At 37.8% G+C, this 132,087-nt stretch overlaps 5 protein-coding genes across 5 annotated transcripts; 1 reads left to right on the top strand and 4 right to left on the bottom strand.

Annotated features, from left to right (window-relative positions):
- Positions 1-38,939: 38,939 nt before the first annotated feature.
- clvs2 (clavesin 2) lies at positions 38,940-66,038 on the bottom strand. The gene is made up of 5 exons (XM_054617995.1): positions 65,650-66,038; positions 63,238-63,412; positions 40,679-40,789; positions 39,655-39,887; positions 38,940-39,033 (listed from the first exon to the last, which is right to left on the bottom strand). The coding sequence occupies exons 1-5, from the start codon at positions 66,036-66,038 to the stop codon at positions 38,940-38,942; spliced, it is 1,002 nt and encodes a 333-aa protein (XP_054473970.1).
- A 15,423-nt stretch (positions 66,039-81,461) lies between these two features.
- On the bottom strand, positions 81,462-90,762 carry smpdl3a (sphingomyelin phosphodiesterase acid like 3A). Its single transcript, XM_054617994.1, has 8 exons — positions 90,620-90,762; positions 89,718-89,931; positions 86,834-86,978; positions 86,613-86,709; positions 85,962-86,125; positions 84,999-85,179; positions 84,188-84,312; positions 81,462-83,156 (listed from the first exon to the last, which is right to left on the bottom strand). The coding sequence occupies exons 1-8, from the start codon at positions 90,696-90,698 to the stop codon at positions 82,851-82,853; spliced, it is 1,311 nt and encodes a 436-aa protein (XP_054473969.1). The 5' UTR covers positions 90,699-90,762; the 3' UTR covers positions 81,462-82,850.
- Positions 90,763-93,485: 2,723 nt separating this feature from the next.
- LOC129106774 (fatty acid-binding protein, brain) lies at positions 93,486-95,711 on the bottom strand. Its single transcript, XM_054617993.1, has 4 exons — positions 95,584-95,711; positions 95,287-95,459; positions 94,823-94,924; positions 93,486-93,753 (listed from the first exon to the last, which is right to left on the bottom strand). The coding sequence occupies exons 1-4, from the start codon at positions 95,654-95,656 to the stop codon at positions 93,703-93,705; spliced, it is 399 nt and encodes a 132-aa protein (XP_054473968.1). The 5' UTR covers positions 95,657-95,711; the 3' UTR covers positions 93,486-93,702.
- A 2,112-nt stretch (positions 95,712-97,823) lies between these two features.
- On the bottom strand, positions 97,824-101,385 carry LOC129106773 (uncharacterized). Its single transcript, XM_054617991.1, has 7 exons — positions 101,313-101,385; positions 100,894-101,172; positions 100,266-100,394; positions 99,720-99,812; positions 99,600-99,628; positions 98,612-98,680; positions 97,824-98,512 (listed from the first exon to the last, which is right to left on the bottom strand). Coding segments are annotated over exons 1-7 (735 nt in total). The 5' UTR covers positions 101,314-101,385; the 3' UTR covers positions 97,824-98,377.
- Positions 101,386-111,649: 10,264 nt separating this feature from the next.
- LOC129106772 (cysteine-rich protein 2-like) lies at positions 111,650-122,673 on the top strand. Its single transcript, XM_054617990.1, has 8 exons — positions 111,650-111,763; positions 117,908-118,002; positions 120,644-120,701; positions 120,805-120,936; positions 121,224-121,292; positions 121,479-121,573; positions 121,696-121,753; positions 122,125-122,673. Exons 1-8 carry the CDS (start codon positions 111,721-111,723, stop codon positions 122,190-122,192), a joined length of 618 nt encoding a protein of 205 aa, XP_054473965.1. The 5' UTR covers positions 111,650-111,720; the 3' UTR covers positions 122,193-122,673.
- The last annotated feature ends 9,414 nt before the right edge of the window (positions 122,674-132,087 follow it).

The following is a 132,087-nucleotide window of genomic DNA, read 5'->3' as shown; positions in this document are numbered from 1 at the left end:
AGACTACCAGACTCACTACGTCACTCCTCCACAGTCCAAATATGGTTATTTACGTTCACTGGTTGCAAAAAAACCAAGATGGCGCCAGCCAAAACACAGAACTCGAGGCTTCAAAACGGGAAAGCAGTCTAGATCCAATGGTTGACGTCACAACAACTACATACACTTCTTATTTTAGGTCTATGTTCTTAACGGGAACAACCATTTTTGCTTTTTGACGTTGTAGCTTAACATGTCATACATCCTACTTTGTTTGAAGCATACAGCAACTCCAACTTTGTGTTTACTATGCACTTTTACTGATCTGAGTCCTGTTTACTTGTAGTGACATGGAGACACTTCAAATTCGACTCAACTGTAAGAGCAAATTGCCTGCACTTCAGCCATTCTGGTCTTCCCTCTCTCTCTCTCCCCACTTGATGACAGCTCTCCACTGAGCAGTGGAGTCTGGAGGAGGGGGGGATTAGTTAACATAGAGGGGGGGTGCTGGGAGGGATGGGGTGTTAAGGTCACGCCTCTGGCCTAAAAAGGCGAAGCAGAATACCAGCGAGCAGTGAGCCGCTCTAAGAATAACTCGAGGCCTGAGGCTCAGAAACATGGCGTGAATGTAACAGCACCTCATTTGATCCAGACTTCTATTCAGACTAAACCAAAAAAAAAAGAAAACATATAAGATTGATCAGTGAGAAGTGTGAAACAAATGTCCACACTGTAATCACGTGACTCCAGCAACAACACTGGCTGGTAGGATAAAGTTACCTTGAAGCTCTCTCTCCCAAACTCTCTTCTCTATTTCCCGTCCATCGTCTGTCACGCCCCATGGTCGATCTAATTCTGTCAGAGCGGGTAGAGGGGAGGGGGAAAGGGGGCTGCTCTTTCTACAACCATAGCACCAACCAGGGAAAGGGCAAAAGACAGTGACCACCTTAACTTAGTCTCTGTCAGTCTCCCCGGCCTCATCCACTAGGGACGGAAGTCAGCTCTCTGGACCTTCTTGCACTTTTGGACCCACAAAAAAGCGTCTTACTACTGGAAAATGCAGATTTGAGAAATGAGAATGGAAAAAGAGGTGTAGTGTCAGGGTTTCTTTTCCACATATCCTCAACACCAGCCATTCAAGCAACATTTCTGGATTGGAATTAAACACTTGGATTAAAAAACCTGCAGAGGAATTTAGGATCTACCATAAATATTTGTCTTCATGGCGACTTAATCTGCAGGATTTACTGTTTGGAAGCTATGACTGAAACAGTTGAAGGTAAAGTATTATCACATTATTCAATTTCAACACCTTATTACATAAAGGCTGCTTTACATAATGTATATATATTAAGCTTTCAGCGCTGTGTGTGTGTTTTTCTTGCACTCCTATGTTTTGCTGTCTGGTGTGTAGGGGAATTTCATGATTGGAAGTATCTAAAAATATGGCGCTATCATGTATCTGTCTGCTATTTGTAATGCAGCTTTAAAACCCCTGTGACATCTACAGTGCCGTATAGGATCAGTCAGCATCAACGCTGTACTTCTTGTTGCATGTAACCATCAACTGATGCAGTTTTTATATGCTTTTTAACTTTTTATGTGCATTTGTAGAGGAGACTGGTGATGGTAGTAGTCACAGCTTGTGTTTGAGCACCAGTAACTCAGTGGTAAATCCTGCTAGATCTCTCAAACTTTTCTTGTCTACTACAAATTAAACTCACTTGGACTGGAAGTAGATGTTACAATAAGAGTTTATTTGCTAAAAATGTATTTATTGAAGAACTTTATTGAAGAATAAAGAGTAAGCAGTTTAGAATAAAGTGAACAATTCTAAGTGACAACTTATTTCTCCTAAAACTTTGAATTTAGCACTAAAACAGGTGCTCTCTGTGTGTGTGCATGAATGTGAATGGAATTTCTGAATATGCATGCGTCAGAGAGGGTCCAATACCAGTCACAGTTGTGGTAAATGTAGATGGTTGTCCCTGGGCTGCAGGCTTTGTGGGCCCCAAGCAGCCTTCACATAGCTACCTGTTTTAGCATGTGAGTTTGGAGTTTGGAGTGCTACTTTAGGGTATGTATGTCAAACCATTGTATCTACTACACAATGAACCCTAGGCAAAAAAAAATATCTTTATTTTATTTTCTTACCTGAAAAAAAATCAGTGTTACAACACTCCCCGGTCGCCCCTAATGAAATGAGACAAATACTGGGTATTAACATAGGGTCTGAAAGCAGCAGTTGGGCAAAGTAACAGTTATTTTAATTATCCATTTATCTGATGATTATTGTCTAGAGTACTCAATCAATCATTTTGTCTTCAAAATGTCGGAAAATAGTAAAAAATCTTCTGGGAACAAGTTCATTATCTTGTGGGAACATGTTATTTGTCTTGTGGGAGCAAGTTATTTGTCTTTTGGTAACAAGTTATTATCTTGTGGGAACAAGGCATTAACTTGTGGGAACAAGTTATTTTAATTTGGAACAGGTTACTATCTTGTTGGAACAAGTTCATTATATTGTTGGAACAAGTTATTTGTCTTGTGGGAGCAAGTTATTTGTCTTTTGGTAACAAGTTATTATCTTGTGGGAACAAGTTATTATCTTGTGGGAACAAGGCATTAACTTGTGGGAACAAGTTAATTAGATTGTGGGAACAAGTTATTATCTTGTTGGAACAATTTGTTATCTTGTGCACACAAGTTATTCTAATGTGGGAACAAGTTGTTATTTTGTGGGAACAAGTTCATTATCTTGTGGGAACAAGTTATTTGTCTTGTGGAAACAAGTTAATTAACTTGTGGGAACAAATTGATTTTATTGTGGGAACCAGTTCATGATGTTGTGTGACTAAGTTCATTATGCTTTAGGATCAAGTCATTATCTTTTGGGAACAAGTTCATTATCTTTTGCGCACAGGAAAGTTATAAAAGTACAAAAGAAAAAAATATATAATTTTGATAGTTTTCCGCTTATGACCTAACTCTCGCACATTAACATTGAGGTAGAATCTGAAATGTTGATTAATGTGCACAGCCCCTGGTAAATAAATAAATGGGTGCACAAGATCATTTTAAAAAGTTATTATTGTGTAGGAACAAGCTAATAACTTGTTGGGGCTCTGTGGTTTTAACAAATTCTGGTTGAATAAATGTATTCTCATGTTTTCTCAACTGCAGACTGTACTTTGTTTACAGCCCCATCACTCTCCAGTTTGTTGTTAAATAACTCCTTTATGATAGGCCTTTTGTTTTAACAATAGACATTTCGACATGTCACAGGTGGAAAGCATTCAATTCTTAAGAATAAATGGAGATTGGTGACCTCAGCATAGGTCTGGCAAACGAGCTGATTAACAAGAATAACCCCTGTGTGGGTACCGGCCCCTGAATTAAGATAACACGATGGTGATTATCCTCAAGCGAAGACTGTTTTATTTTGTTCATAACGTACATGTCACTGCGTTTTCTCAAGATTAAAAATTATGAAGAAGTTCAAGTTGCTTTTCTGGAACAATTCTCAAGGTTTTCATTGGTGGATGGAGTTTGAGGTGAGGATTAAAAACAAACTCCAGTCGCTGATAAAGTAATTCAGTTACAAAGCTCCGGAAAAAGTTGAGAATGAGCCAAGAATGAACTCCCACGCTAATAAATTATGCTCTTATGGTGTTAATGTTTATTTAGTAATAATTATTTCTCAATTGCCATCTTGTTATTCAGGATATCAAATTGTTGTCTCATGATAACTTCTTAATTATCTTCTTAAGGGAAAAAGTGGTAGTACTGTTTTATCCTCGCAAGAACATCTCTTCGTTCTTGCGTGGTCATGACGACCAACTTGGGCAAACTGTAAAATATGGAATCCCATCATCCTGTTAGAAATATTTTTATTATTGTACCTCAGAAGTTTGTGCTTAAAAACACATGAGAACAATTTGTCATCTTGAAGTCCAATCAGTTAAGTCAAGATAACAAAATCTGATATTTTGAGATCTCAGGATAATTGATTTGGTATGTCATAATAACAGACAATACGATTTTTGCTTGATTTTGCTGTGGAAATATTAAATGCACTGATACTACCATGCGTTTTCCATTTAAAGTCTTTTAAAGTCTTGTGGAAGAATGCAGAAAACTAACATTTTCCCAATTCCATCTATATTGTATATTTGCACATTTTTGTTTATGGATTTCAAATAATGGGATTATTTTTCTGTATTGCAACATATTAGGGATGTCTGCACTTCCTGTAATCCATTTCCTTATACTCACTATTGCATCCTAAATGGTCTAAATGGACAGTCTCCAGTGTCAACACTAATGTTACACAACCCTTATGGTAGTTGGAGACATGGAAACCTGACCTGATTATTAGCACCAACGTACTCAACCAGCTGGATCGTAAAGGTCTCAGCTCTGTGCACTCATTAAGGAAATGTTATGACTACACTCCCCTGTATTCTGACTGAACAGGCAACCACGAGCTCCTAATGACTGCTCTGAGCTGAGCTGTCATGGATACCCAGTGAGAGTATCAACAGCAATGTCATCCACAGTGTGGAGACAGGTCAGCCATAAAAGGAGGAATTGTACATGGATGGCTGGTCAAACCATTTAGAGTTGGGTTTTAAAAAGTGCTGGTCAACAGAGGTATTAAAATGAAGTGGGGAAGGAAAAAGAATTACACGTTATTAATGTTTAAATGCTCTGCAATAACGTCAAAAAAATGCTCACTAGATAGCTTAAAAAAACAGAACGACGACAAGTATATTTTATGACAATCTGGACATTGAAGTTTTTGATATTTCTTGGGTAAAAGTGTCTTTTTTTGGCCTAACTGTGGTATCTGAGGAAAGGTCAAAGGGTGATTGGAAACCATAGTGTCAAGGTTTCAGTAGTTTATTGCTGTATTATTTGAAAGATTGATTGGAGAGTTTATTTTTGCCACATGAACATAAAACATAACAATATTTAACAGGGTGGCTACAGAGCAATTATTTGACCGGACATCTGATGAAAGAAGTGAACATTTCTTTAAGCTACCTAATTTTATGGAAAACTGATCAAGATCTGTTGTCGTGGACCAAAGTCTAGAATGGATCGACCAGTCAGCATTCTTAGTCAGAAATTGTGGTTTGTGTCTGATGGTTGATACTGATTTTCATGAACTTACAGTAACCCGAATAGAGAAGTGAGTACTCAGGAAGATAGTACTGTACGAGTCAAATCCATCCATATAAGCCTAAAAGAGGACGCAAAACACTCTCTACTCAACTACTACTGAAAAGTCCTGGGTGAGCCATTACCATCCATACCATGAATACCATGGTTGAACAAGAAAGCCTCCAATCAGTTGTGACTATAGTTAAACATGAACTTCTTCCTCATAATTTGGGTTGTGGTCTCGTTGAGAACAAGTGGAACGTGATGGTACTGCAATCTGCATACGTTTTTGTGTAGTTCGTGTAATATATTTGTCCAGTGTATGAGTTAATACCATATCAGTGCACAGCCAAGTGGACATTGTTGATGGGTATTGTAAGCTTGATTGTTTATTAGCATTGGTTGGCTAGCATGGTAACTTAAAGAATGTAAGAGAAACATGATACTTATATGTCTTTTTTAAAAACACACAACATAAAGTTACATATAAAGTTGAGATGAAATGAACGCAGACCTCCTTCAAGTCCAATCCACTCAGAAATGTAATGGTTTCTTCCTTGGCCAATGGGGTAATTAGCTACAGGGAATGGTATTCAGGAGCTCCGCCTCCTTTCTTAATATTCTTGTGCATTTTTTCATGCGTCTTTTGTCTCACAAAACAGGAAATATATGAAAATCCAGCTCTTATTTTTTTTGGGTTATTTAGTTTCAAGCTCCCTGACAAAAGTGTTGGTCGGGGGGAAAAAGTCACGGTGATGGTGACACTAAATAAAAGTTTAGGGCTTACAAAATGTATCTATTTGTACCAAATCTTAAATTGTGGTCAGTAGTTAAAAGACTGATAAAAGAGATAAAATAAGATTAGATAAGATAATCCTTTATTAGTCCCGCAGCGGGGACATTTGCAGGATTACAGCAGCAGAGAGGATAACACAAACAAGAGACATAAGTAAAAAACAAGATCAAAAACAAGTATTATAAATAAGTAAATAAGTAATAACACAGTAAAGAATATTTGCAAAGATTATATAGTCATTTTCTGGGGTATTTTAGGTCTCCTGGGAGCAGAGTTGATGATAAGTCAACAGTTCAAGTGTCTCTCTCTTTGAGTAGGGTGTTACTCTTTCTTACTATCTCCTTGATAAAGAACAGCTGTCCACTGCCACGCCGATCGTCAAACTGTAACACCGGGAGGTTTTGCATGCCGTCATAACTCGTATATGAACTGACCCGTTGGGAGTCATGGAGAGTAATGCGATTGGACAGAGGTGTGTGTGTGTGTGTGTGTGTGTGTGTGTGTGTGTGTGTGTGTCTGTGTGTGTTTCCAATGCTGCCGAGCTGTTTGAGTCAGCAGTAATGGAGAAACCTACGGTCGCTGCCAACAGGGAGCTGAAGAGAGTCGACAGGTGGCCGGAGCTCCACCAACACAACCGCAGCTACAGTACTGTAGCAGTCACAGTGTAACTCAGTTTAACTGACTAAAATAATCCTTTATCAGTGCTATAGGTAGAGTACTTGTTGTCCCTTACTACATTTTAGTAACCTTATAACTAATTGTAATGCAAGCAGAATTACACTGGTTCCTGTTTGGCCATGCATGACCAGGAAGAGTCTGTTGGGACCATTGTCAGAAATTTAACATTTGAGCCTTTGACCACAAATCGTACTCATCCCAACTCCTGCACACTTTCAAGGAAGACACTTCCTTCTCTTACATTAAAATAACTTTGTCCCTGATTAGACCAAATGGTAACGATGTCAGTTAAACTGCTATCGACTGATTGTTCAACTGAAACCAACTGCTGCTGGTAGAATATTTACATAGCACTGAAATCAAAACATTGATATTTGTACAGTGGTTTAAAAATAATTTATTCAAATACATTCATTTGTTAGCTCTTCAGGTATAATCATCAATAGCATTATGATGTCATTTTATTGACACATTAATGCATCAATTATTATAATCCAATAATACATATTTTTCTGAAATGGGCCATTCTGCACAATGAGTACTTTTACTTTTGCTACTTTTAATATATTTTAATGCTTATTCTTATGTTTTCTTACTCAAGTTAAAAAAATAATTAAAATGCAGGACTTGTACAAAGTTATTATCTACACTGCAGTATTGCTATTTGTGCTCAAGTACAAGGTCTTAGTACTTCTTCTACCTCTGGTAAACATCATGGCACACAGCTCCCAGTGTTAATTTATAGAGATTCATGCATATTAATATGAAATAATGTGTTGAGCATGTAGAATATTTAGGGTATGAGAAATAAAAACTCTTCTATTGAAGGTCATATTCTATGAATTGTATCTGATCACAGTTTCTTCGGTCCTCAGCGCGATCGTCGGCCACCACCACCACCATGGTCATCGACGGCAAGAACGTAGACGCCGGGTCGGCTTCTGCGCGAGGGCCCAAGAAAACTTTTACAGATGAACTCCACTCTACCTTCAGCTCCCCACTAGCCTGGATCTTGGTTCTGGCTCTGATCATAACATGGTCTTGTGTTTTTGTCATCATGTTTGACCTGATGGACTACAAGACCGTTTCAGGTAAGGAGATGTGTCTGCTCTTCATTTCCACATCTGGTTAGTGTCGCCTCTCAGCTCAGTCTTAGAAACAGGTGTGAATTGTTAAAGTATAAACTTCCAGTTGGATCTCATAAACACACATTTTCACATCAGCTTTTACTCAGTCAGGCTGACTCAGGCACACTCGGCTCTCTTATGGCGCCAAATGTGGGCCGGCTCTGGCTCATACATGGCTGCCAGATTGGCTTGGTTCTGAGGGATAGAATATGATGAACTCCAAACAAGACTCGGCTCCAGTTAGCAGCACTTGAACAGGTTTTGCCGCAAAATTAGGTCGACAATTTTAGCATCCAGGCTACAGTATGTTATAATGTATTAGTCTATAGATATACATTCGGTTTGAGATTTTAAGCAGATCTGTTTTCTAAGGTGAAATGCAAATTATTAAAGCAATGTGTTGTACATTTTTGAGTGCAGGAGGTAGTTCTTAGGGCTTTGGATTAGACATTTCTAGATCATTAGGTTTGATTAAGTGCTTAAACATTTCCAAGGACGTAGGTTTGGTTTCAGAAATGAAGGATACATGATGAAGCAAAGAAATGATATATATATATATACATATACACACAGACAAACAGCCGAGGAAATGGTAAATTCTGCTTTAATAACAGCAGTATAACCGGTGCACATTTCTCACATTATCAATCAACCTGTGCTTTGATATTATAAGATGGGGTTAATGTCAAACTGTGGGCTTGCAGTGTTTCTACATAGTGTCACTTATTTTTCAAAGACGGATGTGAAGAATGAAACAGAGCCAACAGCAACAAGAAGGTAGTCTACTGAGAAGGTGTTTTTGTGTGTTTATATGATCAGCAATGTAATGTATAATAATTGTTGAAAGTTTCTAGCAGAGCTACAAGGGGATTCTATCAGAACATTTAATGACTATTACGCCTGAAAGAAAGACTCCTTTTCATTTAAAAAAAGGGGAAAAGTTTTATAAATTGTTATATGTACATATTTTGTCTTATCATAAATGTTGTTTTTTGTTTCTTTCTCTTTCTTCATTTAAGTACTCTCTATCTAACTTAATGTTTTTGTACAGCTCATTGAACTACCCTGGTATAAAAACATACTGCTAATTGACTTGTTCATATGTAGCATTGGCATTACTAAGTTGCAAGCATTGGTTCCATTTCTCCTCACAACATTAAAACTTCATTCATTTCTGTTGTGTTCACCTCCACTCAATTTTCTAACATTAACATCAACATCTGACTTTATTCCTCCTTCATTTCCTGAATAGTTACACCTGATTCTAACTGTAATTAAGTAGAAAGTCATGCAAGAAACTGGATTAACGTAGCAAAACCAAAACTTAGACCCCAGACTACAATATTGCAAATAAAATATAATTCATATTCACAATTTCACCTCGAAACAAAGGACGACAAATCAATTGATATTATTAGAAATATCAACTTCTCTTTGTTCTTTCTAACAATATTAATTAAAATTCATGTTATGTTATGATGTCACAAGCATTTGCACATCTTCATCATCACCATGACAATGCAGAAATATCTCCTCTCTCTTCTCTTTGCTTCACCACTCTGTTCAATGTCTTTGCTTATTGCCGCTGTGTTTCTCATCCAACCAGGTCGCCCACCTCCTGTCGTCAGGAAGGTTTTAAAGGATTCAGGCCGTAGAGGCAAGGCACCTTATCTGCTACTAACCTCCCCCTCAGACTCGAAGCATTTTTCTTAATTCGCTGATAAAAAAACTACTAATTATCTCACATTGACCGCTGATATTAGCTTTCAATGTTAGAAGGTCCTCCACACAGTACACTACAAGCTTCTGCATTTCTGTCTACTTTCTATTCCAGATATACAAGATGTTAAAAACAGTTTGTGGTTTAGTTTTGTGTGGAATAAATATTTGTTTTTTTTTATTTCTATAGCATCTTTATCTATATTTGACTATATTGGGTGTAAAAAAAAAAAAGGTTTTGATCAAAAAACATTTTGAATATTTGCTTCAGGTGAGCTTGATTTTGATTTGAGGAAGATTTATTTTAAGAAAAATAAAGTAAACCAATCTCATCTGAAATCTCTGCCTTTAAAATGCATTTACTGCTATATTTACTTTTTCTATATCGTTTATTTTGCCTGATGTTTTTTTTGTGTGGATCTGGTTGCAGTCAGGGCTCTCAAAAAACTTTGAAATATGCAAAACCTATTCTCTGTGGTTCATGAATAAGCAATGCATTGGAGACAGAGATAATATGTATTACTTAATGTCTTAATAAGGAGAACAATATTTAGTTTTCTACCTTTTTCACCAACCTATGTCTGCAATGATTCAGATATCTTTTAATGCTTGAAAATGAACCATGTTTCGAAAGAGTTAGTACTGGGACTGTCCTTCATCAAACTGTCATGGAAACAAGTTTATATTTATTCTGTTTAATATGAAGCAAAATGAAAAAATTTAATGTGATGAGAAGAATCAATATTCTGAAAAAAAGCAGATTAGAACCCATGAGTGATAACTTGATGAAAGAGGGTCAATGTGATTTTTTCAAATGCTTTTTGCACAGCTGTATGCGATGTACATTATAGGCCTTTTGCTGTGGTTAAACTGGAAGGCGGGGGAAGCCTGTTCCCGACAGAATAATGATCAGTTCCAGAAATCCAAAACAGATTTTTAAGAGTTCAGGTCTTGTAGACCCACCACAGTTTAACCATCCACTCAAGAGCTGATGTTTTTCTGACATTTCCTCATTGCAGAGAGAAGTCTGCATTGAGGAAATGTTTGAGTGAGAGTTTAGAAACTCTCACTCAAACAGGATATGTTTGGATTGTTCGGGAACAACCAGGAAAAACAGCTTCCATCAAACCAGATGACTGACTGACTGTATTCACCAGGAGGCCTCAGCAAGATCGGCTCAGACCCCTTGAAGGCGGTGAACGATGCCGTGGAGGAATCGTCAAACGTGATCAGCGTGATGTTCAAATTTGTGGCCAACCTGGTCGCTCCTGAAGAAGATGAAGGTACGATCCCTGTACACATGGAAGTAAAACAAAACAGTGCTTTTTAAAAAAAAGTTTAAATGAAATAATGCCTTTGATTTGCTTTTACACTTCTCTTCTTTTCCTAGGAAGTCTCTACGCAGTGAGAAAAAAGGTTTGTACTGATGCAATTTTTAAAGCATTCTTGTTGCAATCATCAGCCTCGCTCGCTGCTGTTAAATGTCATGTACATGCTGCGCTGCATTACATGTGCTGTTCTTTACATTGTACTTTTAGCAAATGCATAATCTCAAACAAACATCTCACAAAAGCATTTTGCTGCTTTAATGCAAATCATAACACTGAACTGCACATGTAGTGCAATTTGCCCTCACTTGACTTTATCAGACAAAATCTTTCATTTGTAAAAGCCTTTACGCACTTGGGGGGAGTTATTTTCTTGTGAATATATTTCTTAAAACTGTTGTTTTATCATGACTATTTTCACAGAGAACGTGCAGCCATTTTTTCGAACAAGGTTGATTTTTCTGAGTTTTTGCACTGCAAAAATAAAGGCATCAACCAATCACGTTGTTCAGAATGGACATATTCAAAATGTTCACTATAGTGTAAAACAACATGGAGGCTCCTTCTTATAAACCAATACAGCAAACTGTATAACTCCTTTCAACCTTGACAAAGGCAGCACAGACCAGATCCACTCCTTCCATTTCTTACCTTTCACAATAAAAGCCCTAGATATATACACTGCGTAACTGTTCACCAGAGGGAATTCATATTCACTCAGAGCATTTTGCTAAAAGGAAGCTCAATAAAATACCTTATAGTAGCTTAGGCTATACAACAGTTTACTGCAGACAGACTGCCAGATGCTGATCTGGGTCAACATGATCCTGGTGGTTGGTCCTCTGCCTGCACGGATCTATTCAAACCTTTTATAGAAAAAGTGCTGCAGCAGTTGCAAATTGGATCTAAACATTCAGAGCTGAGTATGTTTCTGCATTTTTGTGTTGTTTATTTGCCAAAACCCCAAAGTGTAAAGGCCTTTAGAGTGGCAAATATTATTTAATAAACTGAAATCAATGGGTGAAAATGATTAAGATGGATCATGATGCCACTGCAGGAATCGTCTACCTTCATAGACATAGAAATACATAAAACGTGTTGCTGAGAGACTGAGGGCATTGTTTTTATGCAGTTTCAAGCTAACTTGATGTATGAACAATCTCAAAGATTCAAGATGGTTGGAGGAGGAGGAGAAGGAGGAGGAGGTGAAGATTAAGAAAGCAAAAGGTATTTTATGATTACTATTATTCTATGAACATGTGGATTAAATCTATATAATCAATCCTGTCCGTCACCCTTGTAACAATAACTAAGGCAGTCAATAAAAATACTAGCAAAAGTCAAAAGGTATGTTACTTGTTTTGCTGCCCTAATAACTTTTATTCTAAAAAGCTTGTCTGGTTTTTTTTTCACTAACTGCTTCCACAGAGCTTTTTAACTTCTACTAAAACTGCACTTACTTGTACTAACATCCAAACAGTGACATGCTTGATCCAGTTAAATCTGTAGTTTGGTTAAGTTATGTTGCTGATTTCCATTTTTCTTTTTGTGTTCTAGGAGAATTTCTACCCTCCCGAAGTAAAGGTATGCACCTCATATTTGAACGTGATTGTTTATAGACACGAAGAACAGGGGAACTTCTCAATTTTTAAACATGATGCTAGCTTCCCTTTCAAAGTTTTAGCATCCTTTTACACTTTGGAGATTACTTCAACTGATTCTGCAGCTTCCCTCGGTTTTACAGAGTTGTGTTGTGAGGGTCAGCTCATTGTTTAGCTGTCCGGGCGCAACTTCACTGTTCTGGTTCACTCTCACTGCTCTCATAGTGACATTTTTAGAGAAAAAGCTCTAAAGATATACCATACACTACCTGCTCAGCAGCAAACAGCAGCCAGTCACAGTCAGAGACTAGCTGGTGAACATAGCTGAACATTTTGCAGCAAAAGTAAAAGATATTTCACTCAGGAGTTGGTGGAGACCAAAAACAGAGTTAAAAGATAATACTGAATATTGGATTTAAGTGTATCAGGTCGACACAAACACGATTCAAAATCAATGATCATGTTGCTCTGTCACTGCTGAAAATGTTCCATATCTCTAATATAATACAATTTGTCAATATTGTGTTTACAGCTTGTTCTGCTGCACTGAAGTGGCCAAAATAAATCACTTCCTGCAGCTTTTTGTTGACTCATTTATGTTTTCTAACTAGGCTAAACGATACTCTTTTAGTTAGTTGTTCCACAACTGTTGCATATTTATTACTTCAGTGGTTATTATTTCATTGCTTACATCACTATACATATCTATATGTAATATTTAAGTTGCTCATTTATAAGTTTGGTTATATATAAATATATATAAACCTTATTTTATTTAAATCAAGTCCTGAGAAATTCCTTCATAACAGCACAAGAGGTAAAGTTGTTGATGAGATTTTTGAATCAGCTGCAACAGCTTTATGTTTAAACTTTATAAATAAACATGAATATATTAATAATTTGAATAACATTAACATGTTTCTTACAGTCATAGGGTTGCAAGCAAAGGCGAAACAACCAGTGATTGAAGTTGTGGAGGATGAAGAAGAAGAGGTGGGAGAGGAGGAGGGAGAAGAGGGAGACAAAGTGGAGGAGGAGGAGGAGGAGGAGGAGGAGGAGGAGGAGGAGGAGGAAGAAGAACTAGAGAAGGAAGAGGAGGAGGAAGAGGAGGAGGAAGACGAGGAGGATGACGAGGAGGATGATGAGGAGTATGAAGACGAGTATGAAGAGGAGTATGATGAGCGGTATAAAGAATATTATGAGGAGGAGGAAGCTGAAGGAGAGGAGGAGGAGGAGGAAGGAGTGGAGGAAGATGAGGAGGAAGAAGAAGAAGAAGAAGAAGAGGAGGGAGCAGTAGTTGTAGACGAGGAGGAGGAAGAGGAGGAGGAGGAGGAAGCAGCAAATGAGTTTGAAGAGGAGGAGGAGGAGGAGGAGGAGGAGGAGGAGGAGGAGGAGGAGGAGGAAGAAGCGGCAGATGAATTAGAAGAGGAGGAAGAAGAGGGAGAGGAAGAAGGGTCAAGAGACGAAGAGATAGTTAAAACAGCTGCTGATGAAGAGGAGGAGGAGGAAGAGGAGGAGGAGGAGGAAGAAGAAGTGTCTAAGAAGGAAGAGGGAGTTGAAGCAGCTGCTGATGAGGAGGAGGAGGAAGATGAGTTGGAGGTAGCTGCTGAGGTGGAGCAAGATGAGGATGAAGACGAGGAAGATGAGAAGGAACCAGAAGCAATTGATGAAGATGAAGATACAGTGGCTGACAAAGATGATGATGATGATGATGATGATGATGATGAAGAAGAGAAGACAGATGCTGCTGATGAAGATGATGTTGAGGAGTCTGAACCTCCAGCCGCTGATGCTGAGGATGAGGATGACGAAGATGAAGTTTCTCCTGAACCTATCTCCACTTCTGAGGACGAAGAGTCGGCGGTGTCTCCTGATTCCGAGTCCGACGCAGCTGTTGACGTCAAAGACAGTGACGAAGACGTAGCCCTGCCCGATGAAGATGACGAAAAAGACGAAGACGAAAAAGACGAAGACGATACCAGTGACGATGCATTCACTGACTCCTCTGAAGTCAGTGGATCTGCACTTCTCTCCAGTGACGAGGACGACGATGAAGACGACAAACTAGCTGAGGGTGTCGCAACATCGGACAGCGACATCTTCATTGCAGAAGACAGCGATGAAGACCTGGAGCTTGATCTTCCTCCTGTTCTTGCAACCAGCGAGGATGATGAAGATGATGAAGATCATAAACTTGAAGAAGAAGGTCCTCCTTTACGTGAGGATGATGACGACATTGATGATGATGAACACCTGGAAGAAGACGTCAAAGTTGCCGAAGACGCTGATGAGGATGATGAGGATGATGATGATGATGATGATCTGGACCAATCAGACGAGGACATCTCCGTCGCCTCCTCTGAGCATTTTGCCGACGATGAAGATGAGGATGAAGACGGTGACCTCACAGACTTCGACCTTGACTTCGACCTCGACAAAGACGTCCGCGTTGACCTCGACGATGATGACGACAAACCCGATGATGTCATTGAAGAAGACATCCATGACGACGATGATGATGACAAAGAGGAGGAAGACGAGGAGGAAGTCCCTCCCTTTGAGAGTACAGACAGCGGCGTCTTGGGCGACGAAGATGATGATGACCACATTGCTTTTCTGTCAGATGAAGAGACTGTCTTCAGTGAAGACATCTCCTTTGACACAACCGACGATGATGAAGATAAAGATGATGAAGATATCGATCGCAGCTCATTTGAGTTTAACTTAGAACAAGACGACGAAAAAGAAACATTTGTTGACGCTCAAAAAGATGATGATGATGATGATGATGATGATGAAGTCACATCAGAGTCCTTAGGTAGCGAGGATGAAGAAGACGATGATGATGATGAAAAGGATGATGATGAAGATGATGATGAAGTTGATGAAGTCTTGCTAGCAGGTATAGTCCAGTACTATTGATTACTTTTTATTATTTACTTATTTCACAGGACACCGAAGCCAGAGACAATCCTTGTTTCTGATTGGCTGGCAGGTGTCCATTCAAATTAACTTTATGGACATCAAACAGAGATAATGTCAACAGCTGAAATATCCTTCCAGATCCATATCAAAGCAATAATATGCTTTGGAGTATTTCACAATACATATAAAAGTTATTTGAGTTCACTGACTTTGTAATAGTTGTATAACACTGTGTATTTGTAGCTTCTACTGCAGCAGCGTTCACTGTCCAGGAGGAGGCAGTAGAGACTGAGGCAGACGAGGATGAGGATGAGGACGAGGACATCAAAGAGGCTGCGGATGAAGACAAGACTGAGGAGGCTGAAGAAGAAACAACTGGTGAGAATCACACATCCATTATACTGAAACTGATGTGTTCTAAAGACCACAAATCATGAAACACTTCATTAAACTGCTTCTCTTTTTCTAAAATATTTTTTGCTGAAGTAAAGTAGTGTTGTTTTAGGAAATATGAAGTCAATAACAATAAAAAAAAATCCCTTTTTTATCAAATTGGAGAAAACAGTTTTACAAAATTTGTAAAAATCTGGACAGCGGAAACATAAATTTGAGTCAAACACCATCCAAGTATGGTCTGTTGTCCTTTCTGTATGTTATACAAAATGAAGCCTATTTAGCTAATAACATTTTTAATAAATAATATATGTTTTTTAGGTTTTCTTACTTTACTTCATTCTGCAGCTTAAGTTTGATGTCTACAGTCCAATACAGCTTATTGGTTAAAAATAAATCCTCAATCCTTGAACCGGTGCAAATAAAATAATATTAAATTAAATAACTGACAACATGTTTTTCTTCATTTGAATGCAATTTTTTTTCCACTACACTTCTTTATGTATCCCCCTCATTATATGTTTTTGATCATATTCTACTGTACATTTTCTTTCTTTTGCATTTTTTCTTTTTTTTACTATTGCACTGTTAATTGTCATGCAACAGAAACCAAGTCAAATTCCTTATATGTGCCCAACATACTTAGCCAATAAACCCACCCAGATTCTGATTCAGATTTCTGATATTATTATACATTTATTAAAAACATGAAACATGAAAAAGGTCAAAACATGGGCACACTTATCTCCATTACACCAAACTTATAATATAAGTATTTAGTTACAAAATGCAGTCACATCTTTTTTGTTGACGTTTTTATTGATTCATCCAACACCATAGTTTTGAAAAGTTAATCTTTTTGCACTTAACACATATTTGTCTTTTTTTAACTGAGCCTGCAGCTGCTTGTCCAGTACGAAGAGAAACATGGAGGGTTGTGAACGGATGAACCCCAGACTTGTGTTATTTTCTTCTCTTCTCTTTCCATTCATATGTATCTAATGATGTCCCGTGAGTGTAATGAATGAAAACAAATCTATGTTTCTGCTTTCACCCTCAGTCACCAGTCAACCTGCTGCTCTTGAGGAGGACGATGAGCCGACAGCTGAACTAAAGAAAACTGTAGACGAGCCTGAAGATAAAGAAGAGGAGGATGACGATGAAGACGACGATGAGGAGAAGGCCACGGTGGATGTGATCAAACCCGTTCCCGAACCGGAGGAAGACGCACCAAAGACAGAACCCGCAGGTCTGAGAGCCGAGACAATCACAGCTATGACGTCACATTTAGCTCCACTGTCACTTCACCTGTGTTTCATGTTTTCAGTGTGTCCCTGTATGAACTCTGCAAAGACCAAAGAGACCGCCACCAAGACTGACGACAAAAAAGGTACGAGATACTCCTTTAATGTACATCTTTGTTTTAAGGCAATAACACATTTTTACATGCACTGGTGCATGAGATTTTGGTCCATTCGCTTCTTTCAGACTAGTGGAAAGTAAACATCAAAAGTGGTCGTTTATTTTACTACTTTGTCTATTTTTGTCTGTCGATTTCTCCTAAATTTACCAAACGTTACCATGAGATAATGCCTCATTTGCATATTTGAACATAACATTTCGGAAAACTTGAAATGTTAAAAAAATATTGTCTGAATGTAAGTAAAAAAGTAAGCTCAGTTTCATGTTGATATTAGTTTTTTTTACCCTATTCACCTGTAGTGTCTTCAACATGTATGTCATTTAACAAAACATATCTTTAAAGGTTGTTTTCTCTAAATGAGTTTTTTCTCAGACTCTGATCCAGAAATCTCCACTTCAGTAGCTCTGACATACACCAACCTTTACAGTTTCATTCATATCTATATTCTGAAGGTTTCTACAGAGGAGTTTGTTCATACATCATTCATAAGTTTAATTTATACAACATTTTATTTCTAAAAACATCGAGGGAATAGATTTTCTTTATGTGGCTCTTGAAAGTATATTCTGATTCATTGAGTGATACGAAGAGATATCCAAAACTCCCTCTGTACAAATTTGACTCCAATATGTCAACAAATGAAACAATAACTTTGAACCTGGCTTCATCCAATGTTAATAAAAAAAATGTATAAGTCTGTGATCTAATATTTGTCTTTTCAGATGCTCCGAGGAGAGTTTCAGCTCTGAGAAGGAGAAAAGGTACTTATGACAGAATGGATCTTATTGAAGCCACAACACAAAACTCCAAATACAGTCTTAAAACAAATTAAGCTAATATATGATATTGAGTTACATGTTTTGGGGTTTTTGAGCAACCGACATCTCTAAATTCAAACTAAATGTTAACTAACAAAGCAGTTTTGAGAGACAATTTCACGAGATTTAACTGTAATATTTCCCAATAAATTACACTATTATCACTTCACAGGCTTCAACTGTGATATTTCACAATGCTGTACTCAGAAATGTCATTCTACAGCATATACATACTGCTTTAATAAATCTGATGGGAATTGTTCTGTAAAATCACAGTTCAATGCTGTAATACTACAGCAACATACTGCTATATCATCGTTATTTAATGCCATAACTGAGTGTAAGGTCACAGTATCAGCTGTCACTTTACGATTTTTTTATGTACAAAATGTCAAATTAAAGCTAGTGATAACTGATGGAGCATACTGAAGTACAAAGATCATTTAATTTTCAAAGTATCAAAGTATCAAATTTGTAATTTTATTTCAATTTTATTTTAAGACCGTGACGCTTTAGAGACCGACGAAAAGCCGAAAAAGAAAGGTAAAGCTGAACACACCATATTTATATCAACCTTTGTCTTGAAAACAAAGTGAAGTCCTTGTTCTTCCTGTGATGTGATAAATTAATCATGAGCATGTTGTTTTATTCAGGTCTGCCCAGAATTACACTGGAGCCACCAAGGAGGAGGATCAGGGGACTTCCTCCTCCTTTCAGAGGTACACAATTCACATATTCAATAAACTGTCCATTAAATATAAGGCTACAACCAGCAGACAGATCAAACAAACAATATATAACATGCTTATTAATGAGCTTTAGAAGTGCTGGTTGGTGGATTTTGTAATCTCTGGATGGAGCCAGGCTAGCTTTTCCCCCTATTTCCAGTTTTTACGCTAAGCTAACCTAACCGTCCCTGCATGTATAGCTTCATATGTATTGTACAGAATAAGAGAGGTATCGATCTTCTCACCTGACGCTATGCCAGAAAGGGCATTCCCAAAAATGTCGAACTATTCCTTTAAATTGATGTTAAACTCTAAGAAATGTGCAAAGAAAGCTGTAAAAAGATAATTTGAATTTGCAACATTAAATGTTGCCTTCCAGCAACAATTTCTGTCACAATTTCAATTAATGAGATGTTTTCTCTGTTAAATACCAATAAAAAGCCAAGAGAATGGAAAAGACTCCGACCAAGACTCCCAAAAAAAGTAAGTGGATGAATCAGCCACTAATAAAACACATTCACACTCATTCTGTGATAAGAACCAGCAGTATTGTACTGTATATATATCTTTGACAAGACTGCTGGTATCAGGTTAACATTTTATTTTACCGCCCAATATCACAAATCACCAGCCTCAGGGGGGTTTTACAATCTGTAAAAAACTATATTGGGCTGATGTGTCCAGTAGTATGTGAGATTAGCTGTGGACAGACACTTACGCAAGCATGCACGCACATAAAAGACTGAATACATAATCTCCTGGTGGAGATAAAAAATAATAACAGTTGCTGTTTTTTTCATCTGTTCATTTTTTCTTTGACAGAGACAGAGACCAAAAAACAAGAAGAGGTCGGGGAATCTGAACAAGAAGGTAAAATACATTTTATTTATTATTATATCTATATATATAAATATATATATATGTTCATGTTTTATTCTGGAGGGACATGTGTATGCAAAACAAGCTACATATAGTTTGTTTGGTCTGTTTCAGTCGGCCCTTGCAGACCTGCACCGGTCTACTGCCCGTCTCCACCTGGCTGGTACGGTAAGTAACAAGATATTCATACAGGGGAAGTAAATATATGATGTTATGGTTACGACCAGCTCCAAAATATATATTTATCTTCCAGTTCATCACGTTGTCACAGACAACCCGTACCCTCCTCCGACCATGCCAGGTATTTACACTGTTGTTATGTTAACTATAAGTGTAGAACATCAGTAAAAGACTATTTTGCTGCATTTGTATGGACCAGTATGAATTTTCCAGTCTCTTCTTCTGCATTCTAAAAACACATGATACATTTTTTTTCCCCCAGCTCCCTCTGCTCCTGTTCTGACCGCTCATCCCTTCCATCCCGGAGCTCCACCTCCACCTCTTTACCAGCAGCAGCCGATGCATCCGCTCTACGCACAGTACCAACCGTATCCACCGATGCAGCCGGTGATGCAGCCTCAAGCGGAGCCGGTACAGCCGGTCCCACCAGGTGAACCGGCCCAGCCAGAGGCCACAGAACATGAGGCTCCAGTTCAGCCGGAGATCCAGATTCCAGCTGCTGAAGCTCCAGCAGCTGAGGCTCCAGTTCAGGGTGAGAAGTGATGATTCAATCAGAACTGATACTCACTTTATTCTTTATATTCAGTATGTGCATATTCAAACCTTTCACTCGGTCTGGCAGAACTATTGGTAACTAACCGCAAACTTTTATCTGACTTGACCAGGTCATGTTGTATAATCACAGGAGTTTAGCCTCATAATATGAACGATGATTCAGATTTAAATTGTTACTGAAGGAACATTAAATTAAATATTTGCTTTTAAAGGTAAAAATACAACTTAAAGAATATAATAAAACCTTATTATCCAAAGTCTTTTCTCTTAAAGAACCAGAGACTGTAGAGGTGGAAGTGAAGGCTGACTCCATCAAAAAAGGTACAAACTATTTCATTTGTTTTTAAACTCATATACGTAATTCCTTTTCTCTTAGTTAATGCTGTAAACAATAATCAATGTCATATTTTCCAGCTACAAAGAAGAAAACCAAGGCTGCTGATTCAGAAAAAGGTACCGTGTGCGTCTCTAGATCTACTGAATGTCAAATTTGTCAGTAAACTGGAGGATTCTCAGTAAATAACTACAGCTGCAGCCTTAAACAGCAATGTACAATGTCACAATGTGCTGAATGAATGCATTCATTATGGAAAATTAACTCTGCATGGCCATTCCACTCCGATTATCCCCTCAGAGCCAGCAGCAGCAGCCAGAGAGAAAACAAAGAAAGGTAATTTATGTTTACAGCGCAGTCATTTTTCCTGTTTTCAAAGGCGAGCACTTGAGTGTTGTTACAAATGACACAGACAGCAATTTGAGCTGTGCTCTGCTGTAAATATACAGACACAATTACACACTCCAGTAAAACATGAACATAATTCAACAGTCATTTTCCAAATCTAGATGCGGCCGCTTCGATTGACAAAACCAAAGCTGCCGCTGCTGCAAAGAAAGGTGATTAAACTCTGTAACTAACTGTGGTTATCTTTAGGAATCTTCATTTTCAACAAATACAATAAAAAGACAAGCATGATTGTGATTGTATTGTCAATAAAAAAAAACAACAATTAAATCCTAATTAAAATACTAGACACACACCACACTTAGTTTCTATTTTTTGTTGCAGAGCCAACAGTAAGAAAAGAGAAAACCAAAAGTCCTGCAGTGGCGAAGAAAGGTAAAGAACATTTTGGTGGAATATAAAGTTTCTACTACACATAAATAATGTGAAATTGGCTTTAAGATTTTGTTGATTTCTATTTTATATATTTAAGTCAGTTGCATTTGTTTTTACAGAGCCAGCCAAGAAAGGTAATACACATTTGATAGAATATAAAGATTCCACCTCATATAAACAAAATAAAACAAGAGAAAACAAGCTCCTTTGAAAGTTAAACTATTGGCATACAAATAGATTGTGAAATAATCATCATAATGTGAACATGGCTTCAAGAATATAATAATGTACATGTCATATCTTTGTGTTTTTATATCTTTGTTTTAACAGAGCCAGCTGTAAAAGAGAAAACCAAACTTCCTGCAGTTGCTAAGAAAGGTAATTTAGGTGGAATATAAAGTTTTCACCTCACATAAATCATGTGAAATGGGCTTTTGGATTGTGCTAATTCATATTTTATATATTTAAGTCATTTGCATTTGTTTTAACAGAGCCAGCTGTTAAAGAGAAAACTAAAGTTGCTGCAGTAGCTAAAAAAGGCAATAAACATTTGGTAGAATATAAAGGTTCCACCTCATTTAAACAAAAGAAAAAAAAAGAGAAAACAAGCTCCTTAAAAAGTTACAATATTGGTATATGAGAATACTGAAAAGTAATCACTAGATATATCTTTGTTTTTACAGAACCAGCTGTAAACGAGAAAACCAAACTTCCTGCAGTGGCTAAGAAAGGTAATGGACATTTTGGTGGAATATAAAGTTTTCACCTCACATAAAGAATGTGAAACGGGCTTTAATATTGTGTTCATTTATATTTTATATCTTAAAGTCAGTTGCATTTGTTTTTACAGAACATTTTGGTAGAATATTAAGTTTTCACCTTAAAAGGAACTTAAACAAAATAAAACCAAAGAAAACTAGCTCCTCAAAAAGAATAGAAACAATGATAACTTACAAGAAGACTGAGAAATAATCATCATATTGTGAACAGGATTTTTAGATTTTCTTATTTGTATTTAATATCTTTGAGTTTTTGTATCTTTGTTTTTACAGAGCCAGCTGTGAAAGAGAAAACCAAACCTGTTGCAGTGGCTAAGAAAGGTAATGAACATTACAACATTGAGAAATGAATGAGAGATAGGGCTGTGCTGAATCTTTCTTGTTATATTTTATGACCTTATCATCCTAAAACAATTGGAAAAACAGACTTTGTGTTATTGTGGTAATATATATGTAATACTTGGTACTGTTAGATTGCTGCTAGACGTTATACAGATGTGTGCCACCTTTTTTATGCAGCAAGCAGGAGAACAAACAGTTTTTTTTAGCATTGTGAAAATATTGTTTTTGAAAAGTTTTTGCATCGACAAATATTATATAACGATTTTAAACATAATGACTAGACATGCAAAACAAACAAAAAAAAGCTGCAAAGTTTCGAACTATTATCACCATAATGTGAAAATGGATTGTATTGATTTATATTTTATATCTTTAAGTAAGTTGCATTTGTTTTCACAGAGCCAGCTGAAAAAGAGAAAACCAAACCTGTTGCAGCAGCAAAGAACGGTAAACATCTTTAGGCCCTAGGATGTTGAAAGTTGAAAAATTCAATCATATGAAAACTAATCCACTGCCTCCTTCATGTAAAGGAGCAGCTAATAATTCACCAAGAAAACAAATGATTCAGGCCACTAATCACAACTCATTCCTCATTATTTTAGAGCCTGCAGCTACGCGACAGAAGAGTAAATCCGCCTCTGAAAAGACAGGTGACAACACACACTGATGTCCATTTGTTAGCATTAAAGTTAATTATAATTCTTGTCATTGACATGAAAGATGATTGGAAACTAATTAAATTGCTCCTCTCAGAAGCATCCCCCGTCAGGAGCAAAGTCAAGGCTTCTGCAACAAAGAGAGGTACGACTGTTACACTCGCTTGCATTATCTTCTCTGTTTACGCAGATGCTAAACCACAATTTGGTTCAAGTGTAAATTTAAATCATGGTATTCATTCGTCAGATCCAGATCCAGAACCACATCCACAGCCGATCAGCCTGAGAACAAGACTAGAAGCTTTGAGGAGGGCGAATGTAACATCTCAGGCAAAGGAGGAGAAACCTGCCAGATCTTCGTCTGAACCAGGTAACACTGGTTACACAACGATCTGCCTTAAAGCATTTAGGGTTTCACTGGCCTGTGGGGCAGAACAAGACTCTGAATCTGAAACCTGCATTTCTTTTTATTTCAGCCAAAACAAAATTAAAATTATTGGCTGAAAAGAAAAGTAAGTAACACCGGACTTTCACCCAGGAGACCGCTGTTCGTGTCTCGTGTGAAACCAGCGTTTATTTATTTGTCACGTAACTTCCATTCTTAAGCTTTGCCACTTTCGTAGTTATTCTTACTCAACATATTTGTCAGGTAACATCCGTACTTAAGTAATGCCACTCTCATAGTTATTTTAACACAAAACTTGACTTATTTGTCACGTTACTTCCGTACTTAAGTAACGGCACTTTGACTTATTTGTCAAATAATTTCCGTACTTAACTAACGGCACTTTTAATTATTTGTCACGTAACTTCCGTACTTAAGTTACGCCACTTCCGTTGTTATCTTAATCCAAAAGTTGACTTATTTGTCACGTTACTTCCGTACTTCAGTATTGTCACTTAACACCACTAACGTCACCAACATCTTTCTGGACAAATCACACTTCTTGGAAACATAGTCGTAGATTATGTGATTAAATGGGCGGTTTTCTGCATGATCAAGTTCCAATTAGGGACATGCCAAGCCGTATTACACTGAGAGGAGAATAATATTACAAGAATATTAAATGTACACCATAATTACGCAGAGTTATTTGGCAGGATGTAATAAGGCTGTCTCTCCTCTCGCAGGCAAAGCTGAGATGGCTGAAAAGAAATCCGTCAAAGACGCTCAAGGTATGGATTCACAATTAGAAAGTGAATGTAATGCGTGATGTGGATGTTTGATCAGTTTCTCTATTTTTCTCCCCTCTCTCACATTTTAGATGAAGACAAACAACCATCACAAGCTAGTGAGTATGAAAGTTATTTTATACATTATGATCAGTGTTTTATTTCTCCAAAAAGATGTGAAAGGCCTTCACACTTAATGCTGGGTTCAGACTACACTGTCTGTAGATGGTCATCGTTCAGATTAGGCTTTTGTCAAAAATGTATGCCGTTACTGGGCCAAGAGACACAAAAGACTACATGTTTTATGTCTCTGAAAGACAGAAAGCTTTCTCTCTTTCACGACTTGCATGATGTTATCGAGAATGTTGATATTGATCAAATTATTTGTTGAGAATTAGCCTACATTCATTATGAAAACACAAGTAATATCAAGGTTAATGTTGCTGAGATGTGGTTAGAACAGAGCCTGACAAAGGGGCTACACAAACTGTGAAGAGCAGAAAAGTTCATCATCTCAAATAACTACAACAAAGGATGAATTACATTTGTAGAGTCCCACTGTGGGGTTGAGCTTTTTCCAGCTGTGTGTCACGGCTCTTTTATACGTCACAAGTGCACAAAATGATTCCGTTAAGGATACACCGGTGTTTCCTCGCTTGTAGCTTCTCCAGCAAACCTCCTCGCTCTTAGAGATGCATGCGAGTCCTTCAAGATGGAGCGCTGAGATCAATTCTGATCAATTGAGGTCGAGGAGGCAGAAAACCTAGAAATCAGACAGGCCCTATGTGTTAGAATTAGCCTAAAGAAAGAAACGATGACCGATGTGAAGGTTCCTCTGATTCATAGCTCCACCTAGCAGCACCAACAATAATCTTCTTTTTCTTTACAGTTGGTGAGCGATTTATGCTCCTATTGGTTAATGTCACAGAACATGTCACGTGATTTGTCACAACCAACAAGAGAAGTCAAAACGAGTTCATCTTCACAGTGTGCATATATTATACGTCTGATATTGTTGAGTCTGAACCCGGCATCACAAAGGTGTTTTTTAATCATACCCCAGTCAGGTTGAAGTTGTGCCACAAATCTCAGTGTTCTATATAAAAGTTCACATTTTACTTTACTCAAAGAACCAGACGAACATGTGTGAAAAGAGGGCAGGGAATGTAGAGCAGAACCCAGCATGTACTTAAAGTAAACACAATCTGACATGGCGTGAGTGGGATCGGGCCGGTATTTATGCTGCATGGCTGATGAGGGAAATGGAAAACAGGTGAGCAGGTGGGCGGAGGAAGATCAGGTGATGGGATTGGTGGGAAAAGTGTTACTGCAGGTCAGGAGGGAGTGGCTGGATTCTACAGGAGAATAAGGATGTGGCAGGGGGAAAAAAGTGTGTAATTGCTTTAAGAAGACTGGCCCTTGGACTTCTTTTACCCCATAATTTCTGTCTGCTCTTAATAATGGCTACATTAATATTGCATTCCCACTTTATTTATACTTGGGTTAAATATTGAAGCATGATGCACATCATTTACATAAATGTACAAAGACCTTTATTATATTTTTACATAGTCCCTCATCTATATTTATTTCTTATATTTCCTTATGCTTAAGAGCAACTGTAACATACATATTTATATGAAAAAGTATTCTGATATGAGGGTAATGTCTGAAAGTTGGATATAAATATGTGTGGCTGGAGATATGAGATACAACTGATAGAGCCTCTTGAATGAACAGAGAAAATACTTTCAGTTTCAAGTTATTTATCATCAAATAGAAGAAGTAGTTAAAAAAAATAAGAGAATCTAAGACGTAAAATAGTATGGAAAAGTTTGAAAATAGGGTTCAATAAATCATAAATAAATATGAAATAAAGTGATATAAATTTGTGTTAGATTCATTTCAAATGAATAATCCAATGAGGCACATTTAAACATATACATAACACTTCTAATTCACCTGTTTACATGTTTTATACTTTATGCTTGTTGTTCATAGAGAGCGGAAAAAGAGCTTCCTCTAAAGCTTAAGGTATTCAGTTATTTTCCACCATCTTTCCTCCGGTTGACTCAATACGAATTTGCTTTAATGACATTAACAACGTAAGCGGTTAGAATTGAACGAGATGATCTGATTGAGACGAGATTAGCGACCCTTTTTGAGCCGCCTCAAGTCATCAGAAGAGATTACGGCCTTTGATGAATACAGCAACAATAATACTTAGCTGGATTGATTAAATCCATGAAGCAAAACCCATTAAATTGGGTTATTAGTGTCCTGTTCTTATTGAGTCATCCAGTGGAGAATCAACACTCCCCCACTGCCCCGAGTGACTCTACACTTTCCTGAAATTAACGTCTGACACAATATTTCCTCTTTCTTATCAAAAAAAGGTTTGATTTCTCCGGTTAAAACTAACATTTATAGGAGTTGTCTCCTGCGTTTTTTGGGGGGATTGTGATTGTTTCAGATGCAAGGAAGCAAGAATAACATCCATGTATCTGTGAAGATGTGTTTTATTTTTGAGATGCCAGTACTTTCTGGACACTACCAACAAATATTCAAGGTGTCTGTTCTGTGCTGGATACAATTTACATTTCTTAGAAAAAAGTCAAAATATATTTTTATTTCAGCTGGACTTTACCCGGAGAGTGAAAGAGCACATTGATCCAAAAGAACAACCTTTTTTCTCTCTTTTCTATCTACATGCATGTCATCCTTTGTCTTCTCTCACTCACACAGACTCAAACTTACTTACCGACAATATATAACACTGAGTTTATATCCCATTTCTTGCAGAAGAAACCAAGGCTGATGACAACACGACAGAAAAGAAGAAAACAAGTAAGAGATGCTGAAATGTCTTCATTTTTTGACATTTTAAGAAAATGTTTTCTTCATTAAAGTGACTTTCTGATGAGTGCAACACAAATAGATAGTGGTTTCCTCTTAGAACTTGTGCCAACCAGGTAAGCATAAGTACAGAAAGCACATCCCAAACATCACGAAAGTAACTTCAAAGTAACTCAACAACACTTTTGGGACACGAACCTTGGTCTGCTGGTTGAAAGTCCTGTGTTTGTTTGACCCATTCCATTAAAGTTTTTTCGGCTAAATAAAATCTTTAAAAAGACTCTTGGATCAGCTGGAAAATGCATCGTGCAGAAGAATATGATGTATTGCTGTAGATTAAAGTAGCCAACAGGATATAAAGGAGTTCAAATTAGCAACAAACATCGGCCCGTATTTCTATCAATGTTATTTAAAACCATCCCGTTATCGTCATCTTTCCATCCTTCTTGTCTTCACAGGTCAGAGATACTTCCAGTGCATTTACGTCCCTGGTAAAAACGCACAGTACCCCTTGCGACCTTTCACCCCGGCCATGTCCCCCGCCATGATGACCCCAGCGATCAGGTCCATGTTGGAGCAGCAGCAGAGAGCAGCGAGGGCGGTGGGGCAATAACCTGAACTCTCAGCTCACATATGACAAGCGCTGCATCTCCATATCCAGCAGGAGGAGACGTTTTATAAAATCTGTGGACTCCTTTAAATTCTAAAGGAAAAACCACAGACAGATAGGAGTGGACGGAACTATTTTTGTCTTTTAATTTATTTATGTATATATATTTTTTCTTTCTGTGTGGTTGAGCTCCTGGGGTTCCTGTTTATAATTCCCCAATCTTCTTCTTAGCTGATGCCTCACTGCCATGCATTGTTTAGATAAAATATAATATCGCCAAAATCCAAACAAGGAAGCATTTATGTGGTAACTCGTAGAGTATAATGTACATAATGCTTGTAATTGTAATTTAGGCATAAATAAACGTACACTCCTTTTTATTCTGCAGTCGAGTTTAATCTAAGCTTTCTATAGTACCCTATTTTTCATACTTAATGGCAATTCAATTATGCACAGTGAGACACACATTTCTTTTAAATAATAGTAATGAATGCAAAACTGCACAAACAAACCTTATAAGTACAAACTGGGATGGTATTTTGCATAAAATGTAAACGGAAAATAGATAAGGAAACTGTAAAGTAATGAAAGAAACAAAGAATTGTTTTGCATTTCTATTTGAATGGGATTCAATATTACTTGAAGGGGCTAGCTGCATTTTTCTGGTTTTTTTTCACAATAAGAGCTACGATCAACAGCTTCTATATTTTATTTCCTGCATACCTTAAAAAAAGGTGTGTTTTGCGGCATCTGCAACAGATTAGCATGCAAATGTTTGGAGGTTTAAATCCCAGGAGCTCCCACATTTTGATCCAAGCAGCCTCCCTGTCTCTGATGGTGACTTTCTTCAACATGCAAACATGCTTTATTTAAATTAAAGGGACCCCACTTTAGTTTAAAAAGACACTTTGACATGTTTAACTCAATTGTTGGATGTTTTTCATTCTCAGACAATGACTAATAAGTAAAAAAGTTGCTTAATTTAACATCTCTTTAACTTAAAAAAGAGAAAACTAAAGACTTGTTTACAGTATATTGTCCCCTCATCTAATGCTAATAATAACTTATTACTTGAATGCTTTTTTTAAATAATTGGCCTTTCGTTTTTATTTCCATGCAAATCCGTTAGACGTCAGCTTTGTTCCTAAGTGCAGTTCATGGAATGATGGCGTCATATTTCTGCATATTTAATCAGATAGGATCTCAAACTGTTTGACTGAGCTGTCTTAGTTAGACACAAACAGAGTGCTGCAGGGATGACGGATTCTTGAAGTCCAGCAGGAAGTTAGCATCGCGCTTGTTCCCGCTACAAAAAGTCAATGAGATTTTTTACTGGATTTTGGATTAACACAGAACATAAATACTGTGGCAAAACAAAAGTTAGTGATACTTAAACGTTTTGTTCGGCAAGTTAATCCTCACATATTAACACAACTTTAAGATTTTTGAAGCGTGATCGCAGTCTGCAGAAGTAGAAAGCTAACGTTAGGCTATAAAGGAACTACAACGCTGTCACATGACTTCACCTCACCACCACGAAGCTAAAGGAGGACTAGTGTTCTAGTGATGATGTTTAGTAATCTCATTTAGCAACCACCCTTTCTACTACAATGGAAATGGGACATTTAAGATGTATTTTATATGGTAGAACAAAACTTTACATCTCTTCAGCTTGTTTTAACCACAGTTCTTATTAAAGGCTTCTAACCAAAAACCCATAAAAAAAAAACCTATTGGCTTTGAAACGATGGAACCAGAAGTGCACAAATGCATTTCCTGTTACGAGGAATCGCCCTGCAGCCCTCTATAGCCCACCACTTATTTAACGCGTTCAGAGACGGGGAGTCTGCACAGGACAACTTTGACCATGTGACCAACTAAAGAGACTCTGTGATGTCTGCTACAGTGGACAGATGTCATGTTAATCACCGGCTTACTTACAAAGCCGGATACATTGTCATATTTTCAGTTACCTCACTCGCTCTGGTTTTGCACCTTTAACAACAACAACGCTGCCTTGTTGCTGCTGCGAAACTTGTAGCTGAGCATTATCGGCAATTTGCTTTTTTGTCTTACTGAACTTGACTACAAAGAACCAAAAGGGTGTTTCTCCACATGTGGTGTTCAGCGTATTCACACTTACAGTTCCTGAGCTGTAATGTTAATTCCTTGTACTGTTGAAGTGGTTTCCTACAGTTTAACAGTTTGTGGACGGACTGAGAGCAGATGTTAACTGTAGACTGATGATTGAGGTTTGGTTATGATGTGGGGCTGTATTCTGGGCCCACAGTTTCCTAATCCTTATTGCATTGCAGGTCTATACACAACTTTTTCAGGGTTAACCCCCAGAAAGTCTTATCGTGTGTTCAGACTGAACCCAAAGCTAATTTGAGAGGTGATGCAAATGCATGCAAAATCAAAGGAAACAGTTCAATCTGTGCAGTGCAAACATCTGAAAATGCTTCAGTTGGAGCAAGAGACTTTGCACTTATCCTGCAGCTGCATGACGCAACTGCAGAGACAATAAACTGAGAAGAAATAACAGAGAACTGGAGTTCCTGTTATGCTAATATTGCTACCGTGCTAATAGCAACTAGCCCCTGTGGATTTTGTCATTGGGATATTTGTGGTTACACAGGAAAGCGAGAACACAACGCTTCATGTTTACTCTGAATGCTCCTTTAAAATCACTGGTGTGTTAGAACCAAAGCAATGTCCGCTAGTTGTTTTCTGTCGCCGAACAGATTTTGAAGTCTGAATATTTTAACCTGAGGCTGGATCTAAACTCAGGGTCAGAGGGTGAAGTGAGGTCAAGATAGCCCTGGGGTCGCTTTCTGTCGCCCTGCAGGGTTAAGGTCTAGGGCCTGAGAAGTCTAAGTGTGAAGAGTCGTTGTGTTTAATGGCCACATGAGAACTGAAGACCATTTACAGAAGAAACATACTGAGTGTGTGGCGTTCAAAGGCACCTGGAGTTGGTTTGTCCTTCAGGTGTTTTTGTTTATAGAGGAATTATTTAAAAAATGAATCCTATTCCAATGCTGCAGAAGGTTTGTGCTTCTTATCAAATACAAACGTAATCCAGGAGAAAATAAGTTCCCTCGAAACGTTATTGCAGGTTGTATGAGAACGTCATTTTGAGGAGACCAGGCTGCTAGAACACATGAGGTTAAGTTAATGTGACACCAACGTGCTTTATGGACACAACTCAAATGAACTCATTGTGTTTGCTCCATTAACTTACTATAACGTGTGTCCACCAGTGAGCAGTGTAAAAAGAGGGAGACCAGCTACACGTGTGCTTTGTATCACACGGTATGTGTAACCACAGGGACTTGTTGGTTTTTCTACCTTCCTCTGAGGAGGATTTAAAACCAGGTTTCTGCGTGAACTCTGGAGGGGAATGAGGAACCTGATGCAGAAACTGCAGTTCCAAGAGAAAATGTTTTAAAACTACTTTTGAGGAGGACTTTGTGAAGATTTTTAGAAGACTTCCAGAAGTGTAAATGAATGTAATGGGCTTGTTTTTGAGAATGAAATGGATAGTTTCAAGATTTAAAGTGGCAATCCAGACCACTAAGATTATTTTAGTGGTCTGGAATCCCCTGGCTGCGTCCAAAATGACATACTTACATGCTATTTTTCAGAATTATGTACATTAGTTCCTTTTTTCTGTGTGGATAACATGGAGAAAACCTGTGATACATATTTTATTCTGGGAATATCACCACAGACTACCAGTTTGTAACACTGCAAATGTATAAATATTGCAATATTTACATCGGTTGTTTATAGGCTCAATCAACATTGTGTCGCCTCCTTGAGTGATAGATACTGGCATTTATTTAACTGAAAAGTAGAGATTGCTGCTTTAAAGTCACTGGGAAATATGACGATTGTGTTGCGATAAGAGCAAATTAATTGCTAAAGTGAGAGAGAGAACAAATATTTTTTGAGGTTGTTTGTTTCTTTTAGAGAGATCACTTATTTTCATAATGTTTCTTATTTAATTTGCATGATGTTGTAATTCACAGGAAGTACAGCGACACATTGTTTGAGTTGTAATTCACACAGTCAGTCAGATGCTGTACGGAGAATGTAGATAATGGTTTATTTTATTTGTTGCTCTCTGGAGAAGGATCCCCTCATTAGAGTTAAAAAGTAAGTCACACACTGGTTTGCTAGGACAATATGTATTTTTTTGTGTTGTTAAATATCATCAGACTGTAATGTGGGCTATAATTTTAACTGTTTTTCATAAGTATAAACTACCTGTTGCATGTATGATAAAGCAGAGGTGTATGATGTAATCACATGAGAAGGCGAACTGCCCAACTCAATCACAGTTTTAAAACATTTTTAAAACAGCACTTAAGGGACTCTAATGAGAATGTCTGCCGTGGTAATGTGTAGGATGCAATCAGCCAAAGTGCATTTTGTGATTCAGAATTTCAGTAAATATTTGCAGAAACTTGTGCTGTGTTTTTCTTTCTTTAGATTCCTTACAAGTTATAATTATTTAATTGAGTAAAATATTGTTGTTATTGGGACACAGAAGGGAAATTAAACCATTTCTACTGTAAGATACAAATACAAACTAATTGAATTTGCCAAACATGTTTGGAGGACATTATTTTTTATCAACATTAATCATCAGTTTCTATCAATGTTTTTAATCTGATTTCCTTACAATCAAATATATATATATACATATATATATATACACATATATATAAATATAAGAACACTGAGCTGAAACCTAAGACAAGAATTAAATCTTCAAAGTCAAATGTTTTTGTGCACCCATTTAACCATCCTCTTTATTTTATTGATTAATTCCCTAACGTTGCTAATGAACACAATCTGAGCATCTTTATCGCTGCTTTTACACCTTAGCACTTAAAAAAACACATCTACCTTTTTTCACTTAGTGCAAAGTGAAGTGAAGCATCGACTTAGTGAGAAACCTGAAAATGTCTTTGTTTCCTGCTTCACCGGTAAACAGGTCATAGTCTTGATCACTGACTGAGGACTCGTTAAAGGACGGCAATAAGTGATGATGAGACAAGTTTTAAGACACAAAAACAAGAGAAATGTGAGAAAATCTACGTGTGTCCATATTTATTTTGCTCGTTTTACATGATGCATTTCAGGAAATTGTCTTTGAAGACATTTATACATTTAACACCTGAACTTAACTAACTGAACTGTTTTTTTGCTCCTATAATAATATACTGGCTCTCCATAATAACTTCACAATTCAGTTTGTAGTTTGGTCTCCCCTACAGCTCCTACTGTAACTATACAATCAAAGAACAGTGATATGGAAATTAAATATCACCAACTCAAAGGTATGCATTCATTTCAACGAAATTATATTTTAAAAAAAAAAGTAATTCAGTGTCCAAATCCTCAAAGCACATACACTTAAAGATAAGAAGCAATACATTGGGTTTTTAATGGAAGAGGTGGCTTTGGCTGAGATAAATCAAACATTAGTCAAAGTCAGTGAGAGAATTCATCTTGTTAGTCCAAGAAAATACAGAATAGAAAATACATTGACAAAGCGTGTGAGTTTGATTCCATAATGTTGGATTATCGTGAAGAAAAGACTGATTAAATACATTTTATTTCAAGTCAGAAATGATATTTTTCTGTCACTTCACTTTGGAACAAAACATCTAAAGACTAGCTGATCTATACGGCTCATGTACTGTCTGTCATTGGTACCAGTTTTACATTTCTATCAATTTTTGGAACAAAAGTTTTGTTATTCAGTGTAGTTTAGGAATGAGTAACTGAAGCTTCTCATGGATGTCATTTTTTCCTTTTTTTTTATAGCCATTTAGTGTCAAATACAAACCAAAATGGATGCAAACAATCACAGGTGAATACGTCTCTGAACATGAATCCTGTTTCTATGAATGATGGAAATCTCTTTTACAATCAAGCCAAACAGTCATGATTTGCCTTTTTTTTGCTCAAACTGGGATTATAAAGTTGGAGAATGTCGTCCCAGTCTGTCTGCTGACCACATTTGCTAACCATGACAGAGGTCTACTGGATATTAACTGTAGTTTTTTAAAAGTAATACCTAAATATCCCAAAAATGAATACTGTGATCATACTTGAAAATAAAAAAATCCACATTTTGTACTGAATTATAGGAGCATGCACATCCAAAAACAAATCAAAGGTCCAATTAAAAAAGGTAAAGTCTGCTCACTGTTTTTCTCCCATGCAAAGTGATTCTTCTCAAAAATAATGTAATGTTTTGACTTACAGCTACATACCAGAAGAGCTGAGAAAGCTTCAGTCTTAAAGCCAGAAAGTTTGTTTCCATCTTAATCTTTCAATGCACATTTTTAATGTGTGCAGAAAAAAGAAAATCATTTGAAAAAAAACCTTGAAAAACCAGACACCACAACTCTGGTATACTATGAAATATAACATTTAACTTTCCCTGGCGGCAGTAGTCTTAATCAGCATTGTGTAAATTTGTTTGGAAAGAACAAACGTTAATTTATATGTTAAGTTCCCCGACTCCAGCTTTAAAGCACGCTACGTTGGAGGTGACCTTGTTTGATTCATAAGGAATATGGATTTTTTTCTGGCTCCAAACCGCTGAGCACTGCCTGTTTCAGAAAAGCAAATTTGCTTAAGTTGAATTGCGAGAAGTGACAGCATCACATTTCACAAATGTTTGTCGCTTGCAAACTTCATTTCAATTTAACCTTCATGGCTCTTGCTTGGTCATGCATGAGTGTATGGCATCAGTTTTTGAGCAAAAAAACCACAAAAAACAAAAAACAGAAGAGATGACGTCATGACTAAAATGTCACCTTCATGCTCCCTTCAGGTTTCTCTTCAGACCGTGCGTCATTGTGAGATCTTCTTTTGCACGGGAGAACAACAGTATGTGGGCTCTACATTTTCATTCAGTTGTGTGAAAAATGGATGTGTTCACAATAAGACAGTGTTGTTTAGCTGAATAAATACCATGCTAGATCACTATAAACTGACATCTTAATTATTGGTGTTTCTAGTCCAAACCAGCACAGAAAATATTTTTTGGGTTTCACTGTTGTTGAGAAGGTTGAATCAAATAGTTTTTTGAAAGATCACTGAGGACATCCAGGACGGCTTCCTGGTTGGCAATAAAAAAATGTAACGTCTTGTCTGTTTCACAGGTTTGTGAAACGTATTTAGCAACACTTTGCTCCGAGGTCAGCAGGAAAAGACATTACAACAACACTGAAAGAACTTTCCAAATACTGAATTTCTTCACAACAAAAAACTGATTCTAGCGTCATAATTCTGTTTACAATTCAAATCACATACCACCGATCTGTCACCTGTGTAGTAAACAAGGTAGATAGCAATTTTAATAAAATACTCACAAGAAAAAAAACTAATTTCAAAAATCTTAAATGTGTGGCAAAGCACAAAGCATCACCAGATAAAGTATATTTGTAATAAAATGTAAAATCTTTACCTGTGTGTTACTGAGTTAAAGTTCCTCTACATACGATACGTTTTACAGAACAAAACGAAGCAGCCTCCGATACCGACCTCTAATAACTTCAACTTTTAAAATAACCAGTGAACCTGCAGGACGTCCTGTGTGAGACTCGGTTTTAATATATATTCAAGCAGATGTTTATTTAATGTAAACTTCATATCCTAACAACTGGAAGCATCTACAGTGGCTGTGTGTGTGTGTGTGTGTGTGTGTGTGTGTGTGTGTGTGTGTGTGTGTGTGTGTGTGTGTGTGTGTGTGTGTGTGTGTGTCCCTGTTTATGGTACGGATCTGTGTTTTCAATCCGATTTCCTTGACTGAGTCAGCTAACTCATGATTTTTGCATCCTCTTCTTCTGTACGTGTGTTTGTAACTGTGAAAAATAAACCTCTACCGATGCACGGAAATCATTCCTAAACACTTGGGTGAACATATTTCTGGTTTCACGTTCGACCCAAAGTTTATTACAGTCTCTCTGATGTGCACAAAACTGGCAGTTCTACACTTTCCCCCTGTAAAAACTGGTACAATAACCTCTCAAATGCAATAATGCTAAAATAAGAGAAGCCTTAAATGGCTAAAAAATAAATCTTAGTTTTTATAAAACAAGTTTTTAAGTATGGTTACATTTGAGTTTTGATTCAAGATGCGTTTTGTTGTCAATGCTCAGAAAATTCAATTGTATCTAGACGATTCTGCAAAAATCCTCAATGGATCTCTTAAAACACAGTGCAGTCTTATATGGTTTGTATTATTGGGGCTTTAAGGTAACGATTACGCACATGTGACACGTTTATCACCAGTTTTCTGACATCAGCGTTTGCCGAATCTGACGTGCCTCACTAGTACGACAAAAAGTAAGAGAAAGTTGAGATAAGAATATGAAAATGTCCAGTGTTTTAAAAAAAAGATTTGCTTCTATTATCAATACAAACTGCGTGCTTTGTGAGAATAGAAAGGTGTAGAAACTAAGGGGGGTGGGGTTTAGCGATTGACCAATTAATAATTCAGATTTCAATGTTAAATTACAGAGGAGTTTCCCAGACTGACTGATGTTAAATAAGAACATCACCTCCACATGTGGCAGATTGTTATCTCCATCTGATCTGAATGGCGGTGGAGGCAGACAGATCTCCCACCGAGGCGGCAGTCTGACTCCACTCTGCCTCGCAGCCCTCGGAGCTGTTGTAAGTGGGGTTGACATGTCATGTACGCTGGTGTGATAGTTTAACATTCCAGCTGTCTGCTCTCGTTGCAGCCGGCCACCTCACACTTCCCGCCCGCCGGCCTTTCTGTGATCGGCCCGGGCTGTCTGCTTGCCAGCCAGCCAGCCAGCCTCTCTGGCTTTTTCCTCTGCTGCTCTGCTCTGCTCGTCCTTTTCCTGTGTGATATACTTTTGCACAATAATAAGTGAAGGGTCGATTTGGAGGACACCTTCAACTGGTGCCATGAAGAAGTATTCAGTGGAGAAATAGTGTTTAAGTCATTTTAAATATCTACTCTGCTTCAGTATCTTGTCTAAGTGAAGAATTTAAACAAAATACGGTAATCTAAAAATGTAAAATAATACTTTTTTTTTTTTAAATAAAACTTTACATAAACCTATTTACTGCAAATCACCTTAAGCACACTTAAAACCAACTTGAATAATGCCTGAGATAAATACTTAAACACTGTGTGTCATTATCAGCTTGTAAACCTTGTGGTGCGTTCATGTGCCGTCAACCAAAGCCTGCTCGAACGTGATTGGTCAGAACTACTACCGAACCAAAACTCTTTCGATGACAAAACCTTTTTCCGCTGCCTAAAGTCAAATCCAAAATCTGTTTATTTTACAGGCTTACAGTCGAACTTTTATAAATGTACCCAACGTTATTAATTGAAACAAAACAAACGCAATAAAACTACTTGGTTAGATTTTGTAAAACATCTAGGTTTGGCTTAAAATAAGTATGTTTGTTATGTGACTCAATCTTAAAGTTTAATGTAAAAAAATAATTTGATCTTGACTTTTTGTTTCAAATGGGACATCGGTCTCCTAGGTGAAAATCCTGTGTCAATTTGAGCCATCAAACCAGAACTCCTCCCTATGCATTTGTCCGCTGACTTCAATTAGAAACAAATTTGTAAAACTACGTTTTACTCAAAACACTGACAGTGAAGTTTAGTTTGGACCGTAATTTTTAGGAGAGAAGGCTATGAGAGTCTGCTGCTGAAGAACATTTCCTTATGTAGTTTCTGAACCAAAGACAAAAATTACTTTAGTAATTTTCTTATCACATCAATCATCAATCAAATCTGTAAATCGATAGTTGAAGATGTAGGATGTGGTTGAAAGGTCAGGCCAAAGTAAATAAGTAGACCTTGAGGTGAGATTATAACTAATACTAATACTTATTAAAATACATTATAGCTGCATTATAAAAACACCAATAACGCACTGAAATAATGCAAAAAAACTGTGTGATTTTAGCAAAACATGCAAAAAATACCAGTGCGTCTTTAAATCTTATAATACTGACATGTTTAAAAACAGATTCTGTGGAGATGGTTGGCCATTTCAGAAGTAACATTATTATTGCCAGAAATATAAGAAACATGTCACAAAGTCAGAGGAGATGGTAATAAGCTTGCCCTTTCTCTGCTTTCATAAAGATTCAATTTAGGCTTATTTATTTGTCTGGCTGGACATCCTAACTATCAAATTCTCAAAATATATGTTTTGGTCATCTTCAGCCAAACATAATGATGTGATTCATTGTTTGAAAACCTAAAAGTGTTTTCATAATGGAAGAAGAAATCTGTGACATATAGGTCAGAAAAAGAGGAAGAAAAACACAGTATTTATAGAACCAACTCTTACCGTAAAGGGGGGTTTGCTTTTCCAAGAGGTAACTGGAGCGAGACCGATAGTTTGCCACTATAGTTTTACAGGAAAGATGCCCAATAACCCCCAGTAAACTCCCAGTAAACCCAGTGCCTGCCTGTCTGCCAGTTTTGTGTCCAGGAAGTTGAACGAGCTAATTATTGTCACCACTCCGGAGCTTTTCGTTTTCTTCAAGTTACTGTACAAAGAAGAAACCTGCGGCAGAGGAACTGTGGTCCCAAGCACTCTTTGAAGTCTGATTTCCAGCTTTCCCAGACCGCCATTGTTATATATTATACACCTGTCAGAAACACAAATGTGGCGACTTCACCACAAGTTCTTTCTTTGTGTTTCCCTGCTTCCACACTGACGGGAGTTGGATTGTTCAAAGATGTTAATTTACAGTTTTTTTTTTGGGAGGGGGGGGTATTGGCACTTGACAAAGAAAACTTAAATAAATAAATAAATATATAGAACACCATCAGTAGCTCTTAGGATGCCCTTCTGCGTGAAGAAACTTCCCTTTTTTGTCTCCGGCTCGTTTTCCTGCTTCCAATCAGCTCTTTTAGATCCTCGAGGTCAAGAAAAAACAAGAATCCAGCAGAAGCAGCGTCAGCATTTTCTGGAGCAAGGTATTTTCCGGGCGTTTAGGTGCACAGGTAAGTCAGTGTGTTTGGGTGTGTAAATACTGATTATGCCTTTTTGAAGCTGTTGTTGAATGTGTGCGGTTTAGTCCAGCGAGAGCAGCGGCTGCATGTTGTCTTCGTCGCTCTTGGCTTTGTCCGGTCGTTTCAGGACGCCCGGTTCCACCACCGACTGAGACCTGCAAGGAAACACAACACGCGGTGATCGTAGAAGTTAGTCGTTTTAATTTGCTACTCGTTGTCTGCTTGCATGCAGGTTGAGCACGTTCTGGATCAGGTCTTCATATTCCATGATCATCGCTCCATGCTGTGTTAAGATAGGTGATGTCAGAGCCTAGGGGCTTCATAAACACTATATCCAGATAATAATCCATTCCACCTGAGTGGAAACCCCTGAATGTTATTCCCCCTTAATTGTTTTTGCCCAAAAACTGTCCAATTTAAAGATGTTGAGTCTTAAAATCCCAATACAAGGGACTTGTAGCCAATGGTCTACTGTGCCCAAAGGTTAAGTCATGAAGACATATTTCTCATCATAATTTAGTCTTACATGTGAGGGTAGCATAGGGATTTTTCAATATCAGCACCCAAACAAAAAATTATACAGTTAATCTCCCTTTAGTGTTTCTTGTAAAGTTGTCTGTTTTTTCTTGTTATTTTACCACTTTAATCTCAGAGGATATCAACGTTTTTTGTTGTTCCATATTTTGAGAATGAATAACACATTTCCTTCCATAAAAATAAAACCAGTACAACAATAACTACTGAAGACGAGGAGATGTTAAAGGTGATGCGCTGACCTCTTCATGGTTTTTGGGGACAGGTTTTTCTCCAGGTCCCTCTCCAGGTCTTGCACTGACAGGGTGTAGGACTCCGGACAGTAGTCGGTCTCCTCGTCGTAGGCGTGGTCCAGCAGCGCTCGTGCCCATGTGCCCATATCGTACGGTGGCATCATCCCGCCGAGCTCCGACGGCAAGATCTCAGGGTGGATCAGCTGGTGGAGGCTGTTCAGGTTGTTGCCGTGCATGAAGATCTGCAAAGGTACAGACAGTAAGACAGATCAGATTGGTGACTTGGATGGAAACATTTTAAAGCTCTACTTATGTGGATCCATCGTAAATTAAAAAAATCTTTTGTGCTGACAAGTCAAAGTGGCTCAAAGGCTGACTTTAATATCATTGTTCCTTAATGGATCTTTACAGCAAAAATAATTGATATAATACCAATTTAAAGGTCATATATTGGCCAGGGTTTTAGCTGCAGGTAGCTCAAAGCTCATTTTTTTCATCATTTTGAGAAAAGAGTCTGACCAAATTACTTTTGAGTACCAAAAAAATAGTTATTAAAATATGCTAATTTCCAATGCAGTTAAATCTGCATCAAGAACAGTTCATCGCAATACAAAAAATAATTTATTTTTTGGTATTTTGTCACATCAAAACCAGATAGACTATTTCTTCTAAATTTAAATACCAATATTTTAATGTTCTCTTTCTATAAAAGCCTAATCAACCCTGCATTAACAAATTTGTTTTGGCCAAAAAGTTACTTTTATTCACATCCAGCATCTATTAAGCAACATACTCATTCATAATGAGTTTTGTTTGTGTCCACCTGATCAATGTAAGTCCAATATTCTCTCTCTTTTAGCTCTGCTTTTGGTCTCCACCAACTCCTATTTAGCTGCTAAATGCTCCGATATGTCCACCTGGTCTCTAACTGCATCTGTCTGCTGTTTGATGCTAAGCAGGAAGTGCACTGTCAGTTTTTTAAGTCTTCAATTAGTTGTTATGTAAGAAATATTGATTTTGTATGTAGCCTCACCCTCTTCCTGGTCTTGTCTTTGAGGAAGGGCCGTATCACGGTGTAGAGAGCGTGGATGTACCAGGGCTGATTCACAAAGTGGATTCCTCCAAATCTGGCAGGAAAACTGTCCTGTTGGAAGAAAGACACAAAGAAATATAATCCCATTAGAACCAGATGAATCAGAGACTGCAATCATGGTGGCTCATGAAAAACAAGATGTGTTTGATCATAAATGACAGAGTGGCGGTTTCAATTAAGAGGGTTTAATTTTTCTGTCTTCCTTGAGTTCCAGCAACTGAAAAATGACCTCAGTGACTTCCGTGTTGCTTGTTCATTAGATTAGTTTTGTAAATTGGCTTTAATCTCATAGACGATAGGAAATGGTTCGGTCTATTTTAGAGTCACCGCGGCAACAACGCTGGAGGGAAATGAGTCCTTTTTCTCACGGCGTTTTCCTCGAACGCTGGACACAATTATGATGATTACACTCTACTGTGTGTGTGTGTGTGTGTGTGTGTGTGTGTGTGTGTGTGTGTGTGTGTGTGTGTGTGTGTGTGTGAGTCATGATTTGGTCCAGCAGAAATGATATTCTGACATAACGGGCACGGGGCAGACGTTTATATAAAATCTGTTAGCAGCGGCTGGGAGAGACGGAGACAGTAAGAGGTCTGAGGTCTGGCCAGGTTTGTAAATTAGGACGTGTGACCAATATGAGTCATCAAGGCCGGAGTCGCCGCCAAAGGCTTCTGATCCGCTGGCAAGGATCTCAGCTACCAGACTGTCTGACTCTTTATAGTGTATCTAGACATCCAGACACAGACTTTTTACATTAAATTTGATTTAAATATTCAAGAGGATTTTTTTTGACCCCCCCCTGAACCCCTGATGGTGATGACCCACCCAAAATGTTCCACAGATAAGGCTCATTAGTTTTTGATGTTTAATGAAGAACATGTTGAAATATTTTAATAGGAGCCTTTTTTTTTTAAAAGTTATTTCACCGTGCAAATACACTTTTTCAACCATTAAGAAACAAACATTGTTCATGAAACCTAATAATCCAGTTGAACATACAGGATATTGGTCCAAATTCTCTCTTCACTGGTAATGAAGCGACATATTCTGGCTAAAGCGAGGTCCGACAACCCTTCCCCCCTCTCAGCTGTCAGATCCCTCTGACTCTGAACCTCTGGCCTGCCCTCTGCTCTGACAGACATTTTCACTTTGATGAAGGGATCTACTGCATTATACATGAAACACTGAACATGGAATATGAGCTACAGGGCCTCTGCTGCACCGGAGGGACTGAAAGAGGAGGAGGAAGGCAAAAGGAGCTAAGGAAATGGAAAAGGTGTAAAGAGAAAGTATTCAAAGGTGGAGAATGCTGTAGAGAGAACAGTACAACTTAAAGGAGATCTAAGATGGATGAAAACTGTGGAGAAGCAGAAATGTTCTTTCCACAACATTGTTTTGTTTTAGTACATCTCAGATTCCAAAGACCAGGTTTCTCAGAGTGACAGCCAGTGAAAAGGACTGAAGGAAGACAGAAGACGTTGTTTTCCTCCCACAAACTCAGAAGCTTGGAACGTGTGTAAGGTCAATCGCAAGCTTTACTCATTTTGTGGTCAATATTTTCAGTCGATGTCCAACGCAGATATAAAAATCAATATTTATATTCTCCTCCAACAGTTCAATGCCTAAATGTGTCTGAAAGTTATACAAAACAAAAACATCCAAAAGGATTTGGAAATAAATTTAAATTGAATTAACGATGGTCTTGGAAATTTGACATTTGACAAGATAAGTCTGTCAGTACCAAAACTAATCTAGGCTGATTAACAATGGTTTTCATAATAATTTATCTGCTAACAATTTTCTCTACAGTTCAATACATTATTTGATGTAAAATATAAAAAAATGGTGGAAAATGCCCCAAAACTCAAAGATATTAAAACATATTTACACTGATATGAACAAACGAAAGTAGCAAATATACAAAAAAAGATATGTATACAGTACCAGTGAAAAGTGTGGACACACCTTCTCATTCAACTACTTTGAAGAATCTAAAATATAAAACATATTCTGGTTTGTTGAGCATTTGTTTGTTTACCACATAATTCCATATGTGTTCCTTCATAGTTTGGATGTCTTCAATATTAATCTACAATGTAGAAAAAAGAAAGAAAGAAAAACCATTGAATGAGAAGGTGTGTCCAAACTTTTCACTGGTACTGTATATAAATATATATATATATAGTACAAACATTATACAAAAAAAATCTCCTGTCAATATTTGGGTGTATTTTTGAATTGTGACGTAAAGTTAAATTATTGTTTTAAATGAGTCTTTATGTTATTTCTAGGATGAAATATTATTAGTTCTTTAGAGATTTACTGTCTTGTGCTATTTAACTCACTGTTATTTCAGTTTATCTAAAGCCAAAACACTCAAACTAGTCCCTTAACTAGAGGATGATTTTGATATCTGTAGTAGACAGGGTTATAAAAAAAAGAAATAAAAACATAGGGGAAGTAACTTGTATGTAAAAAGCTCAAATATTCAGCAAATATAAATGGTCAATTCCAGGAAGCAGCCACTTAAAAACTACTCCAGCATCTTCTTAAATGAAATGTCGATAGTAAACAAATGAGCGACTGTGGGGATTTATTCTTTTATGATTTATTCACTGCAGGTCACTGTGTTCTGTTACGGCAAAAAGGTTGAAGAGAATCAAAGGTGACAGAAGAAAAGTCCGTCAACACCAACCGGACAACATCTAGAACCGAGGAGCCATTCTTTTAAAAAACTACAACCAGGTTATATACATGTCGTATTTTCCTCCCAATCTCCCATGAACCCTTCTGTTTCATCCGTCACCTCCCACTCCTGGGAGCCTGCGGCCGCTCTGAGGAGGATGAGCTCGTTAGAAATGATTTTCTCTTCAAAGCTTGCTTTGCTGTGGAAAAACTGCACCCACCACCGTCTTTGTGACACCGAGCAGATTCCCCTCTAAATCTGACCCGAAGCCACAACATGTAAAACGCAGTGAAGACGCTGACAATCCTGTTGGTGATGGTCTTTTCTTCTACAGTAATTACACTGATGACTCAGAATTCATCTTTCTTTTGTTTTGCATGGAGGAGACAATAGTATGTTGTTGTGTAGGGGGATGAGATGAGGAGTTTTCTTTGCACAGACTGTATACAAGAAGTGGACGTAGTCATCGTGACGCCAGCCATTGGTTTGAGTACTGCCATATAAAGCCTCAAGTTCGACGATTTCACCGGCGCCATCTTGACTTTTTGCAATCGACCATATTTGTAATGCGGAGGAGTGACGTAGAAACGCAGTAACGTCTCTGGTAGCCGCAGCGACCTGTCAATCACAGTAGCCCCGCCCTAAAGCATACCCTGCTTTATGGTCTGTTTGACTCTAAATGGAGCATCATTTACTAAATGAACATCATGCTGTATTGAAGAAGACTTGAAACTAGAGATTGAGACCATAAACTCATGTTTACAATGTTTACTGAGGGAATAAATCAAGAGAGAAGTAGAGTCATTTTCTCATAGACTTCTATACAACCAGAGGAGTCGCCCCCCGATGGACATTTGAGAGAATGCAAGTTTTAAGACACTTTTGCATTGGCTTCACTTTTCAGAACCCGAGGTCAGAACCTGGACTTGAACCGTAGGTTGCTGCCTGTTTTTTTACAGGTGGAATATGATCATTTAATGATAATTTAAATGTTAAAATAACTAAAAGACGAGACTGTTTGGTAATAATATATAATATACCTTAAGAAAAGTTACTCCTCATTTTGCGTGCATTTTCCTACAAAAGCCAGCAACATGTGTCAAGTTCCGCTCGTTATATGCATATGGTCTTTTCAAAATAAACTTCCGTCTTCATAGGAAACAACTTAGTTGGGTTTAGGCAACAAAACGCAACCTTTGGTAAAATTGGGGTAAATGTTTTGTTCAAACGGTACAGAAAAAAATGCATTTTTCATTGAAAATGATTTAATCTTCTTAACTAATAGCTCAACATTACAAACTCACACAATCGTTGCTCAATAAAAACTATTCATTCATCTTGTAAATGAAGCTTTTCAGCAGTTACACTGACAGCTGACATCTTGGGCCGTATGTGTGAAAGCTTTTTACCCACGACAATCTTCCCTTCACTTCCTTCTGTCCCACGTGACTCGAACGCAGCATCATTGTGGCCAGAGGGGAAAACAAACAGACAGGCTGCCACCAACACTGCAGGTTAAAACACGGAGACGGACACTCAGCAGTAACGACGTGTGACGTGTCGACATCCGCTCGGAGGGGGAAGTGAAGCAAAGAGGAAGTAAACCAGTCGTCAGCTGACACAGCTGCTTCTTTACCGGAAACTCAAGAAGTGAGTCCACCTTAAGGATACTCAATGTGTCCTTTAACAGATTACCTCTTACACACACACACACACACACACACACACACACACACACACACACACACACATACACACAGAGCAATTTTGACATTTTAATTCCAGAACTGACGCATTTTACGGGTCTGAATCAGGATACGATAGAGCTCAGTGCCTTTAAAGTGATAGTCAACAGGCATATAATGACTTAATTATTGAGCTTCAGAGATGCTGGTTTTTGTTACCCGTTTCCCCCGTTTTCGTGCTAAGCTAAGCTGTAGCACCAACATGTAGAGAATAACCAAATATTCTAGCCTTTCTGTTAAAATCAATTCCACAAGAATTTACAATAAATAGGATTTTAACAAAACAAGAAAAAAAGGTAAGTCTTGCTGCTTTTCTCAGTTTTTTTCTTAAAGTTAATTTGATCTCTTTGGCTTCAGGGTTCTTTAGCAAAAAACAGATATCTCTGTTCTGATTTATTTTTCTAAATCATGTTTTTCTTTTGTGCAGTCCAGGGAATATCAGTCAGACTTGTGTAGGTTTGTTTTAATAAGATATCTGATTTTTTTTTTTTTCCTGATTCGTGTTTTATTTGGTATCCTCAAGAGAAAATCAATAAAATTGATGTTTGTTTATTCATTTTAAGAACGGCCTTTATCTATTTTCGCAAATGTTCTAGCTAGAGGTAAGTTCGGACTGTATGAAGCATTATTTCACAGTTTTTTTTATATGTTAGAGACAAAAAAATGAGGATAAATAATCTTTTCTTGCTCAAAGAATGTGTTTAAAGAAGCTGAAAAGAAACAAAAGAACTCAGTATTTGTATTCAGTCTCAGCTTATAGGTTTTTGGTATAACTATGTTTTGTCCTGATAAGGAAAAATCTTCAAAGCTCTAAACTGAACCCCCTGTTTTGAGAACAAATGCTGTAACATCCAACATTTCTGTTCGAGCAGCAGTCCGCTAGCAAGCAGCTGATGTTACAGCATCTGACATGCGTCGTCTACCACTCCATGAGTGTCGGGGGTTTGCGGTCGTACATCTTCTCCCTCCCCGTCTCCGTCTTTCTGCAGCACATCAGGTTGATGAGCTCTCTCCGCTCCGCTGCTGTCACTTTCCATCCACAGAAGGATGAGTGAACGTGTCCTCCAGTTAAAAAACATGGAGGGGGGAGGGAATAAAGTGAGTTCTGAATCCGTTGGAGTGCTTCTTTCTTCTTTTCAGGATGTAAAGTGTAGCCCGGGGTGACGATATTGTTTGGCTGCTGGCTTGTTCTTTACAGAAAAGCACCTTTAAGAGGAGTCGTCTGACTGGAATAATGCTGAACTTGAAAAAGTAAGTCATCAGTGAGTCTTACAGTATGTGACAGAAAGCAGCGCTGCTTCACTCGTCAGAAACGCTGCACTGTAAAGACAAACGAGACGAATTTAACTTTTTAGTTCACTTTTCCAAAGGACAGCAGCAGAATAAGTTCAACATTGACTTATTTCCCGGTAGCTTTATTATCCAATCTGTTTTCCACTTTCCGCTCCACATCATGTCATTACACTCTCGTCTCTGTTTTTAACCAATCAGACAGATTACCTGTTTCTCTGAAGTCATGCTCCAATCATTTCTGTTCCTTTCTTTGCTATTACGATAATTGAAAGTATCTTTTTACAATTCTGATGTATATCAAAAATGATCGAGAACTTTACTTTCTGAAATATTGCCTTGCATTAAAAACACCACAATACAATTAAATCTAGCAACAGCCACTGATGTACTGTGAAATTGAATGAATGCAACCCACAATTGGCAAACCCCCCGGGTCTAGAAAAAAACCCGAGAAAGAACCCCAGGCTTTGATGCAAATTGACCAAACTGTAGAATTACGATTTCAGGGTTGTTGACGTGATGCTATTAGGCCCATTTGGGTTAAAATAAGTACAGGAGAGGCAGTACCTAAATAAGCAGTTAAGTGACAAATAAATCAACGTTGATTTCTCGTTTCACACGAGGCATAAACATCTGTCTCATGGATAAAAAGGACCTTTTTGTTTGACCTATCCAACTCCACTCCCGTCTTCCCTCTGTGCGTCTTTTGCATTTTTTATACTTCCTGGTTCTTGATTACATGAATCTATTTCATTTTGGTATGTGTAGCTACAAACGCAGCAGGAGAACAGCCTGAAAAAAGAGACGGTAAAACACTTCTACAGTATGTGAGGTATCGAAAGTTACTTAACAGTTTCTTTCCTGTTAAGAGTTTCACACTGAGAGGGAAGGTCACACCAATTAAACTGCAGCCGCTGCAAGTTATTAAAATACTGTCAACAGGAGCTCCAGGAGGGGAGCAGAGAAATGAAGTTTCTCTCCACCCGAGAGATCTCATGTATTTAAATGTTTATATATATATATATTTAGAGAGAGAGAGACCAAACTGTTGAGGAACCATGTTAACTTAATCACTCTAGTAGATGGTAAATTAACTTGATTAAGTTTCGTTTATTTGTCCCACTTACAAACACAGGACTTTCAATCACAAGATCGGTGTTCGACGCTGAATGGTGGTTTTATGGTTGTTGTTTTATTGCCTAAACTTAACTGTACTGTTCTTCACACTAAGATTCCATTAAAAAATATTATATTCAATTATTGGCTGTCACCGGATCACCAGATCAAGCAAAGGGTAAAGAAAATAGTTTGATTTCTCTGTAGGCTTCTTTCCATTATGTTGTCAGACACTTAAACTAACAATCTGAGTGTCAGTGGCAAAAACGAGCACTTTTAGTGGACTTATATCACTTTCTCCCTAAATACTGGTACAATTTAAAAACATTGTTGTTCTTATTAGTCACTTAGACACAAAAACATGGGGAAATATAATCTATACCAAAGTTACCCTTTAAGTTTAGGCGAGTAAATCTACTTAGTGAAGGTTAACAAAATCCTGAGAGATGAGAGATGCTGTTGTTGTTCTGTCCAAGACAAATTCAACAAACAAACAAAATCTGGATCTTGAATATTGGCAGAGAAATTCAGCAGTTGGCAGCTTTTTTTTTTTTAAACCATCTTCAAAACCTCATATCAGTGAAAACCTTGTGTGATCTGTTTTATTGAAGTGGGAGAACATTCAGAACCGACAGCCGCCGTCGTCTTCCAGCTGCAGTCGGGAGATAAAAGGTGGAGGGGAAATCAATACTGCGGTGTTGTGTGAAGATAAACTGTTCATTCGCAACAGAACAGCTCCATTTCCTGTTTACAGACTCAACTTGGTTTCGATCACCATTATTGATATTATCAGGTAAACTGGGATGAAATGGAAGAAGTAAAAGTAATTAACACTTTTGGTTCCCCATAACCCATTTACTTTTCACTGATTTTCAGCATATTAAAGCATATTATGAATCCGTTTTCTTAATTATACTGCTTAAGATTTAAATTATAGGGTGCTCTAAAACCTTTTATCATTTATTATACATGAGGAGCATGATGAGAAGGAGGAGGGTCATCAGATTTGAATTAAAGCTCCAAGATATCAGACAGACAAGTGATATTTTCCAACTGATTCCCTCTGAAGAAGCTGCTGAAGAAACAGTAGGTCGAAATCTATTTTGTGTCTTCTCCAGCAGACGTTGTTGGCACAATTTTCTCAGGAGTCCCAGTTATTCTGGAGGAGTCTCGTGTTACATAACGATGCTAATGCAGAGTAAATCCACAGAGAGTTCGCTGACTGGTGCTCTACTATTGTGTATGTTAATGTGGTCCACATATCTGCAGATATTCAGGCTCTGTAAAGGGACAAATGCACTCCGATTGAAAGGCGATTAATTAATTAATGAATGAGTTATAGTAATCAGTTTTACATTAGTCAAAAATCAAGCAGGAAAAATGTACTACTCCAGATTTACTTGATACATTGTTTAAAATAATTATTATCAAAATATCATCACAAATTGCGATAGATTCATTTTGTGACAATCCAATAATCAAATAATTGAAAGATTTTTCCCTTATTCACTGATCAAAAGCCGGAAGCATAACTTTAACTACATGATAATCAAATTTAAGATGGTAACTCAATTAACCTTCATTAATTGTTTTTTTGGGCCTCCTGGGGGAAACAGAACAAGCTGTCAACACAACTAATGTTTACAAAAAAGGAGGTTAAATACAGAACAAGACTAAAAGCAAGGTAATCTTTGCTCACACTGACTATGGTAACATGCAGATTTGTAGCAGGTATACGTTTACCAAAGTTTACCATCTTAGTTTAGTGTATTAGCATGCTAACGTTTGCTAGTTAGCGTTAGAGATAAGGATACAAAGAGTACAAAGAGTACAGGTAATGCTGATGGGAATGTGGTTTGTTTTTCTAGGTCTTTGGCCAGAAGCAACCTCCAGGTCTGAAAAGTGAAGCAAATGCTTCATGTCTTAAAACCTGCTTTCTCTCCAGTGTCCACCAGGGGGCGACTCCTCTGGTTGTATAGAAGTCTATGAGAAAATGACTCTACTTCTCTCTTGATTTATTCCCTCAGTAAACATTGTAAACATGAGTTTATGGTCTCAATCTCTAGTTTCAAGTCTTCTTCAATACAGCATGATGTTCATTTAGTAAATGATGGACCATTAAGAGTCAAACACACCATTAACCAGGGTATGGTTTAGGGCGGGGCTATCTTGTTCTTAACAAGTGGGTACCACACCGTTGTTCAGTGTACTCTAAGGAATCAGCTGTTCATTTTTTCTAAACAATAAACAAACTTGTTTTTAGTTAGCCAAATGTCCAACCCTATTGTTATCACAGTTAACGTGAATTAGGGTTGCACCTTGCTAACCAAGCTAGCTAGCGATAGTTTGGGCTTTACTCTTCTACAGCTCCACCCTCCCGCCCAGATATGGTCACGTCTGACTCCAAAAAGGCAAGATGGTGACGGCCAAAATGCCAAACTCAAGGCTTCAAAACTGCAGTCCACAAACCAATGGGTGTCGTCACGTTGACTACTTCCACTTTTTATATACAGTCTATGGTATTTGGTCATAAATTCTGGCCTGATGATGGCGCTAGAGGAAAGCCAAAGGATCTCCAAAATCAGTTGGATCTATCCTCTGGAACTATGAATATCTGTACAAAGAATTGTGCCAATTATGGATAAATTACAAATTTGACTGGTGGCCCTAGAAGAAAAGCCTTGTAATGACCATTAATTACCACTCATCCTTAAATAAGCATTACAACCAATCGTTGTCAAATTAAGATGCACTAAAAGTTAAAAAGGATAAAAACTATTCAATGTAAAGGAACTATTTCTTCACTCTTTGTCTGTATTTGTTTTCTGCTGCAGTACTGTGTATATAGTGAACAGCATTTCACTATTAATTATACATAACACACATCATACATTAACATCATTTCGTGGCGCACCCACTGACCGACCGAGCAGCCGTCTTTGAGCGTCTTGGAAGGAAAAGAGACGGAGAAATGTGTTTTCATGTCTCTGCACAACAAAAGGAAGCCCATCTGGAGGAGAGGGCAGAGCAGATAGCGTGGCAGTCCGACATGTTGCCGTGGCAACGTGGCAATGGTGGGATGTAGCAGGAGGGAGCCGGGAAGGGTGGATGAAGATAGAGAAGAGGAGGGGCGGGGGTTCGATATCATGCATCTGGATGCTGATGAAGAAGATGAAGCTCTTTTTAGGCTCAACGAGAGAAAGGTGTGAGAAGTGAAACAGCAGGAAGGAGATTTTTGGATGATTTCTATCACTATTTATTTTTATTTTGGACGATGTTGTGTTTCTCCAGAAATAAATGTATGATTATTGAGTTCATTTTTACACAAAAAGATGAAGCACAAGCTGCCATTTTTTACAGAAACTGACGAAACAACGTTTCATCCGGTGAACAATGATGGAGTGACTGAATTGAGAGAGAGGGGAGAGATAAGGGGGAAGGGGAGGGTGATGATGTTGCTTTAGAGAGAGAGGGGGGAGGGTAAAGAAAACAAAAGTAAAAGGGGTGGAGAGGCCAGAGGGGACAGAGGAGGAGGAGGAGGAGGAGGAGGAGGAGGAGGAGGAGGAGGAGGAGGAGAGTGAACCACTTTATATGTTTTGGATTCTCTTTTTAATCAATGTTTGGTCGATTTTACAGTTTTAACAGGAAGATGACATTTTCTCTCTTGAATCATTAAGTACACTACCTTTTTTCTACTCTCCTATCCAACACTTAGATTACAAAGTGGAATTGGAGGTCTTGGAATAAAGGTCAAGATGTCAGATGAAAGGGCATTACTAAATATAACAGGAAAGGTGATGATTAAAGAACAATCTTTTCACACTCACACTTATCCGACTGGCAAGCTTTTAGATCCAACGGACATGAGATATGAAAAGTAAAGAGATATGAAAAGTTGTTAGGATTCTTCGTCTGTAGCAAATGTCATCTAATGACTGTAGAGATACTTCACTCTGTACAGCAACACGTTACCAAACATCCCACGATAGTTATTCAATTTTTGCTAAAAACTGAGGAAGCACTGATCCGCTAGAAAAATCATTTTAAGCTGATCTACATTGCAGTTTCTTTGTCAATGTCATTACTGAATAAAATATTTGTTTCCTCTACAGTAGGATTTACCTTTTGGCTCTGATTGGCTCATGAATAACCACCGCTGTCATTTCGAGTTAACTTACGTTACCAAAAAATGCATAAAATATCAGATTTTCTTGCACTTGTTGTTGAGGGATTGCATGAACAAAACTAATTTATTCGAACAATAAGAAAGCTTGATTAAGGAGAGAGGCTCAGAAAACTAGAATCTCCAAATTTCCTTTGGAGATGATGTGACGTTTACCGTCTCAAGTTACTTAAGAATGAACCCAAAAGTTTCCACAATGTGAATGGAACCAACAGATTTTAAATTTGGGATAAAAAAAGGAGCACTGCTTTTTGAGGTGGCATGTTTTAGAAGTCTTTAGACTTTTAGTAAAAAGAGAGACGATCAAATTAAATATGAGGACAATTAGACTCGATCCAAACAGACCCAAACAGACAACCATGCCTAGCAGCAGCAACATTCTCGAAAACAGAAGCGATTTCCTGCACTTCACTTCAAAAAATGATATCTTTCATGATGCACAAGAGCTGATATATATACAAATATTGATCCCCAGCAAAACAACAGAACCGATCCAGACTCAATTAGATTCCATATGATTTGGACCTGGCTCGACTCCTGGTTGATTCATGAAAAGACTTCTAATGCATTTATGTAGCTGCGATGCCATCAGCTTTGTTTTACATTACAGTGATGACTGAGTCAAAGCAGCTACTTGATTTGGCTTAATTATCTAATTAAGCTTGAGCCTCGTTATCATCCTGTTTGCAACGAGCAAAGGGAAACAACTTCTATTATCAGCCAACACGTTCTCTCTCCTAAATGGTTACTTATGGACTCTTTGGTCAAGACCCCTTGGCGTCACTTTCTAATGCACTGGTGTCATTTTTCAACGTGGATGGGGGGTCCAATCGGCTTCAACATGTGGACAACATTGGGAAATTCAGAAGAAAAAACACTTGGTTAGGAGGAAAAGACAATGGTTTGGGTTAAAATAAGTATGCTTTTCACATAGCTTAAGTTAAGAATGTTGAAAGTCTACTTTTGGTTTCACACAGGACACGAACAGCGGTCCCCTGGGTCAAAGTCCTGTTTGTTTGACCCATCATGCCACTATGAGCTCCTCCCGACTATGCCGAGTTTGTGGCTCTTTTCTGTGTAAATACAGGAAGTTCCCCACAATCCATGTATTTTTTAATACAAGCTGTCTTAAGAAGTATACAAATCTCTACGTTTACCTTTAATTTCTATGTAACATAACTTTTGACAATGATGTTTAGGAGTTTGGGAATAACCTGAACAGTTCTCAGCTGCCTAACTTGGTGAGACAAGTAATGGCAGCTAAGTTATCACTGCTTAGTATACAGATACAGCTGCCATATTTGAAGAGTTGTTAGTGAGAACGCACCAGTAAGAAGTCCCATATGTTTTTCTTTCCCACAAGCAAATTAATGCAACATTAAGAGGTTTGGCCAAAACAACAACTGTTTAATGAAAAACATCCCAGAAGCAGATCAGCAAAAAAATCTAATCTGTTGTCTAGACGGATGTAAAAATCAGCATTATTAAGACAATAAAAGCTTTAAATGCAGGCGACACACATGAAGCTGCAGTGTTGGATCTAGTGGCTGTGAGACATTCAGGGCAGCTCATTCATTACTGAGTGGCAGGTAGCTGGTCTGAGGTCAGATGGTGTCAGGCTGTGACAGATCACCTTAGCGAGGCGATTACCATCTCTGATCTCAGACACAAGACGTCTGTACACCACATCAGGTCGCTCGAGTCCACCTCCAGCGTTTTCAACAGAGATTGTATCGTCACAGTGACAAAAAAGAACTGCAAACATAACCAATACATTATGTAAAGCACTTTAATTCCCCTTTGTTTATGAAATGTGCTGTACAATAAAGCTTTCTTACAAGATGCTATATGTTGTGCAAAGTTTGAGATGGAAAACTAAAAGTCAACTGTGAGATTCAATCTTTCATAAAAAGGAAAACAAAATGTAAAAAGATAATATTTTTTCTTAATTTTATTCTGTCAAAATGTATTTATTGTAAAATGTTTGTGTTTTTTTATCATCTCAACCTAGATGATCTATAAGGGAGGTTGTTTATTGAACGTTGACATTGCGGAGAAACGGTAAAAGTTGCAATATTAAAAATGGCTACAACATTTTCTTTAACATGACTTTAAGGATTGTTTCGAGAAGAACAACCCAAAAGAAGGTTTTGAAACATTTAAAACTTTAATCCCTCTGTTACAGTGTAATCCTGGAGGATTATGACTGGATAAATTTGAATCCCATACCGCTCACCGTCTCAACTCCTGTGTTTCCACACACTCGTTTATATAATCACTTGTATAAGAGCATAAAGAAATTTAAGTGGAGCTGTGCTTTTCACACAACGGGGAAAATGGAGCATGCACTGTTCTGTATACTGTGTCTAAAAGGAACGCGCACACAAAGCCCAGGCAGTACAGTCTCAGACAGCTGATTAAGTAGAGCGGCGCTACAGAGGGTCAACGCAAGGACACAAAGCTCCGCTGGACTACCTATTCTCAATTTGTCCCTCATTGGCTTCCACCCAGTCTCACTTTATTAAAGTTGTAAACCACTGAGCAAACAACATACTACCGAAAACAGGAGACTTATGGTTTTCTTATTAGTCATGGAGCAAAAAGATATCAATGACCAGAGAGGCCTCAACACTATCTTCTAAAAGGGGTTGCCATGCTGGAAACCAGTTCAGGTTTTGGTTGCCGAATCTGAAAATATGGTAGCCCTTTTTAATCACCTTATATTTTGAGTAATAAAGATACTATGAAGTTATACGTCAGATTAATTATGAAAATGTGGCATGTCTACTAGTATAACTGCACTTCCAGCTCAAAGATTGCATATTCCCTTTTTGTTTTTTGTTCAGGTTCATCCGATAAATTATTTACCGAACAGTCAAACCACTTAATTTGCGTCACCATTGTCCCTACGACAGATGTAGGTGTGCACGAAGTTTAATGCACCAACGCACTTGCATAGTTGTCTGTTTCCTATTCTGATTGTAACTTGCAATTTTTAAATATGACTAATTTAACAAATATTTATATTTGGATGATTGCTGTCCCTGTTTGTTAAATGTTAAAAAGTGGTGGCCATTGATGACAAGCAAAGGTAAATAATTGGTTGCCAATTTCTCAAAATGTTTGTCACTTACAACCTGGTAGCCCTATGTCGAGCCCTGTCAGGGAAGGAATCCGTCTAATTTCAGAATCCGGATGAATTTCTGCCCTGTTAGCTGTCATTTCACAAGCAGTTTGAGGTCACAACCCTGATGAATTAACTGAACAATCAACTATGGGTCGGACTGCTTGCATATCAGAAGTTTTGGTCTGCAGTTTGAGCACTAACAAGGTCCGAGAGTATAGCTAAAGTTTAAATTCAAAACCTTAACAATAACATGTTTTTCCACACCTCTCTCTCTCTCTCCCCACATTTCCTGCCTGCCTCTTGACGAGTGACACAAAAATAGGAAAAGTAACAATAAAATCTGTTGTGTATTTGGGGTGTAATAACCAGCAGGGATCCAGACTACTGTATCTGTCTCTCATCTGCTGTGATCCCTGCAGCATACTGCGCTACACATTTTGGATCCCCGGGCATGTGGCCTACATGCTTTTTGTATTTGCTCAAAACTAACACCGTCAGGGTTGCCATGACAAAGAGTACATCACAATTGAAACAGATTGAGCATGCATTGACATGGAGGACGAGACAAAAGCCGATGACTCAACACAGGCAGAGCTGGAAGACAAATAGTTACAGATTCAATCTCTTTTTAAGCTGATAAGAAGTGTGAAAAGTGTGGATTGCATGATTGTCACACTAAAAATTCCAAACAGTTCCAACTAGTACATGGCAGGACCTCTTATGGCCACTGTGCTAATTGTGGTTCAATTATTACAGGGAAAGTCAGCGGTGGTGTCTATAATGTGGATTCCTTGATCATAAAGGGGCGGCTGTGGCGTAGTGGAGAGCAAGGTAGTTCTCCAATCAGAAGGTAGCGGTGTGGACTGGATGTTGCATGAATGTTAGTTAGAGTCTGATGGTGGCACCTTGCATGGTAGCCTGTCATCAGTGTGTGAATGTGTGAATGATATGTAATATACTACTGACTGTAAGTCGCTTTGGATAAAAGCGTCTGCTAAATGACTGTAATGTAATGTAATAAATGTACATCGTTGGACTCAGTAGTATTTGTTCTTAAAGTGCTTCTTCTTCAGCTCATTTCATCTGTTCTCTCAACCACACACTGGCTACTCTCATAACATATGCATCAACAGGTTACAAATAAACAATTGAAACACACATACAGGAAAATATAAATATGAATAATAATAAGAAAACAATTGCAATCTTTTCTAAATTTAAAATTTAAAATAAATTTCTCAAATGAGGCTTTCTGAGTAGATCAACACCCGTGTATGTATTGATCGCATAGGCCCAGGCGTTACCATGAGCAACAGCTGATGGGGAAAATCCAAATAGGCCGACCAATGGCGGCGGCTTTGCAGACAAAAACAATTCTTTCACCGTGTAATAGACGACTGTTATTTGTCACATAGCTGTCAGTTCATACAGACATCAGATAATCCAGCGTTGAGCACGATGAAACATCTCTGGAAACAAAGAGAGACGAGGCCAGCAGCAGCAGCAGCAGATATAAAGCTGCTGATGCACACAGACGTTAACTGAGCGGTGTGTTCAGTGTAAATCGGCCATCAAACTACATCAAACCCTCATGCAGAAGGAACGCCGTCCGACCGCCCTGCAGGTGAGTCTGACTCAGCTGCTTCTAAACACTTACTGGTCTTTCAGGTTCGTAACCCGACCTGCTGAGACCGACGTGACTCACTGTGTCTGTTCAACAACATTTAGATCTCAGTGTGTGTTTGTGTGTGTGTGGCAATGACTCTGTCAGCTGTACTATTCTCACCTACTGTAAATGTTGATTGTGTTTATCTGTTCTTGTATTTTACAGGGATGATACAGATAAACATTGTTCCTTAGGAAAACAAACTGCAACAAATGTAATATTCATATATTTAATTTGCAGCCTCCATTCCTGGTTCGTCTTCTCTGTTCAGGTTAAAACTAAATATATACGTATATTAATATGTTTGTTGTTGTAACTGCTGGTGTCAAAATTTTAAATCTTTTTTCATTTTTTTGATGTTGTGACCGCAGTTCTACTTGCCTTATATATATATATATGTGTGTGTTTGATCCCAAGCTCTTATGTCAAATGATGAGACATCTATTTTTATTTAAATTTCCAAAAAAATCTGATTAGAAGATTGAAAGCAACAATGTGACCCTCTCTAAATACTGTCTTGGCCACAATCCCATTGGATCCCACTGAAGATGTAAATCTTTAAAAACAATCAAAGTATGTATTTCAAGTAGACAAACGCTAACATATCCCAAAACAGGTGGGCACTGTTGTTTTTAGCAAACGTCAATACAGTTTAAAACAAAATTCATATTTAAATATATTAAAGTGTTTGTTTTATTTCCCAACAAATCTCATGAAAAGATGAAAACCAACAATGTGTTATTCCCTCTGAATATTTTCGGCTCTCCCAAGTCAACTGGATCCCATTGACAATGTAAATATTTAAAAACATTCATAAAATATGCATTTCAAGTTAAAAAATAATGCTAAATATTTGAAACAAGACAAAATAATGCATTTTTAGCGAACAATTTTCACCTGTGGATTAATCCATATTTGGTTCACTAGTGAGTATTTGAGGCAGAAGGATTTGTTTTGTTGACAATGAAGAAAATAAATATAATAACAACCTTTAAATGTGTTTTCACATCCAGAGGGAATTCAGTTAAAATGTATTGCCACATCCTTGATGATTTTTGTAACGTGTTTTGTGCATTTCATTTGTCAAATCAAATCAAATCAGATTATGCTTCCTCCTTCCGTTTCCTGCATCGAGAGATGAGCATCCATTTGTGTGAGCAGTTGCACAGTTGGGAATGACTCAGGGCTCAGCTAATAGCCCCCATCAATAATTCAGGCTCTAATCTGTGTCTGGAGAGCCGTCAGAAGTGTGTTATATGCGGACTCTTCATGGTGATGCATTTGCTTGCGTCTACAGTTTGTTCCCTCTGTCTGCAAAAAAAGGTGAAAGATTTTTCCCAACGTACCACCTCTGCTCTGTGCTGACACTGCAGATAACTAATGTTTACAGAGAGTTGACGAGGGGGGAAAAAGTATCCTGCTTATGTAGAAATATCATATTTATTTACATCTTACATGAACATAAGTAGAAGACAAGAAGAAAGTATATTGCCCATACTGTTTTCATTTTAGTTCTGTTTTGTTTTAAATTTAGTTTTGTTTTTATCATGAAAAAGGAACGCTAAATATGATAAGATATCCAGCTTTACTGTTACTGTTTACTGTTAATAACAGGTCCAATTTATAATAAAAATACATAAAACTATAATATTTCTTGGTGCTAATGGAATAAATGTAAATGTTAGAGTGTCAACTGACAAGTTATCATTATGTAGTAGTATATTAAATAAATATATGATATGATAAAGCTGAGCAAAACCCAGAGAAGGCGGTTTGGCACCGGTAGAATAGCTGGTCCACCTTAAAGGTGTGCCCACCTTAAGTGAGCTTTGGCCATCACTAACTTCTGGGCTCAATCCCTTTGCCACTGGAACTTGGTTCAAGTCTTGATACACATCGGGGTGGAGGACTCCATCATCTACCTGACGCACAAGGCCCTCTCTCACCTGGAGAAGCTGGGAAGCACTGTGAGAGTCATGTTCTTTGACTTCTCCAGTGCTTTCAACACCATCCAGCCCTCCCTACTGAGAGAGAAGCTGCTGGAGATGAACCTGCACCCCGACACCACTTCCTGGATCACAGACTACCTCACAGGCCGGCCACAGTACGTCAGGGTGGATGGCTGTGTCTCTGAGTCTGTGATCAGCAACACCGGCACACCCCAAGGAACTGTACTGGCACCGTTCCTCTTCACTCTCTACACCTCGGACTTCCGCTTCAACTCTGGTTCCTGCCACCTCCAAAAGTTTTCCGATGACTCCTCCATTGTTGGATGTATCACCAGGGACAACGAGGAGGAGTACAGAGGACTGATTGAGAGCTTCATCACATGGTGCAGCAACAACCACCTGAAGCTCAACATCAGCAAGACCAAGGAGCTTGTGGTGGACTACCAGAGGAACAGAAGCCCCCCTGTCCCTGTTTTCATTCAGGGAGGGGAAGTGGAGAGGGTTGAGTCCTACAAGTACCTTGGGGTGCAGATAAACAATAAACTGGACTGGACACACAACACTGATGCCCTCTACAGGAAAGGACAGAGCAGGCTGTTCTTCCTGAGGAGGCTGAGGTCCTTCAATGTGTGCAATAAACTGCTCAAGGCCTTCTACCAGTCTGTGGTAGCCAGCGCCCTCTTCTTTGCTGTAGCGTGCTGGGGTGGTGGCATCAGGACTGGAGATGCCAACAAACTCAACAAGCTGGTGAGGAAAGCCAGCTCTGTGGTGGGTCTGGAGCTGGACAGTCTGGAGTCAGTGGGTGAGAGGAGGATGAAGGCCAAACTCGGAGCCATCCTGGACAATCCCTCTCACCCTCTCCATGAGGAACTGTGGCAGCTGGGCAGCTCTTTCAGCCATCGGCTGATTCTGCCAAAGAGCAGGACGGAGCGCTTCAGACGCTCATTTGTGCCCACTGCCATCAGACTGTACAACAACAGCGGAGACCACAGTCTGTCAACATGCTGACCAGGCCCCCCCATGTGGATACTGTACATTTTTTATTCTTATTTCTTATTTTTATTTTTATTCTATTTTTATTTTATTGTATAATATGTGTATTTATTATCTGTTTCTATGTAGTTGAGCTGCTGCAACACCCGAATTTCCCCCATGGGGATCAATAAAGGAATATAATAATAATAATAATGATAAGTTGAAGCATTTATTCACCAACGAATAAACTGCACACTCACTGCACTGCTATATTCACAGCTATAACGTTACTGCTAACTTCACACTCATCTTCTCTTCTCGACCGAACACTCGCTAGTGTTACGCCGGGCTTCCGTAACACTGGAAGAAACCCTGACAGAGTACACCAGGCCGACACACAGCTGACAACCTTGCAGCTAAACTAAATTAAGAGGTGGAAACCTAATGTGAAAGTGGCTGCATGTGTCCACAACACTGCCTGTTGTGCTCCTAAACTGCAGCTGGTGATAAATAATGGATTTAACCTGGTTGTGCATCCTTTATCGTTGCAGCTGGGCGTCTCGTTAGCACATCAACCACTGCACACCTGCATGAAAAGCATTGATGTTGTCGGTGAACGGTTAATGAAAAGTCCAAATTAGCATTAATTACATATGAAGTTAAAGTTGATTGCACAATGTAATGGCTGTAGAATAATGACACTACCCGCATTTAGAATGATTCATGAATGATGGTGCAATTCTGTCTGCCAACGGGTGCGATCTCCAGGGTAGATAAAGGCAGCCCCCTTGTTTTACCCGGTAGCTATCAGTAGCTATTGTTTGCTAACCCCAGTTACCAAGTTAATGTACATTTTCAGCTACTATCCCCATAAGGGGGGAAACAAAATGCAGTTTTGCCAACTCTTTCCCAGCAAAAGTAGCTAGCACTAGTTCCAAAAGTTGCTGAACGTTGCCAGCTGACATCACACAATCATCTGCGTATTGGCGACGTCATAGTGCAAATCATTTACATAAAGTGTAGTGGTTGTGTCGGCTGGAGCGTGTCTGCCTGAGCAAAGGGAGACACCTTATTTTTACATGGGAATGAATTATAGTATAATGAATTTGAATTTATTGCTTTATACCTGATGGGGAAATCAGGAAATTTGTCAATAGTAGTAGAAAGTGTTCCAGTTGTCTTTGCGATAGCAAAATATGTGATAATTCTGCTACTTGGAAACTCTACTGTGTATGTTGCCACTTTAAAGATAAAATGCTATTTTTTAACATTTAAACAAAACAGCTTCTGAATTATATTCACCATCTTTTAGCCTCAGGGATGATTTCCTCCTCTTATATTGTCAGCTGTAACCCAGAATTATAGGATGAAAATGTTGTGTAAAATTCAAGGAAATGCGACTTTGACAGTTTGGCATCCATGGAAAGCACATCAGACCACGCTGCGTCTTACTCAACACTTCCCTCTAAGAAACACTTCCCCTCAGATTTCACATTGACTAATGGAGCCCAGCACAAATCGGCAGATGATTCAAAAGGATGCTGCAAAAGCAATCACACGCATTCACACACATGCACAAACCAGGCAACATATTTCCTCCTGGGTTTGGCCGGTTTCCAGAGGACAGCTGCACACTTTGCTCCTGTAACTCATTTCAATAATGACGTTAAAGTTGTCCTGACGACTGAGAGGATTAATGCATTTTCATGCCATGAAAAATCCCCAAAACACACATACAATCCCAATGAGCACTGTCACATCTCATTTCTCTGTTCTCTACATCTGAAAAAGTCCATATGCGAAAAACTGGACTTTCATTAGAGAACGCCAGAGCTGAAGAAAACCAAACTGACAACCACAAAAAAAAAAACAACAACATTTTTTTATGTTTTGCATCATCACCTGCCAAACGAGCCTTGCAGAACACCACCCAGCAGCAGTAGTGTGTAATCGAAATGGAAATGTCATTATTATTCTCAACAAGCTCACGGCTTTAACGCGGTGCTTGACTTGTTCTTAAGTGGAAGACTTGCCTTTTCCCTCAGCTCTGACAGGAAACATAGACTGGCTTTGTCGAGGGACAAGACTGCCCATTTCTGGATTCTAAAATGAACTCCGATGTAAACCCACCGTGTCATTATTAGAAGCTCAGAGCAACTGAAGCAGTATGAGTGGCAAATAGACTTTGAATGCATTTGTATAGCGGCCTTATAGTCTTTCACTCAAAGAGCTTTGCACTACATGACATCATTCACCCATTCACAGACACATTCATACACTGATGGCACAGCCTTCAGGAGCATTTCGTGGTTGAGTGTCTTGCCCGAGGACACATCGACATGGACTGGAGGAGCTGGGGTTCAAAGCGGTCTTACGATTGGAAGAAATTGTACGACCGCTGTCCCTCTGAGCCAGAACAGGACGTGTGTGGATGGATGTGTGAAACTAAGCGTCAACTTTGACTTATTTTGTCACAATAGTCTTTAGACTCGTTAGTCACATGACTTTTTAATCGCTTTATAGTCATGCAATTGGACCCAAAAATACGTTTTCCCATAGACTTACATTGGGAAAGAGACTTCTGTAAAACAGCGGATCTTTAAGGTAAATCCACTTCCCAGTACAAACACTTGAATAGCTCTTATTAGAATCATTCTGTCCTAAAAGCTGTAAACTGCGTTAAAAGCTGAATACAGTGTTATTTTTCTTCCCCGTTAATGTGAGTGAGAAAAAAGGCTGGACCGAGGGCTGGGAGGCGGGGCTAAAGGAAACGCTAGTGTGCTCGTTCTACGGATTCAAAAGATAGCCGGAAGATCCGGGTAGTTTTATACTTGGCTGTGGGACATTTTTTGCCTCATGCGCCACCGAGCAACCTACATAGAAATGAACAGGACACATCCTCCAACGCTGCATTCAGTTCCCTTTATACATCCATAAGTCAACCACGATCTTTTCCTAACCATAACTAAGTCGTTTTTTTGCCTAAAGCTAAACTTCCTGTGAAGACAGAAGTTTACTTTCATCAAAAGACACTATGCATATGACGAGCGCCAACTGAAACTTCCAGAACTGACACTAGAGGGGCATGAAGAGCTTCATAGTTTAAAGCTTACGAGCACTGACCAAGTAAGAATGTGTCGCAAGATAGTGCTGAAAAAGAGTATTGTTTGATTTTCAAAATCTCTCAATTTTATTACCAATTACTTGACGTTCTTCAGTCAATAAAATGTCAAAGTTATAAAACATAAGGTCAAGGTGACGTGTTCAGATTGGTGGTTTATCGACATACAATCCAAAACCCCAAAATGTTTAAATTACACTTTAATTTACACTTAAAACAGAGAAAAGCAGCAAACCTTAGATTTGAGAAGCTCGAACCAGCAAATGTTTTACATTATTGTTTTATAAATTATTTGGTTATCAATATAATTTTTTTTAGGACAAACATTTGTTTGCTTTAACATTATTAGGCTCCAGTATGATTGTGATGTGTAAAATGTACATTAATTTATCTTTTATAAGCCAACTGGTGGTTCTCTTTAACCAATATTTCTTAAAAAGACAAAATAGAATATAAAAACGTTGGTTTGGCAACTAAAACAACATGGTGAACTTCATAGTCATTGTTAAAACACAACAATGTTGATGTCTTGGGGTGAAAACCACAGTCTCCAGTCTATAAGTCCTTCACTTTTCAACCCAACCACTAAACCAACCATAACAACAACAACAAACAAAGCTTCAGACAGCCGAGCGTCTTACCTGCAGACCCTCGATGGCCAGCCGCAGCATGCTGGGAGTCAGTTTGGACGCCTGCTTGAAGGTGAAGTTACTCCAGTCGATGATGAGAATGAAGCCGTTGACCTGCAGCTCCGGATCTTCTATCATCGATTCCAACGACAGCAGGATCGCCCTCAATATGTCCACAAATGTGTACCTGAGAAAAGCAAGACACGTTTTTACTTGCCAGAGCAGTGGAGAGAATAATATGGGAACTTTTATTTATTTGTCACGTATTTTCTGTACTGAAGTAACGCCACTTCCGTAGTTATTGTAACCCGAATGTTTACTTATTTGTAACGTAACTTTTGTATTTAAAAGAATACTTCATACACAAAATGACAATTTATATATTTACTCTCCCTACTCTTTAAATACTACCCCAAATATTATCCGATGTGGTCTTGAATTCTTGAAGAAAACTTAGTTTTTCTGGAATGCTTCCACAGAAAACAAAAAATATGAAAATGGCTTGATGAATTGAAGAAAATGGAGACCAGATTTGACTATTTATTATTTATTTTTGCCATAACAGTCTCATGCTTACGTATGCACGCATATTTTGAATAACAAAATAACTATATCTATGTCTGTATCAAGATTTTTTGTTTATGTCATGTGTTTGTCATGTCAGCCAATATATTGTAATCAATATTTTTCATAACCTAAAATATCAGCCTCAGAAATCCATCATACTTCGATGTCATATTCAACAGCCATGTTTCCTCTCTTTCCTGTTTGCTATTGACACCATTATCTTGTCCACCTTGTTATTCTCCCTCTATATGAATCTTTATCAACAAACCTTCAGCCTCCCTCTAGCGATAATAAAGACTTGCTTGATCGGCAGCTGAATAGACAAAACTGTGAACAACTGCAAGCACAATTTGTATCCAGTACAGCAGTATCAAACACACTGAAGAGCAACTCTGCAAGTGAAATGTGTCGACCAGAAGAATGATGACAAGAATCAGGAGCAACACATGAAATAGATTTCACAGATTGATTGATTGATTGATTGATTGATTGATTGATTGATTGATTGATTGATTGATTGATTGATTGATTGATTGATTCATGTGCAGACAGGAGAAATGATTCACATGACAGATTGGAATTATAACTCTCTGCACCACATTGTTCCCTGTTCTAAAATAATTTTGTTGTACTGTTGACAGCATATTCTAGAACAATCACGATTTATCTGATATAAAACGCTAAAATCAGGCCGGTTGTCTGGATAATCCGATGTTTCTGATTTGAATTATGAGTTGGCGAAAAGGGTCAAAATCTCTATGAACTCTGGTTACATGAACACTACAAATGTGTAATCCCTTATTAAAGCCAAAGGAAGTCATTTCCATATTTCATGGCCCCGTTTCTACATTTAACCTTGGCTAACCCAGACCTTACTCCCTGCAGACGGCACAGTCTTATGAGAGAGAAGAGTATCGGCAATGAACAATTTACTCCTGCTGTTCTTCACCACTGCTTTGGAAGAAGAGATTAACGAGAGTCACGGGCAAACCGGCTTTAACCGGATCTAATTGAAGACGATGTGGTTCATTTGGATTTCCAGAAGTAACGGATACATGTTTAAAGAAAAGTTAAGTAACATTTTTGGAAAATACTTGCGATATGTTTGTAAATTGTGATCGTGCCTTAAACAAAATTGTGATATGTTATTTCAGAACAGTATCATTGCAGTTTGTGAAATAGTCACAAAACTAAAAATCTATTGCTTTTGTGTACATGGAAAGGAGTTGACCGGTTTTCTTTTGTGTCGCTCAACATGGAAATAATGCCAATTGAAAGTGAATAAGGAGCCTTATTCCTGGTGGACACACAAATGAAATGCATCCATGTGACTAAGCAACAATCATAGCAAGTACTTCATAATATCCAAAAAGACAACTACTGGTCGGTAGGAGGGTTGTTGGATGGGTCGAACAATCAGGAATTTAGCTGTTGTTGGACACGGCGTTGTTGTTTTATGATAGTGGTTTTCCAAACTGTTCTTGACAGTTTTCCTTAACGTATACATGTGGTTTTGTTGCTTAAACCTAACTGTTGGTTAGATTAAATTAACATAAAAGAAATCTGGTGTGAAAACTGAAATTAGAAGCTGTTATAGCAGCAGATTACTGCCCATGAATGAAATGTTTGGTGTCCACATACTTTCTGGTATTTCATGCATTTTTACACAACTGATTAGAGAAGAACGATGAGTTTGTTTCCTGATAAACAATCATTTCGTGGTGCTGAATGGACAGCTCCATTAACCAGACTCCACTCAACTATAGCGCTTTTTAAAACACCGGTCTCCTTTGTTCTTCATGGGTTTCTCTTTATGCGTCTGATCAGATAACACAGACTTTACGGCCCCTTCATTACCTGCTCTGGTCCCAGTTGGCTGCGAACAGGACCAGTATTTTCCTGCCGTATCTGTCCAGATTGGACAGCACGCCGGGGAAGCCGTCCTTCAGGGCCTGCTTGATGCCCGGGTCCGTGGCTTTCAGGTTCTTGAACATGTCCAGGTTCTGCTGCCGGTACTCAAAATACTGGGCCAGCAGCCGGAAAGCCTCAAAGTGGTTGAACTTCCTCGCCCGGAGGAACCTGAGGATGAACGGGTCGTCTGTCCTGAGGAAACCGATGTCCGGCCGGGTGATGATCATGTCCCGGACCTCCTGGATGTCCTGGTGCAAAGTCTCCGGGTTTTCCTTCAGCTCCACCTTGGCCTTCTCCAGGGTCTCTGGAGAGAGGCCAGCCTGCAAGTGAGTCATCTTTTGCAACAGGAGTCCCTCCACAGGGGGCCACGGCACCGTGAAACAACAGAATCAATTGTTACCTCCAGCAACAGGGTGGTGCTTTTCTCTCTGGTTCAGAAGCTGCCCTCAGAGGGAGGCCTGCTGCTGTGTAGACGTAATCCACCCTGAACTGGCACAGAAGCTGCTGCTGTGATGCTCCTCTGAAGCATTATCACCAGATGGGGCTGTTCACTTTTACGCACGGAAAACGTTTCAATTCCACCTCCAAGAATCCAACTTTATTGTGATTTCTCCACCATGCATGGGGTGACTCAGGTCCTCCGGGCTTCAGGCTGCACATCCTGAGCTCACAGCCGACGCACAGCCGCCTCCCTCCATGTCAAAGCCGCTCCTCTCTCTCTTTCTCCCGATGACGACGACAGCATCACCGTCTCCCCGGTTCGCTTGCGGCGGCCAAGGCAATGCGACACAAGCCTGCAGCACCTGCTATATCATCGGCATCAGCATCAGCATCCCTCCGCCTTCACAACGCATCTCCATCCGCCCGCCGACGGATGCTGCAGGTGGTGGTGGTGGTGTTGGTGGTAGATTTGGACGCTTCTTTGCGCATCTGTAATCACGGATTCCTCATCAGCATCATCCACAATGTTGGTGTCATTAGTCCTTTAAATGCACATAAAAAAAAGACATGAAAAATGATATCCAGCAGCACAGGTGTCCTGCGAGTTTTGGCACCGTTTTTTTTTTTTTTTTTTTTTTTTTTTTGGAAAGGGGTGGGGTGGACTGTGGATGGAGGGTGGAGGGTGGAGGGATTACCGTCTCCTGCTCCTCCTGCTCCTCCTCCTGCTGCTGCTGCTGCTGCTGCCACCGTCTGTTCGCAGGGAAAGTGACTGACAACAAGAGAGTCTGAGCTCCAGTCGGTGAATGGGGGTGGGTGGAGGAAAGAGGTGGTGGGAGGAAGGGGGTGGAGGGTTGGATGGAAAGGCAACAGATATGAAAAGGGATGCAAAGAGAGAAAGAGGCAAGGTGGCAGAGAGAGAGATGGAGAATATAGCTGTAGAGTGGAGATGGATGGAGGGATGCAGAAAGGATGCTGAAGGGAGGATGAACAGAGGTGAAGGGTGGAGGGATGAAGATGGGGGTGGACTCTGGGTTTTGGAGGCCTGAAGGGCTTCAATTTCACCCTTTTCCTTCAAGATTTTCACTTAAAGGACCATACGTTTGCACCATTTCTCAACTGCATGCTCTACATTTTTATATTTTGGGTGTATTTGTTCCTTCCGTTGTGATATTTCAGCTGTAAGTAAAGAAATATTGACTTCATTAAAGCATCATGATGAAGGCCATAAAGCTGTGTGTGATCTGTAAATGAATAAAGAACGTTTATGCCTCCTGTAAGCATTGATTTGGTGACTTGCACATCAACAGTTTTTGTTTTAGGATGTCTGTGATGTAACAAACAACACTGACTTTATTTCATTGTGTGCGTAGCGCCCACAGATACTTATGGTTAGACTGAAGACTAAAGATTGTAAACCTGATTGTCTCGTCATAAACCTACCACCTAGAAAAGCTTTGATCGGACACCAATGAAATCATGACATTTCAAAAAAAAATATATTATTTCTCATTTGTATATTAACGTACCTGTTACATCTTCTTTCATTTACGTTTTTTTTTCCATACACAACACTCTAAAGACTGTTTCAAAGACATGTTCACACTGCCATCATATCATTTGTAAAACAAATACTGGACTCCTTTATCCTATTTTATGTTTTAACATTTAAGGAACATTTCAAGATTTGTCCATTAAATCAATCACATGTAATTGTAGCTTGCAAACTCCTCGATGGGTGATTAAAATCCCCAAATTGTCAGAAAAAAATACTGAAGATATTGTTAGCTATGGCCCTTTATTGAAATCCATTAAAATACTATTTGATACAACATCAAAGATGTCTACAAATGTGCATGTAAGTTTGTTAAGTTACTTTGTTAAGTTCCTCTGATACATTGTTGCGTTTTTTAAGTTAAGTTGTTACGTAATGTTGTTATGTTACACTGTTACATTTTGCGTTGTTCCATTATATATAATGTATGTTGTATATATTGTATGTATATATTATAATGGTATGTAACCTTGTTATGTTATGTTGTTACGTTACGTTGTCACATTGTTACAATATTACATTGTTTAACTGTTAGGTTGGTACATAAACCTTAACCAAGTACTTTTGTTGCTTCAACCTTACCAGAAGTTTCATGATGTTGACCACATGGCATTGTGTGTATATGCTGATATGAAATATGTTCATGAAAAGTCAACATTCAACATATCCGTGGTTAGCAGAAACGTACAATACCAAAAGAAATCCTGCCGACTGGGTTGAACATAGATGCCTAGATATCTTTTGACCCTCAGATTATTAATTATTGCTTACTGTGTCATTTCAATGACATGAAATATCACAAGGGAGAAAGTACTATTACTTTATAAAGCAGCAGCATGAGTGCTGAGGTGGTATTCTATGAGTTTGCTTCCTCTTCCTGATCTTTCTTTCTTCCCTTCTCTGCCTTCTTAGATAATGAATGTGAGTTTTTGTAGCAGAATCTTTTATAAAGATCTCTAACATCATCTGCCTCATTTATCTTCTTTAAAGTGTCTCTTGCAGGTGCACATTAAGCTTTTTTTTTTAGGATACACTCTTGGGGGTCCATGTCTGTCTCTGCGCCCCGGGCGGGCTCTCTTGCCTGATACTAAAGTCTTCCTCTGGAGGGAGATGGAGGAATAAAGTGACAAAAGAACTGGCGGAGAAATGAAGTGAAAGAGGAGAGTCAAGTGTTGGTTGCAGCCTCAGAAGGAAAGATGGAGGGAGGAACCATCACCATCAGCCTGATTTGAATCGTTGAGATCATAATTCATACAGTAAAAGAGGGCTTACTCACTCACATGGTTTATTACAGCTGGTCAAATGAAATGCAGCTCCATGGATGAATGGATTAATGGATGGATGGATGGATGGATGGAGGAGGCGGGTGGGGGTGGCACCTGCTCAGTGGTGACCAGACAGCTGCACTTAAACATGCTGAATTAATATCTATTGTAGCCGCCTACTTATCTTTAAATGCACATGGCTGAGTGGAGAGCTCTACATGCTCTACAGCTCAGTTACCTCCACTGCTGTCTGCTACAACAATATATGTTAAACTAGTAACAAAAAAAATTAAATTAGTATAAGAAATACAAAAATAAAGAGTAACAAAAATACTTTGAATTTCCTGAATTTCTAGTACTCACTTTTTTTTTCCTTTACTGCTATATTTTGTTAATGCTGCTGAAAACGTCAGCTGTGTTCAGAAAGTTCTGGCAATATTATTTTTTTTAAATGGTATTTAAGAATACAAAAGAACAAGAGGGTTTTAGTCGATTGTTGATTTTCTCTCATTTTGTTTAGCAGCATGTTTTATGATGAAGTATGTTGTTGACTTTTTGTTCTTTCACTTGTAAAATCACCACAATAGAGAAAGTTAAAGGCACTTTTAACAAGGAATTATTTTAGAAATTGAAAACATTGAAACATGATGCAAAAGTTGAGATTCATCGAATTGTTGCTTTAGGAGCAACACTTTCTGTGTGGTTCAGGCAATGGTCAGAATTGTACTAACATTTATACATTTCCATGAATTAATTAGTATAAAATATTGAATAAAGAACCCAGGATGGCTCTTATAAATAATTTATTTTTTAGGATGCCTAGCGAGGGATTTAAATGAAGAATTATTTTTTTCATTTCCTACAAAGTAATGACCTTCAACTCCCAACTGAACAGGTCCAGGCTTGTTACGATGATGATGTCATGATACCCTTTTACCCACTAAGATAAGATAAGATAAGATAAGATAAGATAAGATAAGATAAGATAAGATAAGATAAGATAAGATAAGATAAGATAAGATAAGATATTCCAAATTGGATAGTGACAAAACAAAGACCAAAACAATGTATAATAAATGAGTAAGCAAACAGTAAAGGTGTAATACATGTGTAAAAAACTACAGAAACTAAAATATAATATTATCGGACTGAATTCAGAGACATTCAAATCCTCTTAATACATCCAAGCAGGTTATGATGTTTTAATCTAACATGATGAATGTGATGCTGCCCAGACAGAACCTGTATGTGGATAAAGACCAGGGTTTACATAAGACCCTCTCAGTGGGGGAGGGGACAAGGGCAAATCTTGAATGCAGGGGGGTAGACGGAAAGCAACGGGGTCCCAGGGGAGGCAGGAGGGGGGTTGCAATAATTGCCCTGAGCTCTGAGGGGCCAGTGTTGGAGCAAATTGAATGCAGCGTGGACGTGCATCGGAAATTACCTCTGGAGCAGCTGTCATTTAGTGAAGTGGCTCTTTGATTGGGCTCTTAGTCTCTGAGGGGCTGAACGGCTGATTAACAAACGACCACTGGACCTGAAAAGTTCACATGAGGACGTCCAGAGGATTGAAAAAGGTCTGAGGATCTGCAGCTGAACATTAAACTGTCCTGTTTTCCCCAAAAAAATAAATTCAATTTAGTCATTTATGGTCTGCAACTAACAGGGAAGAGGCCTGTCCCACAATGCACTGCTACTTATCCAAATTACTCATATAAATAATTCACATGTACACCAAGTTGCCAGTTTATTTAAATACAACTCAAACTACTGCAGTTTGCATGAATCGTTTTTGCTGAAACTGTATTTCTTTATGCAGAAATCTGTTTCTGTTATTTAGCCCACCTTTATTTATAGCTTAAATCGATGAACAAAATAATAGAAACACCCATCAGTATAACACAATACAAAAAAAGAAAGATAGTTGTAGCCAATAAACTGGTAACTCTGTGTTTATTCTTTCATTTCCTGTCAGATGTGTAACTTTTTGTAACAACCTGTTGTAAATAAAATGTAGGATTAATACTCAGAACACGACTGATGGTCATCGCGTGAAAGTGAGTTTCTTTTATAACTGGCTTTTGATTGATTATACATCAGTTATTTTTTTTTCATTTGTTTATCCTGCTCATACAGGCAGGCAGGTGGTTTTTGAGGGCTTTGAGCACTGGTTAGTGCAAAATGGGATGTATGAAAAGTCCTGGTAGAAAATGTGAAACCTGAGATGTAATCAATGGAAAACACACAAACAAAAAACACCAACATAAAAAATACAACAATCTGTAGCTTAAACCTTTCTAATGTACCACTGTGGAGCCTGTACCAGCATGTGATGGACATGATGAGAAGACTCACCGTGAACAGCTCCACCTTCTTGTTCCGTTGCTCCTTGAAAAGTAAACTTGATTCCACATCACCTGACTGTGGATGAAACACAGAGAACAGTTAGAACATGCAGACTCACCAAAAGAACTGAACCTGAGCTTCTTCTTCACCAGTGAGGCACCACGACGCCCTCTGCTGGTCAATGTCACATAAATACAAAAGTATTTACAGGGAGACACTACAGGCAAAAGGTAAAAAAAAATATAAATATCAGCAAGAAATTTCTCCAGTTTATTACGTAAATTAAAACATTATATATTTGTGTTACAGGTTTTCTGAAATAAAATGTTTAAATAAGTAAATGAGGGATTATCTTATTAAATATGTGCTTATTTGCATACATTTCAAGAACAGAAATTTGAACATTGGAGAAAGCCAGATTCAACATTTTAGTTTCATTTTGTGGACATATTAGAGTCACTTTTTTTTATAGAGGGAATTTGGGATATCTCCTTGTATCATTCCATTAATCAGAAAATACTGTCATTGTTTTCTGAAATGTTACGTTTGAATATGTATATGAAGTATTATCTAATGGTTACTTTTGGTGAAACACAGACGCAAATAGACAAAGTAGTAAAATAAACACCTTAATGTGTATTTTGGATGTTTTCTTTTTCCACTAGTCTGTAAAAAGACATGTTATTGAAGCAAAATAGTCTCAAAATTGACCAGTGGATGAAAAAGGAAAAATATTTTTTATGCTTGTAGCATCTCGCCTTAAACAATCTCTAGACAGATAGCAGCACAAAGACCCTGAAACTATTTGCTACCTGATTGTTTTCCAGTTTGCACATAATCATTTCAGAGTAAGGGTAATAAAAAACAATGATTCAGTAATATGTGAACTGTAATGATTAACTAAATATCCCAGATATTATAGATTTATTGCGTTTAGGAAAGTTTAAGAGAATTTAAGTTTTTTTAAAAATTGAACATTGTATCATTCATTTTATAGCCAATAAAAGCACATACTGTTTAATTTTTATGACCGTATGGAGAAGAATAAAACTAGTTTAACTATTTCCTTTTCTTTTGATAACTGCTGTTTGAAACAGTCCTGTTCTTCGTTGGTCTCCATCGACAGTCAGCTCATAAATGATTGAGAGCGTTCTTCATTACAAAAGGTAACACAATGCAACAAACAGCAGATGGCAGCATTGATGAAGATAACGAACCAACTTGCAGAACTAGAAAAAGCACAGGTTGACACTGGAGGCTTTTCTTCTCAAATACGTTGTTAATCGTTATTCTTTTCCCTCTCACAGGGTTTGTTTAAGTGTTTTCTTGCCACAACATAAACAAATATCATTTATATAAGGTGTATAATAATGCTGACGTCGTTGCAATTAGGTTGCAGCTGTGCCAGGAAAAAAATATAGAATAATTGGAACATTTCGGATTTTCCAGATGGAATTTAAATGAAAAGAGGAATTGATTAGTGAGGAACAGTTTGGGGAAGACGGAGCAAAAACAATCTTCCCCGTGCACCTCTGCTGAGCCCCAGATGCAGCGGTTTCTCCACTGGGGGTCGGACCACGGGGTCAGTACAGTGTTGATCAGGTGGAATAAAAGGGGTTGCAACCCCCCCAGAGGGATCAAAGACACTGGTCAACATGCCACACCCCTCTACCCCTCTCTTCCTGTACAAACCTCTCCGAGAGCAAACTCACTGACCCTTCAAACCGAGCCGGTGGGAGGAGGAGGGAAGAGGGAGGAGGTGGTGTATAGAAAGAAGGATGGAGGGAGGGAGGGAGGAAAGAACAGAGAGATTAAGCATTAACAGTCAGCTTAACCTCCTGGATCCTCCTCAGAGATTCATTACTTGTTGCATCTCTTTGCATTATGGCTGATCTGTTCAGGAAAGAGGAGCAGGAGGCATAGATTGTGGGAGGTTCAGTGCTTTCTCTTACCACTTGAAGCTACTTGCTTTTGACTAATTGATGTCCGTCGTGGCTCTAAACCAATCAAATCAAATCAACCATGTTGTTTAAAAGGGATTTACATGGCAACTTCCCTTTTCCTCACCTTTGCCAGGAAAAGTGTCTTTGAGATAAATACTTTTTATCTAAAGATTGACTCGTCCAGGACTGCCACACCAAGATACACGTGTTTTTTAAACAGTTCCTTAAACCTGCATTATCACTAATGTCCACCAGGGGGCGACTCCTCTGGTTGTATAGAAGTCTATGAGAAAATGACTCTACTTCTCTCTTGATTTATTCCCTCAGTAAACATTGTAAACATGAGTTTATGGTCTCAATCTCTAGTTTCAAGTCTTCTTCAATACAGCATGATGTTCATTTAGTAAATGATGCTCCATTTAGAGTCAAACAGACCATAAAGCATAGTTCAAATATTGCCACTTCTGTTCACTGGTTGCAAGAATAAAAAAATGGTAACTGCCAAAATCAAAGATGGCGACGCCCCAAAATGCCAAACTGGAGGATTCAAAAATTCAGTCCACAAACCAGTGGGTAACGTCACACAGGCCGGTCTCATCCAGCATTCGTAGCAATACCTACGAAAAACAAAACGCCGTAACTCTGAGATATCCCACAAAGTAAGTAGTTTTGTTGCCTAAACCTAACAGAGTTTCCTTTGAATACGGAAGTTTATTTTGAAAAAACTGTATGCATTTAAGGTGCATACGAGGCGTCACGGCGACTACATCCACTTCTTATACACAGCCAATGGTTGAACTGCCATTTACGGCCATAGACATACTGTATAAACGGCCCATTCTAAGGTAACGGAAACACAGGTGGTTATACACCAAGAAAAAACATACTTAATAATATCATATACCTTTTCTGCCAATGGATCTCTCTCAATGCTACACACTGTTCCTTTAAGTAAAGCTTTTATTGGTCAAACTACTAACTCCAAGCCTGAACTCACAGCATTGCCTTTGAAATCCCTGATGGTGTACATTGTACCCATCTGTCAGCAGGATGATAATCACTGAATCCACCTCTCCATCATTGTTTGGTAGCAGCCTGCGTCACATGCAAAGACAAATCCCATAACGCTCTAGTAGAATTGAGAAATGGCCGCCATCTTTCATGGCCCATTCATAAATCCAGCACCTCCACAATAATCAGAGCTTTGTGTTCTTGGACAATAGCTTTGCTCCAGTGGGAAATGTACCAACTCCCCGTTTCTGGGTGAAATTTTAATTGGAAGTGGAGGCTCGACCGTCAATAGCTGGCATTCGTCCAACTCGTTTGTACTGAAAATGGACTCACACAGACACACACACACACACACACACACACACACACACACACACACACACACACACACACACACACACACACACACACACACACGCACACACACACACAGTGATACAGACACACTACCAGTTATTTTGACTTTCCAAGACAGCAGCTTCCTAAAAAGGGTTGTTTAGTAAACCATGTATCTTTTAATGTTTGCTTGTTCTGCTCTTTAATTCTGTCGATTTTATGACCTTAACTTTGCTCCTTATCTACCCATTCACACACACACACACACACACACACACACACACACACACACACACACACACACACACACACACACACACACACACACACACACACACACACACACACACATACAAACACACCCCACACCAATGGTTCTGGTCTTACTCAAGGACAACTCGACCTGTGGAAAACATCCTGTTCGCTGCTGACATTAATATCTAAATACAGACTTTTTATGGAGTTAATGGCTAATACATACACAGAATGTTATCACAGTATCGATAAATTGGGTTAAAAATACAAGAACATTGTTTTGTGTCTCCTTATGGTCATTCTGAGACTTTTTATTGTTGCTTTGTGTCTTTTTGTTGTCCTTTTGAGTCCCTCATTAGTTGCTTTGTGTCTCTTTGTGGTTGTTTTGAGTCCTTGAGGCCCAGTAAGCCTATTCAGTAATCTATCCATGCTAGATTGAATCACCAAAATGGAAAGGGTTCATCCTTTTGGAAGCTGGGACATCTCAGAAAAGGTTAGAAAGTAGTCTAAGCAAGTTAGAAAATGTATATATTTAATGTGGAGTTGGTTGTCTAAGTTCTAAAGTGAACTTTTTTATTCACAGAATCCCTTTTTTCTTCTTTTTGTCCTGCTTCTCCTGCTCGCTTCAAATAAATTAACGTTTTTTCCCCGTTGGGGTGGATGCTGGTCGGACTTGACACAGCCACCATCAGAGAGTGAAGTAATGGTCTCTGTGGAGTCTGATTGGCTGCTGGGGAACTGCCTATGGTGGGCCCATACAAAGGAGCGATCTGGGCTACAAGAGGCTTAGAGCAAACTCCAATCTGAGGCCGGACCCCCACTAGTGTACACACACACACACACACGCACACCCACACACACACAGATTGCACATTGCTGTCTCCACTCGCTGATGAAGGAGCCCATTCATGCCCGCTGACAAATTACTACTGAAGCATGAGACTAAAGACGACCCCCCCGCCCCTCTGCCTCTGTCTCTCCCTCTCCATTATGGACTGTGTGAGACTTGGGTGTGGGAGAATATCACACGGGACACCAGAGTTATGAAAGGAGCATTATGTTCGCATGTTGTGAGCATCGACAGAATAGTTTCCTTTTTTGCTGCATCATCCATAGATTTTACAGTAAAAAAAGACAATTTTTTTTTTCTTGCAATTTTTACGGTACATAATAATAATGATAATTCTACCAAGTGTTCTACAAGGAATTAAATATTCTTGTAAACTTCAGTGCACGCAAAATGTTCAACACAGTCTCACGGCAGTTTATGATATTGTCACAAAATGAAATCTATTAGTTTTGTTTACAGGTACACAAATTGTACGTTTGTTTTCGTGACGCTCTGTAAACCTTTTTCTCCGGTACTACATTACGTTAAAAACGAAAGTTAGGTTAAGATAACACATCATTGTTGGCCTTAAAATGCAGTGAAGTTTAGGCAACAGAACCACCAACAGTTTAGGCAACAGAACCAAGAGTTAGGTTAAGGCAAAAAAAAACTACAGTTAGGTTTAAGCAACAAACTAAATAATTACGTTTATGAAAACTGTCGCTAACAGTTTGGAGAACCACTTCCATAAAACCACAATGAGGTGTGGAACAACAGTTTTGTTGGACCCCTTGCCCACCAAAAGGTAAACTTTTTGACATTAAAAGTATGCTCTTGCTCTTGATTTGTGTTTTCTCCTTGAATATGGCTCTTAATGGTCTTTCCATTGGCATTATTTTCATGCTGAGCTACACGAAAAAAACATTTCAAAGACATTTCGTGTCCCTGTTCATGAACCAACACGTTTCATTTTCGTGACTATTTCACAAACCGATGTAAAATGTTGCGTCTTGTGTTCTTCGCCCTGCGTGTTGGCAAAAAAATAGGTTTCAGCTTCAACAGCAAAACACCAGAGCAAACAGAAGTTCAAATATATTGGCCTAATTTTACAGTACTTCTCCGTCAACCTCAAATATCGGACAGATTAAGCCTTTTTTTTTTGCCTCAATTAGGTCATTAATGAGGTCAGCTGCACAGTGATTAGCGGGTAATATTCTCACACATGATCCAAGGCCGTGAGGGGGTGTAACTGTGTGTATTTGTTTTAAATGCAAGACGGAAACAGTTCAATGCAAAAAAGGAATAGAATTATCATCTAAATAACTTCACTTGCATGTCGGAAAAAAAATGTTGCATGTGGGCAGAACTACAGTGACTAATAACGCCGACAGCAACAAACAGCACTAATCACTTTTAGTCCAATCCCGTCCAGACAAGGGCTGTTTTTACACAAAAGGATTAGTCATAAATCCAGAAGGAGGAGGTCACCCGGGGCCACAGGCCACTGCTGACTTTGCATGTGAGATGAAAAATGCTCAAAACTGTATCGGTGCATTGAAAAACCCTCAAGGCCTTGTGTGCCTGGTGACTAAACTGTAAGGACATCCAAGGGAAGGTTCACACAAATGTAGACATAGTTAATAGGGCAATGGTGTGGAGGTGGTATTAGGATTAAACCAGAGACATTTAAGACAATTAAATCTAACATAATCATTAAAACCTGACAGATTTATCGAGGTTTACCACCGATTAATGCTCACTGGGTCTAAAGTAGATGAAGAAAAAGAAGTAATGATCCTCAATTTAATTAGCAAAAGGTCATGAGAGGTCCTACATAGAAGTGAGATATTTTAGGCTGTAAAAAGGCTTCAAGAGAATCAATTTGAAATGCAACGTTTACTCAGGAACAAGACAGACTTCCTTTACAAATTCATGAGGAGACAGGGGGACATTTAAAGAATATGATACATATTCATGTTATATTTCTCCCTCCCTTCCTCTAGTGTGATGTCATAGGCAGTGTAGTACATCTCTAAAAAGTGCAGGAATGAAGGGAATTAGATATGAGACCACTAAAGAGAGGGACAGCGTTTAAAACGTTGAAGATGTTTAAAGGGATTAAGTGAGCTGGATGTCTGAGGGTTAACGGTGCACACACACACACACACACACACACACACACACACACACACACACACACACACACACACACACACACACACACACACACACACACACACACACACACACACACACACACACAGATTCCAGCTCCCCAGGAGAGGCCAGTTGGACGGCTATACTGTCCTGACAGTAATCCTCAGATTAACTGGTTATGGGGCACCACCAGTCAGACACCAGTCAGACACCAGTCAGCCAGACGGCCGGTCGGCCAACTGGAAGGAAAGCAGAAATGTATGCAAACCTGAACTATTGGGTCAGCCAGACAAACAGAGAGCAAGACGGCCGTTCAGACGGACATTTAGGGGGACGAAACGTCTCCCAGTTTATGATAATGTTTGTTTTTGTCCCTATGGCAACCGTCTCCTTAGTTTTATAGCCACAACTTTTTCATTTTGAAGAGGTGGAATCTCTTATAATTATTTTCTATTTCAGTGGGAAATGCTTTTACCTTGATGCTAATGCTTACATACGTTGTGTTACTTGTAATGGAGTATTTGTACAAGGATGGATGTGACACTTGTTGTCTTTGCAGTTTTAGTTTGTTGGTGTCAGTTTTCTTTTATTTTGTTGTTTTTTTACTTAGAGTTTCCCATCTATTTATTCTAAAGTATGTAGCGGCCTACATAAAATAAGTTTATTTAATATATTATAAGGTATTTTGGATAGTAAGTGGGTCATGTTTCCTATATCCAAGTTGGGATTAAAGGGGAATTGAAATAAAATAAAAACTGTACAAATTGCGATATAGGACATGTGGCAATGTGTCATTACTTCTTTGTACAAGCTTAACATCAATATAAAAGTAAAATGATATAAAGTGTATTTAAGTGAAGCTCCAGTGTGACATTTTAAGAGATAAAAACTTCCAGCAGGTTTCAGGAACATAAAAAATGATTCAATATCCTGCTGTTGGATGTTTTTCCACTCCTACTCCATTTATCTCCAAATAATTTAGAGGCAGACAGTTGGTCCATCTGTCCCTTCAGTCTTTACTGACATTCTAGTTAAAATATTCTGAATATCCGCATCATCACAACTATTTAAAACAACCTGACCATGAGACAAACCGCATAAGAAGCAACATGCTGACTTAAAAACTTAATCACCAAAAGTTGGACCTTCCAGATACAGGTGCATTTATACCACAATGGATTGAAACCCCTTGACTCCACTCACAGGTGATGTGCATTCAACTAATCATGCGACCCTCTGAAACACCAGATTCATACAAATATTTATTTCATGTAATTAATTGAGATCATGCTGCAGAGATCTGGTTTCACTTTGACGTTAAGGTGGATTTTTTTTATGTTGATTAGTGTAAAAAGAAAGCCACATGAAATCTACATCTATTCAAAAATGTAGAATAATTAAACATAAGCATAAGTACTCAGATCTTTTACTGAAGTGAAAGTAACAAAACCACACTGTAGAACTACTTTGTTTCTAGTCAAAGTCCCTTAAACTATAGTTTTATAATGGATTTGCTGATTATATTTGTATTAATCAATCTGGATCTGCAAAGTAACTTAAGTTTATCAAATACATTTAGTGAAGTAAAAAGTAAGATAATTGCCACAGACAATTGCAAAGTATAAGTACCTCAGAATTAACTTAAGTACAGTTATTGAGTAAAGGTACTTAGTTGCTTTCCATCACTCCTGTTTTGTATTTTTTGTCACCAGTTAAAACATAATTATTAATATATTCCAGGATATATATATATTCTTAAAATAAACAAGGAGAAACAGCATGCTCTCTATCATGAAAGAGAAAATAAAAGTGTTGGCAATTTGAATGGAGTTCGGTTGAAAAGCTTGTCGGCGGTTAAATAACAGCAGCTAACGGTGACCTCAGCCATGGATTCAGAGGACTGGGAGCTTCACTGCCGCTACCCTGGCGACGGAGTCCTCTCCATCGTTATGCTCACCACCGTCTCCGTCTCCACGGTTACGTTCTGTCAGGCATTGAGTTTTAAGGGAGGCCAGGCTTAGTCCGGAATAATAACGACATTGGGGGCACATGAGGGGAAAGTGTTTAACAAACTCACAGATTCTCAGCTCAGGGAAACTTTCTCCAAACTCAATCTCTCTTTTTCTCCAGCTGAAGTTTGTAATAATATAAACAGTCAATGGAAATCCAGATAAAAAAACTTTTCATGTTAATGCCAATGTAGCTATTATTATAACTTTTCCCCAGGACAGTGGTTCATACCTTTTCCGGGCTTGTGACCTCTCATGAAAAGGCGGGTTATGTTTTCTTGTCCCCCGACAAATGTTGCATTTATGTTTGGGTTGTGATCACTTTAACCAAAAAGTAACTCCTCCCTCCATTGGTGGTTAATTTGAATAACTTAAGGGGTTTGAAGAGATAGAAATGAGACTAAAAATAACTAATTTCTTTTGTGAAAATGTGTTTTTTCAGGCACCTTGTGATCCCTAACATTTATCCTGTGACCTCTTCTTTTGCCACGAGTTTAAACTGGTTTAACTCCATCTTTTTTTTCTATTTTCTATTGCAGCAAAACTTTTGGAGATTCTGTCCGGTGCAGTTTGACCTCAAAAAGCTGCCAGTGGAGCTTTAAGAGAGGTGCGATCAACATTTTAAGGAGGGAGACGAAGGGACAAAAGAGCCGGGATGGGTGGAGGGGGAAGAGGAGAAGGAGGGGGCAAATGCTTGAGCTGGCGGCTGAGAAACAAGAGAAGAAGAATGAAAAAGGACCAGGGGGCCGGCGGTGGGAGGGAGGGAGATTGAAGTGAGAGGGTCAGAGGAGGTCAGTCGCTGTTCCTTTGCCGCCCTGCAGAGACAAACTAGCCTGCACAAGTTGTTACTGTGGCTTCCAAGTTAGCAACTCTGAAGTTAAGCCTCTGAAAACGGACCAGCGGGTTTAATCTTCTTTGGAGGAAGATCTTTATTGAGTAGAAAAATAAACTGTGACATTCAAATCAACACACTTTCTCTGCGATATGCGTTGGTCACACTACGAGCAACAAAAGCAACAAAGTGGCAACACGAGGCCAGCAACATTGTCGGCTGGTTGAGGTGTTGCTAAAGCTCTCGTTGACGTAGTTATGCTGTTAGTTAACACTGAGAACTGGCTAACCGCACACTTTAGATGGAACAAAACAGTTGGAAAGAAAAACACATGATTGGTTGAAGCTTCACCGCGTCATTGGAGCGTTGGCCATCAGATTGTAGCTTCACATCGCCATTTGGCTTTTAGTGTGAACACAGTTATTTGCAATATGGTTATTTTCTCAATTCAAACTGAATTTTGATGTAACAGAAGATGTCACACAATGAATTTTAAATACTAAATGTATTGTATTTCTGGTAAATTTTTACGGAACAAATTTCATAATGTTTGGTGTATGAAAAGAATATTTATATATTTTTTGTTATATTTTTCTATACGTTTTCTTTATCCAGGATTATCCCATTTCCTGGCCAAGATGGCAGCTTACAAATTTCACTACATAAAAACACAAATATCAGATTTAAAGCAAAACAGCAAAAAGCTAAAAACATTACAATTTTCCCAGAACAGACACAAAAGGCTCAAAAACAAACCAGATAATTGCAAAAAATGTGCTCAAATTAACTTTAATCCGGTTGTTCAGATCTTACATTTTTATAAATAATCTAGTTTGAAATCTCTCTGTAGCTCACACAAAGATGAAGGTCTGAACAATTAAAAACACATTTTCACGGTTTCTAGTGATGGCGCACCTCATTTATCCACATTGTCAGAAGTTACAGCTACTGATACATTTGTGGAATGTAGAGTAACATGCAAAGTTTACATTTTTATAAACGGCATTCGTCAGAAAATCCAAGCTTTAAACTCTTACATTTGAAAAGACACAGTGACACAGTTCTCGTGTTGAATCAACACCATCAGCTCATGTGGCGGTCGACATTTGGCAGCAATTAGATGATCACAGAGATTAGATATAATCCATTAGTGGGAGAGGAGTTAAACAGACTTCAGAGGAAGATCTACACCTGACTGTGTTTCATGAAGCACAGTGATGAGATGTAACTAAGCTAAAGTCATCACACCTCAATGATTTCCCTTAAAAAGTCTTCACACCTCTCGAAACTGAGGAGCAGACCAGTTAAAGAATGTGTTTTTATTGTTTTGTGAGATAACAAAGATCATCAAGATATCTATATGCATTGTATCAGTAACTAACTAATTTATTGCTATTTTGTGGTCTGGATTGCATATTTTCTTAAAAATAAAACTCTTAATTTACTCAGATATTGTGCATTTTTTTTGTCCGAACTGCATATGGATGACTTGATACCAGAAAGTAGTATTTAGGTAAATATATACCAATTAAGAACCAGCTCAAAGTAAAAAAGTTAGATTTATATTTGAATGCGACAGAAATGCGCATTGTATTTTTGGATTCCAGCATTTGAGTAAAAAAAAAATGTGACTCCCTGAGACAAATCCCTCAAGACTTACATGTTATTTCAATCACATTTTAATTGAATAACTGCTTGAAGGTTTTAAAATGTTGGTCCTTCATATTCTTATTCTATTGTATTTAAGCTGTAAAATTAAAGAACATTTTATTCTTCACATATATTGCTGTATTTAGGCTGTAAAACTGTATTTTATTGTTATTTTATTAATCACTTATTTTGTTGTATTTAAGCTGTTAAAATGTAATAATAATGAAATATTCTGTTTTCAATGTTGTATTTCATGTGTTTTACTGCTGTTACTGTTATTATAGCTTTTAAATCTATTTGACAACATTTTGAATTATTTATTGTCTCGCATGCATTGGTATCAAATTGTTTAATTGTATTTGCAGACAATTATGTTGTTATGTCTTATTTTCAGCTCGTCAGTCGTCTGTGAAGCACTTTGAACTGCAATAACTTTGAATTAAAGCTGCTATACAACTAAATTGTGATTAACTGATAATAATAAACTCCTGAGACAAACCCGTCGTCTCTGATCATCCGTGCTACCGTTCTCCCTTTGAGATACATTTGGAGTAGGACGGTTGGTCCAGGTAGAGCACGGCACACACCTGGCTGAGCTTGCAGTCGCCCTCACAGACGATGCTGCTGTTGTAAGCGACCATGAAGTGACTGAAATACTCCTCAAAGGCTTTGGTCTGCGGCAGCCTGAAGCTCAGGCCCAGCTGGAGGAGGCTTTGTGGCCGCAGGTCAGTCAGTCCAAAAGCCTCAGTCATGATGTATTCAAGCCTCCAGTCGGATCTTTGTTTCTCGTTGGCTTCCGTCAGATTCAGATAGTACTGCCAGATATCCTTCAGAAAGAGAGAAAAACAACAAAAAGGGCGAGAGAGAGAGAGAGAGAGAGAGAGAGAGAGAGGGAGAAAAGGTCTTTAAGTCTTTTTGAAAGCCAGAAACTGTTTTTGTGTGCTGATTGACACCGTGATTAATCACCAGGAGGGACTTTTGTCTTCTGTCTTTAATTAAAAGAATAGTCAGTGCAGGACATTCTGAATTTGACCCGAGTTTTTTTCGATACGCTCGTAAACTCGAGCATCTCTTTTCTGTATTTTCTTACATTTTTAAGGCTTCATTGTGAAATAAGACTTTTTTTTAAATTGTTTTATTAGTTATATGTGGGGTAGTTATTTAAGAGAGGTGCCTCTGATCTGTTGCCTCATACAGGCATGGCAGTGTCTATATATTTATATATTGGGGCTGTTCTTTTTAGCGATGCTCTGAAACCTTTTTTTCCTTCCTTAACAACAGTTTTCCTTCCTTAACATATATATAAGCCGATAGCAGCGAGTCAAAAACAAGACAATTTAAAGTCATAATTTTCTCTCTCATATCTTTCTTTATTTTTCTGTAAAATCATCTTCTTCAAGCAAACTAAATTTTACAAAATGAATGAATGAATAGAGCTTGAACGCATCATGTAACTCAATGCAACCTTCATCAGCGTTAGTTGTTAGCTCCGTTATTAAGTAAAGCAAGATTGCGCTGCTGTTTAGTAGCTCTCCTCCTGCAGATTTCACCACAGATTTGTTTTTCACACTGTAACATTATCGGGGACATAATAGAAATACACAAGAGCGTTTAACCACAAGGGTGTACTACTAGTTTGAATTTGTGCAGTAAAGATCGTGTAGCGAATGACACGTGTTGTTGTTCCTGTGTGGCTTAAATGAACTTGATAACATGAGATCGGTGCATAGACTTGTGTACCCGATCCAACTCCATCAGAGGCATTTCTGATAATGGTATTGGCATCATAACAACTTTTTATGAATACTTTGGGCTGCTTTGGACCCATAGTCCCAATAAATATCTGAAAGTTACTTACCAAGAGAGTGTAGTCCTTGGTGTTGTACAAATACGCGCGGAAAGCTGGGTTGTTGGAGTAAGGCTCCAGAACACTTTTGATTGGCGTGACAGACGGTGACACAAAAAGAGAATTCACCGGTTTACCTGCAGAACAAGAAAACACAAACACCACATTATTCAGGTGCAGAAGAAAGTGAATGTGTCTGCTATCCCTCTCTGAAGAAGCTTATCTTAAAAAGTCAGTCACCGTGTTTAAATGTTGTTGCTGCGTAGTTTGAAAGGAAGAGCTTAGCATTGACTTTTAGAAAAGACATAATTATCCCCCCCGTATCATTATTTAATCTGTGATTCTTTATCAAAATGTAAGCACTGTCAGAGCTTGAAATACATTTTAACTTAATAATGATTATGCATTTTATTTGTATAGCACTTTAAAAAAAAAGGTACTCAAAGGCACTTTACTTCGCAAAGACAGAAACAATAAAAAAATAAATAACAATGTAAACAAGGCAGAGAATTTACCGTACAGTTTTCCTCTTGAAGAATAAAATAAAAAATCTTTGTCATTCTAACTTTCTGTTTAGGATTTTATTTTGGTTTTGAACTCTCATAGATTTGCTTACATAGATGAATATTCTCCATGACAGAGAAACTTTAGGGTCACAGTAGGAACATTTCACTACAGTTCAAGTTTTTGCCCACATAATATAGAAAACAGAGACAATTGTGAAAAGGACATTTTTGATAAATCATATCTACTTCTGGAAGTGATAAAATCAGGGTCAACCTCACCATCAAAGTCAAATTAAACAATAAGAGATATATTTTACCTTGTTGGTCCAACAGCACCATGATGCTGTCGCGGTGGGTGTGGCCGTAGAAATGTCCAGCAATGACATCACTGTACTTCCTGAAGATGGCGACCAGCCGCTCGTTGTGGCTCTGTCTCATAGCGGTGATGTTTCTGGCATAGACCAGGTAGCCCACTGGTACATGAGCTATGATGTACACCTGGAGCAGGAAGTAAAAGATGTATAAATCTCAGCTGTTGGAAGTAAAAGTGTCAGGATTACTGGCAAAACAAATAAACTGCTTTTACTGTTTACACACAAGTTTTTCATTCATGTTTGAAAAGAATAAGCCTAGTTTGTATAAATATATGATAAATAACTTGACAAACATATTTCGGGTTTGTTTGCTGCAAACATTTATGTTTGTGCTTTGCCTCGTAATGGCACCTGATGTTCCCAATTTTAATTATTGCCACCGACATACTGGTTTCAAACTGCCTGTGGGAAAAATGAACATGTACCAGTTTATCAATCCATTATTTAAAACTCTATTTTCGCAGTCTACTTTTCTCTTTTTAGAGAACGCCATGTGAAAATACTTTTCTATGACTTACTTATTCCTCTTTCTCACTATTATTCCTCTCTTCCATGTCATTTTTGTTTGTATATTTCAGAGTTAATGCTTCTCCGAATGAGCAGATTTGATTGGCTGAGTAGCATCACTTGAGATGATTTACAACGAATGCATCTGCTCTGATGGTTTCCAGTGCGGTGAATGTTAGAAAAGCTGTGCCGGTTAAAATAGAAATGCTCTGTCAAAATGTAATAATTCTCTATAATTATCGGTTGTAGCTCTGGATCTAGATCCGCCTATCAGTGACCTCTGCTTTACATCGTGCTGACGTCACATATTTTAGAAATATTTTTTGATCTGCTCGAGGAAAGTTTAATGAATATAAAGCCTCCATGGATCAAAATACAGACTATAAAGAGTATCCATGCCTTCTCCAGACACTGAGCAGCTTTCTCCAGAGTTTTCTCCAGCCACTCGAACTGTCCAGCAGGGTCCGTCATGTTCCTGGTGACCTTGTTCGGGCCGTAGTAGAGGATGGTGTTGAGACTAAGCACCCGCAAACCAGGCTTTACCAGCTGGCAGTAGAAACCACCTGCAGCGACAGAACGAAGCACAACATAAAAGCCAACGCCTACATAGAGCATTAGCATAACATGCTATTTACCACCGTAAACTGACCACTGAATATTCTCACATTTGCATGCTAACTGGCTAGATTGTACATGCTGAACATCAACAGCTAATCAACATCTATAGAGTTGCAATAATGAGTCCAATAATGAATAACTTCATCTACAGAAATGTAATCAACAACATTTTTGAAAATGTATGTTTTAGGTATGTAAACACACAAAAATAATATTACTGTATCTAAATACCAACGTCCGAGGGAATTTTTGAAAAGTGCGGCAGTGGAATGAAACAAAAACTGTTCTTTTTTGAACATTAAAAATAAAAAAAAGAACTTAGAGCTTATTATAGCTTCACTCCATAGACACATTCTGTCGGTCTGGGACTCCTAAATAAATCAATAATGTGACAGAAACGTCTTCACAGTGGCTGATGCAGTAACAGGTTACCCTGTGAGAGTGTGCGCAGAGCTTCAGGCTGCAGCCAGGGTTTCCACAGCTGGGCAACAGCTTTGTAGATGGCATTGGTGGAGGTCAACATCTGGTCCTAAAAAAACAGCAGGAATACAAACTGTTATGCAGTAGCACCTAATTACAGACACGGAAGTCTCACATACAAGGCGGTTATGATAAAAAAAACTTGCCGTCTGATGAGCTTAAAATGAAGTTACCTGTGGCCAGTAGTCGTGGTTTCCCAGGGCCGGATAGACTGTCAGGTTGGGGAAGTGTTGTCTGATGGTCTGGGTCATATTACTGATCACCTGGATCACCATGTCCGTAGAGAGCTCGTCTACAGGGACATGAGGTGGACTGTCACTGGTGGAGAGGAAGAAGAACATCCAGCATCAGATTCAAATGAGCCTCAGAGAACTTTGTTTTCCTGAGTTTAATTACTCAGCCACAAAAGTTGTTGTATTGACAAGAAGAAATTAGCACGACGAGGAAGAGGTCAATGTGCACCTTTAAGGATAACATATTTCAATTTAGGTTTTTCATTTTTGCAGTTTTTCAAAACACTGTCGTTTTTTGCTAAAATCTGGTAACACTGCAACATCGGTAAAAAAAAAAAAAAAAAAAAAAGACATACTGCATGTAGGGGGAACAAACAAGCTGTCAAAAAATCGGACTTTTCTAGGCGTGTTCCTGATTATAATCAACCGTGCGTATCGTAGAAGTGCACATAGTTTTCTGTGCAATTAGCGAATATACTTTAACATTTCACGTGTGCTTACGTTCAACGTTAAATATTATGAGAGTTTTTTAATTTCATGTCTTATGTCTGGATCTCCAGGTGATGTGGTGGGTCACTTTCACACTGTGATCTGTAGCTTTAGCCAGTTTTTCTGGATATTTCCTTCAAACACATATTTAAGACCCTTCTGTCTGCGGGGGAGTTTTTTTTACTCGAAAGAGAATCTACTTTAAATGTGAAATAGCTGCAGTATCTGATGAACTACCACTCAGCACTACCAGTAGAAATCAAGGAAAACCCTGATTTCTCAACACTACTGTATATCCTGTTTTTTCCCCAACACAGTCGACTCAGCAGAGCTGCACAATGTTACAGAAATAACATGAATTCCACCGTACAACTGTTTGCCCTTTAGGTGAAAAGGCAAAGTCATGCTACGAAGCCCAATAACAATAGAATAAAGCAAATATCTGCCTGCACAGTAACTTAAAACATGGAAATTTAACACTCCCTTGCAAAGAGGATTAAACGGCAAGGCGTTCTCATAAACATGTTTAATAAGCCTATGAATTCCTGGCTTAGCTGATTAGCTGCTGATCTAATGAAAAGCTGTATGGAGGCACTGCTGCTGTGACTGACGCTTACAGATTTTCTATGTCATCATCACAGTGTAGGGCACATTAGTTACCCAGAGAGCGCTTCTTTAAGCTACTTTTCACGTAGAGTGGAGAACTCTTACTAATGTTTGAAGGCCGGGTGCTTTTAGGACTTCATTAACTGCCTTTAAACACACTGTGCATCATCAGTCTTGAGCCCTCTTCATCTTCATTTATGGTAACCAGCAGAGTACTGAAACATGAAGAGAACTGAGAGGGTAAAATAAGAGAGTTAATCCCACTAAAGTGTGAGATTTTTGTACAATTTTAAGATCATTTTCTGTTTGATGGATAAGAGGACGATGGGAATGTAATTCATTTTGCAGCTATTTGGGATCAAACAAAGATATTGGATCATTTTTTAACTGAGGAAGCTAGTATATGAAAAGTTGGTTAGTATAATGAACATAACTTGGTCACATTTGCTCAAACTGTCACTGTATCCTGACGGTAGCACAACAGTGACTTAGTGTATGTTGTACGGCCACTGCCTCTCCCCGTTTGTGCTCTGGTGTTGTTTCCAGGTACATTCGAGTCTTTTTGTTGGTTATACTTGTTTCTTTGATTTAAAAACAGCACTCTTTAAGCCCTGTTGCCCCTTTTCTTAACTCCATTCTCTTATGGTTAACCAAAGAGCTTCTCTTTGGTAACCTTTAAACATCAGGTTTTATGTTACTTTCTCTTCCCTAAAAGAGTGGAGGAAGTGGGTTGGACTTCAACTAAAAGGTTGGTTCCCAAGTTCCTACTTTCCAAATATCAAAGTGTCCATGAGCGAGACACTGAACCCCAAGTGGTTACGCTGCTCCTAATGCTTAAGATGGGTCTAACATTTGTATGTATGTAACTGTATGTATATTATGATGTTAATAAAGTTTAAGACTGATAATCTGTGAAAAAAATCTAGTTTCTTTGCCTCCCTTTAGTGCTCCTTGAAGCATTTGCAAGATTCCACCACACACAAAGATGTAAAAATGAAGGGACTTTGTGATCCAAACGGGACTAATAAAGGATTATCTTATCTTATCTTATGTTGAAAACAGTCGATCCAAAACCAAGAACCGCCCACCAGCATGCTCACAAACTCTCTCATTTTGAAGATTAACAATAAAATATGTTTCTGAAAACATTTGAGGTGAGAATCTTGATTTATATTTGATCCACGCTGCCTAGTTTGACAGAGATTCCTCGGTTCTGTTCGTTTTCCTTTGGGCACAGTGGAATCTTGCAAATGCCAAGAGAAGACAGAGGAGCCTGTTTTTCACTGATTATCTGTCTCGTGTACTGCTGTCATGATACAGTGAGAAAATATGACAAAGTTATTGTAGCTGTCGCTTTAAAGTTATTACAATCCATCTTGAGGGAACATTAATGTCTGAGCACAACTTGTGCAGCCTGTTTTTTAACTTTGCTTAAAACAAAGAAACCTCCCTTGAGGAAGTGAGAGGCCTCCAGAGTGACTTCACTTCACAAAAGCTTCCTCAATCTTAAAGTCTAAAACCTCAAAGTGGTTTCCTATAGTAGTGAGAGAACAGGATATGAAACCACTGTAAAGCCACAGATAGTTTCTATGAGCTGGTCAGTCACACCGCTCTTCATTTTCATGCAACAAATGTAATTCATTGATTTTTAATCCGACTTTACAGTCAAAAGAAGAAGAAAAGAGCAGTAAAACGCATCATTTTGCTCTCCCTTCTTTAGGGTACCGACCCGGTCCATATGATGAAGTCCTGAGGCTGTGTGAGCGGCGCCATGTGAGCGAAGGCGGACTGGATGAGAGCGTAGGGAGAGTCACACATGAAGTCCCCGTAGAGGCCGGCGTGGGTGGCGGGGGCTCCTTTGGAGGAGGAGCAAACCTTGGTGGGGTCAGGGTCCAGGTGGTAGGAGGGGTCCAGGTGGAGGTCAGTGATGTGCCAGAACCTGCCTGGACAGATGGAGGGACAGGGAACAAGGATAAGGGTGGATAATACGAGGTGTGCGTGGGTCATTTTTTGACCAAGTAAGGGTTAAAAATGTGTCACAACAATGTCATAATGTATATTTCTCAATGCATTTAGTGTTATAGCTTGCATTATACTGACATGTTGGTGACATCTATCCAAGCTAAATTGATCTATTAAGGGGTAGGACTAGATAAGTTTTTTTACTTCCTCCTACCCCCTTTCGAGCATGTAGAAAGTTTTTTTTAATTTTTACTTCTTTTGTGTGTTCTTTTGTTGTCTCTTTTATTTTTTATTTCATCTATTAATAATCAATTGATAATCATTAATTGATTAATAATCATGTTTTTATTGCTTGCATGGAAATAAAGACAATCAATCAATCAATCAATCAATTTTTCTTGCTGGCTGGCTGAGGGCTACCAAACGGATTTTCAATGACAAATGACAATAAAAACCTCTTTATCTTCATCTTTTATGTAAGGAAGCTGATATATTTGCATGCTTGTTATGCAATGGCATAATAAGAACTTTCTTTAACTCTTGCTTCAAAATGTCTGATTATTTATGTTTCATTGAATGCAAAAGTTATGAAACAATCTCCAAACAAACCTCAGTGGCCCTGTGTAATGTATATAGAGCAGTGCACGGTCCTCCGAGGAGTCCACTCACCTGTGCCCGGCAGAGGGCTGCTGCAGAGAGGAGCTGCTCCACACAGCAGCAGCAGCAGCAGCAGACACAGATGCTCCATGTTGATCGTGTCTATCAAACGGCAGGAAGGTGTTTCACATGCATGACATGTGAAACAAAGTAGCAGATCGTTCTGCTCTGCAACAAACAGGAAGCGGTGACTGGTGGTCATGTGGTTGTTGGAGCTCAGGGAGGAGGGACTTAAGAGGCTGCAGGGGTTGCAGCTGACTCAGTGTTGTGATGTAACTGAGTAGTGAGTACAATAATGTGATTCATCATGACATAAAGGTACTTTAACTTTAATCACATATTTACTATTGCACTTTTTTTATTCCATCACATTTATTTGTCAGTTGCAGTTTACAAAAAAGACTTTACATACAGTACCAGTCAGAAGTTTGGACACACCTTCTCATTCAATGGTTTTTATTTGTTTTTATTTTTATTTTTTTCTACATTGTAGATTAATATTGAAGACATCCAAACTATGAAGGAACACATATGGAATTATGTGGTAAACAAACAAATGCTCAACAAACCAGAATATGTTTTAGATTTTAGATTCAAGTAGTTGAATGAGAAGGTGTGTCCAAACTTTTGACTGGTACTGTATTTATAAATGTATGTCTTCTTTTATACAGTACCAGTCAAAAGTTTGGACACACCTTCTCATTCAATGGTTTTTCTTTCTTTATTTTTTCATTTCATCAGGTGACGGTCAACAAAAACTAAATTACTGGTTTATTCTGCCAAACACAACAAAGTTTTATGTTACAGTGAAGGTTTTTGGGGGACATTTATCAGGCAGCCTGAACTTTTTCATTCTGAGTGAATAAATAATGGGGAAATGATTCTCCCCAAATAAGCTCCTGTTAAATATTTCCAGTATACAGTACCAGTCAAAAGTTTGAACACACCTTCTCATTCAATGGTTTTTCTTTATTTTTATTTTTATTTTTTTCTACATTGTAGATTAATATTGAAGACATCCAAACTATGAAGGAACACATATGGAATTATGTGGTAAACAAACAAATGCTCAACAAACCAGAATATGTTTTATATTTTAGATTCTTCAGAGTAGTTGAATGAGAAGGCGTGTCCAAACTTTTGACTGGTACTGTACAAAATGTATGGTAATCTTGTGCCTTCATTATTATACTTTAGATACACAACCAAATATAAAACTGTTAAAATTAGCTCCACTTTTGACCACCTACAACAGTAAAATGTTACTTATACATTATATATCATTCAGTCACTGGTGCTTTATGCTTTAAACATCTGCAGATAACAGTTATGTACTTTTACTTAAATTACATTTGTATTGCAGTGTAAGTTCTACTTTTACTGAAGTAATTCTGAAAACTCCCAAACAGTCAACTGGTATGGAACTCTTCCTGACCAAACACCCACCCAACCTTTTTGGCTTATGACCCCTTGATACAAGGCCAAGTGTACACGTGACTCATCATCACAGATTATAGCTATTTGTTCCTTATTTGATTGTTTGATTTTAAGGATGTTTAGAGAGCCAAAGAGGTCAAACCGAAACTAAGTATTTCACAACCGAAAAACACAGCAAGTGCTCAGTGTAGAGCAGATCTTCTACTTACTCCTTTTTTAAGTGTAGTGAGTGAGGAGTCAGTCAATGGCAACATGAATCAGGCAATAAAATGTGTTTTGAGAGGGTGTGATTAATTGCAACCACCAGAGGTCCTTGAGAATGCAGCGAGAAGCGGCCACCAGTAAACTGCATGGATAAAAAAATAAAAGAGATAAAAAAATGAAAATAAAAAACACACACAATAACAATTTGTGCAACACAAATCTTCGTATCTTTCCTGTCCATTTAATTATTGTGTCGCCTCATTAAAGGGTCAGTTCACGAGCCAAGCGGTTAGCTTCATTTCTGGATATATAGATGGATCGGTCTTTAAGCTTTCTGTTTCCACCCCGACACAGTGAAGGTGAACATCATTTAATTTGTGGTGCTCAGTGCTTTTAAACAATTACATTTAAAAAAATATTTCACTCTGGAAGATCCATAGACTTCAGTGTCAACCATTTTTATAGGGCTATTTCTTTGGTAGAAAGTAGTTTCAATGAAAACACATTGACAGTGAGGTCTGTGGCTAATCAGGAACACGTTTAATGCTGCTGAATATCTCAAACCTAAAGACTAGATACCACCAGAGGTGAGTGATACAGTATATTTGGGTGAACTGACCGTTCTAGAACAGACTGATGTCAAAGCATAACTCTGTAGCGAGGATTGAAGAGTCATTTGAGGCATTAAAATCAGAAAATATCACATAAGAGGCAAACTGTCACTCTGAGGGGAAACATTTGGCATATTGATGCAATTTCTCCAACTTTGTCTCATTGTGCCACCAGGTTTAAAGCTGGGGTGGGACGTAACGTTTTTTGTAAATTGAAATAGTTGTAAATATATATAAATAAATACATATATATAAATTACCTGTGCAATATTAACAATCATTATGTCCGTTTCTATAATATTTTAGTTATTGCTGGTTTTTTAAAAGCTTTTTGGACCTATTTATTATAGTTTACTGTTGGATTACTTATTTATTGTACTTGTTTTCTACTTATGTTTCTTATTTGTTTGTTTGCACTATCCACTACAATTTCCCCGCTGTGGGACTAATAAAGGATAAACTTATCCTATCTCTTATCTTATAAAGTGGCCCTTTTACAAATACCCTCGGGATAGGGTTAAATCAAATTCTTTGGGCTGAGGAATATTTATTCTCCCGTCCACCATATTGAATTATGGAACCATCACAACACAATATCAATAGAAAAGACAAGAGACAACATTTTACTCTCTGTGTTTTTTTTTATTTAATGTTGTACACAGGGTTGCAAATACGACCAATTCAGAATGACAGAAATGTTTTCATATAAAAAAAAAACATTACAAAACATGTGTGGCCGTGTACATGCGGAGGAGGATGAAGTGCAAAGAGAAGCATACAGTCCATAATAATTATAAAAATCAACACCTCTTGGCCGGGTTAGGATGCTGTCAGTTGGAGCACTCATGCCTTCTCATAGCTACGCACCGCATGGATGTCTTCAAAGGTCAAATTCTGCAGGAGGGGGAAAGAAGACAGTTACCATGACGGGGAGTTGAACGTTCACAAATCCAACATTTTACCAACAGAAAAGTGACGTTATAGAGTGGAGGATCTAGTGAGGCAGCTTTTTGGAGCTATAGCGATTTACTTTGTTGAATACAAGCAAGCTAATTTGACTATGAAAGTGATAAAGAAGGCACACTCATTCATCACATCAAAACCAAACAGATTGTTTTCTGCATTTTTGGAGCTTTAGAAAGACAAAAGTGAAATGTGTGATTTGTGACTTTTTATTACTTATTGGTTTGCAACATCCAAAGGTTGATTTCTGAGACAAACTTTATGCTTTTGCCTATTTTTTTGTTGCTGTTTTGCATCTTTTTGTAGTTGTTGCACATCTTACAGTTTGTGGTTGTTTTGTGTCTCCTTGTGGTCATATTATTTGTGTTTCTTTTGTGTCTGTGTGGTTATTTATGTTTTTTCTGGTCACTTTCTGGTCATCCTGTTCCTCTATGTGGACAGTTTTGTGGTAATGTTGTGTCTCTTTTCAGTTGCTTTGCTTCTATTTGTAATCTTTTTATGTTTCTCTGTGGTTTCTATGAGTCTCTTCCTGGTTGGTTTATGTCTCTTTGAGTGACATTTCCGAGGTGAATGCTAGAGGGCCCCTCTGACACTTTAGGGCCCTGGGTCCTTTATTTCTGCAAGAATCCCAAAGAGACTATATGCAGTCTTAATGACTAACAAACTGCATTACCCTCTCACTATGACGAAACAAAGAAAAGTTTAACTGCCCACAAATATAAACTTCTTGATTAACCACGAGTTTTAAATGTTATTTTCATTTGAGAGCACACAGAAGAATAAGAGATGAATGGAAGGCAAAATACTACTGATTTATTATCAGTGCTTCCAGTGACAGGAAATTGATCTCTAAGCTGCAGAAACATCATAAATAATTATAAAACAATGTATATTTTGGTTTTCTTTCTATTCTCTAAGTATATAAACTCCATTTAAGTTGTGTATGTTGATAAAGTCAAACAGGACAGGAATGTGTGTGATCAGGGTGTGTTCTTCTTACCATGACCATCTTGTCATCCTTGACTTCTCTGACAAACTTGGTCTCTTTGCCGTCCCACTTCTGGACGTGGACCAACTTGTCTCCGTCCATGGTCACCGTGGACTGAAAGACAAAAGAGGAGAATGTTTAAAGCAAGCAGGGCGGAAAATTTATTCCGAATGTTGATTTATTTCCGCACGTCTCAAGATGTCAAGTCTTCTCAGTGACCCACAAATAGAGGAACAAAGGCGCAACCCCCCACTACAAATTTGAATAGAAGTAGATTTGGAAAACAATCTTTTAATTTATCATCTGCTATACACATGACAAAGGAATCTTGGATTAAATAAGAGTTATGACTTTTGTATTAGGATGTTTTAAATTAAAACCCAGTTTAACCATTTTTACTATTGCAGGCCACTTCTTGAAAACCATCCAAGCACTGCTGGCGTCTAAAAGTTAAGATTTTCTTTCTGTTAACTTACTTTGCAGTTCCTGTCATCGGCGGTGGTTTCATCAAACTCCTCTCCCAGCTTGAAGGAGATCTCAGTGTTCTTGAAGGTGCTCTGGGTGCGAACCACCACCTTGTCACCCTCCTGGCTGATGATTACAGTCGGCTTGGTCACATTTCCAACCTGACGGGTGGCAAAGCCAACACCTGACCGGGGCAGAGGGGGGAAACGTGGCTGTTAACGGCCCCTTGAACTATTGCTTTAGTGAGTGAAAATAAACAGAGCATACTGAAAGGAAATAGAAAGATAATACAACAGGCTGTTACTCACCGAGTGCTTTCATGTACTCATCAAAATTCTCACTGTCGACCAGTTTCCAAGTGGCACAGAAGGCGTCGACCATGGTGAAGCTTTTTTCGGGGAGGCCAAGTAATCTCCAAAGCACACTGAGGCAAGCTGCAGCTTCTGCAAGAGTCCCCCCTCGTGTTATTATTCCTCTCCTTATTGTTATGCATGCAGGTGGGTGGCACCAATCGTCCCATTGGCTCAGGAGATTTTCTCCCATATGTGATTGGGTATTTAAAGTGGGTCAGGGTTTTACAGACCCTTAGAATAAAAGAAAAAAAGCTAAATTAGCCCATTTGTATGCATAATGATGTAATTTCTCTCATTCATGGGTGGGGTCGTGTGGTGCTTGCCATATTTTAGCCTGAAAAAAAAATCTACATTTAAGAGTTATAACATATAAGTTAATTTACATTTCACCAAAATAAAAGTTTTATTTGAAGCTCACAGATAAATATTCAACTATAAAGTTCCATAAAATGTATAGCTTGTTGTTTTAAACTTGGCTTCAGAGAGTTGGCAGTAAACCACACATTCTACAGGAGCTGATCCATATTTATATTGTAATTAATTTCCTCATCCTAATCCCCTCGTTTTCAGAGACAGGGGTTCCTGTGTCTGGAATGTGCCATGTACTACTGTAGGGGAGCTCAGTGAAGCAGAATCAGTGAGTTTGACAGCCTTTTGTCCTAATCTGCGTTAACAACCCACCCCAAACTGCAATTTCTTCATGCTCAACACACACACTAATTACTGTCTATGCATGTATGTGTGTGTGTGTTTGAGAAAGAGAAAGACAGTGAGTGTGTGTGTGTGTGTGTGTGTGTGTGTCTGTGTGTAGGTTCTGCTTTCTAACACAAAGTAAATGTATATTAGAGTCATGTCTGCTTCATCTTTTATGGGTGATTTTAAGATTTAATACACTTCTCCCTCATAATCTTATGATATTTGACGTGATGTTAAGGTGGGGCACTGCAGGCACAAACATTGTTTTTCATGCACTGGTCAATTTTGAGATTTTGGGCTGTTTTGCTTCCATATTTGCGTATTTAGATTTATCTTAAATTCACTAAAAGTTTACCATGAGATAATGCCTCATTTGTTATTTTTTTTACAATATTCACCTGTCGTGTCTTCAAAATGAATGTCATTTTACAAAACATATCTTTAAAGGTTGTTTTCTCTGAATGAGTTTTTTCTCAGACTCTGATCCAGAAATCTCCACTTCAGTAGCTCTGACATACACCAAACTTTACAGTTTCATTCATATCTATATTCTGAAGGTTTTTACAGAGGGATTTGTTCATATATCATTCATAGCTGGATTTATACAACATTTTATTACTAAAAACATAGAGAAAATAGATTTATTTTTGTAAGGCTATTGATTTTCTGATTATTGAAGTGATACAAAGAAATATCCAAAATTCCCTCTGTAAAAACCTTTGACTCTTATATATCAGCAACATTTTTTGAACCTGGCTTTATCCAATGTTCCGATTTCAGTTCTGGAAATGTATGCATATTAGCACATATTTGCAAAGACAATGCCTAATTTGCATATTAAAACATAGATTATTAGAAAACTTGTAATACAAAAAATAATTGTCTTAATGTAAAAATAATAATAATAATAATAAAGCCTTTATTAGTCCCACAATGGGGAAATTATTTCTCTGCATTTAACCCATCCCGGAGGAGCAGTGGGCTGCAATGAAGCGCCCGGGGAGCAACTTGGGGTTAGGTGTCTTGCTCAAGGACACCTCGGCATGTTGCCGGTAGAGGGGTTTGAACCACCGACCTTGTGGTTACGGGACAAGCGCTCTACCTCATGTGCCACAGCCGCCCCTCTATATCAGAGAGAAATATTGTACGTTTCCCTCACTTTCCTTATGTGCTGTAGCTGTAGTTTCATTAGTAAATTTGCAGATAAACATACATTACATCACTCCATCCACCAGTCACTTTCTTTATTCCTTATTCTCTTCCCAAAAATACTAAAAACTGAGTATGATCTGGCACATGAACACGAATACACTATACCCCCATCACAGTCAGTACGTTAACTTTGCATACCTATTGAATTAATTGTTCCCTTTTTACTTTCATGAAATTAAGATTGACTTGACTTGATAATGATTTGAGTATTCTGTCCACCAGTGAGCTTGTTGCAAAGTATATTTTTATTGTACATTTCTTCAATACAGTTTCAGCATCGTATAGATTAACACCCATGTTTTCTGAAACAAAGACGCTCAACAAACACACATGAGTTGCGTTTGAGTGCACAGCATGCTGTGGAGGATCTCTGGTGCCACTCTATGGTGAGAAATAGAAACAACGCTGGGGTCGTGTTTAAAAAAGATATAAGAAAGCTGAGCAAGAAAACTTAGAACAAAATTATGAAACACAGAATAAACCATCTGACTCAAAAGGTGTTAAACCACAACGAGAAATCTATTTCTATACTTGTAAACCTAAAACTTTACTCATTAAAACACAACACAATCAAATCTACTGAACTAAAGAAGCAATATGCATTTAAATGATAACAAAAAAAATGAAAAGACTTTAAAAAAAACTTAATTCTGTCCATGCAGAGACAGTATAAAAAATATAGTATATATAAAAAAAAATGTCTCAAATCCTACATGTTTTCACAGTGCAACTATCAAGATCAATCTATTCATAACGCTTCTTGGTTTGGTCCAAATATTCTAAATCTATGATACAAACAGTCGTGCCACTGTTTAAACATATTTTTACTAGAGACATCTTATTATTTTGGTTTGTTGACGGTGGCGTAGAGGTGGCTGGGATCAACCGAGGCTGCAGCAGAAGAGGAGGGAGGTTTCACAGTGGAGTAGGTCACTGCATCACCTTCATCCTCATCATCATCATGTTGAATGCGACCCTGGAGGGAAAGAGGAAAACCCATAAATGACGTACAAATAAACTTAAACTGACTCTCTTTGGTTTTGGTCATAACGTCGTCACTAATCAGACAGCTTACCTTGGCTCTACTGTTGGTGTTCTTGGTGAAGCTGACGGAGGCGTAGGAAACACCATCTTCAGGATCAGCCTGCACAGAGAGGAGAACATCATGGCTGCTCAGCAACACACTGACTCACTCTATCATCCCCTCAGATCAATTCAATTCAATTCTAGTGGCATCATGAGTCCAATGTCTCATACAGCCACATTTTTCAGGCTGATCTCGTCCGGCCCACGCTGTAATTTGTAGATATCCCACGAAATAATTTCCTGTGTTATAATAGTAATACTGAACGAGGAGGTATAAAAAACGCAAAAGCCCACTCTGGGAGTATTTAGTGGAGGTGATGGGTCCACCGAGGAGAACTCTGTGTAGACCCCGTGTGAAACGAGAAGTCAGTGTTGATTTATTTGCACGTAACTTGCATACCTGAGAAACGGCAATGTAGGTTATTTAACCCAAACAATGATCTTTTCCTCAACCTAAGTATTCCAATTTTTTTCATAATCTATCCAAGTAGTTTTGTTCCCTAAACAAAACTAAGTAGTTTCCTGTGATGAAGGAATTTTATTTTGAAAAGGCTGTATGTAATGAGGGATATTGACACATGTTTCTGGACTATGGATAAAATATGGAGACACTTTTAATAATGTAATGTCAAGTATGAGACATCATCCATGTATCATCAATTTAGTGCAATGTAATCCAATGCAACAGTCCCACAACGAGTACTGCCAAAGTAGGACAAAGAGGATAGGATGCAACTCATTTTAGAGGCTGTGGTTTGTTGTTTGTTGTGGTTTTGTGTTTTGTTTTTTCATATTCCCCATAATTCATTCTTGACCTTTGCTGCAGCACAACTTCTTACTTTCTGCACAATAAAGTCCACAATTTTCCTATATTTTCTTATGCTCTTTTGCGTGTAAAAACACACAGTGAATATAGAGCTACTTCGATTTAAAATCAGGATTGTATAAATGTTTGATTATTCAGCCTTTAAACTCACCACGTGGTCATCCCTCTTTGTTTTGTTCCCTGAAAAGACAAAAAAAAGAGAACTGGGTTTAGCTTCTAGTGAAAATAGAAACGTGTTGTTTGTTAAAGTTTCATCTGTGAATGTTCTCACGTTTGGTTCTCTTCCATGCGATGACAGCCACAGTGATTACCAAGAGTGCTGCAACACCCACAGACACAGAGATGAGGCTCCACCACCACCACCCTGACAGGGGAAGTTAGAAGTGTTAAATATAGTCAGAGGGGTTTTTGATGACGAGATGTTTGTTAGCGTGTTCTTGTGCTGTCTCTATCTCTAATATCTGAACAAAGTGTTTTTTTCCTGCATGTCTTTTCTGACTGTAAATGTAGTTCTGTTCTGTTCAGTCACTACCTTCTGGTTTCTTACCATTCCTGTTGTTTTCAGATGTTTTGTTGTTCGTCACTCCTGATTTAATTCTTGTTGTCGATGTTGAAAGAGTTGTTGTTGGTGATGTTGTAGTGGTCGTTGTTAAAGCATCACCTTAACGAATAAAATAACAAGATGCAACAAACTGTACAGTTTGAACAATAAACTTAAGCATCTGACCTCGTGATTAAAGAACAATGTGAATTTAAATGTTAAGTCTGTATAAGTATTCAATGTTATCATCCACAAGTGATTTGTGACTGTCACTACCTTGTTCTGTTTGATTTTTGTATTTTTCAGATGCAGTTACGGTCTTCTCCTCTGATGTGGTCTTTTTCACTGGTGATGTTGAAAGAGTTGTTGTTGGTGATGTTGTAGTGGTCGTTGTCGCAGCATCACCTTAAAGAATGAAATAACAAAATACAACAAACTGTAAAGTTAGAAAAAAACTCAAGTATCTCACATAAAGATTAAAGAATGATGTGATTTAAAAGGTAAAATCTAAACAAGTACTTTGTCTGAATGATTTTAAACAGCTCATCATATTCTCACCTGAGGACTGAGGAGGGCTGAAGGTGAACTGATGCACTTTTCTACTGTGACCATCAGTCACTTCACATTTCAATAACTCATAAAACTTTGACTTCTGATCAAGGTGAGATTTCTTAAACGTTAACCGGGCTGAACAGGTATGATTGAATGTCCCCACATCATTGTGATTACCCTCATACAGCCACTTCACTGTGTGTCTACACCGTTCATATGTAGAAACAGAGCAGATTAACTTGTTGGTGTTGTTGTTGTGTCTTCACCTGAACACATTAACACAACTCATCAAACTAAAATACTTCTAATCCTTAAAAAAAAGTGAACATGAGTGACTTTAAAATATTCTCACCTTTTTTTTCACCTGAGGGCCAAATGTTGAAAGGAAACTGCTTCACTTTGTCACCTTCAGTCACTTCACACTTCACTGTCTTATACCTCGATGTGTAAACGTAATGAGAAGTCAGAAACATCAGAGAAGCTCTGCAGGAAGACGTTGATGTCTTCAACTCTTTGTGGTCTTTATCCACATCTTGACCCTGAAGCAGCCACTTCACTTTGTGTCTACATCCTCCATATGACGACACAGAGCAGATTAACGTCACCTCATCAGTGTCCTTGTGTTCAGTCACTGTTGGTGAAGATGGAGACGTTGTGAGAGAAAGAAGAGTAAAATCAACATCTGGAAATAACTTTCACCATAATTCTTATAATGTTTCAGTATATTGTTCTGACAAGACAGTTTGAAAACATTATGATGTAAATACTCACTGGTAACAACAGACAGAAGAACCACAGCATCTGGACCTTCTTGTTGTCCTGATCTTAACTGTCTGCAGTCATAAAGACCAACATCTTCATCTGTGACGTTCTTTATAACCAGAGAACAGTTCTCTGAAACACTCAGTCTGTCTGATTTAGCTTTTCTGTTTCACCAATCTGCCCATGTCTCAAACCAGCATGCTACTGTGCTCTGCTTCTTGAATGACTAAAGAGCCACGTAGTAGTGTCACAGTTCTTATGATCCTCTAACACATTGTTACAAGGCAAAGTGACTTCATCTCCATCTCTGACAATGAAGGAGGGCGAAAGTTGTCCTGTTGCTACTGTTGAAAAAAATTAAATATCAGACATAAATATGACTGTTGAGTACATAGACAGTGTTACTATGATTTTAAATATGTTTCAAATGTGTCTCAGAGTTCACTAAACTCATCTAGATGTAACAAACAGAACTTGAACACTTACCTCTAGAGCTAAACACCTGCAGCATCAGAAATGAAGACATTACAATCCATCTGAATTCAGCCATCGTGTTTCTCTCTTGCTCTCACGTTTTCAAATGTCAAAGTCTCAGACGCGCTGCTTCTTAAAGATGAACGCAGCATCTACTTCCTGTCTTCACTTCCTCACCCTGACTTCACCTCTCCTCTGTTGGCTGTTGTATTAATGTGTGATATTAGCTTTTATTCTCTCTGAGTTTATTGTGGATGTCAAGAGTGTTAAAACTTTGTAGCTCTATAGTTGAATTGTTTTAAATCTACTATCTAATTTATAGTGAGGATGAAATAAAATAGAGGAAGTTGAGCGTGTGAAGATTGTTTTGCAGCTTTTCTGAGACCTAAAGGAGAAGTGTTTTGGTGAGAATGTGGGTAACAACAGCAGCAGAGCTCTGGAGGTTTTATCCCCTAATAAGGACCAGATTGACATCAGTGATGAACACGTTCACAAGTGTCTGACTCACCTGTCAGGTCTGTTGTTTTTGTTCTGAACTGGTTTGTTTGCAGCCATACAACTTAAAAAGTAGATGTTTTATCTGAGTGTGTGTGACGTCACCACCTCAGGGTTTTCACGCGATGCACACTGCAGAGATGGTTGGTCCTTTAACGATGTGTGAGAATAAGATGAAGTCATCTAACAGCTACAGTAAAGAGGTCATGTGCTTCCACTGTGAACTTCTGATCTCAGGCTGAGCTATAATTTTAGATGCGTTCATATGAAGCTCTAGAGTAAGTTCAGTCAGGAAGACTATACTCTTGCATGCCTAGGCCTGTAGTTTATTTCTCATACATCTGCCACTCACTCCTTTCACGCATGCTCACTCATAACTTCCTTGCTGTCATTGTTCGGGGCTGTCAATCATGATGTCAGCTGTTCTGATCAGCTGCTCTCTTCTGTCCAATAGCAGAACTACACGATTACATCGTCAGCCTATCGCATTGCTGCTGTCTCTTTTTAAGCTTCCCTCCACCTCCCCATCTCCGCCCAGTCTTCACATATTCATCAGCTTCCTCAACTCATGACTCTATCAGCCTCATCAGACACCACCACTGCTGCTGCTCAGGGCAGACGCCCCCTTGATTACAAATCTCCCTGTAGTCCAAACGCCAAAGACTGTCAAGACTTTATCCTCACATATCATCTGTTAATAATAAACAATTAGCTTTCTCTTCATCAGACTCGTCTCTCCTGAATGAAATGTTATTTAGTGAAATGTTAGATCAGTGTGCAGACAGAGGAGTTCAACCCAACAGAGGGAAGGTTTGCAACGAGAGCTGAGCAAAGACAAGCTTGTAGTGGAGTCTGTGTGTTGGAGACACAGAGAACAACTCATCACCTCGTTAGCAGTGACTGCTTGATGACCCTCCAAGTATCTGGAGACTCACCTGTGCAGGGAGACGGCCCAATGCCTTTTACAATAACTTAACTTACAGTAAGTGCAGTATTGAAGATTCTGCCTATGCATATATAAATACACTCAAATAAAAAAATGCACATAAAATATAGAAGAATATGTTCTGCAGAAACACATACAGTGGGGCAAAAAAGTATTTAGTCAGCCACCAATTGTGCAAGTTCTCCCACTTAAAAAGATGAGAGACGCCTGTAATTTTCATCATAGGTACACTTCAACTATGAGAGACAGAATGGGGGGAAAGAATCCAGGAAATCACATTGTAGGATTTTTAATGAATTAATTGGTAAATTCCTCGGTAAAATAAGTATTTGGTCACCTACAAACAAGCAAGATTTCTGGCTCTCACAGACCTGTAACTTCTTCTTTAAGAGGCTCCTCTGTCCTCCACTCGTTACCTGTATTAATGGCACCTGTTTGAACTTGTTATCAGTATAAAAGACACCTGTCCACAACCTCAAACAGTCACACTCCAAACTCCACTATGGCCAAGACCAAAGAGCTGTCAAAGGACACCAGAAACAAAATTGTAGACCTGCACCAGGCTGGGAAGACTGAATCTGCAATAGGTAAGCAGCTTGGTGTGAAGAAATCAACTGTGGGAGCAATTATTAGAAAATGGAAGACATACAAGACCACTGATAATCTCCCTCGATCTGGGGCTCCACGCAAGATCTCACCCCGTGGGGCCAAAATGATCACAAGAACGGTGAACAAAAATCCCAGAACCACACGGGGGGACCTAGTGAATGACCTGCAGAGAGCTGGGACCAAAGTAACAAAGGCTACCATCAGTAACACACTACGCCGCCACGGACTCAAATCCTGCAGTGCCAGACGTGTCCCCCTGCTTAAGCCAGTACATGTCCAGGCCCGTCTGAAGTTTGCTAGAGAGCATTTGGATGATCCAGAAGAGGATTGGGAGAATGTCAGATGGTCAGATGAAACCAAAATAGAACTTTTTGGTAAAAACTCAACTCTTCGTGTTTGGAGGAGAAAGAATGCATCTGAAGAACACCATACCTACTGTGAAGCATGGGGGTGGAAACATCATGCTTTGGGGCTGTTTTTCTGCAAGGGGACCAGGACGACTGATCCGTGGAAAGGAAAGAATGAATGGGGCCATGTATCGTGAGATTTTGAGTGAAAACCTCCTTCCATCAGCAAGGGCATTGAAGATGAAACGTGGCTTGGTCTTTCAGCATGACAATGATCCCAAACACAACGAAGGAGTGGCTTCGTAAGAAGCATTTCAAGGTCCTGGAGTGGCCTAGCCAGTCTCCAGATCTCAACCCCATAGAAAATCTGTGGAGGGAGTTGAAAGTCTGTGTTGCCCAGCGACAGCCCCAAAACATCACTGCTCTAGAGGAGATCTGCATGGAGGAATGGGCCAAAATACCAGCAACAGTGTGTGAAAAGCTTGTGAAGACTTACAGAAAACGTTTGACCTCTGTCATTGCCAACAAAGGGTATATAACAAAGTATTGAGATGAACTTTTGTTATTGACCAAATACTTATTTTCCACCATAATTTGCAAATATATTCTTTAAAAATCAGACAATGTGATTTTTTTTTTTTTTTTTTTTCTCATTTTGTCTCTCATAGTTTAGGTATACCTATGATGAAAATTACAGGCCTCTCTCATCTTTTTAAGTGGGAGAACTTGCACAATTGGTGGCTGACTAAATACTTTTTTGCCCCACTGTATAATCATGCACATGCACACCTGCAGCTACTATCAGAGCCTGTTTAGTCCGCAGGAGTGAAGTGTCACCAACCAGCAGGCCGAGAGGAAGCGACGCAAGACTGATTCTGACATCATCATCTTTAAATAATGTCAAAAATATTTAAATTGGAAAAACACATCCGGAGCCTAACACTTCAAAAGGTGTCACATGACTTAGTTCAGTTCTTCAGAAACAAATCAGATAATGACCTCAGTTGCAATTTAAAGCTTATTTGGATAAAGCTGAAGTCATTGTAGTTGTTAGACTCTTGTCCACTGGTGCCCTCTATGGTGCCCTTCCAGTAGAGAAAAACATAATGCAGGACTATCAACTAGAAGACCAGTGTTCTACACCACGCTGTGGTTTAATGGTGGTTATTTTCCAAAGTGTTTGTGACAGTTTCCCTAAACCTAATTACGTGGTTTTGTTGCTAAACCTAATTGTAAGTAGTTATTTTAAGGCCAACCTTGAAGTTTTAACCTCTCTTTTGTTTTTAACTTAATGTCATCACGTAAAAAGGTTGTGCGGAGCGACACGAAAAGCGACATTTCGTGACTATTTCACAATCTGCCATGAGACTGTGTTAGCCCCTCATAGTCTGCAGCAGCTCTAGTCTGTCTCTTCCTCATTGCTGTGTTTCTGCAAAACATTTTCAATCAATCTATGAAATCTTAACAAAAAGCTTTCACACATTTGGAACGCCGGATTCTCTTTAATAAAAATGTTTATATAATTGTAATCAATAATAATTCTGAGTTTTACAATACCGCTGTATTGTGTGAATATCCACCTTCAATTATGAAAGCGATTATTATTAACAACAAGCAGTTAACCTTAGAATATGCTTTGAAGTTTTCAGCTGGAAGACAATTAATATGAAGGAAGTTAACAAGCGTTACATTTTCTTTCCTGTTAAAATTCAGCTGCTGTGTTCTGAACAGGCTACAGATGAGAAACATTTTAACAACTGATGCAGGAAAAGATACCGGACTGCTACAAAATAATAAAACCATTTTCAGACCGAGTGCAGTTTATTGTTGGAAAACTTTTCACAGAAATTTATACAAAGATATTCTCTGCTGTTGTTACATCTTCTGCTGACAAATTTAAAAAAAGTTAAATGATTAAGTACCTTATTTTTATAAATGAGAAAGAATGATGTCATGTAAAAACCTATAAAAATAAATAAATAATTGAACGTAGTTTGTTCGTTTGTATGTGTGTGTGAAGGTACCACTTCAGGGTTTTTCATGCTCTGAATCATGCAGAGATGAGACTTTTAGTCTAATAATGTTGTCTGAGAATAATCTTGAGTCATAACTCAGCTCCGGTAAAGAGGTCATGTGCATCATCCAGCATTTGGGATCAAGACAAAAGGGCCAACACCTGTGTTCAACCAGAGAGCTCATCGCCTCGTTAGCAGTGACAGCTCGTTGACCCTCTAAGTATCTGGTGACCACTTGTGCAGGTAGATGGCCCAATATGTTTTACAGTACTTTTACTTACAGTAAGCATTGACAGATCATGAGACAATGGGCCCAGGCATGCAAAATGCCCCGCCCACCTCTGAGGTCATTTTGTGTCTTTATGGTTATTTTGTATCTCTTTGTAGTCGTATTGTGTCTCTTATTGATGTTTAGTGTTTGTTTGAGGTCGTTTAATGTTTTTTTTATTCGTTTTGTATCTCTTCGTAGTTGTTTGGTATGTCTTAGTTGTTGTTTTATGTGTCTTTGAAGTCGTTCTGTGTGTTTTTTGTTTTGTTTTATATATCTTTGTAGTTGTTTTGTATCTATTAGTTGTTGCTATGTGTCTCTTTGAGGTCATTTGTGTCTTTATTTATTGTTTTGTGTCTTTTTTGGTAGTATTGTATCTCTCTGTAGTCGTTTTGTATCTCTTAGTTGTTGTTTTGTTTCTTTGAAGTCATATTGTGTCTTTTTCATCGTTTAGTGTCTTTTTGTTGCTTTGTATATCTTTGTAGTTGTTTTGTGTCCCTTTGTTGTTGTCATGTGTCTATTTGAGTGCACTTTGAATCAGAATCAGTCAGTTTGTGTCTTGTTTTTGGTCGTTTAGTATTGTTTTGTAGTTGTTTTGTATCTCTAGGTTGTTATTTCATGTCTCTTTGAGGTCATTTTGTGTGTTTTTTGGTCATTTTAATGTCTCTTTGCGATTCATTGATGTTTCTTTGTTGTCTTTTGTGTAACTTTGTTGTCATTTGGCATCTCTTCGTTGTCGGTAAGTGTCTCTTTTCGTGACATTTTGCAAGTGAAGGCCATGGTGGCCCCTGACACTGGCCTGGTAGGCCTGTTCAGTAATCCATCCATGACAGCAAGTTTTTGCAGTATTAATGATTCAGTTTAGTGTATTTTCCTGTCACACATACATAAATGGACCCATAACACACACATGCTCTGCAGGTATATGCACATTTCCATAAAGGTGGTGGAAGAAGTATTCAGATCATTTATCTATCTGAGCCTGTTAGTTTGGAGTGTCACTGACCAGCACACCTAGAGGAAGTGTTGCAAGACTGATACTCATTCTGTCCTAATTTATTCTTTTTACTTATTCAGATAAAAATCACATCGGCCCTAACACTTCTGTAGGCGTCACATAACTAAATTAATTCAATCAGAAACTTCTGTAATACATTGTCAATCGATCCATGAAATTTCACCAAAAAGCCGAGATACTCAATCTCAAACACTGTTTATTTAAGTGTTAAATGTGGTTTTTTTTTATAAAACACAATCTTTTGTCAGATATGAGACAGAAGCAGTTTGGGTTAGACCCCGCCTACACCCCAGACATCCAGTCACCGTTGATGTCTGTGCCAAAATCACATAGAGACACAATCTGGATGTGTTTATTTTAAGATTAGTGCATTCCCAGGCCCCGCATGGCTCTAGCCCAAGTGCACTATGTGGAAAAAGAATCGCCACTGTTTCCATCTCTGCGGAATCTGTTTATGTGTGTTTATCTCGTTTAAAAATACAGCGTGCACTTGTCGGCCCAGGACACTTAAAAGAAAGGAAAGTCTCTTACTGGCACAAATCCACCGCTCAACATCTTCTTCACGAGCATCTCAGGGTCTCGTTCTCAAGTTTCTAGAGTCAATCTCATTTGATTTTTTTTTATGCGGGTGAACTTAGAGGGAATAGGCCCTTTTACAGTTTTTAAATAATGATGGCGTAAGGAAGTGTGCACAAGCATTTTGGCAACATAACAACAGCGGAGTGTAGTAGCATGTCAAGCTTTAACCACCAAAGATGGCGAAAGCAACCTAAACAAATTGACTTTCCAGATCTGTGTGTTATTAGTGGGTGGGAAGAATACTGGCCCCATATTTAGTGTCATGCACGACATGGAGGCCAATAGCTCACTTTGCGGCATGCCCCCTCGTAATCCTCCTTCTGACATGAAGGCAAAACGCACCTACTCTTAAACATTGTAAAAGACTTTGAATACAACAGGTTTTTGGACCTTTTCAAGATGTTGGTTGGAGTCCACCACTGGTGCGGAAAACATTTTAAAAATCCTAACAAAGAAGCAAAATGGCACAAGCGGCTCAATTTATTCAACTTTTATATTAATCAGAGTATGAACGGCTGTATGTATACAGGAGTATTCATGGAACAATCATTTTCATTAGCCATGTAAACAGCTTATAGAAGGAGGAATATAGACACAGTATAACATAAATGACGAAAATGCTAAATATTCGCCTGCAAATATTATATGTATAGGGCTTTTATTGTGAAAGGTAAAATTGGAAGGAGTAGATCTGGTCTGCACTGCCTCTGTCAAGGTTAACAGGAGTAATAAAGTTTGCCATCTTGGTTTAGACTTCTGAGCCCACAGTTGTTGTGTCATAAATATAGGCCCAGCTCAACCTGATTGCATGATGTTGAGAATTTCACAGTTTTCATTCCTTAAAAAACAGTCTGCTTCTCTTTCGCTGTGCAATTGTGCGCGGTCAACAGTTTGAAAACAGTTGAAGTGCAAACTAATTAAAGCCCGTTGAGTTTAATTTTTAGAAAAGGGGAAATATGGTGATATGTAGCATTTATTTGCACATCTGGTCTAAAAACTCGAGGTGTACCGAGACAAAATTGCAATTTCTGTAAAATGTTTGACCTTAAAAAGAAAAGGAAAAACAATTTATATTCAAATTTGAATGTAATTTTTTTATATTTTTTTTATAACTCCACACAAAAAGCCTCCTTCTTGTATCTCAGTGCCAAGAATGTGCAGAGCAGCTCTCCTGGGAGCTGCAGAGCATCACTTAACATTCCCTGTGAAGAGCTGTGCTGTCCGGCAGCGTAACCTAACAACCACACAGAGGACACAAACAGAGCTGATGACTCTGATAAATGCAGGCGAGCAAACATTGCTAGGATTAAGGATAAATCACATCTGCAGACGGTTCTCAGATTTGGGACACAAGTGTAGATGTGTAGACTTCTGTTTTCCAGGAAGTACATTTTAGGGGAAATTACGTTTTGTTGGTTGATTTCTTTAAAATCCATTCACCAGATTTTACGATTTAACTTTTTTATTTTCAGTTATTGGGTAAGTTGGACAAAAACAGAGCGAAAAGCAAAGTTAGTATTTGACTAACATTCATTAAGAGGCCACAAACACCACTTTCAAAATGTAAATAAGGCATACAACTAAAAGCTCTCATTATCTTAAATGCCTTTATTTTCATATAAATATCATATTAATAATTTATTATGCAATGCTGTAACATTAAAGCTGTATTTTTCTATTTCTATTTTTCTTCCATAACATGTTTTCTTTCAGACAAGTGTAAAGAAAGTTTAAAATACACATTTAGGTGTTTATTTTACTACTTTATCCACTTTCCCTTTTTTGCATATTTAAACATTCGATTTTGCAAGACTTATAATACAAACGTAAAAAATAAACATGGGAAGTTTCAAGATATATATATATATATATGTATATATATAGTAAATATTTTTCCCCTATTAACCAGTCTCCCCTTGTACTACTACCTTATGTTTTGCTTTTTTTTCTTTAACAATGAATTCAATTTGCATTTTGCATAAAAAAAAGTAATTACAGCTGTAAGATAAATAAAGTGGAGTTTATAACAAGTTAGTAGTTTATTTAAGTCAAGTAAAGATTATTTTCATCTGCAGAGCAGAAATATAAAGTAAAGGTACTCGTAAAAAAATAAGTACCTTTATTATATTTAAATTGATAGAGAAAAAAAAGACAAGAAAAACACATTTTAATTCTGTTTAGCAATATATTGTTTTTACAATAAATCCACTATACATCTGTTTGCAATGCTAAATTAAATTAAATAAATGAATGCTAGGGGCGGGGATACAGCTCAAAGTTCTTCACAGTGCTTTGTTTAAACTCCTTGCTAAAGGCATTAACCCAAAGTCTCTTACCTGTGAATTTATATTTATGTATATGGAATTAGTCCATCATATAATAATAATAATAATAATAATAATAATAATAATAATAATAATAATAATAATAAATAATAATAATAATAATAATATAATAATAATATAATAATAATAATAATAATAATAATAATAATAATAATAATAATAATAATAATAATAATAAATAATAATAATAATAATAATATAATAATAATAATAATAATAATAATAATAATAATAATAATAATAATAATAAAATAATAATAATATAATAATAATAATAATAATAACAATAATAATAATAATAAATAATAATAATAATAATAACAATAATATAATAATAAATAATAATATATTATAATAATAATAATAATAATAATAATAATAATAATAATAATAATAATAATAATAATAATAATAATAATAATAATAATAATAATAATAATAATAATAATATAATATAATAATAATATAATAATAATAATAATAATAATAATAATAATAAATAATAATAATAATAATAATAATAATAATAATAATAATAATAATATAATAATAATAATAATAATAATAATAATAATAATAATAAATAATAATAATAATAATAATATAATAATAATAATAATAATAATATAATAATAATAATAATAATAATAATAATAATAATAATAATATAATAATAATAATAATATAATAATAATAATAATAATAATAATAATAATAAACTAATAATAATAATAATAATATAATAATAATAATAATAATAATAATAATAATAACAATAATAATAATAATAATATAATAATAATAATAATAATAATAATAATAATAATAATAATAATAAATAATAATAATAATAATAATAATAATAATAATAATAATAATAACAATAATAATAATATAATAATAATAATAACAATAATAATAATAATAATAATAATAATAATAATAATAATAATAATAATAATAAGGTGAAACCTGTACACATGAGTGTTTTTCTGTGTACATATTTTTTCAGGAGACCAAACAACTAATTCCCCCAAAGCAAAAAAAGACTCTCATCAATACTCTTAGTCAAAAAAGCATGTTGGATTTGCCAGAAAATCTTCATCACTGAGCAACATGATGTCTACATGAGGGGCGTGGGTTATGCAAATGAGGCAGACGAGCCAAAGGGATGATGTGAGCGTCGGTACTCCACCTCCACCACCATCACCATCCCCATCACCATCCCCATCCTCTGAGGAGACAGACAGACAGACAGACAGACAGACAGGACGCCGGTGCACCGACAGAAAACGACTCCTTCTCTTTGTTCAAACGGAACATGGCGTCAAAATGTCCAAAATGCGACAAGACTGTGTATTTCGGTGAGTGTTTCTTTTTTTTCTGTGTCTCAGAAAGGCTCTGACTGCTGCTGGGAGTGTTCCCACCCTCTATTCTACAAAGCTTTGCATTTTTTTTTCATGCATATCTTTTGTTTTATTATTATTATTATTATTATTATTATTATTATTATTACTATAATAAACTGTGCAGCTACAGAGCAGATAGATGATCTGAGGCGACCTGCACCCATTGACAAAACAATTATTCATGATTGTATTATTTTATTAATATAACAGAATCACATTTTAAAAACTTGAATATTGTATAGAATAAATATTCTCTGGTGACTTAATGCATGCATATTTTATAAATCAACTCTTCTATTTAGAAGCAATATGTGCAGACTTTATTTATTAAAGGTGTGGCTTTGTGGTAAGGAGAGCATTAATGTGGTGATAGCACACCTATGTTACATACTGAAGTATTCAAAGTGACAGGGTGTAAAGTTAAAGTCAGGTTTATCCCATCGAGCACAATTGATTTATAATGTTTTACATTAATGTATTTCAGACCTCACATCTAAAATCTTTTTATGTTGCCATCATAGCCAGAAATGCGTTCTCAATCTCAATTGGACTATTCAGGATAAATAAAGGTTTAACAGAAAATAAAATTAAATATAATAAATATTAATAAAATTTCTTCTTACGCTGTATCTAGTTCTCTATATATCCATGGTGAAAGTTATTTTATGTAACAAATCTACTTATTTTAACCCAAACTACGATCTTCTCTTAAACCCAAGAAATTGTTTTTGTTGTGTTAGTAAAGCTGAAAACTAAGTTAACATATTTTGGAAGTTTAACTCAAAAATATATTGTATGCAGGTAATAAGCTATAAATGCACTTTTCCTGTGAAAATGGGATTTTATTTTGAATGACACTATGAATGTAACGAGCAGAAACTTGACACGCTGTCCTTGCAAAGTTCATAACTGACACTAGAGGTAAACCTGGAGCTTAAGGTCACTGACCAAACGTCAGTATTTGATGAGTATTTGGGAGTGAGAATGTGTTAGATGCGTTCATGGTGCCCTCTGAAAACTACGGTAGTCACGGTATCACCAACGCGTTCCACCACAGTAGCACATAGAGAGCTGCAGGGAAAACGTCTTCTTGAAACCACAGTTAAGTTAGCGACGCTCTTGGTCCCCCAACAAAAGGCCAAAAGGATTATTTGAGAAGATAAACTCTGTGGCAAACAATTGTTCAGGATATTTGCACGTTTCGTTTAACCAGATAATCTTCACAAATAAACACAACTTGTTTGCTTTTTCTATAAACAAACTAAACAATGCGACCACATGAGCGTGAGTATGAACACAACTAAGCTGTGAGGGCGGACGAGTCGGTGTGATGACGTTTAGTCGTCTCATTTAGACACTTGTTAGCGACCGCCTTCTTTAAGACACGTAAAAAAAGCTTCTAAATTCTCTAGAAGGGTATTTACTGATGTATTTTATATAGTAAAACAAAAATACACAACCACAGATCTTATTTTAGACAACTAACCAAAACTGACTTGTTTCTGCGTTTTATGATTCCTGCAGCTCGCCATAGTAAAACGATATACCGTCACACCTTTACCCTAAAGTACAAAACTTTACGTCTCAACAGGAATATATTATAGTAGTCAGTGGTGGAATGTAACTAAGTACATTTACTTAAGTGTACTTTGGTATAATTTTGAGGTAACTGTACTGATTTCCATTTTATGTTACTTTTTACTCCACTACGTTTGTAATTATTACAACATGTAAATCAACTAATACATTATAATGTGTTATTATCCGTTAAGCTACCCAGCAGTATATAAAGTTATTAAAATCAGTCCCACCAGCTGTAACATCAAAGTAATAAACACATGAATGCATCAATAATTACAATCCAATAAAATACATTATTCTGAAATGGGCCATTCTGCAGTATTAGAGTTGGGTTTTTTGATGCTAATACTTGTACTTTGAATGCAGGACTTTTACTTGTAACAGAGTATTTATATCCTGTGGTATTGCTACTACTACTTCAGTAAAAGAACTCAGTACTTATTCTTCCACTAACACTAAAACAACGATGAATTCCCACCAGAGACCAAACATCCTGATCTAATAACCCTCCTACTATAATAAACTGAAGTCTGGTCTGCGCTGACAAAATCTTCCACATTTCTTTTTTTTAACCAGTTTTGATGTGAAAATAATTTGACATTCCTCTCAAAAATGTCAAAAAATGCTTCAGCTGATGGGTCCCAGACTCAAACTGGTAACCACTCTGCTGTGACGCAGAGCAGACTGGTCTATAATTGGTTTCCTATCTTAAGACAAGAGCCATTAACTGTTTGTTTATGGGTTCAAAACTAAACTGTGATATCTGACAGCTCGTGATAAATTACCATCTTTACATGTAGGTCCACCTTTAAAGGACCCTTTTTCCCCCCAGACTGTTTGCAGTATTATTTTTTAGTTTTTCATCATATTATCTTGCTAAGGAGTGAGTTAAGGGACCAAATATCAGTTTGCAGCTTCTTTTCATTTTAAAGCTTTACGCCACATGGCATTGTAAATAATTTATCGATCGCTCATGCGTCACATGGATCGATTTTCTTTTTGTTCTTCTTCGTCTTCATTTCTCTCGAAAAGCAGAAAACCCCGCCCTGCAGCTTCAACCAAACATGCTGTTCTCTTTTCCTCTGGCAGTCTGGGTTGTTGTTTTGTTTTTGCACTGGGAATTTATTTTGGAGGAGATGCATTTTTCATATTTTAAGCTCAGACATTTGGTCTATTTGGGGATTTTGAGCTTCAAAGTTGTCAGTATCAATCAAGTCTTTTTGTGACATATAATTTGTATTTATTTATGCAGCGAATTAATATAGAAAATGTGAGAAACAAAAGATAAATTACGAGAAAACAAACACACAAACCTACACAGAAAAGGGACACAAGGTCCGGAAAGGAAAGAAAAGGAAAGATTATCAAAACTAGAACAATTAAAAGTCAATGAAGCTGTTTTGAGGGGAGACGGGACAAGAAGGAGTAAAATACAAGACCACAAGTAAAATAAATGTATTCTTGCAGTTTCTTCAGTAAATAAATAAATTAGATAAAACGAGATTGGGAGAATTTCTGTTGCCTCTCAACGGCCTTAAATATGCCGACGGCTAACAGTGCACACAATTGCAACAGTGCTGACAGAGCTGATAGCGATTACCTCAGCGGGACTCAGGTAGACATTAATCATATATATATATATATATATATATATATATATATATATACACACAAAGATAAAAGATAATAGTTTGCTGCTACATAAGTTATCTGAATCCTGTATATTGCACCTTTATTGGAGGTGTAGCTCTAAAAATTCTCAAATATCGGAAAGTTATGTTATGTTATTTGCACACACACACACACACACACACACACACACACACACACACACACACACACACACACACACACACACACACACACACACACACACACATGTCCTCCACCATCAATGCAAAGTGCTCGCTGTGTGCCAAGGTGACTTACTGTCACATATCACAGTGACAGGCTGGCCAGTGAGTCTGAACAGGAAGTGTCACGCTGTATCAGCGTCTCAGTGTTTCTGCTGGGATATTCTGGGAGTCTCTCCCTCCGTCACGCTGTCCTTTCTAAAAGTCCAAAAGCATCAGCGTCAAACTCATGCATTCAATATCTTACTTAAGTAAGAATTGGCATCAAACCTTAAATTACCAACAGTAAAAGTACTCCTCATGCAGAATAGCCCAGACGTAGTTTGTTCCACTTATCAGTGAAGTGACTCTATGTGAAACTTTATTTATTACATTTTGACTTTTGACTTACATTAAGACTTGGTTTCAGTGTTAAGGTGAGACTCTCTCAGGCCAGAACATCGTTCTTCACACACTCGTCAATTTTGAGATTTTGGGCTATTTGGTTCAATAACATGAAAAGAAAACATCCAAAACACCCATTTAGGTTTTTATTTTAGTACTATGTCTATTTGCATCTGTTGATTTCTCCTAAATTAACCAAAATGTATCATCAGGCATTGCCTCATTTGCATATTTGAACATAACATCTTATAAAACTTGTAATACAAAAAGTAATTGTCTTAATGTCAGTAATCAACTGGTGAAGTTTCATGTTGATATCTATTAGTTGTTTTTTTTACCCTATTCACCTGCAGTGTCTTCATGTATGTTATTTTACTAAGCATATCTTTAAAGGCCGTTTTGTGATTTATGCAGTAACACAAAGAGATATCCAAAACTCCCTCTGTTTAAACCTTTAACTCTAATATTTCAACAAAAATAAACAAGAATTTAAACCGGGCTTTATCCAATGTTCCCATTTCTGTTCTTGTAATTTATGCAAATTTGCACATATTTGATAAGAGGCTGCCTAATTTGCATATTAAACATAACATTTTAGAAGACTTATAATACAAAAAATGATTGGCTTCATGTAAGTAATGAACTTTTCTACCCTTTTTACCTGGAACGTCTTCCTTTAAGCTTTAAATAGGTTTAGGAAGGGGTAAGGGTCGGGCGTTTACAGAAGCTGTGATAGTTCAGTTCATCGTTAGAACAGAAGTGAGTGTTAGTGTTAGGAATGAAGGAATGTAGAGTAGCTTCATAGAAAGTCTAAGTAACTATGACTCAGACAACTAGATGTGTCGCTCTGCTCTCCTAAACTCAGCGGAGACACTCTCAGGTTGACGTAAACTCCAAAGAGCCTGTCAAGTGTCTTTTATCACTTTTAACTGTAACCGTCTCATGGAACATTCTGCTCTGCTGTAATTCTGATTATGTTTTTATCTCTGTCAGGCGTAAGCCCTTTGGGAGATCATGTGTTTGGTCTTGTGAGTGTCTCTGTCTGTCCGTCCACATCTAATCTTGCATACTACTGGACCCATCAGCCTGATGCTTTGTGCTACAGGAGGTTCTAGTAGAACCTTTTTAATTGGCTGATTTAAACTATGTCTTATACTTTATATTATTGACTGCCGAGTCCTCTCTTCTCTTAAAGGTCAGTTTAGTGGCTGCAAGTGACAAACTGCTTCAGTAGCAAAAGGCATGTCAGGCATGTCCAGCATTAATTCTATACCTATGTATGTAGGCAACATACATATACATGTGTATTGATCCACTAAAGTTAGGCATGATCCAAATAGAATAATTACATGTTCTCCTTATCTTGGCTTCCATCTTGACTGTCAGGAAGCCAGGGTGGACAACTGAGTGAGATTAAACTCTTCTGTGTTTGGGAGGCGTCGCATGGATTTATTTTCTTTTTTGTTCTTTCATCTTAATTTCTTAATTTCAAAACTTCAACCAAACATGCGGTTCTATCTTTCTTATGTCGAATAAATTTACAAGAAATATGTTTCCTATGACAGTTAGACTGTTTTGTAGCTTCACAGGGAATGTATCGTGGTGGAGATGCATTTTGATCTGCCTGATTTGATTTGATCTGCAGAAAATATTTCTGTTGTGCAGTGCCTTTTGGGAGTATTTAGATGGATTTATTTCTCACTGAACATTTAATGCACTTCTCTAGTTACTTATGCCTTGTATCCAGACTGGTGGGACTGATAGTATCTGTGTCTGCTATATATATATATATATATATATATATATATATATATATATATATATATATATATTGGCCTTCCCTGCATTGAATGATTCCCCCAAATCTCTATTTGCTGTTTGATATCTTTAACGTTGATCTCATCTAAATAACAGGAAAGACCTTTTTTTCTCTTTTCTGCTTAATATTTTTGGGCAAGGATGTTTATAATCGTAGCTCTGATTGGATTGTGTTTTCTGGAACATTTCTGTTTATGCCTCTCTGAACCTTCCGGATGTGGCTTGGATTATTGGATCTTAATTTTTCTTCATTGGTGAATTTATTTTCTCATCTGTCCTATTATCATCTTGTTTCCCAGAACTGAGTACTCTGGTCCATTCATCTCAGCTGAATCTTTATACTGGTTTTGAAAGGCTCGTTGTCCAATAAACACCATAAACATGAGCATATAACTCGTTACATAGTCGTTTTACGATGCAGGTTGATTTGAATCCCTCATTTGTGTCGGTTCTTCTTCTGCAGCGGAGAAGGTGTCGTCTTTAGGGAAGGACTGGCACAAGTTCTGTTTGAAATGTGAGCGCTGCAACAAGACTCTGAATCCAGGAGGCCATGCTGAGGTAAGAGGAAATGAACAGAAGGAGACTTCAAACTGGAGCATAGTTTATATTTTAAGATAATGCTTTAATCTAGAGTGGTTTATGGAGCGTAACAATGGAATAAGTTTTGAAGTTTACATGCAATTCCCACATTTACGTTTTACCATAAATATTAAGTGGCGCAAGATTGCCATTTTCTTTAGCATAACGCTGGTATTTTTCAACCTGGGCTCTATTTCCTGTGTTTTGTGTTTAAGTGACAAAAGGGGGACAACTATTTCTTAAATTGGTTCAGCATTGATAGAGAAGGCTGCAGTAGGGAGCCGCTAAAAGGGCTGCATTCCTCACCATCAATACACCTCACTGAGAGGCTCAGATTGTTATTACAAATGTCTGAACACATTATGTAAAGGAAATAAAACATTTGATCCTGTTTGATCCAAGTCACGCTAAAGGAGAAGTCTCCTCCTGAAATCTTTCAAGAGGTGACCTGTTGCCAGGAGACAACAGGGAAAACATAAATAAGAGGAGCGCCGGAGATGTCAGAGTTTGTTTTATTGGAGTACAGAAAGCGTAGTTTAGTGTTACCTAAAAGATTTTAAGTGTCATGGCTGAATATTTGGCAAATATCGACAATTTGGATGCGATGCCAGATTTCAGAACAAGACTTCTCTGAGCTAGAAACATAATTGCAAACAGACCGGAGATTTTTTATTTTATTTCTCTATGTTTGTTTTTTTTCATAATGCTGTTGGACACTTATGATAAAAATCTGAGCCTGTCAGTGGCGTAAACAAGCACTTTTAGTGGACGTACATTGACTGTGAGGAGTTTCCCTGAGCGATCACATTGAAGCAGCTGCAGCATTCTCCTTCAATAATAACCTATTACAAACACTGTTACAAAAACATGGGAAAATAATGTCCAGGTTAAAGATTACCAAAGTTACTTTTAAATGTTTTTACTTCAGAATGAACTTTCAGCGATTTGACTGATCATGACAGACAGAGAGGTGTAGAAGCAGTGACTAGAAGTTCACGAAAGATCCGTCGTCATGATTGTTGTGATTAATCATCCTAATAGTAAAACTCTTTGCAGTCACAGGCTTTTGCTGATTCAGATACACGTGGTATGAATGAACACTAAAACTTATCATAAATAAGATAAGCTCAGTAGGAAGTTTGAGATTTCCCTTGTGGTCCAACTTGAACAGTTGCTCTAATAACTTTCTAACCACCGGGGAAGTCTGCAGAGAAGTCAATATATGACCGCACGAGTCTGACCACAAAGGAGTCACATACTTCCCTCTGAGGTTCCATTCTCTGGGGTAGAAGGTCAAAAGTTAAAGCGTCTGGCTGAGTTCAGGGATCTGTTCACAAGGAGCGTATCTGGAATAGTTTATTAAACTTTGGAGCATGCAGCAATGTCATTTTAACCCAGCTCTGATTCTGACTGTTCAGGAATACTTTCAGTCCATTTGTGGTCAAGATGTTACGATCAGTTCAGAACTTAAATAAGCGCTGAGCTTATGAACTTAGCAGCCTGTTATTTACAGCTATGATAGTTTCTGTAGCTTTCTTCGTCTTTAAATAAGCTTTAAATGAGGAAACAGTTTTTATAAAAGCAGAAGTAGTCACCGTGACGTCACCCATTGGTTTGTTGACACACTTTTTTGGCAATTTTGCCTTCGCCACCTTGTTCTTTGCAACCACAATTGGCACGAGAGGGTGGCGCTAAATACAACCGAACTCTCAATAAGACATGGTTCTGGCAACCAAAATGTTGAAATTGTTTTAAATGAAGTGAAAAAACACAGTGAAAGGGTTAAAGTTGTACAATCAAAACACGGACAACTCACAGAACGGATAATGCTGTGGGAGCAACCTGTCAATCAAAGTGAGCCCGCCCTAAAGCATCCCCTGCTTTATGGTCTGTTTGACTCTAAATGGAGCATCATTTACTAAATGAACATCATGCTGTATTGAAGAAGACTTGAAACTAGAGATTGAGACCATAAACTCATGTTTACAATGTTTACTGAGGGAATAAATCAAGAGAGAAGTAGAGTCATTTTCTCATAGACTTCTATACAACCAGAGGAGTCGCCCCCTGATGGACAGGAGAGAGAATGCAGCTTTAAGACACTTTGGCATTGGCTTCACTTTTCAGAACCCGAGGTCAGAACCTGGACTTGAGGCACTGCAGTTCTTGTGTTTACAATAGAATAGAATCCTGCCGCTGCCACTGCAGACACGTTTATATGAAGCCAGCAATGTATCAAATATTATATCTGAAAAGGATCAAACATGGAAAGTCGAGCTGACGAAAAGACACAGTAGTCTCTTTATGCTTTAAACAACACAGTTATTATTAAGAGCCTGGTGTGTCATTTCCCAGGGAACAGGGTCTGACAGAGAATAACGAAATGAAATGAGGGTAAACAGACCGCAGATCAGAATTGCTGTGAACACAGAAAAAAAGCAGACAAGTCTTGTAAACGTCTATGAATAAATCCTTGTTCATTTATCATTTGGCATTACAGGAATCCAAACAGACTAAACACTAAAAAGTTGATGTACTTAACTTTTCCACTCTGGTTCAGAACCGTGAGAAACCGGATTGGACGTGTCTGCTTACTTTTTCTCCTTCTTGTACTTTGCAGCACGACGGGACGCCTTATTGCCACAAGCCCTGCTACGCCGCCCTCTTCGGACCAAAAGGTGCTGTTTCTTCTTCTTTTTAGTTAAAAAAATAATTGACATTTATTAACTCTGTGTTGGTCAGTCTCACGTTTGTGATTGCAACGTTTATCTTGGGCCGTAGGCGTGAACATCGGCGGAGCTGGTTCCTACGTGTACGACGCTCCTGTCAACGAAGCCCCTGCTGCCGTTTCTATGGAAACAGATGGCAAGCCAGAGGAGGAGAAAAAAGCCCCCGTGCGGGGACCAGTGAAGGGTGAGAAATATGTGCAGTAAAAATAGAAAAACTGCCAATGTTTGGGAGAGTATGTTAGAGTATGCTCTCTGCAGGGATTTGGATGCTTAGTTCAGGTCACTCTAGTTTGTGGGGGAGGAGGGGGGAGATTTTAGAAAAGAAAAGAGGAAAAGAAAATATACCAATTGTGAATGAAAAGACGTTTCAGTAACTTGAATATTTGAAGATATACATGAAGAGGATAAGAGAGATTGCGTGTTGGTTAATAAAAAAATTAAAATAAATCAAATTCAATGTGTCTTGATCAGCTGCGAGCTTCTCCTCGTTCTCCGGAGGACCCAACATCTGCCCCAGATGCAACAAGACCGTTTATTTCGGTAAGCAGATTGGTGTCCTCATATCTCACAGTGTGGAATGTGTCTAAGTGACTAAGGCGGCCGGTTTCCATGGTGACTATCTCCATGGTGTGTGTGTGTGTGTGTGTGTGTGTGTGTGTGTGTTGTGTGTGTGTGTGTGTGTGTGTGTGTGTGTGTGTGTGTGTGTGTGTGTGTGTGTGTGTGCAGCTGAGAAGGTGTCGTCTCTGGGGAAGAACTGGCACCGGCCCTGTCTGCGCTGCGAGAGATGCAGTAAGACTCTGGCCGCCGGCAGCCACGCAGAGGTGAGAGACAAAAACACGACATCATAACGCTGGATGTTTCCTAATATTTATTGATGACGGGTTTTAGTATATCATATAGACTGAGGAATTAAAAAGGATTTTTCTTTTCATTCCCATTGCAGCACGACGGACAGCCATACTGCCACAAACCGTGCTACGCTGTGCTGTTTGGGCCCAAAGGTATGAAATCAGAAACACTTGCTGGAGCTTAGAGAGGCTGCACTGGGAACAGTGGTTCCAAAACATTTTTTAGATCTATAAATATTTATTAGAGGCAGAGACAGTCGTACTGGTCAAACCTCGGTGAGTGAAGCCAAATAGATTAGCTAAATATCTTGTAAACAAGCTAAGCTGTCAAACCAGATTTATTTTTAGTACTTTAGAGGGTACGATTCGAATTTTGTTTCATATCTAATCTCATTGTTTTCTACCCGAGATCTTCTTCGTTGCCAGTGTTTTGGTACATTCTGTGAAAAAAAACTCTCTTGACCCACAAAACTCTGGTGAACCGACCCTTACAAGGTAATGTCTGCGCTCTGGCCCTCTCTTAGGCGTAAACACTGGAGGTGTCGGCAGCTACATCTACGACGAACCTGCTGAAGCCGAGGCCCAGCCCTGAGCCCTGAGCCCTGACTCCGCCTCCATGACCTCCAGGACCCTCTGTGTCTTTTTTGATTAGCCTTCCTCAGTCATGGTGACACATGATACGCACTGCGATCACAGGGATGGATCTTTAGACGTTCTATTGTATTTGAATATTGTTTATATATCTATTTTTTGTACTGATACAAACACTTAACATGTCCTCCCATGTGAGATTCAAATTTGCCTTTAAGTTTATTGGTTCTCTTTGCCAAATAATTATGGATAAAAGCGCCTGTGTCACTCATGATTAATGTAGTTTTTTCAGACTTTTGTGCACTTACAAGATGTACTGTATGAAACGTATCAGCCCACCAACTTATTGTCAGTGTTTGTCGAACGGGTTCTTCCTGGTTCTAATAGAGGGATGAGGTATAGACGTACACACAGAGACCTGAATGTTTTGAAGGTGATTTCAACTGTGCATCACATTTTCTACAGTAAAACTATGTGATACCAAACCTGTTAGTGTCTGTGCATATTTGTTATTTTTATTACAAATAGACAGCAATACCCGCAAGCTATAATAAGGCAATTATATGTTTAGTTAAATAGAAAAATCCATACACAGTGAGAAAAAAAAGGTCTGTAACCAAAGATTACTTCCATGATTGATTCAGCTGTTTTTTTCTTCTTCATATTAACCAATTAATCATTTAGAAAATGGTTTAAATTGCTAATTTCCCAGGTACCAAAAGTCCTCAAATTGATTTTGTTTGACCAACAATCCAAGACGCAAAGCTTTCAATTTACAATCATTTAAACAGAGAAAAACAGCAGTTCCCTAAAAGGTAGAAGCTGGAACCAAACGTTTGGCGTTTTTGCTTAATACATGATTTATTATCAATAATAATTCATTACTAATTGTCAGAAACATCAAGGAAAGCTACTAAAACCATGTTCACCTACAACATATGCATAAACTATGGTGGCAACAACATTAAAAAAACATACAAAATATTTAAAAAAAGAGAGTTCTGAGAGCATAAAGCATTTAAGCATGTCTTACATTCACATTCGAGCATTTCATTGACTTCTTATAGACAAATAAGATAACATTTAGGTGTTTGTGCAGACAGGAGGCTTAAGTGATGACAACTATTTTCTTGGTTTTTATTATTAATTATTATTCTTTAATCTATATTTCTCATTTGGGATTCATTTGGAGGTATTTTCATCTCATTTTCATATCCTAAAACTTGGGCAGGCATTAGAAAAGTGCAGCCAAATGAAAAGGTAAAACGTCACAGGATGAAGTCAGAAACGCCCCTGACAGGAAACAGATCCCCAGACGTAGAGATTAGTCGAGCTGAACAGAATGCTATCTGAAGTTGGGAGAGTTTGTCTACAAAATAAAAGAATAGAAAGCGACAATTTACTGAATGAAAATAATGCAGTTATCAGTGATGGAAAGTACACTAGTTGAGCACAAATTCGAGGTACTTGTACCATATGCGTCCACTACACTTTTCTACTTTGTGCTTTTACCCCACTGCATTAATGCATGACAATTTTAAAAATTCATATTTACAGTACCAGTCAAACGTTTGGACACACCTTCTCATTCAATGGTTTTTCTTTATTTCTTTTTTTATTTTTTTCTACATTGTAGATTAATATTGAAGACATCCAAACTATGAAGGAACACATATGGAATTATGTGGTAAACAAACAAATGCTCAACAAACCAGAATATGTTTTATATTTTAGATTCTTCAAAGTAGTTGAATGAGAAGGTGTGTCCACACTTTTGACTGGTACTGTATATAAACAGTGTTTATTATTAGAACAGGATAACCATTTCACTATGACAGCAAAATAATAATAATTATAAAACACCATAAAGATTTGAATCTTATAAGCAACTAAATTACTTATTTACTATTGTGAAATTGAATTACTGCTAAATGCTGAAATTAAGATAAGCCTATAATTAAATGTATTGCACTGAAATAACTTTATTATACTTTGAAAAACACATCTGAATTTCAATATAATGATATCTAGGGTTTAACACATTTGGATTAAAATGTAATTAAAGTAACCTGTATTAAAAAAAAAAAAAAAAAAGGGTTCAATCCCCAGAAATCAATATTATACTATTATATGTATATTTTTTTTTTTTTTAGAAGAGGAAGTATTCAGAGAAGAAGTACTAATACAATACTGTAAAATACTGTAAAAGTTCAATCCCCAGAATCACCAGAAATCAATACTATACTATTATATATATATATATATATATATAAATATATATATATATATATAATAGTATATTATAAAATAACACTAACAAACTGGGCTCACATTGTTGGAGGACAGAGTTTTTCACAATTAAAAACTTATATATATACTTATATGCTCATTCCAATATTTATTCTCCAATATTACAGTTTATATTACAGTTTTAATAATGATATAGGGAATAGTATTAGTAAGTGTGGGAACCTGGACATCCATTGCGTCTCTGCATGACACATGACAATAAAAACATGACAATAAAAACCTTAACAAAAAAATACTTGTTTTTTTATTTTTATTTTTTTATTTTTTTTTATCTTGTCTTTCTTCTACTATGTCTCTTGTGTGCACTTTACTCTCTGCTGCTGTAAGCCTGCAAATTTCCCCGCTGCGGGACTAATAAAGGATTATCTTATCTTATCTTATCTTATCTTATGAGAATAAACAGTGTTGAGTATATTGAAATTAAGTGGTTATTTTACAGCTTAGTTTTAAGATTAATTGAGAAAACCTTAATAAACATATAGCAACCAATTGTTCAACCAGAATCTCAACTGTGTTGTGTTTTGTTTTTTTACAGGAGCGTAACGATGAAGATGATGATGACGGTACGGTGAACTATGAAAACGTTGGAGACCCTTCTGCCTCCGTCTCACTGCACTGATGAACAACATCAACCCACCACAGAGTCCACTGCTGTTAAATATCCTCTCATCATAGTCAATGAAGATAGAATCATTAAGATGATTTCTGTTCAAAGCTACATATAGTTTAAATATATAGTCTATATTTTCTGTAATGTGTATTATGTATATAATGTCTTGATATTAGTATTGCTTGTACTTAAACTGCATTATATATACATTACTTATGCCAGCATTGCCAACTGTAACTTCTGTTTATTTAGAATATTCAAATCTACTCTAGTACTGTTTATTCTATATATTATATAATGCTATGTGTTACTCTGCACTTAACTGCTTTTTGCACCACTGGTCAAACTGCATTTTATTATCTCAGTTTTTTTTACTCTGTGTAATAACAATAAAGCTGAATCTAATCTTGAACCTAAATTGGCCTCCTGTTGCAAAATGTAGCTGTGTGTTTAAGAATTACTGTTTCTTTTTTAAACTGCAGCAGATTAGCATCAAATTTGTCCGTCAGTGTACAGAGGAAGTGGTTTTGATTGAATAATCTCTACTTTGTTATGGCTGATGACGATATGGATTGCAAATGTATTTTTAAAAGTCTTTTTAGTTCTGTAATGTGTCACGTTTAAAGACAACAGACAGCTGAGGATTGACCCAAATTAAAAGAAAGACGGTGTATCTTAGTGTATTCATGTTTACCCCACACCTTTTATTCTATATAATATATAATGCTATGTTTTACTTAGAATCATTAAGATGATTTCTGTGCAAAACTACATATAGTTTAAATAAATAGTCTAAATGTTCTGTATTGGGTATTATGTATATAATGTCTTGATATTAGTATTACTTGTTAAACTGCATTATATATACATTACTTATACCAGCATTGCCAACTGTAACTGCTGTTTGTATCTTAGAATATTCAAATCTACTGTAGTACCATTTATTCTATATATTATATAATGCTATGTATAACTCTGCACTCTTGCTTTTTGCACTACTGGTTAAACTGCATTTCATTGTCTCAGTATTTGTTCATTGTGCAATGACAATAAAGCTGAATATAATCTTGAATCTAAATTGGCCTCCTGTTGCAAAATGTAGCTGTGTGTTCAAGATTTACTGTTTCTTTTTTAATGATATAGGGAATAGTAATAGTAATGTGACTAATAATAATAATGGTCGTAGCAGTGGGTGTCAGCAGGACCACAGCAGGAGGCACGATTTATGCAAACCTACAAGGCGAAAAAGCACAAAGACTCCAGACATACATACAGAAAACATTGCAGACAAACAGACAACCAACAGACAAAAGAAAAGACTATAAATACACAAGAAACTAGTCAGACAACAAGACACAGGTGGGCAGACAAGAGGGCAGGCTGAAAGCTGATAGGTGGAAGAATCTCAAGGGAACAGAAGACTGATGAGACAAATCCAACACAGGTGATCCACAGAAAAAAGGAGGGAAAACCACAAAGACAGGAAGTCAAACAAACACAGGACACAAGAGGCAGGGAACTTCAAAATAAAACATGTGTGGACATATGGACGGTGGAGACACACAGTGAAGTGGCTGAATGAGGGTAATGAGAATGATGTGGTGACATCACAGCATAACTGTATTATCAGTTATTGAAATGTGAAATGTCTGATAGTTACAGTGGAAAACCAACTTTAATCTAAAAGTATTTATATGATCTGTTTCTTTGGATGTGAAAAACGAGACAACTAGTGAAGTGTTAGAATATGTGTATGTTATAAAAAGATGATGATGTCAGTTTCAGTCTTGCATCACTTCCTCTCGGCCTGCTGGTTGGTGACACTTCACTTCTGCAGACTAAACAGGCTCTGATAGTAGCTGCATGTGTGCATGTGCATGATTATATGTGTTTTTGCAGAATATATGCTTTAATATTTTATGTGCATTTTTTAATTTAAGTGTATTTCTAAATGCATGTGCAGAATCTTCAATACTGCACTTACTGTAAGTTAAGTTATTGTAAAAGCATTGGGCCGTCTCCCTGCACAGGTGAGTCTCCAGATACTTGGAGGGTCATCAAGCAGTCACTGCTAACGAGGTGATGAGTTGTTCTCTGTATCTCCAACACACAGACTCCACTACAAGCTTGTCTTTGCTCAGCTCTCGTTGCAAACCTTCCCTCTGTTGGGTTGAACTCCTCAGTCTGCACACTGATCTAACATTTCACTAAATAACATTTCATTCAGGAGAGACGAGTCTGATGAAGAGAAAGCTAATTGTTTATTATCAACAGATGATATGTGAGGATAAAGTCTTGACAGTCTTTGGCGTTTGGACTACAGGGAGATTTGTAATCAAGGGGGCGTCTGCCCTGAGCAGCAGCAGTGGTGGTGTCTGATGAGGCTGATAGAGTCATGAGTTGAGGAAGCTGATGAATATGTGAAGACTGGGCGGAGATGGGGAGGTGGAGGGAAGCTTAAAAAGAGACAGCAGCAATGCGATAGGCTGACGATGTAATCGTGTAGTTCTGCTATTGGACAGAAGAGAGCAGCTGATCAGAACAGCTGACATCATGATTGACAGCCCCGAACAATGACAGCAAGGAAGTTATGAGTGAGCATGCGTGAAAGGAGTGAGTGGCAGATGTATGAGAAATAAACTACAGGCCTAGGCATGCAAGAGTATAGTCTTCCTGACTGAACTTACTCTAGAGCTTCATATGAACGCATCTAAAATTATAGCTCAGCCTGAGATCAGAAGTTCACAGTGGAAGCACATGACCTCTTTACTGGAGCTGTTAGATGACTTCATCTTATTCTCACACATCGTTAAAGGACCAACCATCTCTGCAGTGTGCATCACGTGAAAACCCTGACGTGGTGACGTCACACACACTCAGATAAAACATCTACTTTTTAAGTTGTGTGGTTGCAAACAAACCAGTTCAGAACAAACTGTCAAACATCACCATGACTCCTGTCTGTTTTCTCATAAACACCATCTCAGGAATACAAAGTCCCTTTGCCGCTTTTCTAAACTAACAATCTTCACACGCTCTACTTCCTCTATTCTATTTTACCCTCAGTGTAAATCCGAATGTAGATTTAAAAAATCATACGTTAAAGTTACAAAGTTTTAACACTCTTGACACTCAGAGAGAATAAACGCTAATATCACACATTAATACAACAGCCAACAGAGGAGAGGTGAAGTCAGGGTGAGGAAGTGAAGACAGGAAGTAGATGCTGCGTTCATCTTTAAGAAGCAGCGCGTCTGAGACTTTGACATTTGAAAACGTGAGAGCAAGAGAGAAACACGATGGCTGAATTCAGATGGATTGTAATGTCTTCATTTCTGATGCTGCAGGTGTTTAGCTCTAGAGGTAAGTGTTCAAGTTCTGTTTGTTACATCTAGAGGAGTTTTGTGAACTCTGAGACACATTTGAAACATATTTAAAATCATAGTAACACTGTCTATGTACTCAACAGTCATATTTATGTCACATATTGTTTTTTAAAAATTTTCAACAGCAGCAACAGGACAACTTGTCCTCTCCTTCACTGTCAGAGATGGAGATGAAGTCACTTTGCCTTGTAACAATGTGTTAGAGGATCATAAGAACTGTGACACTACTACGTGGAACTTTGGTCATTCAAGAAGCAGAGCAGTAGCACTGGTTAAAGACGGGAAGATTGGTGAAACAGCCAAAGCTAAATCAGACAGACTGAGTGTTTCAGAGAACTGTTCTCTGGTTATAAACAACGTCACAGATGAAGATGTTGGTCTTTATATCTGCAGACAGTACAGATCAGGACAACATATACGTTCAGATGCTGTGGTTCACCTGTCTGTTGTTACCAGTGAGTATTTACATCATAATGTTTTCAAACTGTCTTGTCAGAACAATATACTGAAACATTATAAGAATTATGGTGAAAGTTATTTCCAGATGTTGATTTTACTCTTCTTTCTCTCACAACGTCTCCATCTTCACCAACAGTGACTGAACACTGATGTTTCTGAGGACACTGATGAGGTGACGTTAAACTGCTCTGTGTCGTTATATGGAGGATGTAGACACACAGTGAAGTGGCTGTATGAGGGTAATCACAATGATGTGGGGACATTCAATCATACCTGTTCAGCCCGGTTAACGTTTAAGAAATCTCACCTTGATCAGAAGTCAAAGTTTTATGAGTTATTGAAATGTGAAGTGACTGATGGTCACAGTAGAAAAGTGCATCAGTTCACCTTCAGCCCTCCTCAGTCCTCAGGTGAGAATATGATGAGCTGTTTAAATTCATTCAGACAAAATACTTTTACCTTTTAAATCACATCATTCTTTAATCTTTATGTGAGATACTTGAGTTTTTTTATAACTTTACAGTTTGTTGGATTTTGTTATTTTATTCGTTAAGGTGATGCTGCGACAACGACCACTACAACATCACCAACAACAACTCTTTCAACATCGACAACAAGTATTAAATCAGGAGTGACGAACAACAAAACATCTGAAAACAACAGGAATGGTAAGAAACCAGAAGGTAGTGACTGAACAGAACAGAACTACATTTACAGTCAGAAAAGACATGCAGGCAAAAAACACTTTGTTCAGATATTAGAGATAGAGACAGCACAAGAACACGCTAACAAACATCTCGTCATCAAAAACCCCTCTGACTATATTTAACATTTCTATTTTCAGGCTGGTGGAGGTTCATCGTTGTGCCTGTGGGTTTAGCAGCACTTATAATAAGTGTTGTTACAGTCAACGTATGGACAAGAACTCACGGTGAGAACATTCAGGGATTAAACTTTTATTAAGAAGAAGTTTTGATGAACCTCGATTTTACTGTTGAAACTAAAGTCGACTCTTTTCTTTTGTGATTTCAGTGAACAAAACACGGATGAATGGAAACATTGTGAGTTCAAACAGTGAATCATAATTACAGAGTAAAATCAGTGATTGTAATATTTGTTATTCACTTTTCGCTATGGATCTACAAACAGATAGATGAAGATGCAGCATGAGAATAAACAGTGTTGAGTATATTGAAATGAAGTGGTTATTTTTCTGCTACGTTTTAAGGTTAATTGAGAAAACCTTAATAAACATATAGTAACCAATTGTTCAACCAGAATCTCAACTTTGTTGTGTTTTTTTTTTTTTTTTTCAGGAGCGTAATGATGAAGATGATGATGACGGTACGGTGAACTATGAAAACGTTGGAGACCCTTCTGCCTCCGTCTCACTGCACTGATGAACAACATCAACCCACCACAGAGTCCACTGCTGTTAAATATCCTCTCATCATAGTCAATGACGATAGAATCATTAAGATGTTTTCTGTGCAAAGCTACAAATAGTTTAAATATATATCCTAAATGTTCTGTATTGGGTATTATGTATATAATGTCTTGATATTGGTATTACTTGTACTTAAACTGCATTATATATACATTACTTATACCAGCATTGCCAACTGTAACCGCTGTTTGTATCTTAGTGTATTCATATTTACCCCATACCATTTATTCTATATATTATATAATGCTATGTTACTCTGCACTCTTGCTTTTTGCACTACTGGTTAAACTGCATTTCATTGTCTCAGTATTTGTTCTCTGTGCAATAACAATAAAGATGAATCTAATCTTGAATCTAAATTGGCCTCCTGTTGCAAAATGTAGCTGTGTGTTTAAGATTTACTGTTTCTTTTTTAAACTGCAGCAGATTAGCATCACTTTTGTCCCTCAGTGTACAGAGGAAGTGGTTTTGATTGATAGTCTCTACTTTGTTATGGCTGATGACAATAAAAATTAAATTAAAAAAATTATTTTTAAAAGTATTTTTAGTTCTGTAATGTGTCACGTTTAAAGACAGCATACAGCAGAGGATTGACCCAAATGAAGACAAACACGGGGAACAGAGGGATTTTAAATGTTTTTTTAAAAAATAACCGTCCAAAACAAAACTTAAAAGGCAAATTAATCCAAAAGTGAGTTCTTAAAGTCCAAAAAACAGAAACAGGCAAAATGACATGCAAAACAGGATCAGCAGAATCAGACAACTGAACGATGGATACATACAAGAAACATTGAAGACGAACAGACAAACAACAGACAAAAGACAGGACTATAAATACACAAGAAACTAGTCAGACAACAAGACACAGGTGGGCAGACAAGAGGGCAGGCTGAAAGCTGATAGGTGGAAGAATCTCAAGGGAACAGAAGGCTGATGAGACAAATCCAACACAGGTGATCCACAGAAAAAAGGAGGGAAAACCACAAAGACAGGAAGTCAAACAAACACAGGACACAAGAGGCAGGGAACTTCAAAATAAAACATGTGTGGACATATGGACGGTGTAGACACAGTGAAGTGGCTGAATGAGGGTAATGAGAATGATGTGGTGACATCACAGCATAACTGTATTATCAGTTATTGAAATGTGAAGTGACTGATAGTTACAGTGGAAAACCAACTTTAATCTAAAAGTATTTATATGATCTTTTTCTTTGGATGTGAAAAACTAGACAACTAGTGAAGTGTTAGAATATGTGTATGTTATAAAAAGATGATGATGTCAGTTTCAGTCTTGCATCACTTCCTCTCGGCCTGCTGGTTGGTGACACTTCACTTCTGCAGACTAAACAGGCTCTGATAGTAGCTGCATGTGTGCATGTGCATGATTATATGTGTTTTTGCAGAATATATGCTTTAATATTTTATGTGCATTTTTTAATTTAAGTGTATTTCTAAATGCATGTGCATAATCTTCAATACTGCACTTACTGTAAGTTAAGTTATTGTAAAAGCCATTGGGCCGTCTCCCTGCACAGGTGAGTCTCCAGATACTTGGAGGGTCATCAAGCAGTCACTGCTAACGAGGTGATGAGTTGTTCTCTGTATCTCCAACACACAGACTCCACTACAAGCTTGTCTTTGCTCAGCTCTCGTTGCAAACCTTCCCTCTGTTGGGTTGAAC

The sequence above is a fragment of the Anoplopoma fimbria genome, chromosome 18 (genome assembly GCF_027596085.1).
Source record: "Anoplopoma fimbria isolate UVic2021 breed Golden Eagle Sablefish chromosome 18, Afim_UVic_2022, whole genome shotgun sequence".
Lineage (NCBI taxonomy): Eukaryota > Metazoa > Chordata > Actinopteri > Perciformes > Anoplopomatidae > Anoplopoma > Anoplopoma fimbria.
This window is presented reverse-complemented; position numbering and strand designations above follow the sequence as displayed.

Bases quoted from the DNA above. Each gene is read 5' to 3' on its own strand.
- LOC129106773 (XM_054617991.1), bottom strand. The intron at 100,395-100,893 runs GTGAGAATATTT...TCATTCTTTAAG, and splicing joins GCCCTCAGGTGAAAAAAAAG to GTGATGCTGCGACAACGACC. The intron at 99,813-100,265 runs GTAGTGACAGTC...TTCCCCTGTCAG, and splicing joins CAAAAATCAAACAGAACAAG to GGTGGTGGTGGTGGAGCCTC.
- smpdl3a (XM_054617994.1), bottom strand. From the start codon at position 90,698: ATGGAGCATCTGTGTCTGCTGCTGCTGCTGCTGCTGTGTGGAGCAGCT. The intron at 86,126-86,612 runs GTAACCTGTTAC...CTGTCGCTGCAG, and splicing joins TCTGCGCACACTCTCACAGG to GTGGTTTCTACTGCCAGCTG. The intron at 84,313-84,998 runs GTAAAATATATC...CTTGTTCTGCAG, and splicing joins GGTGCTGTTGGACCAACAAG to GTAAACCGGTGAATTCTCTT.
- LOC129106772 (XM_054617990.1), top strand. From the start codon at position 111,721: ATGGCGTCAAAATGTCCAAAATGCGACAAGACTGTGTATTTCG. The intron at 118,003-120,643 runs GTAAGAGGAAAT...TGTACTTTGCAG, and splicing joins ATCCAGGAGGCCATGCTGAG to CACGACGGGACGCCTTATTG. The intron at 120,702-120,804 runs GTGCTGTTTCTT...CTTGGGCCGTAG, and splicing joins CGCCCTCTTCGGACCAAAAG to GCGTGAACATCGGCGGAGCT.
- LOC129106774 (XM_054617993.1), bottom strand. From the start codon at position 95,656: ATGGTCGACGCCTTCTGTGCCACTTGGAAACTGGTCGACAGTGAGAAT. The intron at 94,925-95,286 runs GTAAGTTAACAG...TTTGTCTTTCAG, and splicing joins CCGATGACAGGAACTGCAAA to TCCACGGTGACCATGGACGG. The intron at 93,754-94,822 runs GTAAGAAGAACA...CCCCTCCTGCAG, and splicing joins AGGATGACAAGATGGTCATG to AATTTGACCTTTGAAGACAT.
- clvs2 (XM_054617995.1), bottom strand. From the start codon at position 66,038: ATGACTCACTTGCAGGCTGGCCTCTCTCCAGAGACCCTGGAGAAGGCC. The intron at 40,790-63,237 runs GTAAGACGCTCG...TTCTTCCAACAG, and splicing joins TGGCCATCGAGGGTCTGCAG to GACAGTTTTCCTGCCAGATT. The intron at 39,034-39,654 runs GTCAGCGCATCA...GTTTCCTTGCAG, and splicing joins TCCCCAAAAACCATGAAGAG to GTCTCAGTCGGTGGTGGAAC.